Source organism: Ptychodera flava, chromosome 6, assembly GCF_041260155.1.
Source record: "Ptychodera flava strain L36383 chromosome 6, AS_Pfla_20210202, whole genome shotgun sequence".
NCBI lineage: Eukaryota > Metazoa > Hemichordata > Enteropneusta > Ptychoderidae > Ptychodera > Ptychodera flava.
Genome location: NC_091933.1, coordinates 7,162,937 through 7,307,115, shown reverse-complemented (window position 1 = coordinate 7,307,115; position 144,179 = coordinate 7,162,937). Strand labels below are relative to the sequence as shown.

The 144,179-nt window shown below is 37.8% G+C and overlaps 3 protein-coding genes across 5 annotated transcripts; 1 reads left to right on the top strand and 2 right to left on the bottom strand.

Annotated features, from left to right (window-relative positions):
• Nucleotides 1–33,697: 33,697 nt before the first annotated feature.
• Nucleotides 33,698–93,618, bottom strand: LOC139134746 (uncharacterized). Of its 3 annotated transcripts, XM_070701769.1 has the most exons (18): nt 93,349–93,618; nt 84,113–84,520; nt 82,842–82,980; nt 80,001–80,154; nt 74,618–74,831; nt 72,833–74,025; nt 69,144–69,609; nt 66,198–66,361; nt 63,837–64,077; nt 63,175–63,221; nt 60,030–60,231; nt 53,909–54,008; nt 52,462–52,543; nt 45,595–45,668; nt 44,680–44,787; nt 39,053–41,191; nt 37,385–37,678; nt 33,698–36,587 (listed from the first exon to the last, which is right to left on the bottom strand). In XM_070701769.1, the coding sequence occupies exons 6-14, from the start codon at nt 72,977–72,979 to the stop codon at nt 45,600–45,602; spliced, it is 1,518 nt and encodes a 505-aa protein (XP_070557870.1). In that variant the 5' UTR covers nt 72,980–74,025; nt 74,618–74,831; nt 80,001–80,154; nt 82,842–82,980; nt 84,113–84,520; nt 93,349–93,618; the 3' UTR covers nt 33,698–36,587; nt 37,385–37,678; nt 39,053–41,191; nt 44,680–44,787; nt 45,595–45,599. The 3 variants fall into 3 exon arrangements, with proteins under 3 accessions (XP_070557870.1, XP_070557868.1, XP_070557867.1); XM_070701767.1 differs by lacking the exons at nt 33,698–36,587; nt 37,385–37,678; nt 39,053–41,191; ... (6 more) ...; nt 63,837–64,077; nt 93,349–93,618 and having other exon boundaries at nt 66,246–66,361; nt 69,493–69,609; nt 84,113–84,251; XM_070701766.1 differs by lacking the exons at nt 33,698–36,587; nt 37,385–37,678; nt 39,053–41,191; ... (7 more) ...; nt 66,198–66,361; nt 93,349–93,618 and having other exon boundaries at nt 69,396–69,609; nt 84,113–84,251.
• Nucleotides 93,619–123,226: 29,608 nt separating this feature from the next.
• On the top strand, nt 123,227–126,798 carry LOC139134711 (ninjurin-2-like). Its single transcript, XM_070701684.1, has 2 exons — nt 123,227–125,255; nt 126,198–126,798. The coding sequence occupies exons 1-2, from the start codon at nt 125,250–125,252 to the stop codon at nt 126,699–126,701; spliced, it is 510 nt and encodes a 169-aa protein (XP_070557785.1). The 5' UTR covers nt 123,227–125,249; the 3' UTR covers nt 126,702–126,798.
• Nucleotides 126,799–128,308: 1,510 nt separating this feature from the next.
• LOC139134745 (ninjurin-2-like) lies at nt 128,309–131,863 on the bottom strand. The gene is made up of 2 exons (XM_070701765.1): nt 131,578–131,863; nt 128,309–129,631 (listed from the first exon to the last, which is right to left on the bottom strand). Exons 1-2 carry the CDS (start codon nt 131,590–131,592, stop codon nt 129,092–129,094), a joined length of 555 nt encoding a protein of 184 aa, XP_070557866.1. The 5' UTR covers nt 131,593–131,863; the 3' UTR covers nt 128,309–129,091.
• Nucleotides 131,864–144,179: the final 12,316 nt, after the last annotated feature.

Here is a 144,179-nt window from a genome sequence, read left to right as displayed (position 1 = left end):
ATATACACCATAAGCTGGAGCAGATGGAATGTTGCTCGACACGTAGGGAAAGTTGATAATTTCAAAATAAAAATAGTCCCTCTTGTCATATAGCTTGGTGTACAGAGCGTGATGTCTTATTTGGATCAACAGATCAAGGTATGAAACTGAACTCGCACTTTCTGTTGTTTCTTTGATCTGAAACTCATCCAGATAACTATAATTCAGATAATTTGATATGTTTGGATTATTCAAACTTAGAAGGTCATCAATATACGTGTGTGTGTGTTATTAAAACGTTTTGCAATTCTCGTACGGCAAGATTTGTTGAGAGACTGTATGAACTCAGCTTCATATAAATAGAGAAACAAATCTGCAAGAAGTGGTGCACAGTTTGCTCCTATTGGAATACCCACACATCAAGCTATATATATATATATATATATATATATATAATATATATATATATATATATATATATATATATATATATATATATATATATATATATATATATATATATATATACCTTCGCTACGTAATTGTGGGAGCCGTACGCTGTGAGTTCGAATCTGATTACAATTCTACTGTATACAACAACTTCGGATAACACGTTAAAATATTCAAATTACAAATCGGCTGGTCATATATTGCGAATGTTATATCACAGCATCTCTTATGTGCAAAGCAAGTTTTGTGAACTCTAGTCAAGTCATTCCTGCTACATTTCCTTAATCATGAAAGTTAATCAAATGTGCAAATTAGCAATTAACTGTCATGTCACCCTTTTAATATCTTTCATCGCTGATATGTCATAGTGTGATCAACATTTATAGCAAATATCATCAAATTTTTGTAAGCAATGCTCAATGTAAATCCGTTTCTTTAATTTCATATATTATATAAATAAGCACAAATATGGAAGTCATACTATTCAAAATCAGTTAGTTCTTGACATTTTCTAACAAAATGTATGTACCAGATTTCGTTTCTTGTTTGTCAACCATTCTTGAGGTATAGACTTGAAGGGGAAGTTCACCAAGGATGATTTTTACATGTGTGCTAGCTTTGTCGTCACTTACCCCTTGAAAGTTATTTTCGCAATTTATAACTCTCGCAATTTTTTACTAATATAAAATAAAAATAGTACAGGCAGTTGCATTTTAGAGCTTCATCAACTCCATGTAGTTTGAATCATGGGAAAATAGCTCCAGGCTTGAAACTTGCATCAAGTGATATGGAAGGTACCATCTTCCGATGGGTATGGCATTTTCCACTCACCCACGCTCAAACCAGGCTGTGCATATTTACATAGCTATTGTTTATAATGAGTATCCTTGCATAAGGCTGCGTCCACAAACCAGATATGAACTGAAAATGCCCACGTGTTTCATTATATATTGCAGTTATATGCAAACTGAACCCTTGCCACATTTCTGCAACTTCATTGAAAGTGTTATGATCAACATAACGAATAATATTCACCACAGATTAATTCTAAATCCAAATATATATCCCCAATCAGGAAAGTTCATTAAAATATGCAAATAAGGAATTGATTGAAATGTTCTCATTAAATATGCAAATTAGGAATAGGCTGAAGTAAAAATGTTAAATGACTTTTAATAATCTCGTATCATAGTATCTTTAATGTACAAAACAATTTGTCAGCTTTGGTCTGGTCAAGACAGGTAAATATCCTTAATTAGGAAAGTTCATTAAATTTGCAAATAAGGTATTGGCTAAAGTAAACCAGATATGAACTGAAAATGCTCACGTGTTTCATTATATATTGCATTTATGTGCAAGTTTGAACCTTTGCTACATGCTTTGCTACATTTAAAGAGTTATGATCAACACAATGAATTTCACCACAGATCAAATCTAAAGGTCATTAAGTATTCAAATATGTAATTAGCTGAAATAAAATAATTAATTTCTTTGAGTACTGTCATTGTATCACAATATAGCATGTGTAATTACCTTTGGTCAAGTCCTTCAAGCTCTATATGCCAAACCGTGAAAGCTTGTTAGCTATTTATGCAAATTATGAATTAGCTGACATGAAAATGCAAAATGACTTTCAATACTGTTATAACCTGGTATAATGATCAATGTACACAGCATGTTTCGCCAAATTTTATCAAGTAAATGCCAGTATATATCCCTAATTTGGAAGGTTCATTAAATATGCATATTGGGAATTGGCTGAAAAAAATGTCAAATGACTTTCAATAATCTTGTATCATAGTATCTTTAATGTACATAGCAAGTTTTGCCAACTTTGGTCAAGTCAAAACAGATAAATATCGCTAATAAATGCGGGATATCGGACCGCAGGCGGGCGAAGATTGCATTATAAGCGCGCCAACCCAAACTCACTGCATGGACATCACATTTACGAAATCGAAGTCCAAAGTCAACTACGTCATTGTTAGAATAAGAGAGGTTTTCCATCACACGGGAGCATACCACAACAAATTTTGCACAGATGGCGTTGCACTGGCATTGAAAAAGGGTGCATGGGAGCATGGGAACGCGGGCAGTTTCCCTCGCTATGGGTAGGAAATGCATTGAGCAAGACACACTTCCGGGTTCGCAAAAAAACGAGGATCTCATTTACGGGGCGCTCAAATATAACTATTTGCTGTGATACATAGCAGAGGCGTATATGTTTGTGATGCTGAGAATAACATCAGTAAATAAATGACGGGTTTAAAAGTTGACGTTTTTTGCGATGAAACAGACTTCTGAAGGTAGCTCGCTGGGGAACACGTCATCCCGGCCGCTGTCCGCTTTGACCCCAGTAATTCACACTGGTTTTGGTCGGCCCCAGGTACCCAAGTCACTTCGACCCCGTCACACTTTTGCCTACATGTCCACGGAGACGATTCAACATATTCCACAACAAAGCCAAGACAAAAATTGAAATATCAATAAATGGCTTCACAAAGGCTGAAATACACGATACTCGATGAAGTATGAAGTTTATGAAATGAAATCAAAATTGACAACACAAGTGTTTGTCTCGGGTAATACCACTTGAGGTTGAACTATTCTACAGACTGTTTTTTCCATACAGTGCAGTATTTGTCTAATCTTTGCAATACATTTTTTTGCGATGAGCTGGAAATTTGATTAATATCGAGTTAATGTACATAAATATTCCGTTATTTACTGGGACACGTTTATTTTCTCGATCCGCTATCTGCGGACTACGTGCTGAAGTACATTGACTGTTCATGTCAACGATCGTTTCTCCCTCTGCAGAGTTTCTGTATCCCGTTCAACAATGCTGTACCTCGATCACACGATAGTGACGCTATGTAGCTGTGCAGTATTGAATCATAAAATGGCCACCTCGTCTAACAGTAACACGTATTGTCGGGATTATCGTACGGAAAAAAAGACTGCAAAAGTAAGACTTATGAATCTTCATCAGAATTGAACACATCATGATTGTACACGAGTATCAACCGTGAATGCACGTTGAGCTCGGCAGTTACACAAGCATGGTACGCTACATGCGTAGCCCTACGAGTATGGCGACAGTGTCCGGCTTTGGCTACGCCGGGGGCTACGCCGCCTGCCGGAGGTGGGAGGCGGCGTAGCCAAGGTTGGCAACAAACTAGACCCCCTACAATTTGCATATCGACCGGGAAAAGGTGTTGAAGATGCTAAGCTTTTCATTCTCAATACACTGTACAAACACTTAGAAAAAACAGGTGCTCATGCAAGAATCCTTTTCGCAGATTTCTCCAGTGCTTTCAACACAATCCAACCCCACATCCTTGCAGAAAAACTCTTAAAATTTAATTTAGCAATCAACTTGTACTTTGGATTATTGACTTTCTTACAATAGATCACAAGGGTGTTTGTCAATGGTATTTTGTCAGTATCATTCAACAAATACAGGTTCTCCTCAGGGTTGCGTTCTGTCTCCTCTGTTGTACATCCTTTATACTGACGATTGTAGAAGTACACATGAAGGTAGCCATCTTGTTAAGTTTGCTGACGATAGTGCTCTGCTTACACTTCTACAGGGATCAGAATGTCATCATGGTCCCGCTCTTAGTGAGTTTGTTGAGTGGTGTGATAATTCGTATCTAAACTTAAATGTTAAGAAAACTAAGGAAATGATAATTGATTTTAGGAGGCAAGAACGCAACCCTCCTACGTCCATTGTTCACGATCAAGAAGTCGAGATTGTTTCGAAGTATACATACCTTGGTTCAATATTGACAACAAATTGAAATGGGATCATAACACCGATGCTATACTGAAGAAGGGGCAGCAAAGATTGTACTTTTTAAGGAAACTGCGTTCATTCATGGTGATAGACAAATTTTATCTCTTTTTTATAAATCTTACATTGAAAGCGTTATCTCATTTTCATTCATTTGTTGGTATCAAAATCTGTCTGTTAAAAACAAAACTTCACTTGATAGAATTGTTTCACTTAGCTCAAAACTAATTGGTATACCCCAGAGAAGTCTTTCTACGTTTTATAATCAGCAAGTACTCAGGAAAGCCCGCTCAATTCTTTTGTCTAGTGATCATATTTTATCAGCAGAGTTCGACACACTTCCCTCTGGTCGGCGTTTTAGATACCCGGCTTGCAGGTCAAACCGGCGCAAGTTGTCATTCATTCCAACCGCTGTGCGGCTTTTAAATGATTCCTAAACTGTTTTTTTGTATAGTCCTGCGTCTCCTCCATTTTGTAAATTTGTATTATATATTTTTGATGTTGTATTTGAGCCACGCTTTTTAATTGCCCGTGTTTGGGATAAATAAAGTTCTATTGAATTGAATTGAATTGAAAGCCGGACACTCTCGCCATACTCGTAGGGCTAGCTACATGCACTGCCGCGATGCCGATCGTATGCATGCCAAGGCCTATCCCGGAATTTGTTTCACAAACAACCTCAAAGGAGAGCAAACATACTTCTATGGACATGACGAATACGTTTCTTGGCGAAGCAAAATCAAAACAGTGCAGAAGTACATGAAGTAGGTCATGGCCTTGGACTCTGTGCACGAACCTGATTGGACACTTCAATACCTTTGACCCAAAGTAATATTATTCATCAGCACTTCCATGCCATGAGGCTAGGTAGAGAACGTATTAGCCCTGCGTATGATGCTGTGTGTTCCGCTACAGCTAATAATAGCCCCGCTCACCACAGCCCTGCAAAGACCCATACGTAGAGTTGGTGACTTCAAATCCATTTTTGGACTTGACGTAAAAAGCCAAATTACTGCCGAAATTCAGCGTTCTTGGGCCCAAGTCGTATCCCTGCCTACCTCAGCTACTCGATCGCTTCCAAAAATGCCAGTCTTTTATTCTTTTTTCGTAAATAACCGTCGATGTCGGCAACTCTCTCGCTAGCCCTGCGTACGTACGCAGTGTACGCTGTGTGTTAGGAACGCACACAGGGAATGCACAGCGTACACTGCGTACGTACGCAGGGCTAGCGAGAGAGTTGCCGACATCGACGGTTATTTACGAAAAAGAATAAAAGACTGGCATTTTTGGAAGCGATCGAGTAGCTGCGGTAGGCAGGGATAGACTTGGGCCAAGAACGCTGATTTCGGCAGTAATTTGGCTTTTTACGTCAAGTCCAAAAATGGATTTGAAGTCACCAACTCTACGTACGGGCCTTTGCAGGGCTGTGGTGAGCGGGGCTATTAGCTGTAGCGGAACACACAGCATCGTACGCAGGGCTAAGAACGTATGTACTCATTTCTGGCGATCGAGCAGCGAGGGAAACAATCAATTACCAGGATGAAGCTAATTTGCTAAACGATATTTTATCTTGAATAGTGAGTTGAATGAGTAATAAAATATCATATTTTTAATGTTCAATACGAGGTTGAAACACGGAGGGACCGTGGTTGAAACCAGAGCTATCCAGCTGCACTGTCCAACCTGGACAAGCACATTTCACAGCGCCCTCAAACAGTCGATTGTTTTCACTTGTCATACGCGGCGTAACAGAAAATTAAAACTTTCATAACTTCATTAATATCCAAGCCACGCCCACCAAAACCTTTTCAGTTCTAGCCATTTGAATTCTGAAGATGTCTACCAATTTGACTGAAATACGTTCAGCCGTTTTTGAGAAAATGGACCAACAGACAGACAGACACACAGACAGACAGACATCGCTGCGACATAAGCCCACGTGTTCACACGTGGGCAAAAAATGGTAGGGGGCGCTGGAGGAATTCAGGGGGATTCGAAATTTTTGGGGTAGTACAGACGGACTTGAAACTTTTGTTCTGCCTGTAGGTGGGGACATGAACAATTTTTGGTCGCCTATTACCTTTTACATATTCCAATACCAAGTTTTTGTGGGTATTTAATGAAAAATGAATACCATTTTATGTCATCAAACTGTTGTAATGTTTGTAATAGATATCAAATCTAGAACCATTTTGTCACATTTCATGAATTTGATCTTGAAAAATCTAAACATGTATGATTTGTCGTAAAAGAAACAAACTTGAGTTTAGTAACAGGGAAGAAGCTGCAACTGTTGATGATTTTGTACTATTTCTGTGCAATATATCAAGCCGGTTTCTTGCTGTTTCCCTACATCATCCTCAAACACACAATATTCAGTTTGTCGACAAAGCCCGTATAGACAAATATGTATTAGGCGATAATTTAATTATAGTGCAGACTGACAGTCAGTTGTCAGTGATAAAAATGCATGGTACACATACACAGGCTGTGTTAGCAAGCTGAATACTGGACAGTTCAACATGTTGAAGAGAGTAGAACAAGAACACAGTTGTATAAACTAAACAAAAATTTCGTCAAAATCATCAAAGTTAATACAGCTACTCCCTACGGCCAGTGTCACTATCAGGTACCGTCCTGCTGCTGCAGTATCACTCTCACTGCATACCTGAGCAGTGATAGAGATAGCTCTGACTCAGATGTACCTGGTAATTGAAGAAGTGTTTGGGTCAAATAACGCTCACGACAGTGAAACATACTTCCAATCGAAGAAAGTGTTGACGCAAGTCGAAACCTTCAGATAATGTAGTTCTATACGTGTAATTCAATGACAAATGACTTGAGCTAATATGCAGTGTTCTCAAAAGGTTGCTTATGACCTTGACTCAACTCACTCAGATTAATTACAAAGTATAAAAACACACAAGTAAACAACTATATTGTAAATCTATGCACCACGCTCTTCCTTGAAAAAAGCAAGAGTTTAAACATTTACCAGGATCACAGACACAAACTTGTCACTTTTATGATATTCATAAATCCCTACAATGTTACGGTGATATGGCTGGTTTTATGCTATTTAACGTCTGTCACTTATAACTGTAACATTAGTTATGGAAATCTCTTACAATAACTCTCCTCTGATTGGAAGGCAATGGTATAATTCAAGTATAATGCAAGAGAAAGGTGCCTTAAATTCGTATTGTAAATTACCTTCCACAGTTATGGTAAATGAACATGTTGCCATATTATCATTTGGGTCCGACGCCTCATAATACACAACTGTACTGCCTATTGAAAAGTTACTCCCGGGCTCATGGCTTCCACTTATGTGTATCGTGCCAGAATTATCAGTTGCATTAGGAATAGGCCATGTCACAGACTTCATAGGGATATCGATGAAGGTTGATGTCGAGAGGTCCGACGTACAGTTGATTACAGGGTTTTCTGTGTCTGTAAGCGGAATAGCAAACCATTGAGATGAAATTTTCTAAAATCACATTGTTTAATTATACCTTTTGACGACAGACTGTATAGTGTTTCTAAATCATGTGAAATCTTATTCGACTGTCCTCCTCCTTTGTCATTATGTTATTACTTTATGAGACAAATTCTCTCAGATCGATCATACATACATACATACATACATACATACATACATACATACATACATACATACATACATACATACATACGTACATACATACATACATACATACATACATACATACATACATACATACATACAACATTTCTGTACCTATCTTGCACCTCGATTCTGCGGCCAAAATTTCTGAAGGCGACAATTCTCTGTCGTACACCTGCATACACGATACCATGGCTTTCAAAAATTTGATATCATTGCTAATTACACCCATCCTGGCTTCATAGTTGGTTGCCAGCTCAATTATACCAATATCCCTCGATGATTTCAACTGATCCATTACCCACACTTTGGCTAGCCCGGTACTGTAGTTGTAACTGGCTCCGACGAAATTCCACGTGTTTTGTTCCAAAGTTCGTATTTGTACGGCATCAGTTCTCAATAAACTGTTTCGTATAAGGAACCGAGCACGGTATTCTTCATCACCACTGTACAGGTGGACTCCATAAGCGTCTTGTTGAAAGTTGAAAATTGGACCAAACATTCCTTGAGGATAGATGTACATCAGCATGTGTATAGAGTATCTTGTGTCGTATGCACCGTTGTTTGGGAATTCAACGTACGAGCTAGCATTGCCAGTGAACTGATAAGCCCCAGCTAGAGTGCCTTGTGCATCAGAAACAAGAATAGCGCCACCACCATTCGTGCCGTTATTACCATTACCCGATACATCGCTTAGCAACTCATCTTGGTCGAGTGGCCAAAATGCCACCTCCCCCGGTATTGCTGCAAAATGAGACAAAATAGAATTGTTCATTTAAGTGTACTACAAAAGCAATTTGTTCCCTCCGAAACGCGTAAATATACACGCACATACATGCATATGTATATGTAAGAAAGTATCCTTACCTACGCATGCATGCACATACATACACATACACACACACATATACAGCCATGCATGCATGCATGAATGCATACATACATACATACATACATACATACATACATACATACATACATACATACATACATACATACATCCCACCTACCTATTTTTCTACCCACCTACCTACATACACACGCCATTGTCCTCCGTTTCCATCTATACCGACCCTGTATGTCATCATTAAAACCTTGCTGGCTAGGAATAATGACCAGTGCTTTAATGCTTCTAAACACATTCAGATATCTGTCAGATCAGTATCTGCAGTAGATTTTATCAAATTTGGTGCAGTTATTTTGGAGTTACATGACTAATTACAAGATCTTATTAAATATGCAAATGAAATATTTATCAACTTGACACTGCCAAATGCTTCTCAGTACAATTAGGTGTAGAAATTTCAGAGTTATAATCACTAATTACAAAAGTTCATCAATTATGCAAATGAGCAGATAATTGACATGACACTCACAGTATCATCATAATGTTCTGAGATTGTACCTGTGAAAAGTTGAATGATATTAAGTGCAGTATTTCTTGCTATATGTCTACACTGCCATTACCGTGTACATAGGAAACCATTGCATAAAAAATATTATTTCATGACTTCATAAATATACAAGCCACACCAGCCAAAATCTAATCAGTTCTTGCAATTTGCATATGGCACCTATCTACCAAATCTGACTTGAATCCGTTCAGGCGTTTTTGAGTGATCGTGTAAACAGACAGACAGATAGACACACCTGCAGACACACAGACAGAGAGACATCGCTATGACATTAGCTCAAAGTTTAACACGTGAGCTAAAAACCATTGTCATCAATAACAATCTTAAATAATATCATTCTTTACCAAAAACGTAGTCAACATTCATTCAAATATAATTTTATACGAAACATTTTTATACCTAAGGAATATTTTTTCTTACCGCTCAAACCACATTTACCATACTATATATTCGCTAACGTAATGGTCAATGTAACTTTGGACATTGCATCGCGCCTTGGTAAGGGAGCATTCGTTATTTACGGGGAGGGGGGCGGTGGAAATCAGGGGGTGTTGACTTTTATAAAACCGCTTTTTAGGGGGGGTCTAATTTTACAATCAATGATAGAAGGGGGGTCAAATTTTACAAAGGTTTGTATTGAGTTATGGAAAACAAAACTGACTTTGAATTTCACCGAAATGTTGCTTGTGTAACCGATGTTTCGAGACGGCAGAATAATAACCGACCGAAGCTCAGCCAAATTTATTTCTCTAGCAGGGCCAACAAGTCCGAGACTGGCGTTAACCTCTCTAGAGCAGCAACAGAGCATGTAGCCCTGAGTACAGGTCTGTGTGTTCCTGGCGTATACAGCCTCCACCACAGCCCTGCAATGGTCTGTGGAGATAACTGGGGTCTCTGCAGCGAGATTCAAAATGGGGATCTCCATGGGTAAACAACTTGTCGAGTATGTTATGTTTCAGAAAATGAGCGGTTTTGGACGTTAGGAGAAGTCAATCGCATCTTTTCTGGGATTGGTTAGGAGGTAAAGGTAGGCAGGGAAAGGATTTTGCCCCAATAGAGCAGAATTTTGGCCAAAAAGACCGTTTAGTCTTCATTGCGGTCCAGATCCAGGCCGCAGAGACCTCAAGTCTGTTCAAAGACCATTGCAGGGCTGTGGTAGAGGCCATATAATGCTGGGAACACACGTGCACACACCTGTACGCAGGGCTACACAGCATGGGGCATGAAATGAGGAACCAACAAACAGTCATATAATGTAACAAACAACTTCTGTATATTGCTATATTGTGTCAAATATCGGGGTCTACATATAAAATAGTAAAACCGTATTTCAAAACTACAAATATTACTCCATGGTAACAATAACCGTACTGATCGACCTCCCGACGGCAGGAGTCGAACACACTTTCAGAACAAAAACTCTGTTCAAAGCCTTTCTAAATGCTTAACAATTTCTATGGAAAACTTAACGTTACCGCAGAGGTACCTCAGACTTGACCACGCGGCTGGGAAACACAAATAGTTCACACGCGACTTTAACTAATGTTCGATGATGAGCACAATTGTAAGTCCCGTGTAATGTCTGCACATGAAAGTCGGCGACAACACACGCAATTCACTGCTAAGCAGCGTCCAGTTCAGCTACCACGGGAGCAGCCATCTTAGATCTCTGTTTACTTCCGGTCGGGACATGCCGAACTAATCTGAAGTGACATTTCCTCTGCTAACTCCGCGCATCGACAAAAGTTGAGTGGAACAACCATAAATAATGTTCTCATGACAATCTCAGACATCTGACTGAACTCATAAACGGAATAAAGTTCACAGTTAACACACAATTTGCTGCAGAAAGATCAGCTTTCAACTTGTGGTGACATTATCATCGTAGCGTGTAGTGGCACGGCTTTCACTTGTGTGAGCAATGTTCGTTCCATCGTCTAAAGTAGAGGATGGCGTAGGGTTTAAATAAACAGTCCGATCGGCATAAAATTCGATCTCTGCCACTCACCGGTTTCTTTACATATCAGCTGACTTGAGTGAGACTCAAATTAGAGAAATATCTGACTTAAAAAGCACACGCTGACACTCTAACCTTCCGGTGCCAGTGCAGCATGCAACGTAAAACACTCTCTGGAAAGTTCCCGTCTTGGACTCCCTAGGTATACAGTGATAACACACAAGAACTCCCAGGCAAAATAGAAAATACACAGGTCCTCCATACATAATCTATGAGAAGCTATGAATAATTTCTTTTAAATACAAAACTAGCTAAATCTGTGTATTTATAGACTCTTGATTATTGATATTAATGTACTTGATAAGACTAGGGTAGTTACCAGTGCATGTGTGAGCAAGAAATTTGATTTTGGAATTTCACCGAATTGTTAATTCACTATCTTGTCAGAGGAAACTATGAATAATTTTTTTTCCATTACAAAACTAGTTAAATCTGTGTATTTATGTACGCTTGATTATTGATATTAATTTACTTGATTAGACTAGGATGGTAACAAGTGGATGTTTGTGCAAGAAATTTGATTTTGGAATGTCACCGAAATGTTGATTCACTATCTTGTCTATATGGAAACTATGCATAATTTTTTCCAATATAAAACTAGGTAAATCTGTGTATTTATGTACTCTTGATTATTGATATTAGTGTACTTGATTAAACTAGAGCGATTACAAGTTCATGTGTCTGCAAAAAAATTGATTTTGGCATTTCACCAAAAATCTTGATTCTCTAGTATGTGAGGAAACTTTTTCAGCCCGGGGCCACAGGGTGCGAAGGGTTAATGAATCAAATCTGATGATTTTTTTTTCATGGGGGGGGGGGTCACATTTTACAATTGATGAATTGAGGTGGGGGGGGGTCAAATTTTAGAAATTTGATTTGGAGGGGGGTCGCTTTTTACGTTTCATTTGTCGCTCAAATTCCACCGCCCCCCTCCCCGTAAATAACGAATGCTCCCTAAATCTTCATAGTTGTCATCAACGTGGTTACGTGCACAAACTCATTCACTTTAATGTAAGTCGTCTGCTCGTGAAACACTTTGAGGTTTATAGTGGGAGGTCACAACATTCGCCTATTCGCCTATTCGCCGTTTAGGCGTCACGGTGGGATTTGGCAGAAAAGGACTGATGAACATTCGTCAAACGAAAATACATGTATCTATCGCTCGCGCTCGGCAATACAGAATGTAAGAACAAGTCGATCCCACATGCACTGGTGTTCCCACACGTCTAGCTTAATAGGAGTTTGAGAAAGATCTATTCTTTAGACATTACGTAACTTGTTCTAGTGAATCACTGAACAGAATAATCATGTGGAACTAATCAAATACGCATCAAAATGTGGGACTTGAATGCGATAATGCTGTACAAATAAACGAAATTTTATCATTTTTGCAACAAAAATGAATATATAATTATCTGCAAGTCCTCACATTGTTAACAAAAGATAGGAATGGTCGTCGAAAGATTTTTTTATTCAGTAAAGAAAGCGTTATGTACGCTTTTACAGAACTTAAGTGTACATTTTTCGGACATCGTAATCATGTAAAAATTGTGTTAATTTTCAATATTCTAGCAATTAAAAAATACCGTCAAGGACAGTGTGCTCACATTCGGTTTGAGTTGGTAAATTCAAGAAATATTTAAACCATAAAAACAAGAATGACAAAAGCAAATAAGGTCTGCAACTTAGGTACTGGAGGTCATCTTTAGGAACATGCATATCAACTTCTATAGCAATGGGACAAGCGATCCTACATACATAAGCAAATGTCAACAAAAACATTAGCCAAAGAAGCTTGACAAAAGAAAAGGTGGAAGAGTGGGGAAAAAATAAAGAGTGGGAAAAAATGTACAAGGGATCTGGTAAAAAGTAACGCTACCTATCAATCTTCTATCCCCTACCCCCTCCTGAATATCAAATGTTCCAACCCTTACATAAGACCAGCTGGTAGGAAATGTATTTACAACCTTGGGGATGTTTTAATTAATGCTATGAGTGCTATCATTCGAATGTAAACAGCACTTAAATCAGTTACAGATAGTGAAATGCCTGCCACTGTGGGAGAGATTACGACATCTGGAATTATCCTGGATCCAAATTTCTCATCAGTTCTTGTGTGTCTTACATGCAAAAGTTGCAAAAATGGTTCGCAATGAAAAAATTTACATCAGCTTTGTTTTTCTGGATCAAATTGTACAATAAATTGATATTAAATATGACAAAATTATGTTCACAGCCTTCAAAACTCTCTCACAACATATCCTGGGTTGGTGTAGGTCATTTAAGGTCACGAAAGAAAATTTCCAAAAATGTAAAAATTTGGGGGTTCCCAACACTTTGAGCAGAAAATTTATCTCATAACATCCCTTGGGACTTTTGTACAAATTACAAAGCTATCAGACAAGTAATTTTGAGAACAAGTTTTCTTGACCAAAAATGACAAAATTGTCTTAAAAATACAAATTTGTATATTTCAGGACAATTTCCACATATCTAACTATTGTCATCTCTGGACATCTGTACACCAAATATAAAAGCTGTCTGTCCAGGGGCTTTAATATCTTTTAAGATTTTTTAACCAAAAATGACAAAAATTGCCCCAAAACAGTAATATTTCCAATTTTGTCGTAATTTCAACAATTAGAAGGGCCCCCCTTGCAAACATCCAATCCAAATTTGAGAGCAATTGGGCGAGCGGTTTCAGAGAAGAAGAAATTTTACTTAAATTGAGAAAAGTAACCAAAAAATTCAGCAAAAATACAAAATTCAAGATATCTTCACAATATTCATTAAACTGATTTTGATCAACCTTAGGAACCTGTATACCGAATATCAAAGCTATCAGATTAGTAATTTTTCAATAAAAAAAGTTTTGATCAAAAATTTGGAAAATTGCCCCAAAATTACAAATATTAAAATTTCAATTCAATTTGGATACTCTTGACTGAGGTTATCCTAAGGAACATGTATACCAACTTTCAAAGCAATCAGATGAGTGGTTTCAGAGAAAAACATTTTTTGACTAAAAACTGAAAAAAATTACCCTCAAAATAGAAACATGCAAATTTCATCCCAAATTTTAAACACCTACTTTAAAAACCTAAAATAACCTGCACACCAAGTTTCAACCCAATCTGACCAACGGTTACAGAGTTTTAGCATTTGCAGGGTTTTTCCTTTTTTCCCCTCATTTGCATATTTTGGCACTGACATGTTTATTTGAACAAATTCACATCTCCACTCCTAGGTGCAACGTGTACACCAAATACTAAGACAGAAGGCGCTGCGGTTTAGCTGTTTTTGACGTGGACAGACATACATACTACATACATACATACATACATACATACGTACATACATACATACATACATACTAAGACAGAAGGCGCTGCGGTTTAGCTGTTTTTGACGTGGACGGACATACATACATACATACATACATACATACGTACATACATACATTACATACATACATAACATACATACAGACATGCAAATGGCATGCAAATGAACTGATTCAGCTTATACGATTACCTCACATTGGTATACCAAATGTGAGCTAAAAAACCTAAAGCCATGGGTGAAAATTGGGTGATTTCGGTTTCCCTATCTGTTCTTAATATTTTCCTGTCGAACTTTTAAGATCTTGAATATATGCGAGAGCGAAAAAAATGAAAAAAAAAATCACTCAAGAAATATAAATCAGAACTCGAGTTTGATTACGTCAGTCATTGTTGCACATTAGAAAAACAAGCAAATTGGTGGTAAGTGATGCCGTTGACTTTACTCAATTTTATTCAGAAAATGCGATCATGGAAACGAGAAATATTTTATATCAGTGACTAGCTACAAATGGACCTTGAAAAAAATTATAAAATTATCATCCGCTCAGTTTTCATTGTAAAACCCACAAGGTATGAGCTGAATGAGCTTGCGACGTAGCACCCGCATCTTTTGGGAACTTACTACACATTGTCCAGTCTGAAAGAGTGACCGGGGACGACATCAAAAGTTCGATATCGAAAATGTTTTTAGTGTTTATGGAATGCGGAGTATCGTACCAATAAAGGTGTTAACCCGAAAAATCGATTTGATAAGCGGAAGAATATACATTTACAAGGAAGGAGAAATGCACACTTTTTGATTAAAACGAATGACGTTAATTGCTAACATCCGATTCAAAACGCAGGCTATTGACTTGAGTTGTAACTTCAATTGTTTTTGCATAAACATTGATTTAACAAAGCAAAAAATTAAAATGTTCTTGAAGTTAAAGATACAATTATATTGTTTTCATACTCAGCTTAACCCTTAAATAGGCAATCAATTGTTTCATTTACTCAGACAAAGCCTAGGGATGGATTCAAAATAAGAGGTTTAATTTTCGGAAGGAGTGGCTTTAACGTGAGTTCTTTTATGTGACATACAACGTTTGACGTCGCCCCTATGGGTTACTCTTCGCCACCTTAATACTTTGATCAACTTGAAGACAAGCCTTGAGAAAAATATCTAAATAAAACCTATATTTCAAAATCATGTAATCTCAATCACACGACCTGTGATTCATCTAGCCTCACTGAAAACTAAAGGTGATCTTTATCTGGTTTATTACTGCATGATTCTTATTTTATTTATTATTTTTACACTGAGCTCTAAACCAATTTTACATTGAACGAGGGTCTGTTCGGTACACAATTCGGTCTATTCGGAACAATTAATTGTCAAGTACTTACTTTGATACGCCCCGACAGAGAAAATCTAAAAAGGAAAAAAGAAAAACATTGAATAATTTCAAATTTTACAGACAGATCTTTTTTGGCATGACGGAACAGCAAGCCCAGGATAAGTTTAGCAGAATAAGTTAGGTAGACTGCGCCTCGAGGACAGATATTCGAACTTTCAAACTTTAACATAACTCTTGTTTGGCCTACTGCTTTTTGGTGCTCATTTAGAACAGCTTATGAAGTAAATTAAGTTTTCACAGGCTTGGCTCTTTTTTTTTGAAATCGAGAATTGTATTTTCCCCATAGAGATAACACAAGGGTGGCGACAATTTGTAGTTTGAGTAAACAGAAGGTAATTTTCTTCTTTAATACAAAACGCTGATGGGGACCCCTATTCGTACTTTCGATTTTCAATGAGAGCAGTTCACCGTGTAGGAGCTTCCCGGCATGGTGTCCTATGGGACGCCGAATGTAAAATAATTAATTTACACATTTAAAACGTATAAGCGTGTATATTTACACGCACACACATCACATCATATCTCTGCATGGATACGTACACACAACACACACACACACACACACACACACACACAAACACATACATAACACGTACACATACAATTATGTGTGTATGTGTAAATATGTGCGCTTATACGTTTTAAATGTGTAAAGTAATTATTTTACATTTGGCGCCTCAAAATAAACTGAATTCAAGGCAATGTTTTAATCCAAGTGTAACAGCATTTATACAACATTACATGTAACACAGCGGGGCTGGATGTAGTCTCGTTCACATTTAAACGGCTACATGCTCTAAATTACAAACACACCACGATCACAGTGAGTGTGACAGTTCATTATTAGAGTTCATAATATTTCATTGTTAGGGTCGCCTTTCCATTTGATGACTGTCACTAAATCCTCTACTCAGTAATTACCAATGACGTTTTATGAATTGTAAACCAAGTATATATGTATTCAAACACCAACTACATTGCATTTCATCAGAAATAAAGAAGAAACATATAGCATTGACATTGCAAAGTGCGGTGATTTGTTTATGTTACTGTCTGTACATATATGGAGTGGCCGTGGTGTGTGGTTAACTAAGCGCATGTAGATGATTAAGTGGTAACAAGAATACATCCAGCCCTGCTGTGTTAATCTTGTAAAATCGCTGATGCACGTCGATTAAAACAACACCTTGGCCTATTCAGTTTTGCAGCTAGAAAAAGTTTGATTGTAAATGCGCGGGGATAGGCGCACCGTCCATTCAGCGTGTTACCTCAACGTATCTTGAATTATTTTCCTGTAATATCCCTAGTTAAGGGCTAAATACTCTTGGAAGTAAACCTTTTATTGTTTCTTTGTTGTTAACTATGTAAATGTAATACTCTTTAATTCATGATAGTTTAAAGTCACCCTGTCTTTCAAATGAAATAATGTTTTTGCAAGTACTATAGCGCAGCAACGTCACATCATTTACACCAACCGGAGATTCACTTATCGGAAACAATCTGTCAATTGTTGTCTATCTTCCGACATTGAAACATTCCACGTAGAACAACAATCAACAATAACTGTCGCAAATTTTCACGCTGTTTAGTTTTCGTGAAACAGTCGCTTATACATAGTTGCAAAATCGTTACTATTAGAGAGGTTTGGTTACACGTAAGTGTGTGCGCATCAGACGGTTTAAAGAAATCTTGTCGAGGCGTCAGATGAAAAGTGGAATAACACCTCAATATTTCGTTCATGTCGCGAAATCATCATGGTGAGTACTTCTTGTACTTATGCAAATTCTACTTGACGAAATATTCTGATATCAAACATGTTTGCTAATTTACGAAGGAACTTTGCGGGATTGCATGTCTAAATTCAAGGAAAACACAAAGAGATCTCAAAAATGCCGCACTCCATTATGACTACGAGAACATGTTTCGCTCCCCGTTCCGAACATCCGTGCTACATGTACACATACTTGTCGTTCATTTATCATGTGACAATGACACTAGGTGTACTGTTGGAACGTAATTAGGTGTAATTAAACCTCTCTTGTCCCGGTAACAAATACGCATGGCTCTTTAAAAGCGAGCACACTTATTATTAAAGTACATTTGCATATAGTAGTGAAGACACGCTCTTTTAGTCGCTCCGCTACTGGTCTTCTTTTTCCGTGATTATCAGTCACTATCACGGTAATGTTGCGATGTCAAGATTGTGGAACTTGCCAGAATGTCAGAGTTTGTCAGGGTGACTTGGATTTGTGCCCAAATTGCAAGAAAAAGCGGTTTCCTGTACCTGACCATGACCATGACCGTGGCGAGCCGCCTTTGTCTTGCAACAATGGCGGCACTGGTGTATCGTCTGACCCTCCAGCATCTGGTACTTCTGGAAGCGGGACTACTGGTCATCAGAAGGTGCGAAGCTCCAGCTTCCATCTCAACACTCATCAGAAGTCACATTTTCCTGGTAATGTCATCATTAACGAACTTTTGTGCTTTGTTGTTAATAAGATGGACGTTTTGCCAGTTGATGATATTGTGAAACTGTGTGTATCTGCGTACAATGACGACGCAATTGAACAAGCCAAGGTAATTCTATATGATGTATGTGGGAGTTTACCTCTCGACGCCTGAAGAGACGACAGGGTCAAATAAATCGCAATCGAATGTTCAAGACATTGTGACGCTTTTATTAGAAATTGATCCTGAGAATATTCCTGTCTTCGTGGCTCAAGATCTGTCTAAGCTACCTCCAGTTGATTATAATTACATCGATGTATCAACCTTGTTATCAAAGATAAATCGAATGCAAGTCGAGTTTGATGGACTCAAAGAAGATGTCAATAATATATCCAGTCTTTATTTGCGAACGTCTGATGATATTCGGCAAATAAAGGACAAAGTCTGCAATCCTGTTCTTGGAAATTCAGTGCATCAAGCTAAAGCAGTAGATACAGCGGACAATGCTTTCACTGTTGGAAATGTAAATTTGCATATGATGGCTCTGGTAATGAAACGCCTGTTGAGGATCCACCTGTTGCAAATGTGAACTCTGATAATGCTCTCTTTGAAGATGACGCTGTACATGCCAGTGACAATCCAATTCCAAGGTGCGAGTCAGGGAAAACTGTGACGAAAACAGTATCGATAATGCTGCGGCTGTCAACACAGATGATGGGTTTACCATGGTGTCGTACGTTCGACGTAAACGTAATCGATCAAGTTATGCCGAGGCAGTTGTCAACGGTAAACCCGATGACCAAGCACATAACTCAAAACCTAGCAGTAAGCTTGTGTCTTCCGGATCGTCAGCTGAGTCTGCACTTGCAGCATCAACAGGACGTCGCAAATATATAGTTGGCAGTAAGAAGCATTCAGGTCTTCCAGCTGTTTCGCAAAGTAAGTCACTGTTTGTCAGCAGACTGAAACCTGACACGAAACCCGTCCAAGTTGTCAGATATATTGCCGATACAGCTCAACTTGACGTGATGAACTGTGAACAGTTAGCAACGAAATAGGATCGTACGCGTCTTTTCGTGTAACTGTTAATGCGCGGAACTTTCAGAAACTGCTGAATCCCGATGTCTGGCCAGAAGGAGTGCTGATTCGAAAGTTCTATAAACCAAGAAACTAACCAATGAATCTGCGTATAGCATCATATAATTGTCGCTCTGTCAAGAACTCGTTGAATGCAGTTCGTGATCTGTGTGATAGTCACGACATTTGTTTATTACAGGAACACTGGTTGACAAGTGATAACATATCCTTTCTACAAAAGATTCACCAGGATTTTGATTACTTTGGTGAATCTGCTGTTGATACTAGTGAGAGCTTATTAATAGGTAGACCGTATGGCGGTCTTGCGTTTTTATGGCGCAAATCGATAAGTCATGCTGTTAAAGTCCGTTCCTTTAATGATAGCAGAATTTTAGGCATTGAGCTCAATATAGCCAATTGTCAAATGCTTATTATTAATGTGTATATGCCGACATGTAATAGTGAAAATCATGACGAATTTATAGAGCGATTAGCTAAGGCTCACGCCATTGTTCAATCTAGTGATTGTTATAGTTGTATGATGATCGGTGATTGGAATGCCGATACGGATTCACTATTTGGTACAACTCTGCAAAGTTTCTGTGATGAGTACGACTATCTTATCTCTGATAAGCTTTTACTGAGAGATAATCCATTTACTTATGTCAGTGACGTACATGGTACCACTTCATGGCTTGACCACTGTATTTCGTCACTCTCTACTCACCAGTGTATTAATTCGATGTCTGTTTTATATGATGTTATATCTTCTGATCATTTCCCACTCAGCATAGTTCTCAATACTGGTACATTGCCGTCATGTGAAAATCTTCATAACAACAATAAGCAGTACTCTGGAAATCTGTAAATTGGTCTAAGGTGAACTGTAATCAATGTAATGAATATCGTAATATCTCTGACAAGCTTCTTGCTGAGATTCACATTCCAACTGATAGCCTTTGTTGTAAGGATGTTCATTGCCACAACACTAATCATGCTCGGTGTATTTCTCAGTTTTATGATGATATTATTGATAGCTTGTATTCAGCAGGTCTTCAGATTTCACCATGTATTCGTGATAATGTTGATCATACTGTGACAGGGTGGAATGATTACCTCAAAGACGTCCATTCTGTTGCTCGGGATGCATTTAAACTATGGCGTGAAAGTGGAAAACCGAGGAATGGGCCCCTTTTTGAATTCAAGCGTCGTACGCATGCGAGATTTAAATATGCTTTAAGAAGTTGCAGACGTAATGAGGAGCAAATCAAAGCTGATGCGGCTGCGAATAGTTTGTTTACTGGTAATTGTAATGCATTTTGGCAGTCCATCAACAGAATTAATGCAAAGACTCCGCCTAGACCCAACACTGTAGATGGCTGCAGTGGTGATGTCAATATCTCTGAAATGTGGCGGAACCATTTTAGTGATCTCTTAAATGTGGTGCACTCGGTTAGAGACAAAGAATTCGTGTTGAATAAGGTTGACGATTGCAACCTTGATCAAATGAGTTTTGTATCACCTAGTGATGTTCGTAAAGCCATTGACAAGTTACAACAAGGTAAATCTGCTGGTCCAGATTCTCTCTCATCTGAGCATTTTGTATATGCTAGTAATAAGTTAATTGTACTTTTGAGCATGTGTCTCACTTCAATGCTTATTCATAATGTATGTCCTCCTAGATTTTCTGAAGTTTTGTTAGTGCCCATTGTTAAGGATAAGAACAAAAATGTAAGCGATAAGAACAACTATCGCCCGATTGCTCTGTCTACTATTACCTCGAAAGTTTTGAATTAGTTATTTTGAATAAGATTGAGTCGTTCCTTGGATCTTCACCTTACCAATTTGGTTTTAAAACTTGTCATTCTACTGATATGTGTATGTTTGTCCTGAAAGAGGTCATTAGCTATTATAGAAGTCATGGTAGCAATGTTATCGTTACTTTTATGGATGCTTCTAAAGCTTTCGATCGTGTGAATCACTGGTCATTATTCAAGAAACTGATCAACCGTAATGTTCCTATTTGCTATGTGAGATACCTTTTAACCTGGTACAGAACGCAGGAAATCTCTGTTCGATGGGGCTCCTGTATTTCAACACATTTTACTGTTAAAAACGGTGTGAAGCAAGGTGGTGTATTGTCCCCAAAATTTTTTCAATGTGTATATGGATCATCTTAGCCATAGATTGATTAATTCTAAGGTTGGTTGCAACATCGGTGGTATTTTTGTTAACCATCTGATGTATGCAGATGATATATGTCTGATAAGCCCGTCAGTGAAAGGAACTCAGATACTTTTAAATATATGTAGCAATTATGGCGATATTCATGATATTGTTTTCAATACAGAGAAAACTGTATGTATGTGTATAATTCTCAAGCGATGTATGATGGAACATATTCCGGCTGTTTATCTCAATGGAGTTAAACTGCGATTTGTTGAAAAGAAAAAGCACCTCGGCTATATGTTGGCAAATACCTTCAGTGACAATTCTGATATCGAGCGTCAGAGGAGATCTTTTTATATCTCTGCTAACATGCTTTTGAGAAAATTTTCTATGTGTTCTCAGAGTGTTAAATGTAAACTCTTTAAAGCATATTGCTATCAATTGTATGGTGGTAACTTATGGGTCAGCTATAATAAAAGCGCCCTGAAACAATTGAAAGTTGCTTACAATAATGCTGGTCGCATACTTCTACGATATGACAGACGCAGCAGTGCTAGTACTATGTTTGTATATAATAGGATTGACACTTTTGATGCTTTGCTTAGAAAGCAAATCATAGTTTGATGAAAAGGGTTTCTATGAGTGAGAACCTAATTATACGTAAGGTGTATGATGTTGTGTACTTCACTTCTGACTTGAGAAAAGATGGATAAATTCAGTCTTCTAATCTGTGTTCAGAAATATGTCTTTATGGTCTAACCCATAAATGAATATTTCTTGATGTAACCTTTTTTGTATCATTCTTTTTGCCAATCCTGTAACCATTTATATATATGGACATGCTCATTGTCCGAAATAAAGAATTAATAATAATAATAAAATTCTAATTTGTTAAATGACACTTTGCTGAACGAAAGTATTCCTCGGAGTATTGTGGTTCATGTCGTCGGGATCAGCAAAAATTCACTGAACGTAGCTATTTGATTGCATCCAAATGGTCTCAAATTTATGTTTTTAACATTTTATTATTTATTTAATTATTTATTTATGAACCAACATGTTGCCCCAATTACAGGTTCTTTTCATAAAGAAAAGAGAAAAAATAACAGTGACAAAGAAAAACAAAAATAAATCTAACACGACAAAAATGGGCAATGAAAACAATATATTAAAGGGATATAGTCGTCGGAACTGCGCTCAAAGGTCGTATGGGACCCATACCACCCATGGCAACAATGTATCCAAGGCACAATGGTGATTGATGAAAGTTAAAACATATCTGTCATAATCTATCATCGTATAATTTAAAGTTGCAGCTATGATGATGAGGTGCATCTTGATATCGTGCACTAAATACATTGTTTGTAAACAAGAATCTCGCACAGGCGCAGTCAGACGACTATATCCCTTTAACTATGACAAAAATGAACAAGTGAAAACAGAATACACTGTGTATGAATCAATCAATAGCTGATGTAAATTGCGTATTAAGGTAATAAAATCACCCAAAATGTCTAAATTTTTTCATTAGAAATTGTATTAAAACGTTTTGGCTGCGTGATAAAAAAGAAAATAAATATTCGTACGAAGAGAAGCAAATCTAAAATGAAGTGTACGACGCAGAGCTATGGGGTGAGTATAAACGTTAATCTGTGCAAGTACATCAGATATGTTGTGATAAGACTTACAATTTTGTACAGTAATTGTAATATTAAAAATGCCCGTCTGCTCTCCAATGTGGGCAGCGGAATTTTTTTACAAAGGTAGTTATACATTCCAATAGAATATAGTTAGAATATTTATTATTTTTATTTTTATTATTATTATTATTATTAATTATTATTATTATTTATTTATTTTTTAAACACTGCACCAGACATACGTCACAGAGCGTTGTACAGCGCGCTTTGACGTATGTCAAAAGAATATGAAAATTTACAAAATACTTGATGCAACTATCAAGGATAAAATAGCACCACACGAGCAGCACTGCAGTGAAGAAAATGTACCGCAAGGCATGAACAAAGTCATTGATAATAAAGATTGAACAGACAGGTTTTCAAACCGAGTTTATAAGGCTCAACATTTCTTGCAGGCATTGTATGTACTATGTTCAATATACAATGAAAAAAGTTAATGCTAGAACCTTACCTGCAAAAGGGCTGCAATCAGTATTATGAGCTGCTTAATCATGGTCGCCAGCGAACGGACATGAGCTATGGTATCGGCTAAACTGTTTAAAGTGAGCGTGTTTTTAACAAGATGTTTCTATCAGATACGCACGATTTATCAATGTCTCAGTAACTAGGCGATCAATCATATGAACATCGCGACGTAATTAGGTATATCTCTCATTTTAATTTTAATCAATTAGAAATGATATCTAGTACACATTAATGAAAAACTCATTCGTCAAATGACCAGGCATACTGTAACGAGATATGAAAATCCTTGATGTCACATGTACATGTAGATCTACTTAAATTTTAAAGGACCGAAGAAGAAATTGCCTATACCAATATATATATATATATATATATATATATATATATATATATATATATATATATATATATATATATATATATATATTCGCTAGGGCAGACGCTAAAAAGCTTGAACAACAACAACTACGGCAGACATATTACATTCTAGAGACAGGTTTTTATGATGTTGAAATATTGTATAGGAAATCAATAGAACGGGGACTCAATTACGTTATTTGTACGCAGATAGAATAATAATTATATACTCACCTGAAAAATATAATGCACAGGCCCACTCCTCCAAACTTGATCAGCCATAGAAAGTTTTCTTGACAAAAATAGAAACACAATGGCAAGTGGACTCAGTAGGAATGAAGGAGTTTACATCGACAACCGCGGGATCCATACTCACAGTGATAGATTGCTCAGCAATGCATTTCAGAGTATACTCAGGGCAAGGATTCTGTCTGCTGGACACCGATGAGCAGAAAAGTTACTGAATGATTGATTGTAGGTCATGACTTCTCAAATAAGAAGATGCAAAATTAGCTCTGTGATGATAATTCATTGCTTTTATACGTACAGTGTTAAGAAGGCAGTGGAGTTTAGCGAGTCAACCATACATTGCATTGAAAGGATAAATTGGAAACATTTTACCTATAAACAGACAAGGTGGTGGATCAAGGTAAGTACCTAAAGAATACAACAGTACAAGCACAGCAGTATTCATATGAACCCGACCAAGCATTAGTACAGCTTGACGGCCACGGGATGGCTAGTCAGGGAAAAATAAAAGTTCAGTATTGATGAGAAAGTCAATATAACAAAGTATACGGGTTTCTCAAAGAAAGGATACCCTCCTAATAGGAAACAAGACATTTTCATGGTCATCACTATTCTAACGGTATAATCAGAGTGCAGGATAAATGACTTGAAGAATCAAGAAGGTTGAATACCTTCTATGAACATGAAGTGAACGTGTGACTGCAGAACCTGAAACCTTCTACAGAGCCGAAAAAAATATTGAAAATCGAAAATATGAAAGGAAAATAATTTTACTTTGTTGAATAGAAAGGTTATCCTGACAGTTTCAATTTATGGACACCCGGGTAGAATATCATAACTACTTTGAAAGACTAACTATTTAAAGTACTTTGTCAAGAAATTTGTCAAATACCGACATTCACAATAAATATAAAATTTGATGTTGATATACAGCCATGCACATCAACTTTATATGGGTAAACAAAATACAGCAACACAAGACCATAATCTGCATATACGCCAATGTCTACGCCATATCCAACGCATTGGTCACCGTTTGAAATAACAGGATGAAAAGTATCATTTTTAAGACATAGGCGAATGACAATGAACAAATGTGACCCCATAAAGTAAAAAGAGCCAACATTAAATATGATAAAACACAGACCACATGTTTTGCACTAGCCGTGATGATCAAGCGGTGAACCAAGGATTAAGTGCCCGACATGATGGTGCAAGTGTCTGGGTAATGTTACCGCATTATACAAATGTACGCAAGACATAAAGAGAAAACTTAGGAATGTAAATTTTATCCTACATGCCAATTATGACAGACACGGAGGCAATAACCAAAAAGTATGGAATGGCATTGGACTACACGAGAGTGACCGAATTAATCTAGAGATTGAAGCAGAGGTCATTAAATAAACTTATTTTTCATTTGCAGCATCCTTATGATGTTTTTTAATTTGTAGACGTAGTATAATATATATATATATATATATATATATATATATATATATATATATATATATATATATATAAAATCATATTTAATTTAAAAGATGTTTCACGCTAGATACAAGCCCTAAGCCAGGTGTAAATCTTAGTGCTCCTTAAGTCAAAGTACCCAGACCCAAATATGCCCATCAAGATATTATTGTTCAAGGTCATCCATCTCCATTGAAGATGTTTATAGATCTTGTAATTATGTAACCAGAAATGACAAATTTGTAACCCATCCAATTGACATTTTCAAAGAGGAAATCATAGGTCACAGAAAGCCTACGAAGTCAAATTAATGGCCAAATAGGCCAAACATACAATATTATTGTTGGCCACAGTAGCTAAAGTTTGAGATGTTCTGTGCCACACTGGCTGTGAAGATCCGATTGATGATCGCTTAGCCAATGATGCTAGGGTAGTTCAACCACAGATCAGATCATCCTGTTTGTGTCATTTATACAGTTAGACGAGTTCTACAATAAATTCTTTCAATACGATGCAAACTCACATTCTATTACAACGACTTTTTGATTTAAATGTGAACGGATATATCATTCACTGGATTCGAGATTTTCTTTCAAATAGACCCCAGAGAGTAAGGATGAATGGAACTTTTTCAAATGAGCTTATATTGAACACGGGCGCACCACAGGGCTGCGTTTTAGCACCAGTTTTGTTCTCAATTTATACTGATTAAATGAGAATTAATAATCCAGCTGCAAGTTTGTTTAAATATGCCTACGATATGGCACTTGTCGGCCTCCTGGTGAAAGAAAAATGCTTGAATGAACGCATGTATTTTGATCATGTTGCAAACTTACAAGACTGGTGTAAACGCAGTTTTCTGGAAATGAATGTTGCCAAAACCAAGGAACTTGTGATAGATAGTTATAGATGTGCCGACACTGTTGAGCCTGTTACACTGAATAGTGAATCTGTTGAAATTGTCACGTGTTTTAAATATCTAGGTTTGCAGTTAGATCAGAAGCTGAATTTTAATGAAAACACCAATTGTATTGTCAAAAAGGCCATGCAGCGCATGTTTTTACTGAGACGGCTTCGAGGTTTTAACGTCAGTCAAGATGTTTTAGAGAAGGTATACAAGAGTCTCATAGAAAGTGTGATAACTTTCAATATCACAGTGTGGTATGGTAACTTGAGTGTTATCAACAGGAATAAGTTGGAAAGAGTAGTGAATATGGCCGGAAAAATAATTGGCAAGAAACAATGCCAGCTCTGTAATTTGTATAGACAATCTGTATATAGGAAAGCCAAGGCTATTGTAAGCGATGCCTCACATCCATTGTATTCTCAGTTTGATCTGTTGCCTTCAGGGAGACGCTATCGAGTGCCCATAACTCGCAAGAATATTTTAAAGAAATCTTTTATACCAAGTGCAATAAGCATACTAAATTCCAGTCTGTAATTTATAAGCTTCCACCCATTTTAGATTACACATTATATGATGTCTTTATTTTTATAAGTCTGTATCAATTTTTAACGTTTACGTTTGTAAGCTTTTATTGTGTTTTCTATGTGATTCTATTTGTGTGTCTTATTGTATATATGTAGGTGAAGCGAAAGAAAAATTTCCGCTAAAGAACAATAAAGTATAATCTAATCTAATCTAATCTAATCTAATCTAAATGGAGGTAGCACTGCCAGAAGCACTACCAGACAGGTGTAAAGAGTTAGGGTCCGGCAAGTGTAAAGATTTCAAAATCAAGTGAGGTCCTGATTTGGGATTAGGTTATATTTCGCAGGCTAGTTTTAGTGATAATTTTTAACATGAAATACAGTGGACGTGAGTATCTCCTCACTGGCAAAGATTGGGAAATCGGCCAATTAATTTAGAATAGTTGAATGAAAAATACAGATGAGAATTGTTCCACGGTATGGCAAAGGTCTTACCATAACGGGACTAGTTCGACTCACTATGAGTGTACGTTTGTGTTTTATGTGTTCTCTGTCCTCAGTGCCAAGGCCAGAGTTAGAAATAGCTTTAGGCGGGGGGGGGGGGGGGGGCTGATGGGCAGCCCTTGCATAAAAAGTCTCTCAAACTCCTTGAAGATATAATTGTGGTCATTGACGAAGAAAATGATTCTCAAAGCTACCGAGATATATTCACTAAAACGGAATGATCATCAGTCATGTACCAGTCCTGCAGTTTACCGAGCGGAATGATAATCATCACCAAGAGCACAGTTGGCTACAACAATCAGTTACGCTTTGCTTCTCCTTGTGTGAAATTCTGTTATAATGATAAATGTACATAGTGCAGTGAATTTGGAGCGCCATTAACAGCCACTGTACGTCAGGTTACTAACGTTAGCAAGGACAGCTCTGTGTAACCTCCGGTACGGACAATGTCACCGGAACGGACCGAAGGTATTACTCCTTAAGCCCAAACAAGACTGGATTAAAGTATTGGCAGCATATTCAGCGTAATTATGATATTTTTTTAATATATTGATAATTGGAATAGGACTCACTTGTCACCGTACTATGGATACATTTACCTACTTTCTGTATACATTTAAGCATACCTTCTCCTTTCTACTGCCAATGGAAAGTATGGCAAGTTCATTAAAGTTAGTAACGCATCAAAAGATGCAGTTATAGTATAGCGCACGACCAAAGTGCCGTTGGTTCTCAAGAGGACGCAGCTAACACTCATATAATCAGACAAAGGCTCCTGGGTGTTTTTGCTAGTGATATAAATGTGGAATGATTAAGATGCTTTCATAAACACCCCTAGAGGGGTGGAAAAATTGACAGAGGAGTAATAACATCAAAGGTACACATAGGGGCATTTTATTTTATTTTGAGACTTCAAGTGGGACTCAAAACAAAACTGTCTATAATTAATATGAAATATAGCTGTAATATTAGGCTAGTTTTTTTGGTGTTTTTGTTTTGTGTATTCACTCCAGTTTCTCGTTATTCCCCCTGAAGCATGACGAAAAGCCCAGGTTTTTAACTTATCTACATACGTGTACAGTCAGCATTGTTATTGTTAGTAAAAATTGAAGTAAAGTCCAGACTAGTATTCATTTGCAATCAAATACAATGATTAGTCTTTACACATGTTCAGAGTGTTTTACCAAACAGAATATTTGTTATTCTAACATGCTGGGGAGTAGAGCAAGTAACTGCAGTTGAAAACACAAAACAAAACATACTGACAATTGGCTAAAATGTATAGTTAATGTCAATATCATACAATTATGTTCAGCCTTTCTGACAGATCAGAGAAGTCAGCCTGTGTCCGAACCTGTGTGATCGCCATTTTGCTGTTGTACAAGGTAAAGTTTTCCTGTAAGACCAAGTGCCCTCCTTCCCTTGAAGAGACACACACACACACACACACACACACACACACACACACACACACACACACCTATACGTGTCTTCATAACATAGTGAAGGCACCTGTTGCCAACCTACGTTGTGAGGACACCATGAAGGAGTGGGTTTTTGTACATATAACACGCAGAAAAAAAATCTCTGACCCTTAAATAGTGGGGCACACGCTAGATATAAGCTCTAAGTGCCTTAGTTCTCTATATATTGGACCTTCGTGCATATGACGCCAGACCGAGTTGTGAGGGCATGCACTGGTCTTACTATCTATGTGAAAGCTTGTGTGTCAACCTGTTCTCTACTATCTATGTTAGGGCATGTGTGTGTCTGAACATGTCCCACTATCACAGTGACACCCTATGTTAGGGCATGTGTGTGTCTGAACATGTCCTACTATCACAGTGACACCACTAATGCAAAAGCACCTGCAAACTACAAACAAGGTAAACTAGGAAAAGCAAACGATCTATGTTTAATTATATCCCCTCCTTTCAACTTTGTCCAATAATGACTCAGTATCACATTTTTTTTACTGGACAATATTAGTGTTAATATTGTAGACATGAAATGGTTTATCTTTGTAATTCCCCTGAATATATTTTTGCAATGTAGCGAGTTGTTAATACTTATTTCCAGCAGCCTTGAATGTTGCTCCTTATTTCAAATTCACATTATGGAAAATTCTTGTACAAATATGAAATAAATTCAAAAAAAGTTTAAGACTCTAATAGCTCTAACTTTTGACTCTTTTCCCCAGAGTTTTTATTCTGTGAATCAACTGCCGTTTGTGGTTCAAATCCATGAAGCATGATGAAATACTCTGTGTTCAGCTTATCAACACAGCCCAATGTGTACAGTCAGCAATGATATTGCGTTTTTTACAAAATATGGGCATGTAGTATTTGTAGAGGATTGCCTTCAAATTTACTTAAAATCCAACGTATTACTAATCCTACGGTCTTCTGGTAACAATATGATTATATTCTCTAAATATGCATATTTTCCCTACATTTAAACATCTGTTGCATTTTGAGAACGTATAGTTTTGGCATGCCATAAAGACAGCATCTGTGGGACCCTGAACAACCAATCGCAAAGAAATTAAACAGGCGGTTTTTCATCAATAAATAACGTTTTTAGGTCGTTTGCATCTTTATATAACCCGATGGGCCGAGACCAGCGATTTTCATACCGGACCAATAACTCTTGAAAGATGCCCTGCTGTGCCTAAAGACGCGGGCCAGGAACTTTCCCTTATGTACAGAAGTTTACCAGAATGTTTTGCTAAGCTAAATACCTGGCAAACTTATCCAAAGATACGAAATTTATTCTTTCAGGAGATATGCAAAACGTGAAATTCGCAAATAAAAGGTGAACAGACTGATCGGTACTGCAGCAAAGCGTAAGACCTTACCTCACGTTTTCTCTCTGGAGTAGTAGCGCTATTCAATATGTTCCCCATTTCTTAAGCATGCGTTAGGTTTGAGATCTCGTCGTGGTCATAAAAGAGTAATTGTTTAGCGTATCTACCATGATGCATGTGTAACATGATTGGAAATAATTGGGATAATTGGATTTTCATATTTTTCAAATTTCTCGAAAGTGTTTCGTTTGGTGCCGTATAGCTGAATGTTGCAATAGTGCAGATTACTCATCAAAGCAAGTGTGTAATGTAAAAGAAAATCAGAAGAGATTACATTACTTCACCATCCAATTATCCCAAATTAGTTCCAATCGTGTTTACTGGACAACACAGTATCGAAATTAGAATTGTTTGTTCAGATCATAGACCCTCGACAAACACTATGGCCAGATATGTGAGGTGGTGAAATCTTTGATATTGGATATTTACCCACCGTTTTAGACAAGTCTAGTACCGTATAATTTAAGTTAGGGTCGGACTACATAAGTTGGGCTTGGTCCCTAGACCGCGGGGCCAATGTACATAAAGGTAGTGTCTCCCAGATAAACATCGATTATTTGCCCGCAATTTGACAAGTATAGTATCGTCTAGTATCGAAGTTCGAGCCGCAGTGATGAAGGCGGCCTTAACAAGATCTGTGACGTGGCAAATCGGACATATATCGGACATTTGTCCAGAAAATCGCCGATTAACATCGGTGATTTTACATAGACCAGACGTGCCCGAGACACGAATCGAGTCATTCTAGTGACGATATTAGGGTCCCAGTCGCCAATATAAATATCGAGTTAATATCTGTGATTTCACAGATCCGGCGTGTCGAGACGCAGGGCGAATCATACAAGATTTGCCTAGTATCGTTTACTATAAAGAGTTCCAAAATCGCCGATATGTATCAGCCTGAAGTAAATTATTGGCAGTTTCTCAAACCCGGCGTGCCGCAACAGAAGGCAAGTCATTCTTGTATCGTCTGGTACCGATATTAAACCCGATATATAGAATGTTATGTGTGACGGAAATATGTCGGACGTCAAATTTCGGTGCAAGAAAGTAAATGCCCGATATTTAAACATTATGCAAAGTACTGTCTTCATTGTATTTTGACCTTGATGGCCATTTGCCTTGCTCACTGTAATGATTACGCTAAGGCCTGCATTTTAAATTTGGGATTCATCTTTTACCGTGGGTTTCAACACTTCAGTATTATTTCTCTTCATTAGCTGCCCTAATTTTTTGTATTTGACGATGAGTCCCTCAAAGGGGAGAAGGCAGAATCGTTTTTTGAAGAGCCAAGTAATGTATTGACTCATTTTTGTGTGATCCAGTGTTTGTGCTGCCAAAATTTAACCATCCCTGATCGGATTTCTGGATGCTTAGCATTACCGTGTTGGGACATATTTCAAGCCCCTTTCGCTGATTTCATGTTTCTTTTTTAACACTGAGATCAGTTGCCCCGAGTTTTGGTTTTGATTGTCATCTTCATTTGCAGAATTAAAAAAGAAATAAGAATTAAAAGGCCAGTACTACAGTAGAGATTTTGCGTGCGCTTCGCACACTGCTCACTACAGACCCGCATGCATCCACACCAAAAGCCATGGTGACATTTGAGGCAGTTCTACAGAAGTACGTACTTGCATTAATACATGTACCATATGGGAGCTAATATTGTACATGTACATTTGACAAATTTAGCTTATGGGAACAATATTTTAAAAACTTCGAAAAATTACTGAAGGCAAGAATTTTCACTGTCAATTCCATGTGTTCAAAATAGTTAAACCACTTTGGTGTGTGCAATAATACCCTTACTTTGTTGGTTGAACCAGATATGTTTGTGTGTATAAAAGTCGTCACTTTGGTAGTTCACCATTTGGTGTGTGCAATTATGCCCTTGCTTTGTCGACTGAACCAGATATGTTTGTTTGTGTATAAAAGTCGTCACTTTGGTAGTTAAACTGTTTTGGTGTGTGCAATTATGCCCTTGCTTTGTTGGGTGAACCAGATATGTTTGTGTGTATAAAAAGTCGTCACTTTGATAGTTAATAAACTGCTTTTGTGTGTGCAATTATGCCCTTGCTTTGTTGGTTGAACCTGACGGGTGTTACATCCATATACAACACAACCTAAAAATGTTGAAAAATATTTGAAATTTTCAACTCTAAAATGCGCTAGTCTTTAAAAGGGAGTTCATCAATACAGATTATGTATCAGTTCACTGGTATCTAGTCTACTACCTTACAAGGGACTAGCAATCGAAGATTTGAACAATAAAATATTTTGACAAAAATTCACAGTACCAATCTGAAGATGCGAATCTTCATATTCAAGTCACTTATTGCTGTATTGGGCCAAAGTTTCAATGATATATATATTTGTGCAGTTTCACAAGTTCTTAAAATACTAATTGTGCCCTATAATTATCAAATTTGCGTCATATTAGATCAAATTGAAAAAAAAAACAAGCAATTTTAAACCAGTGCTACTATGTACTGAGGTACATGGCTTTTTGACTTGGATGGATATACAATTAAACTGCCAAACAGGACATTGAAAGGGTGCATGCCCACTACATCCAGGTGCTTTATCGTAAAATTTGTTGGGACTGCTCCAAAGTGGCCATTATAGACGAGAGGCTGTGCTGCATAGATGGTCCTTAACACAGATTTGACTGTACATACGTGCAATTTCTAGCTTGTAAGAATAGCTTCCATTAACATGGCATTACACCAGAAGTTTTACATACCAACATTATGTCAGTACTATAGTTTTATCAGAATCAGTAACATTATCCAAACCTTTTCTGACATTTTCTATCCATGCTTTAGCACAGACAGAAATATGTTTGATGACTTTAGTTAGTTGTAGTTCAGTTGCATTGTTAACTGAATCAAAACAGAAAGGAGAACAACATTGATTGCATTTTATTAAATAGCTTTAATGACATGCTTAATTGCCATCAATGAAACAAGGAACATTACAATCAACATCGCTATACATATGGAAGCGAATGCAACAATGTCAAATACCAGTAGTTAAGCTATATTATCTTTCCTCAGATAATAAGTCATTGACAATGACACAGTCCCCACTTGTTAATGGGTACTTTAATTACAAGTACTCTTAAAGGAAAGAGTCCTCTTCATTAATTAGGTCTGTGATTAAAAATACAACGATACAAATTGGGCTTAATGGCCAAAAATGAGTTCAATGGTGGTGAAAACATAAAACCAATGTAAGCCGCCATACTAATTACAAAAGGTCATTAAAATGAATCGATTAGTACTTAATGTACAGGATGCTGCCAAACATTTTTGCATCCTATCCTAACACTGACAGATTATCACCGGTACCATATTTCATAAAGTTTGATGCAGTACTTTGGACATCCACGCAAAAAAAACGAAAATCCACTATGTAAATGCAAACTAACAATTACTCTACATATACAAGTGATACCACTAAGTGTTATTGATTTGTATTTACAACACTATGAGATCAAAATCTCTACCAAGTGTCATCAAATTTAACGCAGTATCTGTGGATATATATCCTTCTAATTAGGAAAGTTCCTTACATATGCAATTACAAATTAACTAACTTGACACTGATAAATGTCTTTTTCATCGTTAAAGTAATGCGAGCTTAACATCTGTACCAAGTTTCATGAAATTTAATGCAGTATAATATTCACATGATACTGCTACATGCCGTTAAACAAATTGATTTGCATATGTATGACATAGGTCAATGTCCTTGTGCCATCTTTGAATGATACTAGTGGAAATATGTCCTGAGTTATAGCTCTGTAGTGAAAAAATTGTAACAAAATGGCCACCTGGCAGCCATTATATTGCATTGGACTGTGAAACCAATAGACATGCATATTTATGAAAATCATGATAGGTCAATGTCCTTATGGTAGGTCAATGTCCTTGTACTAACTTTGAAAAAAATCTGTTGATATATTTCCAAATTATAGCTGAGGACATGACAAAATAATAACGAAATAGCCACAAGGCAGCCATATTGCATCTGATTGTGAAACAAATTGACATGCATATTTATGACAGATCACTGTCCTTGTACCAAGTTTAAAATCCAATGATACATGTCTGAATGAAGGACATGAAAAAATTGTAACAAAATGGCCGCCATGCAGCCATATTGGATTATATTGTGAAACAAAATGACTTGCATATGTATGATATAGGTCAATGTCCTTGTACCAACTTTGAATAAAGTTGGTTGAGATGTGCCTGAGTTGTGGCTCCGTACATGAAAAAAATCGTAACAAAATGGCCGCATGGTTGCCATATTTGATCGTATCACAAAACAAATCAAATTGGATATGCATGACAGAGGTCAATGTCCTTTTACCAACTTTGAATAGAATCGGTTGAGACTTGCTCGAGTTGTGGCTCCGTACATGAAAAAATTGTAACAAAATGGCTGCACGGAAGCCATATAGGATCATATCAAGAAACAAATTGATGTGCATATGCATCATATAGGTCAATGTCGCTGTACAAAACTTTGAAAAAATTCGGTTGAGATATATACCTGAGTTATTGCTCCTTACATGAAAAAAATCATTAAAAATGGCCGCCATGCAGCTATATTGGATTGTATCAAAAAACAATCAATGTGTATGTGCATGACATAGGTCAATGTCCTTGTACCAACACTGAATAAAATCAGTTGAAAAAATGCCTGATTTATGTCTCAGTACATGAAAAAATTGTAAAAAAATGGCCGCCATGCTGCCATATTGGATCATATCATGAAATAAATTGACGTGCATATGTATTATATAGGTCAATGTCCTTGTACAAACTTTAAATAAAATGGGTTGAGATGTGCCTGAGTTATGGCTCTGTACATGAAAAAAAAATCATAACAAAATGGCTGCTATATTTGATTGTATCACAAAACAAATTGACATGCATATGTATGACATATGAAGTAATCCTTGTACCAAGTTTGAATGAAATCACTCCAGGCATCTCTGAGATATCTTCGTGAACGGACGGACGCACAGACAGACGGATGCACACATGGACGGACAGACAGACATGACCAAACCTATAAGTCCCCCCTGGACAGTGTCCATGGGGACTAAAAATTAGAAAGCTAGACATGCATCAAATATATAAAGAAGGTAACATCATAGGCTACAAATAATCCTCAATATTCTGTATTGTTTTTGGTAAAGTATTGTCATCAACAGACGCAACACAGCAACTCGATTCAGATCATGAAATTGATGTACACCTGCATGTACAAATTGTAATTTATATTACGCAATCAATTTTTAAAGTAATACGCCATTTTTAAGTTGCTGTGAGCCCATGCCAAAACACAAGGAATTAAGCTTTTCGCCACTAGGGGCACTATTATTCTGACCGGAAGAGAGGGCTATTATTTCCCACTTCAATCTGTACGTACAGCATGAGCATGTAAAACAGGCACTGGTACAGATGGATGGACCTGGCTTGGTTTCCTTCATGATACTGGGAGAAAAATATGGTCAAAAGTTACAGCTACTGTGGTCTAACTTTGATCTCATTCATGCTATGTCAATTTCATTTTTTTCAATTGTTTGATTTTATTCCACACTTGACTTTTAATTTGTCTCCATTGTCTTCGATGGAGAATTGGATACTTCTTTATACAGCAAAGAATTTCATCGCGGCCAGGACATTTTAGCGTTTTTAAATTCACATCAAAATGGTCATAGATGGCTTTATTCTCTGCTGACGACCAATCTCTCAACTTTCTTCCAGGCGACTGTCTTTGATTTAGTTCTGTAGAAAATAAAACATTTCATAAATTTTTGATGAAAAAAATTCTTCATACAATATCAACCAACTTATATCAAAAAGTCATGAGCATGCATTATTGAAAGAGTCTTGCAGTTTAATTTGCCTTCAAATAGGCATGCCAAAATCATAGTTGCATGCAACATTTTGTGTGCAGTGATCTTCATGTACGTAATATGTCAAAATTTACAATTATAGGAAAGTCTTAGTTACATTTTTATTAACTGATGTTCAGTTTCCACAGCAGTATGATACTGATGAAGTTCTGACACCAGCACATTAAAGTACATGGCGTCATTTGACATCTACAAAATCCCCCACTGGTGTGAAGCTAGTGAATGTAAGTTAATGTGATAAAAGAATGCATTTTAGACTCTGAAAGTTTGTCAGAATTAGTACTGTCCCATAAGAATGATGGGAAAACGTGAATGAGTCAAATGGAAGGCAGCCATAGAAACAAAACCTGGTGCATAAAAAGGCCTAAGAATGCGTGTAGTGTACAAGGATGTCTATATGGTTTACATGATTTAAGTAGTGATTATGTTTGTATTTACATTTACATGATGAATTTGGTTTACTGTCCAATAGAACATTTCCTGTACTTCGCATTATAGATTAGACTTGTTTACATCGTACAAGAGCCATAATAAACTTCATCTACACACAGAGAGAAACTTCTCAGTGAAGTGCTTCATTTTAATCGATGACAAATTCATCACTAGGTCATTTAACACCATAACACGGTGTGATGTTTGCGACAGTCTATGTGATTTCATACTCACTCTGTGGTTGTTCTGTTGAATTATCATCAAATTCAGCATTGTCTGTCACTACAGAACTAGTTAGATTGGTGGACGTGATGCTAGACGTGGCATTTTCTGTCACTGCAGATGCTGATGTCAACGCCAAATGAGGTTGGGTACAGCAAAGACCAGTGACTGTGTCAATAGAACCATACTCATTATGACCATCTCCTTTTTTCTGCTCATTACCACCACCAACATCACCATCTTCATCATCTTTGTCATCATCATCATCATCATCACCAGCGTCGTCATCATCATCATCGATCAACTCTGTTACAGACGAAATGAATAATTCCCCACCTGTTCAAGTCACTGATGTACAATGGTAGGTCGGGAAATACAAAGATTACAATATCCAGGACAATAAAATCAGGATTATTAACTAAAAGGATTAGGCAAGAGTAAATATTTTTTTTGTTTCACACCCACAAGTGCAGAAGTATTTTCAGATTTTATGAAAGACAAAGTGTATTAGAAATGTCCAGCCCTGTCTAACTTTTTCCATCCTCAAAACTTATTGTTACAAATTTGACGCTTTTTGTTAAAATCAGAATACCATGAACTATGAAAGTGAAAAGGCAATCATGATTGTCTTTGTTTTGGGTTCTATAATAACACTTTATACAAAGCCCATGCATTTAGCTTGCATTCACAGACTGTATATTGTCAACATCAAACTGATTTAAATCTGATAGAGTGGTTGGGCTGTTCACTTCCTCGGTCATTGTTTAGTTTTTGTTTAGTCTTCAGCTACTGTACCTCTTTATACCATTGTACCATAGGTGATCGTTCGTTCACATATAAATCTTGTGCTACAAAGAGCCAATAAGAGCTATGTTGCTAAACATGCAGCATTCCGATTGGTTTATCAATCCATTGTGCTAAGTAACCAGTGTTCTGATTGGTTTAGCAAACCACTGTGATCTTGGGACAAGTGGGTTGTGCTCACAGTACAATAAATTACCCACAATTCTCTTTGATTTGTATCCTTGAAGGTTACTTTTCCAATAATTTTTTCAGTTCTGTATGCAAGTAATAATGTGCAACATCAGAATAATTCATAAATAATATCAAGTAAAAGTATGTTTAGAAATTTCAGTGAAAGTCTCCAAATAACCATTAAACAACCATAGAAGTCACGTTCTGTAGGTACAGACATACAGACACACAGACATACATACAGACAGTTCCCTAGCCTATAAGAATAGCTTCCATTGCCATATATACATATGGCTATGGGAGCTAAAAAACAACAATGACTTCTACTGGACAGAAGCTGTACGTAACCTAATTTGACAATTTTGTGCATCAATCTGATTTCTTGTTCTAGTTCCTAAACCATGTCCACACAACGAGTAGATTTCAATGCAGTCTGCCTGCATGTGTTTAGTGGTATAGCTTTTACAGACAATAAATTTAGTTTGCAAAAAAAATCACTATCAACAATAACAATGCTGCCTATTAATAAATAGACTGTATTGACACAGGTTTAGGAAGTAGACCGAAAAATTACATTTGAAATACAGAAAAAAAATGAAACATTGAATAGGTTGCAGTGCCACTCTCCCTTAAAAATATTAGTTTATGATCTGAAAAGACTACAGTGTAGCTGTCATCGGAAGTATTTGATAAAACACAACTTACCATCGGGATCCAAGTTGATTTCATCTAATGTCTTTCCTCTGTACATGTCCATATTTCCCTTTTCCATTGACAGGAGAATTTTGGCAACTTTAGCAGTTTGAAAGGCATCATCAGGTAGTCTATAAAGGAACTGTGTACTTCTTGGCTGTGTCCCATAAAGGTTGACAACTGCTGTAGTTCTGGATCACCCATATTCAGAATTTGTGCAACTGTTGCCACCTGCTTTCGTAGCTTCGTTGACGTTATGTGGGCTGCATTTGTGAGGCCGGCCCTTTGTGCATACTTTCTCAGTACATCTGAACCTCTGATATGATCTTGGGATTCATAATAGGTACGTGCAAACACATATTTGTTTGACGCAGGAATTCCCACGTCACTTCGTTTACTGTTAAGCAAGTCAACAGCATCCTTTACAGAAGGTGTTAACAGTAGAGCCACTTTGTTACTTTTCTTCCCAATGGTCTCAATTCTTGTGAAATGCAGGTACAGCTTCTTCTCCAGAACTGACAAACTCCTCATAATTTCGTCATTCTCTGTGCTACCACTCTTCATGTTATAGGTTTCTAACTTCAGTCTTCCAACTTCCCCACTTCTTCTTCTGTTGAACAGAATTATTTGTGACAGAGTGACTTCACACAGCTCTCTCCAAACTGACACTGATGGTTTACAGGTTTCATCACTCAACATCTTTGTTAAATCTGATGACCTTTTCTGTAGGTATGTATTCAACTTCTTGACATCAGTTGTAAGTGGCAACCTCTTTGGCTTATTCCATGATATTTCTCTTAGTGCTTGATGGGCACGAGATGAAATTTCCTTTGCCCACTGTGAATTCAATAAATGCTTGAAATCATCCATTTCTCTTTGAAGCTGTACGTCGCCTTTCACAATTGCATCGGTTTTGAGAATTGTCACAACAGCTTGCAAGGAGTGACCCACCTTCAATGCTAATGATGGTATCTGTACACCCTCTGTCGTCTCATCATACTTCGCTGCTAATTTTGTTGCATTGACAACAGTGGAGAAATGCTCTCGCGTAATGCAATCTTTCAGTTGTATGATGGACTGGTCTATCTGTCTTGCCTTAAGCAGTAACCGTGCAAGTTCACGCATCTTTTGGCTGATGTGTGCATCCTGGCTCTTTCTCACTTTCACTAAATCTGCCCCAAATCTTTGGATCAAGTCATCACTTCTAACCACTCTACCAATATCATCTTTACTCATCTTGGATAAAATAGCGTACAATCGTGAATTCTCGGTTTGTACACCGCCATATATGCTACTGAGTTTTAAAGTTAAAGCTTCAGCTTGTGCCTTAGATTTGCCTTTTTGATTCAGGCTGGATGTTGGTCTATGCCTACATACCTTCAAGTGACGCCAAAGTGATTTGCAAGCAAAGAAGCCATTACAGTGCTGGCAAGGGAGAAAATCATCATGTTTTACTGAAGCATTTTGTGATGACGGGCACCTCCAGACCACTAGTTCCCCTTTCTTTTCTTTCCATACTCTCATATTATGTTCATAATTTCCCTTGTTCCTGAGACGTTCAAGCAAAATCCTTCTCTGTTTTGAGTTTGGTGGTTTGCTAAATGCATGTGCAACTTCTGCTTCATTACTATGTACTGAGGACAGATGTCTCGCTATTTTGCTTCCTCTGTATTTACAATATAGGCAGTATTGAGGCTTGCCAGATGTTATTCTCTTGCCATTTTTCAAACTTGTAGTTTTTACCGAGATCTCTGTCTCACAACTACTGTTTTCATCTTCATTACTATCCTGGTGGTTGTTACACTGTTCCTCGGTGCTCTTACTTTTATCAGTATTCATCACTTTGTCTTGTGTCTTTGGTTTTCTGGATTTTGCATCATCATACACTAGATCCTTCTTTGGTAACTTCCCCTTTCTTCTTTTTATTGCATCAGAGGTCTTTGACATTCTGGATAACACATCAAACCTTTCAAAATCTTTGAGCTGTTGATAGCAACCCTTTGACTTCTTAATTACAGTATCCTTGCTTTTCCTTTCACCTTCAATTTTCCGTTTTCTGGCCTTTCCGTGACAATTCCCAGTGCTATTCTTCCTCATGGATTCACCAAATACACCCTTCATTTTCATATGTGGCTGTAATCCCTTAGTGATCTGGATATAAATGGAATAGCATGAATGAATTTGTATGAGATCAGCAGAGACTTAAAAGACGCATATTTCAATCCCTGGTTCACATATTAGGGAAATTTAGAGAGTTCTTCTCCCAGGCAAACACCGGGCTAGTTACAATGTTTGATTTGCCCTGACAGTCACACCAAGCAATTGTCACACGCAAGCAATTGTCACCTCTGCTAATCCTGTATAGACAAATGATCAGTATTTGTCAGGCTTATAGTTATAACTGTTATGCCCTGACACAGTCTCACTCAGAAACTGAAGCAACTCGTGGAAGATGTGTAGCAAGCTTAAGAGGGGACTGGGCGGTGTTGTGACTTCAAACCCGTGCCAAGTAACTAGTTGCAAAGTAGGCTTTACGCAACAGGGAGCGGCCTGTTTGAGTTGCAACATTCTGATACGAATAGAATCTACTGCACGTCCATGGCAATTAAAACACGTGCTGATTCACAAAGTTTGATTAAAAATGAAAATTTCCAGATGAAAGAGCATAAACTTTGTTTCCCACATGCAAGAAATCATGTTTGAAAGGTTCTCATTTCAGGATGAAACATCAATTCAGAAAAAACAATCCCAAACTTATTTCTGACAGTTATGTTTTAAAAAGACTTTTAGACCTGATCCTGATTCATTTCCTGGCTTGGCGCCCAATTGCAAAAAGCCAATCCTGTAAGGTGTCCTCCAGGAATAGGGTAATTAAATAGAGAATTTTTTTCTGTCGGTGTTCTATAAATTTACCACAGTGACTGTTTCTACATACAAAAAAATAACATTTAAATAGCACGTTCAGCCCATAATCAAAAATGTGTTTTTACGATGACGGTAACACTGTCAAATGTATTGTGTCATAAATGTTCAAGATCTAGAAAACACACTAATAAATTATTGTTTACATTGCTGTGAAAGTCTGCTGCCTGTAATCTTGATGATTATAGTGATACTACGATGAATAGTATGTTATTTTTTTAAGCCCACTGCACTCTGACTTTATGAAGCTGTCTGTATTTCGTATAGTTGACAGATAAGACAGTACTTGTTTATTGGTATTTACAATGACAACACAACAGGGACTGTGTAAACACACAACAGGATGGCACATCAAGTTTATGCAAGTGTTTGATTGACAGCCAGTTTGAAAAGGTCAATGATCATTTCTGGCATAGATTTTTGCCACTGATGCATGAAAATCACAAAAAATCCCCGTCAAATCCTGTAAGTTTCTGAAAACAAGTCATTGTTGATGACACAGTCCCCACTTGTTAATGGGTACTTTTATTACAAGTCCTCAGAGAGGATAGAGTCCTCTTCATTAATCAGGTTTGTGATAAAAATACTTTGATACAGATGGCGCTCAATGGCCGAGAATGAGTTCCATGGTGATGAAAACATAAAACCAATGTAGGCCACCATCCTAAAGGTCATTAAATGAGTCATTTAGGAATTAATCAAGAGGATATTGCAAAACATTTTTGCATACTATCCTAACACTAACAGATTATCACCGGCACCATATTTCATAAAGTTTGATGCAGTATTTACAACACTATGAGATCAACATCTGTATCAAGTTTCATTTCGAGTTATGGTGCTGTGAATTAGAAAATCGTAACAAAATCGCCTCCACGCAGCAATATTTGATCTTACTGTTTAAAAAATCAACACCTATATGTATGACATAAGTCAATGTCCATGTACCAACTTTGAATAAATTTGCTTGATACATGTCTGAGTTATGGTTCAGAACATGAAAAAATCATAATAAAACGGTCACACAGCGGCAACATTGGCTCGTATCACAAAAAAAATCAATGTGCATATGTAAAATCGGTTGAGATATGCCTGAGTTATGGCTTTGTACATGAAAAAATCATAACAAAATGGCTGCACAGCAGCCCTATTGGATCGTATCACAAATTAACCTGCATATGTATGACATTGGTCAATCTCCTTGTACCAACTTTGAATAAATTTGCTTGATACATGTCTTAGCTATGGTTCTGGACATGAAAAAAAAAGGTAACAAAATGGCCACATGGCGGCCATATTGGATTGTATGACAAAACAAAATGATGTGTATAGCTATGACATTGGTCAATGTCCTTGTACCAACTTTGAATAAAATCGATGGAAACATGCCTGAGTAATGGCTCTGTACATGAAAAAAATTGTAATAAAATGGCTGCCTGGAGGCCATATTGGATTGTATCACAAAACAAATTGATCTACATATCTATGTCATTGGTCAATGTCCTTTGTACCAACTTTGAATATAATCGGTTGAAACATGCCTGAGTGATGGCTCTGTACATGAAAAAATCGTAATAAAATGGCCGCCTGGCAGCCATATTGGATCGTATCACAAAAACAAATCCATGTGCATCTGTATGACATATGAAGTAATCCTTGTACCAAGTTTGAATGAAATCGCTCCAGGCATCTCTGAGATATCTGCGTGAACGGGCGCGTGCACGCGCGCACGCACAGATATGATCAAACCTATAAGTCCCCCGGACAGTGTCCGTCGGGACTAAAAAGATTTGGCCCAGGAATATCTCAGATATCTGCTTTCATTAGCTCCTATGCATGGACACAGCATTAATATTAATTTCATCCTTGAACGCCTGTGGATCAAACCTGAGGACCCTGTGGATGGATATCAAATGCAGGAAAGAAAACGGCTGTCACACAACCATTTTTGATCGAATCATTACAAAAATCGGCATGCATATATATGTGATAAGGATTAATATATGTACCAACTTTCTATACAATCGCGTCCGGCATTGCTGAGAAATTTACGTGAACGAATGCACACTCGTCAAATATAGGAAACAAAATGGCTGCCACGCAGCCATTTTAGACCAGTTGAAAACAAAAATCAATGTGCATATGAATAACATATAGAGTAATCTATGTACCAAGTTTGAATGGAATCGCTCCTAGCATCACTGAGAAATTTGCATGAACATACGCACCAACGTCAAATACAGAAAACAAAATGGCTGCCAGACGATTATATTGGATCAGATCGTAAAACACATCGGCGTGCATATGTGGCATAGGTAATAATTTTTGTACCAATTTTGAACGAAATCGCTCCAGGCGTCTCTGAGATATCTGTGTGAACAGACGGACGCACACACGCACGGACATGACCAAACCTATAAGTCCCCCCGGACGGTGTCCGTGGGGACTAAAAAGTATAATAGATCAATTGTAAAGATGCTTATTATGACAACTTGTACCTTTCACGATAAATAAAATTGAAAAAAGGCACATTGTCTAGAGCATTACAGCCTTGGTGTTGACTGTTCAGTGTCCTAGCTCTAACACAATGAGTACCATCATTGCCCTGCCCCCCTTTCATAGGGGAATTGCATCTTTAACAGTGAGATTAAAGAATACAAATGTCTGACACAGCTTTACATACATAATTTTATGTGGCACAGCAGGTAAATTCTCACCTCTTTGTCAGTAGATATGTCACTGTCATAACAACTTGAAGGAAAGTATTCAGGGTCCTTATCTGGATCAGTTGACTCTTCACTAATGCAGCTGGTTGACGTTGAAGCCTGTGTAATATAAAAATGTAAACACTAAATGACTGGAACATGTTAAGTCTATAGCTCAAATAAAGACAACAGTTGGTAATAATAATAATAATGATAATACCAGGTACCCATCACTCCTAAGTGGGGAGAAGTGTGATAGCCCGAAAACACACAACTTCTGCAATTTTGAATTAAAACTCTGATTTACATACATATGTGTGACATAAGTCAATGTCCTAGTACCATTTTGGATAAAATCGGTCGTACCAACTTTGAATGATATTTGTGAAAATACGTCTGAGTTATGGCTCTGGACATGAAAAAAACTGAAACACAATTGCCACCACGCAGCCATATTGAATCGTATCATGAAACAAAGTCACGTGCATATGTATGACATAGGTCAATGTCCTTGTACCAACTTTGAATAAAATCAGTTGAGACGTGCCTAAGTTATGGCTCTTGATATGAAGAAATTGTAACAAAATGGCCGCCATGCTACCATATTGTATCATATCATGAAACAAATTGACGTGCATGTGCATGACATAAGTCAATGTCCTTGTACAAACTTTGAATAAAATCAGTTGTGATGTGCCTGAGATATGGCTGCGTACATGAAAAAGATCGTAACAAATGGCTGCATGGCGTCCATATTTGATCGTATCACAAAACAAATTAATGTGCATATGTATGACATGAGGAGCAATCCTTGTACAAAGTTTGAATGAAATCGCTCTAGGCATCTCTGAGATATCTGTGTAAACTGACTGACGGATGCACGGACATGACCAAACCTATGTCTCCCTGGATATGCGACTGACTCACCATTCTCATATGATCACCAACATTTGTATCAGGCAATGCATGAACAGCTTTCTCATCCATGTCTCCATCTTGATCTAAAATAGGATCATTATAATTTACACTATTAATTACACACAGCATTCCATATATATTCAATTGACAAAACTAATAGTTTCAAACTTAATGTTCCTCAGATAAAATTACCCTCCCAAACATGATTAAACTCTGGTTTGATGAGGATTTGACATATCTCAGTGCTTTCAAAACAAACTGTAAATTGGTTTTTCTCCAGCACTGATATAGAACAAGCGACCTAGTGGGGATGACACCAATTTGAGTGGTGGCTTCATATTCAACCAAGCTAAATTTTCCAGCCAATCATTTTGTTTGTCAAGAAACTGGCAATCTTGCTAAAAATAGCAATATACAAATATTCCAATAATTGCAACAAATACTGTATGTGTCAGGTAGCCTTTGGGGAACTGCATAAAAAATCTAAAATCATTCAAGGAGATTGAGAGATTTGACCAAATGGGAAAAAAATCACAAATAAGACGGTGTTGCTCCTATTTGACCAAAGTTGTTTTATAATAACTGAAACAAATCTGGGTCATGTAACCCACAGTGAACTGCATAAAAAATCAGTCTATGGGATGAAATTTTTTGACCAAAAATGGGAAAAACAGCAACAATGTCACTGCTTGATTCCATATTGCCTACAAAACACGCTAAAAAATTCAGAAAATGGTTAAAATTTTAAACTTAGAAAATAGAAATTTGCTTTTCTTGTACAAGGGTTTAATCGAGCAGATTACATGACAATTTTGACACATCCAAACTATGCCATTACAACACATATATATGACAAGTAGTTTTGAATAATAAAATTTCTTGATTAAATTCACAGAAATATTCTTACAAATGCAAACTTCTACACTTCCATTTCAGTTAGAAGCAACTAACTTCTCGCCTGATGTGAAATGTGTACACTGTGTAAAAAAACACAGATGGCTTTGTTTCCTTATCATCCAGACTTATTAACTATCGTTGCAAATCTCTACAGTAAATAATCCGCCCTTTCACCAACAAACTTATGAAACTCACATTTTTAAGTCTGCAGTTGAACCTTTTTGGAAATTGCCCTAAAATACAATAATGCAAAATTCACCACAATTTGAACAAATCTTCCTGAGGTCATCTTTAAAAAACTCCATACCAAGTTTCAAATCAATCAGACTTGCAGTTTTAGAAAATATTTTTTGACCAAAAATAGGAAAATTTGCCCAAAAACACAAATATCCAAATTTCCCCACAATTTCAACAAATTTTACTGAGTTCACCTCTACGAACTTCCATACTAAGATTCAAATCAATTGGAAATGCAGTTTCAGAGGAGAATTTTTGACCAAAAACAGGAAAAATTACCCCAAAATACTATTATGCAAATTTTCACTACAATTTGAACAAACTTGACTGAGGCAACTCCTACTGCATTTCAAGCAAATCCTGCAGTTTCAGAGAAGATCGTTGTTGATGGACGATAGACAACTGATGACGACAGACAATCAAACTATCCAATAAGTTCTGTGTCGCCAACAGCAGAGCTAAAAAAGTGCTGATATGTGCTGGATAAACAGTGGATATTGGTATTGTTCATTAGATCATGGCACTCAACTTATGTCTTTCCAGTACAGTGTATACCAAATATCTGCACCATGAAATGAATATCTTAAAACCCCTGAATTACAGGCAAAATAACAGGATAATTCAGAAAATACAGCCAAGTAATATAGAGGTCAGTGTAAGATGTATATGGCTCATCCAATGCATGAAATGCACTAAGCCCAGGGTTGTCAATAAATATCTATATTGTATGTATAACAATGATAATGTACACGTTCTTTCAATTAATGTTGGTAATATTGTGATTCTGCTTCACTGCTGTCTTGGGAAGTGTCACTTGAGATTGCAAGATACTACGTAGCATTCAGTGCGCTTTCTACCCCAGCGACAGTAACACCACTGAAAATTTGCTCCGTGAATTTCACGAGGCATAACGTTTTTTGTGAGAGAAACCTCACAGAAAATCATATGATATTACAACACAATACCTTGATCAGTAAACTTATTTTCCCAATGATCAGAAATCTTCAAGTCACAATTTGCAAGATTGAAACGGCTATGTCTAATACTGCTAGCACAAGCAGCAGTGAGAACGCTAGACAAAAGAGACCCACGAGGGGATCCATCATAGCAAACCCGATATTAGAGAACAGACAGCCTAATAGCAACAGGGTCTGCAATGCAGAGCCGTTGGGAGAAACCTCCAAAAAGCAGCAAGCAAACATCGTCTTACTCCAGGAAATGACAAACCAACCAGTAATAGAAGCCAGTTTGTCACGGGAAATACACAACATGGCTACAGGTATGGCAACATCAGTAAACGCCAAACCCTAAGCTACCATCAACCAGCGCAGCTTTCCCTGAAACACAGCCAGGACAGGTATAGTACAATGTTGGAAATGCTTATTTCATTCAAAAAATTTTCCAAATGCAACAGGAATCAATGGTGCAATGCATGGGCACCCTACAAATGATAACATACAATATGGCGGCTACTGCTAGAGCTGAAGGCCTCATTGATACACAAGGGTGCGAAGTCAAAAAGCGTTACTCAACTAGCTCAGAAAGTGAACACCCTCCATCCAAAGTGAGAAAAACTCATGTGGAGAAGGATGACAAAGTCAGAAGACCTTGATTACAATAATCTCTTACGAGCTCCTACAAAGTACGATACAACAACAAATGACATGTGCACTAGCGAGGCTGATCAAAACTGGTGACATGAACTGAGCAAGCTTTACAACATGGACATTGAATGTGTCTACATTATTACATGCCTGTATTTGGAACGTCGCCCGCTTCATAGGATTCAATGGAAACTCATCGATGACGTCGCAGGCCGCATAATCATTACTTGACTAAAAGTGACCCGGGACTTTTTCAACTTGACACCTTCTGGCTATTGAGAAATTTTGCGCAAAAAAAATTGATAAACAGCATAACAGTACATATATCAATGTGCCATTCGATGATGAAAGTCGTTCCATTTGTAACAGATTTTCCGTCTAAGATGGAAACAAGTCATTGTCAATGACATAGTCCCCGCAAAATATAAATTCTGTCACTGTAATAAATTGAAAGTGCATAAATCCAGTAGATTGTCCTTGTGCCAAGTTTGAACAAAATCAGTCGTGGTATGTCTGAGTAATGGCTCTAAACATGAAAAAATCGCAACAAAATGGCCGCCAGGCCGCCATATTGGGGCGTATCACAACAAAAATTGACACATATGTATATCATCATTAGGGGAAGACTGCATTAACTTGCATGGTACCTGAAACCCGAGTCCTTGCCTGACCAACTCAACTGACAAACAGAAGACTTTTAATCCCTCAAGGTGTGAATGTTCCATTGTTATGTTTATCTAATCCAGCTGGTGCCATTGTAGGAAAGGTAGGTCTGTGAAATTGATCCTCATAGGGAAGTAGGGTATTCCTAAGTTAATGGAGCCTTCCCCTAATGTAGTACCTTGTCCTTGTGCCAAGTTTAAACAAAATTAGTTTTGGCGTGTCTGGGTAATAGCGCCAGACTTGAAAAAAAGCGCAACAAAATGGCCGCCAGACAGCCATATCGGGGTGTATAGCAACAAAAACTGACATGCATACATTTATGTATGTCATATGAAAAATCGCAACAAAATCAAGAAGGTGTCAAGTTGAAAAAGTCCCGGGTCAAAAATTTTCAGAGCAGAAAGTTAGGAAAAAAAATCTTCAAACTAGTTTGCAAAATAAAAAAAAAATAAATGAGAAGACAAATGCGTAAAAAAAAAATCTGCAAAAGTCTTGAAAATTTTGAATTTTTTTTATATTTTTCTGACAGGAAGCAGCTTTCTGTATTTTTAGTACACCCTCCACGCACATTTTAAATTTTATTGTATATATTTAGAGTGACTGTATCCCTTATTATCTTTTCAGGACTTTTGTATTTTGACCACTTGAAAATTATAAAATTATAGAGCCTGTTTTCTACTTGTTTCCTGCGTACAAACCAAGCAGGTACACTAGGTCAAACATTGAAACTATGGTAAGGTTGTCAAGACTGAAAGTTATATTTGCCTTTTAAGATCAAGGTGAACAGATGCAGGCCACATCAGCTTCATTTTTTCGCGGCATTTTATTGCAATGGTGAATGCATGAACGGGTGAACAAGTAGAAACACGTCAATAATGATTAACAACATATCAAGTCATGATGTATTATTTTGCTTCTAAAAAGGCATTTTCAGTTTTTTCTAAAAAGACAGCCTTAAATTCAACAGCAACACATTTTTAACATTCAACCATACACTACGTAGAATGAATGGAATTTGTTGACCTATATATATCAACATCAGAAGATGGGTTGAATTTTGAAGGTTTCTCTGTAGCAAATACTGGATAATTCTGTATGACTAATCGTTTGTGTGTAGCAAATGCTGAATGACAATTATCTGAAGAATTTATCCACCACAAAAAAAGCATTAACAAATCTTAAAGGACTAATGTAGCAAATTGTAAAGAAATTTGACAAGCCCTTTCAGAGAACACTTATTTTTTGACCATAAATGGCATAAATTGCCCTAAAAAGACAAATATTGAAATTTCACCACATCTATACACATCCAATCAATTTGGACATGCTGCTACAGAGAAATAGATGTTTTGATCAAAAAAGGGCAAAATTTGCCCTAAAAACACAAATATTCAAATTTCACTATATTTTGCAAACAGCTTCTCAGCTTGTCAAAATCAATTGTAAATCATGAGATATGCATGATGTTTGGGGGGTGAATGTAGGCATTTCACCACGCAGTAGAAAGGGAAGCCAGGAAACCAAAATAGTCAACTTTCAAAACTATAGGAAGCTACTGAGGAGCAAGAAGACCATGTTTCAGAGGAAGATGTGTAATCTGAAAAAAATACTCCCCAAGTGCCACCAAATAACACCATTTTAATCTCTATTTTTCAAAAGCTCAAACGGCAGGAGGGGGGACACCCCCCTCCTGACCTCCCCCCGCGACGTCTTGCACAGCTGCTTGTCGCACCACATCTTTGCCCTCTTGTAAAAACCCTACGGAGAACACTGTCATCATACAGGGAAGGAAACTCATTGCCAACATTGTCTTTTTTTCTGATTTGTCTCATTGATATGAATCATCTGTTCAGAATTGTTTACAGAACCAGGAGTGACACATGTACTGTCATTGGTTGTGCAAAAATCAGTCTCTGATTCCACCACTTCTTCATTTCCTTCTGTTCCAGTATTAGTCAGTATTGTTGGACATTCAGTGCGCAAGATGATCTGCAACATTTCGCGAAATCTATCAGCAATATAAATCACTAGGCTATGTATGTTGGGGTTACAGCACACAATCTTATTTGCGCTAGTGATATGGATGTACATTGTATCATCAGACAGCGTCGATCTAAAAAAATTGTAAATCTGAAAATTTACTCAGAAAAAAAAAATTTGCACAGCTTTTCTCAATTGGAAAAAAATTTTTTAGAAATTTACAATTGGAAAAAAAAAATTTCACAATTTCATTGTGACCACCCCCCCCCCTCCCAAGATCTAATGGTCCATCCCTAAGTCCCCCGGACGGTGTCCGTGGGGACTAACAAGGGCAGACTACCACTCCAGACAACACAACAGCGACACTGGGCGGATGCTAACAAACAAGTTCTAAAAGATTGCTTGTAAATTTGGTACACTAGAAATTGACCTCTTTGCCTCAAGGCTCAACCATCACGTCAGCATGACAAACATGTATCATGGCAACCTGACCTGTATGCCATTGCTGTAGATGCATTTAGTCTTGATTAATTGGTCTAAGTGGTACTTTTATGCATTTCCTCCTTTCAGTGTGCTCCATTAAGGACAGTTCAGAGTGAGTAGAATCCTGATAGTGCCACTCTGGCCAACCAAACCATGGTTCAATTGCCACCTTGACAAAATTAGAGTATGTGGGATGTCTCCATTGTACTTAGACTGCTAGGCAATTGGTCTCCAGTTAAGAAACTCTCCCTATAAAAATTTGACATTAAAACTGGTAACTCTTATTGCACTAATGTCAGCTCAACAAGCTCAGACTACATACTTGATAGATATCAGGAACACTGTCAAAACAAAGAAGGGGAATGTCATAAAAATAGGAGAGGCATATCAAACCATCAAGACTATCTGCTTACCCTCCAGACAGGAGACTTTGTGTACTTACTGTACCAGAGTACACAACTCGTACTAGACCTTTGAGAGATTAATGTTCTGTGTTCTTTTATATATATACACAAAAGTGGGTGACTTTGTCCAATCATTAGTTCATGGATACACTCTAAACATCTTGAGTTACACTTGCTGAGATAGCAGTGAAGCAGAATTCAAAACTTACCTTGAAGTTGAAGTTTGACTAGAATTCTGCTAAGCTGCTGTAGTAGCTACGGTGTCACTCATATATCACCCACCCAATTCTATGCTCCCATGCATTGTGGGTAATATTTGATATATCACCCACCCATAAATTTGATACACAATGTATTCACCAGCCGATGAGAATAATATCATGCAATCTTGAGTGACACCTTCGGTACGACAGCAGTTTAGCAGAATTCTAGTCAAACTTCAACTTCCAGGTAAGTTTCGCTTAACTTTTGAATTTGGTGGCATATTTTCTGGAGTTATCAGCCATTTATTGAAAGTGGAAGAAAACTAATAAAAATTGTACAAAATTATGCATTGCCAAATATGGCATCTAGCCTAAGGACAACTGCAGTTACATATATGTACTTACCATGCAACGGACTGCATATACCTTCCATACCAAGGAATAAGGAAATAGCATCTTTCTGTTCTGCTGCCTTGTCTTCTGTGGTCTAAACACACAATGGAAAGTGATTTATTCAGAAATAAATAAGAGTATTTACCATGAAATGGATTGCACTTGCAAGACACATCAATTCGGCAATACTTATCATTTTTCTTAGATGTAGCTCTGATTAATCACAGTATGACAATAAACATAGGGCCAAAGTCCCTGATGTTACTATAGACATGGATACAAAATTAAGTATTTCCTGACTGTATGAAATTATCTCACTAAGGTCATCCTAGGGACCTGTAAACCAAATATTAAAGCTGTCTGACCAACGGTTTTGAAAAAACAAGAGACCCAACAGTTGACAGAGCTCTGCTGTGTTATGTAGAGAATAACTTGTTGTGACACATGTATTAATGAAGAAGGTGGATATCTTTGATAGCTCATTTCAGGATGGCCTGACCAAAAATGGCAAAATTAGCTGCAAAAATACAAAATTGATGATTTGAATTTATTACATTAAGATAGAGCCTAGAAACCTGTACACCAAATATCAAAGCGAGTAACTTTTGAGAAACAAATATTTTGACCAAAATGGCAAAAATTGACCCAAAAATACAAAAATTGAAGATTTCATCAAATTTCAATATACCACACTAAGACAACCCCTAGGGACCTGTATACCAAATATCAAAGGTATCAGACAAGTAGTTTTTGAGAAACACATTTTTTGACCAAAAATGGCAAAAATTGCACCAAAAATACAAAAGTACTGATTTAGTCATATATTCAATATATCATATTTAGTTCATCTGTAGTAACCTGTATACCAAATATCAAAGCTGTCAAGATGAGCAGTTTTGATGAAATAAAGTTTTGACGAAAATTGACAAATAAATTCCTTAAAAATACAGATTTGCATATTTCGTCACAATTTGAACAAATGTAAGTTGAGTTATCCCTAGAAAACTGTATACCAAATAACAAAGCTGTCTGACCAGCGTTTATGAAGAAGATTTTTTACCAAAAATGCCATTTTTGGTGCTTATTTGCATATTTTCAACAATATCAAAAATTAAAAAAAAAGTGTTTCTTAAAATCATATTTTTCATCTACACAACAAATATCAAATCAGTAAGTACTGCGGTTCTCAAGATATTTGAGTGGACGGACGCCTCACAAACGGACATACATACCGGTACATACATTATACAGACTGACGCCGGACGCCGGACGGATACCCATCCCAATAGCTTCTACAGACTGTAGTCTTTTGTAGCTAAATTTGTGAAGCATGGTAAAAGTCAAAAATATATATCACATATTTGTATTACTTCACATCCAGGGTAATGGCCACAAATTGCTAATTTGATATACTTTAGCCTGTAGAGATGTAAGTGATTTGTTACAAAAGCAAACTTACATTTTCACATTTTTCTTCAGGTACATTATCTTCAATGTCAAACCACATGTTCCCTCTGAGGCTGATACTCTTTCCTTCTTTGAAGAAACATTTGTATGATCTGTAGATTCAAATGGAACAAAAGTTAATACATTATGTTGTATGTCAACCATTACATAGTTATAAACTTAAAGGCATGCGTTGGCACCAGATTTTCTCATCAGAAAATTTACCCACAAGATTACAATTTCAATGGAAAACAAAAGGCTATCACACCTCCATAATCCTCTTACAGACTAGAACTAAGGCGATCCCAGGGATCGCAAGCAATGTCTTTAATGCAGGTAAAGTTTTACTAAAGGTAAACATTACAAGCTGCTCAATCAGGAAGTGAGGTAATATGCATAGCAGTGACCTTCATTTCAATCTTGTGTGAGCAAAAAATTTTGCTTAATTCGTTATTAGATATCGTAAGCAAATTCATAGCACCAGTTTGCAGAATTTAATTGCACAGTTTGTGGCAAAACTCTGAGGATGCAGAGCCGAGGTGTTTTACTGAAAACTGTTCATTGAAAAATCACTGCTCTGCGTATGACATCACTTCTGCATTTTGCGGCTTGTCATATTCTAAATTGATCTCCGATGACAGTTTGGCAGAAATACCCTTGTGGTCTAACAATCAGAGAGAAGCTTTCTTAATCTCAGGTACCCGGTTTATACCCCAGTGAATTTACACTTTTTCTTTCCAGTTAGAATGGGAGAACAGTTGAATAGAACACATCAAGGTGCAAGGTCAAAGTCCAACCACAAAATGTGTATATTTTACTAGTAAATCAGACAGTTTCAAACAATAGTACTTGTTAATTGGACAGTTTGTAATCAAAGAAAGATGAGGTTACACGAAACAAGACGGGGAGTGAGAACAATGGGTACAAAATGGAGAATGATAAATGTAAATATTACATTCATCATCCAGACTGGCAAGTAAAAGTATTGAACAGAGAGATTTCATTTCAGAACAAGTCATTGTCAACGACATAGATCCCACTCATTATTGGGATATCTGCCTTAATAGGGCAGGGAAATAAGATCTGCAGTGCATAAGTGGTAACAGTGTACTGCGAATCCTGTGATTGTTTTCATGTCAAGGCATCAATTAATAAGTGTGACTGGATTGTATTATAAAATAAATCCATGTGCATATGTATGACATACGTCTATGTCCTTGGACCAATTTTGAAAGAAATCAGTTGAGACATGTCTGGGTTAATGGCTCAAGGCATGTAAGAATCGTAAAAAAAGCCGCCTTACAGCCATATTCAATCGTATCACAACAACAAGCAACCTAACGGCCAATATAGCTCCGCTGTGTTTATGTAGAGAATAACTATTTTTGACACGTGTTGACGAAGAAGGTGAAAATCTGTGACAGCTCATTTTCGTGGCCACAAAAAAGTGGTTAAAATAGCTGCAAAAATACGCAATTGAAGATTTCATTATAATGTGAATATATCACATCGGATCATCCCTAAGAACATGTAAACCAAAGCTATCTGATGAGTAGTTTTCGGAGAATAAAATTTTCTGACCAAAAATGGCTAAAATTGCCCCAAAAATAAAAATTGCAGATTTCACCATAATTTCAATATACCATATATTACAATGATCCCTTGGAAACTGTTTATAAAATATCAAAGCTATCAACTTGCAGTTTTTGAGAAACAAATTTGATGACCAAAAACGGAAAAAATTGCCCCAAAAAATTCAAAATTGCAGATTTCACCATAATTTCAATAAATATCATTTAGTTTATCTATAGAAACCTGTATACCAAATATCAAAGCTATTACTGTAAAATTCCCAATTGAGGCCGCACCTGTATTTGAAGCCGCACCCCGACTTTGAAACATTTGTTTTGGCTCATTGTTCGCCACTTTGGGGTTTTTGAATTTAACCATAATAGAAGCCCCACCTTCTCTGAGCCCATCATGAAACAATGTGCGCTGAAATTCACACCAGCTGGCTTGCATCGTTGACTTATGCTAATGATTGACAGGTGTCTTTCTTACAAGAAAAATACACAATAAAAAGTTCCTTTTTAACACTACTACCATTGTGCATTTTGTCATTGATAGTAACAAAAGTATAATCAATGCGGCATGTATCGGATCGCTTGTGTGTATATTTGAAAACGGCGGACTGAAGTTTTTGTCAGTGTGGTAAACACCGCCATAGTCAATTACCTGATGCAACAATTTTGATGCAATGGTGTTTGTCTACAAATTAAAATAGTTGAGAGATTGAGATACAATGTTTCAAACACGTAGTTTTCATTCAATACCCACGTACCCCTACTGAGGCCTGACGTGCAACAACACCACCTGCATCACGGATATTGACATGAATGAACAGCCTATACTGTAACTGTGGCCGCTGAATGACCATGGTGGATTCGTATAAACTTGTACATGGTCCCTTTTTGATCATGAGAAAATAAAGTTTGACCGCAAAACAGTTCACAAAACATGCCAGTAAAGTTACCAAAAGTCATTGACTTGCCTTTATTGCACAAAATTCTGAACCATACTCGTCCAAGTATGAGCCGCTGGTTCTGCAACACAAAACGGCGGTAAATGTAGGGGACCCCGTGTAATCTGCCATGCATGGATGCTTAATTTATGCTAATTTCACGCACAATTTTTTTCAACACCATTCGATCTTCTATTGCTGTCAAAATCGACTTACACATCCAAAGAAATTGATTGTATAATCTCTGAATTCAGAAGTTGCATTTTTGTGAAATTCCAGCGGCAAAAAAACCCCTAAACTTAAAACAAAGACATCATGCATGCTGCTGATCAACAGTAAGCTTAGTGTGAACTGGCATGCACTGCCTACACGGAAAGGCAATTCAACATTCCAGTATTAAACTGTCTACATCTTGTGAAAACACCAATATAGCAATGAAAATTGTAATAGTCACCAGGAAAGTCTTAACAAATGAAAGGATAAATGCTTCAAACAAAAGCACTGCATGACTACAATGAATTTTCATTGTGGTCCATGTCCTGAATAAACAATGGCCAACGTGAGTGAGACTATTCTATTTAGGGGATGTGGGTGAGCAGGGTCAGAGAATAAAGAAAGTACTGGAAAAACATGTCATTTTTCTTACGATGCTGTAAAGGGAACCCCAGTTTCCCGTTGTTTTAACATCTTTTAATAGTTTCTTTATTATCTATAAGTAATTTTACCAAGTTTAACGACCAAATACACTCTCCTAACGTTTCTATATTGGAGTTACACAAGGGTAGGGGCTTTTTATGCCAGTAAATTTTACTCACGTAGACTTTAGTGGTGCTCATTTGCATAACAATAGCGATTTTAATGCTTGGTGAGCATGGAGAAAAATATCGAAACACAGGAAATGTACATAATTAAAGCCACACCGGGACTTCATTGTGTGATCCAAGGGGTTCCTCAAAAATGTTTCTAATACAAGCTGCAGATTCAATTGGGAATTTTACGGCAGACAAGTACTTTTTGACAAACACATTTTTTGACCAAAAATGGACAGACAACGAAGGAAAATCAACCTATTTGATAAGCTCCACATCGCTGACAGCGGAGCTAAAAATCATAACAAAATGGCCGCCTGACAGCCATTTCGGATTACAATGAAATTAATATACTGTAGGTCATTTGACCGTCTTGAAACCACGTCATTGATTTACGTCATCTACCAAATTGCAAATGCAGTCGAACAAACCAAGCATGGCAGAGTGACTTCAGCTAAAAACCGAAGCTAGTGACGCACTGGTACACATATGTTACAATTCAAGTGAGAGTCCATTTACATAGCAGGGGATTCTATTCAAACATACACAAAACTCACTCAAACACAGAGAGCACACAACTGCATTCATACGAAGTCAGAGTTACTGGGTTAACGTTTAATCTCAGGCAGCTTATAGTCCAACATGACAGAAAAAAAACAGCCAAGGAATATGAAATTGACATGCATGTATCGGCATATGACATATAAATCAATGTCCTTATACCAATTTCTGAAATAAATCAGTTGAGACATGTCTGAGTTATGGCTCAAAACATGAACAATTCATAAAAATACCACAATTATACGGTGTCACTCAAATTTGATCAGAATTGGTATATACAAGTATGGGCACCAAAGATGAACAATAAATGTTGTTTCTATCTGTTCAGTGCAGGAAAATTCTACATTGATGTTATGACAATGATTTCTGCACAGTACATGTACAACCAGAAAAACAACAAGAAATATTTAAACCAGAAAAACAAGAGTGATAAAGTAAATAAGGTCTGAAACTTTAGGTACTGGAGGTCAACTTTAGCAACATGCATAGCAGAAACAGCTAGCCCCTCTTAGTTTGAGCATAGGCAGTCTTCCCCCTTTACTGTCTATGGTTTGAGCAGGTCTGTTAATATGTAACAGTTCATAAACAATGACAGAAAATGACTCAAGGTCAGTTGAGTAGCCTGTTTCAGCCACTGGCTAGTCTCGCATGCCAGACCTTGAAACCTGCGTGCAGCGCGAGTGGCAAAGCCGCGAGCTGCGAGTAACCACAGGTTATGAGGTCTGGCTAGAACCGACGTGCTATACATACTGTCCAATAGAATGCTTCGAAAATCCGCTGGATGAAAGAGTACATCTATTGTTTATTCATGAATGTAGGTGGAGAGTCTAAAAATAGCCTTTTGAATTCGACTGAATGATTGTGTCATTCATCCAGAAATGTTTCATTTGAAGTAAACTGCCTTATGTTGACCTTAGGCAGTAGTACGGCTTCATGAAATCACGGTTACGCTATTCCCAGTAACCACACATGATGAAATAAATCTGCAAAAATGATCTATGCCGTTGAAGAAAATGGTGATGGACAGCCTGAAACCGAAGCAGGAGGTAGCCATGACAGATTATCTGAAAGGAGACGACGTTTCTGTAAATTTGCCGACAGAATATGACCATCTCTCATTTTAGGATTGCTCAGGGCATTGCTTCAATGCTTGCGATTGTTGATCCTCGACATCCTCTATGGAGTTTGCTTTTTCATTTTGCTCTGTTCAAACGAAGCTCAGACTTTGGGCCCAATTCAACTGCCGATGAGCTGGTGGTAAATGGCCTCACAAATAAATTCTCACCGTAGATTTGTGCTTGAGTGTGTTTTTTGGCGCAAATATGTGAAACATGGTGGACAAATACAGTGAAAATACGTTATGGCCGTCTGTACGCGGTGGTCCAAAGTTATACTTATTAGCATAGGAAAGACAGCCCACTTTTGACGTCATCACATTCCTGAGCAGTTGATTCTTGCCAGACCTCGTAACCTGCGGTTACTCGCAGCTCGTGGCTCCACTGCTCGCGCCGCATGCAGGTTCGAGGTCTGGCATGCAACTACTCCTGCACATTTGTAGGATTTTCCTTTTTGTTACCTCATTTGCACATTTTTGACACTGATGTGTTCATTTGAACAACGTCACATCTCAACCCCTGCATCTACCTGTACACCAAATACTGAGATGGTAGCTTTGGTGGTATGGGAGCCTTTGTGTGTGACGGACATACATCCGCACATACATACCCACATACATACATACAGATATACAGATGCCACTGACTCATCAAATAAGCTCTTTTTGGTATTTATTCATACCAAATATGAGCTATCAAAATGGCTGCCTGGCAGCCATATTGAATCATATAACAACAAAAATTGACTTGCACATGTATGACATAAGTTTGTGTCCTTGTACCAATTTTGAAAGAAATCAGTTGAGTCATTCTGGAATAACGCTCAAGTCAAGAAAACATTGTAACAAAATAGCTGCCAGGTGGCCATCTTGGATCATATCATGAAACTAATTGATGTGCATATGTATGCCATAGAATACTATCCTTGTTCAAAGTTTGAAAGAAATTGACCAAGGCATGTTTCTGATATCTGTGTGAACATACGGATGAATGACAGATGCACACAGATGAACGTGGACTTTTCCATTTGGACTAACAAGGAGATAAACAATCCAACACTTTGTAAAACAGCAAATAAATAAACAATCAGAATATCTACAATGTTACAGTGAGCCAAGTGAGACTTACCACTAAAATGTTGCTGTATATGTTGTATCAACTCATGTCCTTCGAAAGGCTTGAACTTCTTGTCACACACATCACAAGTCCAAACATTGTTGGTGGAATTCCAAACACAGTATTTACTTAAATCACCAAAAACTTCAACACCAACTTGTCCATCATTATCCAAGATAACATCTGATGTGCAAAGATCTATAACTTCAACCTGCTGAGTAAAAATATTCATTCAATGCAAAATGAACTATGTTACATTAAAGCTAGTGTCTCCAATTTTTTCTAAAAATCAACTTAGCCTGCAATTGATCCATTATTGGTGCAAAGTTTGGATATATTATTCCTCACATTCCTTACAGCCTTTACTATTCAAAACCTGAAAATTTTACAACAACTGGACCTGAAAAACAAGTGAGCAGTTCCAAATGTGTATGATTTCTGCTGGTAACAATGATGCCTAACACAGTCAAGTTGAGCCGGAGAGTCCTACATGCTTTTTGCGTTTCTCCCTCTGTGCCATCGTAATGGTATATAAACAAGTCATTGTCAATAGCATAGTCCCCACTCCTAATTGGGATAACAGTCTTAGGGCACTGAAGGGCACTGAAATGAACTCTGTGCATAAGTGGTAGCAGTGTACTCTGAATCCTATGATTGTTTTCACGTCAAGGTATCAATTAATAGGTGTGATGGATTTGTATCATCAAATAAAGCCATGTGCATATGATATAGGCCTTTGTCCTTGTATCAATTTTGAAAGAAATCAGTTCAAATATGTCAGAGCTATGACTAAAGACATGAAAAAATCATAACAAAATGGTCGCCTGATAGCTCAATTCTGGGGCTGATTTGCTGACTGAAAGAGTGCAGTAGAGATTTTACAACATCCCTAGGTGGTCATTCTTTCCTTGCTTTAGTGCGCAGTCTCAGACATGTTTTGTAATCAGTAACTTAGGAAGTAACATGCCATGCAATGCATTCCTGTCTCTGTCTGTGAGTGACCTCGATTTTTATGATAAGTTCCCTTCTGTTTTTATAAACATGGTGGCCCTGGTATTTAGTCAGAAATCAGTGTTTGATTGCGTGGTATTTTCAAAAGCTAGGCAGACAGTAGCAGCCAATGGCAGTCAGGGTGGTAGACTGTAAAGTCAAGTCGTGTGCGGGCGCTCCGTACCTCCGCCCCCGAAAACACGACTGTGAGCAGTCTGTACGGTACATTTAGCCAGCTGCATCAAAGAAAAAAAACCACGCCCGAACCTGCCGATATACACAAACTTCCCCAGTGATCTAATTTAAATATTCATCTTCCAACTTTAATTGCATGTATAATACTCTGGTAGCCATGACAATATCTGTCAATCAATAGCTTAGCCGAGACAGTCAGTCTGGGATCTCAAATACGGGGTATCGGGGATTGCATAATTGACTCAAATCAAAACATCACAACGTGAGAGTGTACTAGCACACTGCATCTGCGTTCAAGATCGCATTTGGGAGTTCGCAAGTTGTTCAAGTTTCATGGAGATTTTCTTCATTTGAAATTTGGTTCTATATTCTTACATGGCGTTAAAAACAACACATGCGAAGACAAATTGGGGTCGTTCTCGTTGACGTTGACTGAATGTGCAGTTTGCGGTGATACATTGTACGCAAGGAAAAGACAATCTATCTTTTCTGATACCACGGACATTAATCAGAAGTTGCAGCAAATTTACAACGTAAACCTGACGCCAGATCTACATAAAGGGTCCAGTATTTGCAAGAGATGCTAGGACAACGTGCAAAGTTTGTAAGCTGGTCAGGCAAAAATAGACGCACTTTTGAAAGTAATCTCAAATCCCGCCACGGCATTTTGCCAAATGTGACTGGACTCTGATGCCAAGCGTCCTACACTTTTTAACTTGATCTTTCATTAGTGGCATCAACGGTGATATTACCAGAATAATAGAGCCCAAACGATCGTTTAGAAGGTACATAACTCGGGTGCCAGTGAGTCAACGATTTCCCGTATCCAGTCGGTAAAGTTACCAACACATCGTACCCACTGCAAAAATTCTCGACAGCGTCTCTTTGTTCACGTTTCAATTTGATACGGCACTCATTGGAGCACTTTTCCGCGGCTTCAGCAACTCGATCTGATGACAGTTAACATTGTTCCATGTTGTAGAAACAGGCTTATTCACGGGTATCGGAAACTACGGGAAACCCAAGGTGTTTGTTGATGTTGGCATGTACCGTAAATTGGCAAATTTGGGGCAGCATAACTTCTACGCCACTGTTTACTTGTATGCTAATATTAATCACACAAGTTGGAGCTGTCATGTCGGCTTGTACAAACAGCAGACAGTCAAATGATTGGCTCCAACAAAAAATTGTTGGAGCCCGGCTAAATGTACAGACTGCTCACAGTCGTGTTTTGGGGCGGAGGTACGAAGCGCCTGCTCACGACTGGGCTTTACAGTCTATCAGGGTGGTGAACAGAATGAAACAAGATCTCAATGTCAGAGGCAGCTCAACAGAGCAGCCCGCATTCCCAAGCTAGTATTGCTGTGTCATGTCATTTCATGTCTGAGAACGACTTTAACTTCAAGTCAGCGAAAAAGAGAAATTGCAAAGCTTGTCTGCAAATTTGCAGGGTAAGACCAGTTATGAAAAACGAGGAAATAGCTAGAATCAGGAACAGTTTGTTGAATTCCATGCACTAGTATTTGACAGTGAAAGAATAAGTTTTAGACTTTTATTCTGTAAGATGTGTCAGGCTGTCTTACAGGACAACATGTTCACATCCGGTAGGCGATCAGATATTCCAATTAAGGAACAAGTTTGGTGCTCATGTTAATACAGAAAGCAATATATCCCATTAAGGAGTTTTATTTGTATTGCCAGCTTTCTTATAATACTGTAGCAGCTGATAGGCCCCACCTAACACATGAATATATTATTTGTGAATGTCACTAAATAATCAACTGTCAGTTGGCCAAAATCACAAATGCCAAATATATGTAAATTGTAAATTTGAAAACATGTAAATTAGAATGGCTAATTCTGGCTAATCAATTTTGGTCTCAATTAGCCAGAATGGCTAACAGGTAAATTTAGCCAGAGGAAACACTGAATAAAGTAAAATAAAATAAAAACAAGAAAACATCAAACTTACTTCAGGTAGCAGACCAATAACATTTAAACAGCTTGTCATTGTACAACCTGAAAAGTAATACAAAAAAACGGAACAAAATTTACTACACAACACAGATAATGCAATATTGAAAGGGAAAAAATTATGTAAAGCAACTCTGCTTAGGTGCCTTTAATAATTCTTAGTTTGTCCTCTTCACCTTTTCCTTCAAACTTGCCCTCCCATTAGAAAAAAAAAAAATTCCCATTTTGCACAAAATCCTATCTGCCTCAAGATAGCAAAACATTTGCCTTGTGCATTGAGATAAGAGTTTAAGTAGAGAGTAAATAGTTACATAAAAAATTTGTCTTTCATAAATTCTTATGTGCAACTAAAAGAATCATAATCCATTCCATGTGTAAAAACTCACAACTACCAATACACTTGCAAAATATATATCAATGTTTTCTGTGGGTTTTTGCTCTTGCTACCGGTATATCACAAATTTTCAGAACCTCTAGACTCACATTTGCAACCATTTTAACAAGCTTTTTGTACAAATCATTGAGGTAAATGAAGACAAGGAATAAATAATTTTGGTACCGTTTTTTGAGATACATGTATCATGTACCATATAACCTCGCAAATGAACCGACACAGAAAAGTTCTCATACTAGACACTGAAACAAGAAAGAGTTAAGAACCTGCTAAATAGTCTTGGAAATATTGCAGACAATCAACAACAAGTGGTCTCTTGTCTCCTTCCCCTCTAATCATATCTTTGATAGTTTTTCCTAGGTATTCACTTCCCTCGGGTAGCACGACAGAATAGTGATCTTTTCTGATATTTTCAATTGCACCCATTGGACTGACGAAGTAGGGAACAGATTCCTCATGTGGAATGTGCCCATCGGATAGAATATAATATAACAACCAACCAGCAACCTAAAAAATAAACATACAAAAACTGCACTGCAAAACCGGAATAAATTTTCAAGATCTAATTCATTTCATATTCTTTGTCTACCTTAATACTTGTGTACAAGTGGTATATACTGCTTGCCTGTCTTTATGTTTAGCTAGAAAATTAATTAGTCAATGAACAAATGTATGTGAACAGCCTATTGCATTGACATATTAGATGATTGCATTTCACTGAACAGTCTTAACAAAATTCAGTTAATGTCTTGTGAAAATATTCTTTTTAAAGTTACAGGATGTTCAAAGCTGGATATTTATACATATAATGCCCCGTATTCTGAAAGAGTGTGGCTACATCGCAGACAAGTGGTTCCTCATAGTGGCCGTAGTGGCCTTATCCCTAGGGATACACGGGGAATCATGAGTCCTTGATGCAGCCACACCAGTGAGCAATGCGGGGCATTATATATATATATATATATATATATATATCATATGCACAGACACAGGTTTATTTTAAAGGAAAATAGATAGAAATTGAAAATATTCCCACTAAAAAATGGAAGGACTATTTTGAAGTTGTTCATGCATAATATGTGATACGGTCTGGGTCATGAGCACTGCCATGTCAGGTGAGTGCAAGACCCCATGCGATAAGTAGCGCTTAGCTTACTATACCGATTATACTACAGTCTACCTTTAGGAGTGAATGGACAGGGTACGTACATCAGAGGTGTTATTTTGAACTCCGATTACTTACTTTATTGGAATTGTAACACGTGAGTAACATATCACTGAAAAAACATTTCTGCGATGAGTGACAAAACATGCACAGCCCGGTGCTCAGCTGGGTCCACGTATTGCCGTGACTGATTGGCCGTGACTTATTGGTTGCCATAAAAGACATTTTTGCATTCGTCATTTTTTCATCTCAAAATTGATAGCATTGCATTTTAATATGTTTCACGAATAAACTATTTTACACTTTAACAATATACCTCTCTGACTATTTTATCTCTGGATTTGGAATTCAGAAAAAACAGCTAGCAAGTAAACCGCAGTGTTCTGATGGCCGGCAATGGTTTGTAGAACCTCAACCAAAGAAAAATAACATTGGCATGGATGCAAGCAAATATTTGAACTGAAACAGATAATATTTAAAGTTGGAATTCTTATTCATAGAAAATCTTGAGTCACAGAAAATCTTGAGAGTTGTTGTTACACTGAGAGAATTGGCTTGCATTTGCGTCTTGAGAACTATCCCTGCTATCATAAACAACAAATGCCCGGGGTTCGCTTCCTGGGACCGTTCAAGTTGTTGACAAGCTGTACAGCTCAACATTCCTGTGACACTGATCGAGACATTTAACCCGGCATCCAGTCTATGTGCCCCCCCCCAAACCACCCCTCACTGATTAAAAACAAATTTATTTATTTATTTATCAGCATCAATTACGTGACGTTCTTCTGCAGACATTTGTTGTGGCAAACAGATCATTAAAAGTGACAGCAGGCAAATTTTTTGCTGCTGTAACATTTGATAAAAAAATGCAGTAACTTAAGTAGTTCATATGTTACATATATGGTTTATTACTACCCCGTATTTCCTTATGCTTCATAACCCTTTCACTTTTGATTTCTGGATGTATAAAACTTGATTGAACAGCTGATTTGTGACTGGTGACAACTTGAATGAAAGTAGTTCCGGCCCCCGTATCGCTCACATTGAGGAATATGGATTCATTGACGCCATATTCCTGTAGTATTATTTCATAATCATGGGATAACAGGTCTATGCATATGATAACAGTAAGTATCCTGCTGGAAAACTTATCTTTTAAAATATACTTGCACATACTGTTTCCCATGACAATGTATACATCATGGAAGGTATACAGACATGGTAACCTTAAATTTGCATATTCCATTTATATTGAAAATAGGCATACAAAGTTAAAGAGAATGTTTGAAGGCTCAATTGTTTTGTGTAGCCACCTAGTAAAAATCACTGATTGGCTGAACACCCAGTATCTATAGTTACCTTAAAACAACTTGAAATACTTTACTGTGTACCTTAAATATAGTTGTATGGCACTCAACTAGAAATTATAAGTCTACAGAGAAAGTGACCAAGAAATGTGTACCTGTATGTCAGAAGATTTTCTGTACTTTATACAGCCAGTGTTTTCCATACATTCTTTGGCTATCCAGCACAATGATCCTACAGGAGCATTTGTAACTATGGTGGCTCTTCCATATGTCTGCCGACTGACCCCAAAGTCTGCTAACATAAGTGTTCCATCTTGACCTACAAATTCATATATGAGACAATTACCATCACTAAAGCAGGCTCACATTAAAACTACCAGTTCAACCTGTCAGATTTGTCTCCATCTTTGGAAAGTGTGATTAGTGTATACTGAGCTCAGAAGGATATTTCAAATAGAAATTTAAGCATTAACATTTAAAAGAAGCAAGTCAAAAACAGCAAAGTATATGTAGCCTGTTGTTCTTGCTGACTATCAAGCTCTTATCTATATCCCTGTTACTAAATGACAATGTCAATATCTGGCCTTTAACTTATTGGGGCTGGGGTATCCATTCTCCACTGCTCACACCATCCCCTTATGGTAATTGCAGCACTCAGACCTTCTTGTAAAATATTTCCTAAAAAATATGCACTGCAGGTCAATTTACCTTGGATTTCCAGTGTTCAACACAGACAGATATTCACGTATTTAAGGGTAGCTCAAACCCCCAACTGGGACTGCTAACTGGGACTCCCAGTTGGCTTCAAAAAACACCCTGGGACCGGTACAAGTTAAGACTGGCTTCAAGGACTGATCCTAGTTGGCCTCCAGGATCAGTCCCAGTCCACTTGAGGGACATATGCCCAATGTGTGAACAGGTACCACTATGAAAAAAAAAACAGTTATTGGTACTTCGTACTAACAATATGTTAATGTTTTTATCTTTTCAATCTACCATAATTGTAGGTATACGCAGCATTTAATAAATCCCAATTTAGGCCAAAGTTATTTAATTATTTGTTTTGCATCTGTGTACACATACATACCGGTAGGTTCTGCTGTATATGGTTTGAATAAGATTTTACCATGTAGATTTTCTGCCTACAACTCTCATTTACAAAATTTCAAATCTTGTAGTATAACTTATGACGACCACGAGTAGAGGAAGTTTTGATGATTTTTGTATAAACACTTATGCTGTTATATGGAAATAATCATGCAAATATAACCTGTGTGTTTTAATTTTTTTGTATGTGTTTTAGTACTGCCTTTCCGCTCATGTTTTTAATATGTCAGTGGGCACAAAACTAAGAATTTTATTACTTTAGCCTAACTGTGACGTACACAATCTTAGCGATAGTACGTCCTGCTATGGTGGGTGTAGAAATCTTATTGATAGAAAGACCATGTACTGATGAAAAAGGAACATGAAAATAACTTTGCAAGACTAGCAACTCATCAAGGCATACAAACATAATACGGAAACTCACTTACTTCCATTACTTGTCAATATGTATACGTGCCGCCCAATGGGGTGGGTATTTCGGCCACTTGGTCTAAAATGGGGGTATCAATTCACAGTTAACCAGGGTCTAAAATGGGGTCGATATTTGAGTGCCACACAAGAACAAAATCCAAATGTCAGTTCCCGTCTGCCTAGCAGGGTTTTGAGCTGCACTCGATAAGCATCGATACCTTTTTGTGTGGCAGGGGAGCCATTAAAGAGACCCCCTGGCTTTAGGTCTAATATAAACTTTTTTTAAAACACTGTCACTAATTGGTCAGAACTGCATATATGGAAGAATTTTACCCAATAGAAAATATCGAAACAAAGTGGCTCTACTACTACTATCATAACAGGTCGACTATGGGAAAACTAGCAGTGCCTTATGGACGAACCGCGAGGCTTCTTGTAGTTTGGAATTTTAAAAATCACCAGTCAGACTGTAACTGCAGATAACTGATAATTTCAGAAGGTGGACAAAACTTTTGTGAGGGTGAAAGATAGTTTCTTTCCCTCAAATCTTTTTAGTATATCCAAAAACGTTTTTCGGAAATCATGGCTTGGCCAGCAACAACATAGCCATAAATGCAGTACAGTGGTAGGCTCTGCCAATAACTCGGTCATGCAAATTGCTTGCTTTTTACCTGATCACATTTTTGCAAATTTTGACACTATGACTTTTGACCTTGGTCGAAGGTCATAAGGTATAAAATGGGGTCCTAAAATAACAAGATTTTAGGTCTAAAATGGGCTCCAGCAAGTACTCTCCCCAACCCCTCCCTCCCATCCCCGGACTGGGACCGGTCCTGGAGGCTAAGTGGGACCAGTCCCAGAATGAATTTTGAAGGCATCTGGGACTGGTTCTGGGAGCCAACTTGGACCAGTCCTAGAAGCCAACTGGGACCAGTCCCAGAATGCACTTTGAGCCAACTCAGAGTTCCAGTAAACAGTCCAGTTGGGGTTTGAGCTACCCTTACATACCTCAGATATTTCTTGACTGCGAGAGAAGTTTCGTACATTCCCTTCACCACTGCATGTTTGCTTATCAGCGAAATGTTTCCAAGGATTAAATGTAGATGTATCAATATTTTGTGAACATGCACTCAAACCCATCAAATTAAATTCCGACCAGTGTTAGATGGGCTCAATTTCAAAACTACGTGTATAAGTATTGAGTGAATTGCCTACCTACTTTTCTTGTAACATATAACATCTCGTAAACTACAGCCAGTGCATTGACGATTATTGGGCGCCATCCCATATGGATATTACCCAACAGAAAGATTTGCACAAGTCAGTTAATTTTACTAATTGTTTGGTACAGGTGATACACTTTGACATTGTCAAATGCAATCTTGTCAATATGTGGTAAAAAAGTGCATGTAGTTAACAACAACCGGCAGCCAACGCCAACCCTTTGATATGATGTTGCGAATACACAAACACATTTCTCATAGTCAAGAAATCTGTCTGTGTGAAACACTGAAAATCCAAGGTAAATTGACCTGCACTGTAACTGGTTGAAAATACTATGAAGAAAGATCCAATGATCTTACCTATTAACACATTTTCTGGCTTGATATCTCTATGCAGAATATCAGCACTATGTAGTTCCTTCAACCCTGTCAAAAATTGTATGCACAACTCGACACGTCTATAGAAAGTTGGTACCAGTCTGTCACGAAATGGACACGACTTATCTTCAATTAGCTCTTTGAGATTATATTCACATAACTGACTTGCAAAATATGTGAAGTCATCATCTTGTCTGTAGCAAATGTACTTTAGAACATGAGACATCTGCAAGTCTTTAACTGCATCAAAGAATTCCAATTCTGATTGCACAAAATCAGTGTTTATTCTCTTGACAGCAACATACTGATCACTTATTTTTCCAACGAATACCTGTGCTCCATTGCTTCCAGTGGCTATTTTGCACTGTTTACTAAATAGCAAACCATTTATCTGTCTTTGACCATCACCTTCATTCAATTTGGTAAATGCTTCTGCCCATCGACTATCCTGAAAAATAGAAATGTCATACAACTTTAATATCTGTATGGCGTTAAGATCATATCCTAAAAGATTCATTTTTTATTGTGTAGAATTGTGCTAGGAGATGTTGCCTGCAGGTTCTGCATTATTGCTGTTTTACAGACTTTGAATCTGATTGAGCAAACGAATTTTGACATTTTTTTTAAAAGCATTGAGACTTTTGAAACTGATTTGGTGAAAAAAATGGGGGCCTGTGGTTTTAAGCCACAAGGTTTTATAATTTGTATTTCAGCTCATTGTAAATGTCAATTACTGAGAGTAATTAATTGAATTGAAAATATTCAATAAAAATAATTTTTCTGGAGGCTTCAGCAAACAACATATGATCAACAGACAGCATGTTTATATCACTCACAATTTGATTTTTCATTTGTCATCTTTGTTAAATTTAATCAATTCATTAAATTAAAACATAAGGCATTGCAGTTTTTTTTCAGTTTCAATTTACTTTAAACATTAAGTAAAAGAAAACCTCTATTAACAATTCAGAGGTCAATGACAAAGCCTGGGTCCACTTTGCTACATTAAAGCTATAGTGTCTCAGACTTTTCCTAACAAGTCATTGACAATGACACAGTCCCCACTTATACTTTAATTACAAGTCCTTTGAGAGGAAAGAGTCCTCTTCATTAATTAGGTCTGTGATTAAAAATACTGCGATACAGATGGGGCTTAATGGCCAAAAATGAGTTCCATGGTGGTGAAAACATAAAACCAATATAAGCCACCATACTAATTACAAAAGGTCATTAAAATGAATCAATTAGTACTTGATCAACAGGATGCTGCCAAACATTTTTGCATCCTATCCTAACACTGACAGATTATCACCAGTACCATATTTCATAAAGTTTGATGTAGTACTTTGGACATTCACTCTAAAAAAACAAGTCCCAAGACTTTGTCCACTGGGACTGAAACACCATTAACAAAATGAATCAAAGTCATCTGGCAGCCATATTGGATCATATTGTTGAAATATTTTATGTGCAAATAAAAGATCCAGTGTGTTGTCCATGTGCCAAGTTGACATTAGTCAAAACATTTACTAGCTTTAGCCATAAAATACAGGAGGCGAAATGCCCATCAGGTGCCCATCTTTGATTGTATTGTGGAACAAAATGGGAAACTGGCAGTGAAATGCCAGTCAGGTGGCCATCTTGCATTGTATTATGGAAAACAAAATGGCCAACTGGTAGCCATATATTGGATCTATCACAACGAAAATCAACATTCTCATGTATGACTATATCTGTATGTCCTTATACCAATTTTGAAAGAAATCTGTTGAGACATGTCTGAGTTATGGCTCAAAACACACAAAAAAATCGTACTGAAATGGCTGCTATGACAAAGATCTGTGCCCTTGTACCCAATTTGAAAGAAAAATAATCGCAATCATACCAATCCATAATCCAATGACAGTAGGTCGGAATTCGGAAGACAATAGTTGTAAACATAGACACAAAACAGCACAGAACAGACAGTAAATAGACGGTACACAAACAAAGTCACATTCATGAAAGAAAGATATATGGACCTCTGGCCAGAAGACCAAGAAGTGATGTCAGGTGTTTCGAAAATAGTAAGCGCATCCTGCCCCACATGTGGCACCCGCCATATATCAATCTATAAGTCAGATAGGTAGTGGTCACTAACTAAGGCCCCATGTCACCGATGCCATCAGTGATCATTTGTCGAAGAGAGATATTGTATTTATCTACCAGCTTGCGATACCTGCCAAAAAAGCGTTTGAATGTAGTGACAAGTCTTGCTCTGGTGTAACCTTGATTTAATAGTTTGTAAGAGAGATGGCCATGTCTCTCTACAAAATCACCATATGAACTGCAGATATGCCTTAGTTATGGCTTAAAAAACACAAAAAAATTGTAACAAAACGGCTGCCTGGTGGCCATCTTGGATCATATTACAACAAAAATCAATATGCATATGTATGACATAGATCAATGCCCTTGTACCAAATTTGAAAGAAATCAGTTGAGACATGCCTCAGTTATGGCTGAAAACACAAAAAAATCGTAACAAAATGGCCGTCTGGCGGCCATCTTGGATCGTATCACAAAACCAATCGACGTGCATCTGTACGGGGTAGGGTACTATCCTTGTGCAAAGTTTGAAAGAAATTGACCATGGCATGTCTGAGATATCTGCGTGAACGGATTGACTCACGGACGGACAGACGGACGGACATGACCCAATCTATAAGCCCCCTGGACTTCATCCGTGGCTAAAAACTGTGTCACTGCATCCTTTTTGCAATATGAATACGATGAGAAACTAAATTTTTATTTTTCTTGGCCTTATACGTGGGTCACAGTCTATGGAGAACTGACCTATACATTGGAGTCTATGGAGAACTGCCTTGTACATAGGGGTCTATGGAGAACTGCCTTATACATGGGAGTCTATGGAGGTGTAAACTAAAAAGTCCTCTAACACGGCCAAATTTGATCGCATTGTGAAACAAATCGACATGCATCTGTATGGGGTAGGGTACTATCATTGTGCAAAGTTTGAAAGAAATTGACCAGGGCATGTCTGAGATATCTGCGTGAACGGACGGACGGACAGACGAACATGACCCAATCTATAAGTCACCCCGGACTTCGTCCGTTGGGACTAAAAATCAACTTAGCCTGAAATTGAGCCATCATTCGCGCTAAATTTTGACATATACCGGTACATGTAATTCCTTACATTCGATCTCATCTCATTACGATCACAAACCTGAAAATCTTACTTCGAGTGAACCTACAGAAACAAGCAAGCACTTCCAAACGTGTACAATTTTGCCGGTAACAACGATGCCTCACACAGTGAAGTCAAGCTAGAGAGTCGTACATGTTTGTTTGTTTCTTCTTCTGTGCCACTGAAATGGTACATAAATAAACAGACTCCCCAGCAAACTGAACGAGTGTACTGGTAAATGTGTTGATTGTTGCCAAGGATTTCCAGCTCAAAGGACCGTTACTTTGGACTTAGTCTCCACGCCATATAAACAATTACATTGAGACACTGTAGCTTTAACAGATGAATTCTCTGACAAGTGGTTTGATTCATAAGTTGCTCAATAGAACCAACAGTAATTTCAAATTTTCATATACCTGTAAATGATGAACACAAATCTGATATAAAAAATAGCTGGCTTCTCATTAACTTGTGACCTTACCGGTTGATTTTGGCACTTTGGTCCTTTCCCAGGTGATGGCAACTCAATATTGTCCATTGTAACATCATTAGACTTGACCTCTGAACTTGGAAAGTGTGTTTTGCAATCAGGTCCTTCATCAGGTGATGGCAACTCAATATTGTCCATTGTAACATCATTGGATTTGACCTCTGAACTTGGCAGGTTTGTTTTGCAATCAGGTCCTTCACCAGGTGATGGCAACTCAATATTGTCCACTGAAACATCATTGGATTTGACCTCTGAACTTGGCAAGTGTGTTTTGCAATCAGGTCCTTCATCAGGTGATGGCAACTCAATATTGTCCACTGAAACATCATTAGACTTGACCTCTGAACTTGGCAGGTTTGTTTTGCAATCAGGTCCTTCATCAGGTGATGGCAACTCAATATTGTCCACTGAAACATCATTAGACTTGACCTCTGAACTTGACAGGTTTGTTTTGCAATCAGGTCCTTCACCAGGTGATGGCACTCAATATTGTCCATTGTAACATCATTGGACTTGACCTCTGAACTTGGCAGGTTTGTTTTGCAATCAGGTCCTTCACCAGGTGATGGCAACTCAATATTATCCATTGAAACATCATTGGACTTGACCTCTGAACTTGGCAAGTGTGTTTTGCAATCAGGTCCTTCATCAGGTGATGGCAACTCAATATTGTCCATTGTAACATCATTGGACTTGACCTCTGAACTTGGCAGGTTTGTTTTGCGATCAGGTCCTTCATCAGGTGATGGCAACTCAATATTGTCCATTGTAACATCATTGGACTTGACCTCTGAACTTGGCAGGTTTGTTTTGCAATCAGGTCCTTCACCAGGTGATGGCAACTCAATATTGTCCATTGAAACATCATTGGATTTGACCTCTGAACTTGGCAAGTGTGTTTTGCAATCAGGTCCTTCATCAGCTGATTGCAACTCAATATTGTCCATTGTAACATCATTGGACTTGACCTCTGAACTTGGCAAGTGTATTTTGCAATCAGGTTGTTCATCAGGTGATGGCAACTCAATATTGTCCATTGTAACATCATTGGACTTGATCTCTGAACTTGGAAAGTGTGTTTGCCAATCAGGTCCTTCATCAGGTGATTGTTTCTTTATATTCTGCAATGTTACATCATTTGAGGATTTGGCTCTTTTGGTATGAGTTCCAGCTACAGCAGATAGCTACCAAGTAAAGAACAAAATCACTGTTTTGAAGTTAAATAAGAAATACTACTGGTATGTGTATAATACTCTTATATCTGGTCGTTAATATTCCCATCTTTTGTTGCTCATAAATATTTGGTCTTTCCATTTTGGGCATGTAACACTCAAGTCATTGCAACGGCCAATCAGTTTAGAATCGAGTGAAGTAATTGACTTCTATGACATCAAAATCATGATCACATGATGATGCAGCGTAAGCAAGCCCTGTGACATGCAAATAGCTTTCTTTACTGGTTTAGTGTGATCTGGTCCGGGGTACTAGACTGTATGTCTGACAGCGAATGAGGAAAACACCATGGTACATGTAGCTGCAACCAGACTACATGTATTACTTGTTGTCTTCAGATGCCAGGGATTACATAGACCATTGAAATATGACAAGTACACTATAGAAAAAAAAATTAAGAGCAGCAACTACTGCAGTAAGTAGGGTACACAAATCATTAGATAATTAATATCATATCATAAACATGCTCATTTCAGACAGCCTTGATAGTATTTACAGACTAAGGGGTCATATGTGACTTGTGTGAGGGGGAATAAATATTACCTTAGGATTTTCCCATGGTAGATTATTGATTCCATAATCATAAAGAACCTCTTGTCCAGGTTTGATGAGTTTTGTTGAAAACAGGCATAATGTTGGCTGTTCATGATCATTCACAATCACTTTCATCTTAGCATTCACTTCATTCTTTCTACCATGATTAACAAGTCGACCCAACATCCTCTCATGTGAACCTGGTTCCTGAGTTGCATCAATGCTGTAAATAAGAAAACAATGATGTCATACGTGTAGTATACATACACATCCATGTACCAGCTGGTGGCATATCTCACCATCTGCAAAGAGACTGTCAAGACTGACATCTAAAATGTGACTCAATTTCAATATTAGCGTATTTCCTTGTGTTACAGTTTCAACACATTTGACTCAATTTCAATATTAGCATATTTCCTTGTGTTACAGTTTCAACACATTTGACTATCATAATAAATACTTTTTCTAAATTAGGAGATTTCACACATCCCAAATTTGGGATATGCAATATACACCCAGAAGGAGGCGGCTGTTTCCCTCCTTACCTAGTTGTACTTGCATGGTAACTATATTATTGAATTTGACTAGCATTTGTAACCTTTTTTACTTCTAAGGGCAATGTGTTGCTCCCATTTAACAAATAAAAGTGCAACAATGTTAGCAAAGGTTAAAAGTATACAGTCACCTGTAATCTAAATATGCCTATATATGGTCAAGGGGGCATTCCTTGGTATTCAAAATGCCCATGTAAGGGCGCTGATTTTAAAAAGCAGCCACCTGCTTAAACTCTGTCATTGGTTAGATTTTCTCTTTCCATGGTAACTGTTGCAAAATTGGAACAGGTGACCGTATACCTTTAAGGTGGAGCTGGATGTTGTCAACACAGTTTTTTTCAAAGCAACATTTCTCATCTAAGATGACAAGGAAGCCCCCTCATACTATATATTTTCAAAAAGCAGAGACTCTAAAGTTTAGTATGATAGCAGTAGTTTACTCGTAGGATGAAGTGGGTGTATATTTGGTGTAAAAAACCTCAATTTTGGTATTAATGATAAAAATTAATTTAAGTAAAAAACTTGACACTATTTTCTGAAATGTAATATTTCATTAGAAAGAAGAGTATATGTGTAAAAAAATGACTTTTTTGTTTTGCATTAATTATCCTCATTCTAAAATGGCAAGGGTTGAAAGACTGACACTAAAACAAGTGATTAAAATCATGATTAGCAAAATTAAAATGCCTCTTATTGAAAACGTAAGATCTTTGTTGCCAAACAAAATAGTCATTTTGTTATGTAGCCTTTAAAGAACATAATGTAAAATTTCAGAAAATTTGATCCAGCCAGAGTGGAGTTAAATTCTTTGGAATTTTTGAAATTGGGAGGAAAAAGAAGCCAGGAAATCAGGAGATTTGCATACATTTGCATAAATTGACACTTCCGTATCATGTAACTTACAACTGCTTGACAAGCTAAAGGGTGAACCCTACCAATATGTTAATCTTGGGTTAGCAAATTAATTAAAATTGAATGAATATTTGCGGAAAGTGATTTTTGAGCAAAATATGCTGTGTTGGGTGCAGCGCCCCTTAAGGTGGTTGGAAAGGCTATTTTTGCACCAATTCTTTTCTCAGAGTTAATGTCAAGTTTCAAGTGTTAGAATCAAGATATTTAGTTCAAATTTTCAGGATAACTCCCTTAGTTAATATTTTCTCCAAAGGATATAAAATTGTATATTTGCAGCCATGAATTTGAAATATGACACCAGTAAATATTAAAATTTAATTTTTCAGATTTTTTTTACATATTTGAATTTGATAATGATTGGATAGTATTAATATTACCAAATTAGTTATTAAATATGTTGACACTATTTATTGTAAGATTTGTACGGCAGGATTTGTAAATAAAATTTGTTTTTATGATTTTACATGGGTTTATATATCAAAAAATTATTAAAAATTCTTTCAATTTCAAAATGTGATTTTTCAAAAAGTACTTCAAATACAGGAAAATTGTGCCGTATAAATCTTATCTGTAACCTTGTTAATAGGCTGTAAAAATTCCATGTCCATATCTCATTTCAAAGTTGGATTAAATTGGTAATACAATTTTGTAGGAAAACTGTTATTCTGTCAAAAATGTTGAAAACAAGCCATATTTGCACCCCTCTTTGAAGTCATAGAGCAGTTTTTTTGGTTAATCTCACTTTTGACACCTCTTTGACACTCAAAGAATCTAAAAATGCATTTACAATAGCAGTCACTCACTCTGAATGCCAGCACCGCCTTGTCAAACTTTCCTGAAAAACAGCAAATAATGACTTTCCCTTTTCAAACATTTTATTAAAAGCTAGGGGACCTCTACCATAGTTAATACACTAAGGACTCCCCAACTTCTTATTTGGTCAGTTTTTCAGAAGTTTTAACAGGCTATAACTCTGCAATGCCTTTGTGCCCAAATGTCTAGTTTTTTTTATTCCACAGAGAATGTTGACTACTTTTATATTTTAATAGTTTTGTTGAAATTTATAACTGACGCTCTAGCCTTTCCAACCACCTTAAGTGCTTTTGAAGTTTAAATTCTTAAGCAGTAGTCCATTTTGAACACAAGCTTTTAACTTTGTTGGTCAGTAGTGAAAATTACTGCAGCAAAATTTAAGCTGACACTTTCGGGTAATTTGAAGGAAAGCTTACTTCAAAAAAAATACCGCAATTATATGGTGTCGCTCACATTTGATCAGAATTGGTATACATACCAGTATGCGTACCAAAAATCAACAATAAATGTTGTTTCTATCTGTTCAGTGCAGGAAAATTCTATGTTGATGTTATGACAATTATTTCTGCACAGTACAACCAGAAAAACAACAAGAAGTATTTAAACCAGAAAAACAAGAATGACGAAAGTTGGACATACTGCTACAGAGAAATAGATGTTTTGATCAAAAAAAGGCAAAAATTGTCCTAAAAACACAAATATTGAAATTTCACCACATTTTTTGCAAACAGCTTCTAAGCTTGTAAAAAGATGATCTGCAACATTTCGCGAAATCTATCGGCAATATAAATCACTAGGCCACATGTATGTTGTAGTTACAGCACGCAATCTTATTTGCGCTAGTGATATGGATGCATATTTGCAGAATTTCCCTTTTTCTTACCTCATTTGCACATTTTTGACGCTGACGTGTTCATTTGAACAACGCATATCTCAACCTCTGCGTCTACCTGTACACCAAATACTGATATGGTAGCTTAGGTGGTATTGGAGCTTTTGCGTGTGATGGACATTCATCTGCACATACACACCCACATACATACAGACAGACATACAGACGCCACCAACTCACCAAATAAGCTCTTTTTGGTATTTATATACATACAAAATATGAGCTTAGAAGAGAAAGACACATGCAACACATACACCAAATAAATTGATGAGGATGAAACTATTAAACAACACCTACACTGCTTTTATATGTTGAACATATCATTGAGAAATATCAATGTCTGATTGGTTTCCTGATTGCAACAAACTTAAGTGGAAGTACATGCCATGTTGACAGTAAGCACTTTTTGTTTCTGATAAAAATTTAAAAGCATTTGACGTATTTGTCTTAGATAAGATATTAGTTTGTTGGTGTTAAATTTTAGTTGGTTTTAAATTTTAGATGGTGTTAAATTAATAAACGTGAGGACACACTATGCCATCTATCTATCAGTATGGCAACAAAATGGGTACTCTTAGATAGAACAGCCAGCGTTCCTCCCACCATAATTTTTTCACAATAATGTTTATTCTACCTGAGATCTTACTGTCATACAGAGAGGCTCTAAATAGAATATATAGCAATGTAAACGTTTCACTTGAAAGTTTACATTGTTGTAGAGATAATCACAATGACTGAAAACTTCATTTGAACAATCTCACATCTATAGTGCACATCCCATGTACACATCACTGAGGTAACTGCTCAAGTTTTCAGGCCTTTACTACTGTTAGACAGACAGACAGAAAAAAGTGCGACCAAATTGACTACACACAGACCTTTTCAACCAATACGAATATCCTCCCGGCCATTATATATAAACATAGCTTGGGAGCATAAAAATCTCATTTCTGTCACCTGAAATGAGATTTTTATGCTCACAAGCTATGTGTTATTCTGTCATCCCTAGTGACCTATATACCAAAATATGAAAGCTGTCTGGCTACAACTTTCACAAAACAAAACATTTTGCCCCAAAATTACATAAATTACCTCATATTTGCCTACTTCAGCACAATTTCAGCATTCTCACTGAGGTCACCCCTGTGCAAATGTCAAATATCAAAGCTGTTTGAAGAATGGTTTTGAAGACTTTTTAAGATTTTTGCAACAAAAAATGACAAAAATTGTCTAAGAAATACAGTTTCATCTATTGCATCTGATTGGCGGGTATGGAGAAGACTTTTTTACCAAATATGGCATCCCCCTTCTTGATCTATTTTAAATATTTTTGAGGCATACACATACATAAAAAGAAAAAAATCCAGCCATTTACCCATCATGCATATACACTTCAAATATCAAGTCCATAGGTATTTTGGTCCTCAAAATATTAAATTGAGCAGACATCCTCACACACTGACATACATACATACATAATAAATAAATACACACACACACATACATACATACATACATATACATACATACATACATACATACATACATACATACATACATGTACATACACACATATAGATGGGTGCTTACCTATTCCAGAAGCTTCTATATAATGGTCAATTATGACTAAAAAATTCAAAAATTATGTCACTCTTTTGATGGGACCAATATTGTCTCAGTCAGTGTATAGTGTAGGGAGGCAGTCAATACAAGAAAATTATCATATCTCGAGAGATATGTTGTCATCATGTATGTTCCGCAGGTTGTCAGTTTCATGTGGTGAAACTATTTGTAAGGCTCATATTTGACTTCTGAAACTTAATTATACCCACTCTTGGATCACTGTATGCAACCTCCATGCCAAAAAGAGCAATTTTTCCAAACTTCTCCAAACAAATCACCTAGTAGAGTTTTTGTGACTGATACATTTACTCATTTTCCCTTGATATTTGGTAGTTCGGAATGCATACACTACAAGTTGATATTTTGGACTGAAAATAACAATGAACAATATTTACCATGATAAATCATACCCTATGCATCACTATCACTCCTGTGTAAGGGAAGTCAGCTTCAAAATGCTCACAATATTTTTTTCTTAAGCAACACAACCTGAAATTTAGTAAAGGCAATGACTCAGAACTTAGCTACTTCAAACAAATTTTTTGACACAATAAATACAACTTATAATTACTATAAATTAGATTGTTCATGTACATACCAGAAATCCTTATTCTTGAACTTAAAAAAATATCGATATACACTGAACGTGTTCTCTTCCCTTTCGTTCCCATCTTCTCCCGATATTAGTTCACCTGAATATTCCATTAAAAACTCTCCAGCTTTAATCGATATAACAGCAAAGACACCTCTTCCTACAATGAAATAAAAATAGCAAAGAGTATTTCCAGAGTGCTCTACTGTAACAAAGTACTGTACTATCATGGTGTTGCTTTGTACTACATATGACCTAGTTTACATTAATTAAGAACTATTGCAGGATATATACAGTTCATACTGGTCTGCATAACTGATAATTGACATCTTCACAGATCACAAATATGCCTGATGTCTAATCAATTCATAAATTAAGAATCATAGAATTAATCTCAGAAGTTATGGTAGGTAACTGTGATTTATTCTTTGTATCAAAGTACAGTTTCAATTTCAAATCCATGAAGCATGGTGAAATGCTCAATGTTCAGCTTATCAACACAGCCTACATAGTCAGCATTGTTGTTGTTGAAAATTGAATTCAAGGCTTGACAAGAATTTTTTGTAAACAATAGCAATGATCATTACACATCCATAGGCTGTGTTGACAAGTACGGTAGAATACTTGACACTTCATCATTCCTCAGGGATTTGAACACTAAAATGATTGACTAAATGTAGAAAGGAATCTTGGATGGTGATTTTTTGTCAGATTTTTGTTTTTCTGACAATTGGGTTTCTCATAAAGACTGCTAACTTTTTTAAGAAACTTTATAAGAATTTAACATTTTTAAAATGAATATTGGTACTTCTTCTACATCTGCCATTGAGAACAAAAGAAATTTGCTGTCGCTGAAAACATGTTAGGGCCGGCATCGTTGCTGACACTTTTCCGGCAGGTTTGAGGTATCCCAACTAGCATGTTTCTGTAGCCTCTGCACATTAACTGTGGTCAGTTTCAAGGGACCCGCGAACCACCATTTCTGTCTACTGCACTAAGCACTGTAAAATACCTGCAGAATCACACTCTAATTTTCATTTTCAACTAAAATTGTTTAACGAAATAAGAGGGAATACACCTAGTGATAATTTTTTTGAAAAATCCTTTAAGATTCAATGAATACACATGGGTTGAATTTCGGTCAATCTACCTATCATCTGGCAGAGGTACCAAATAATAGTATGCTGCAGCCAAACTATGCCTTGCTGCCTTAAACCTTCTTTGTAATATCAACCCATTTGCAATACTGAGCACACAAATGTACAAATTTTATGCCTTCACTTTGTAGCATAAACCAGTTTACACAAAGACACTAACACAATGTCAACCAGTTAATGTCTTCACTTTGCTATGTAAACCAGTTTTCTAAAGAACACCAGCTGTGTTATCATTGAAACCTTCACTTTGCTATGAAAACCAGTTTACTTACAACAAACTGAGCGCATGTTTTAATGCCTTCACTTTGTAGCATAAACCAGTTCACATGACACATCACATGAGACAGGTCAGTTCCTGGGGTGGAGTGGGATGGGGTTGGGTTCTTCACGAAACTATTTATTTTATTCTATTTTATTTCATATTTTTCATTTATTTTATAAGTGATATTTAAAATACAGATTTTGACTCCAAAATGACTGCTTTCTTTATTATCTACTGGTCCCCATTTCTTTCAATTGCTCTACAAACTGGCTACTCACCTTTAACCTTTTGAGCGCCAAAATCAATTTTTATCACCCTTATAAAATATACCTACCAAGTCAATTTTTGTTACATTTTTGCAAAAAATGTTGATTGTTGCCAATGTAATGTTGAGTTCATTTGCTCCAAAATTATCATGAAAATTAGAGAAAAGTTCATCAAAACTTGTAAAATATGTTGCACTAAAATTTTGGTGGAAAAAAATACAGCACTCACAGGGTCTACCGGTATATTGATCAAGTCAACACTACTGTCAGTTGAAATAGATAAAACAATTAACAAATAAAATAGAAGAAAATAAACAGATGCATAAAGAACCTCAGCATCCCCAAGGACTGACCCTCCCCACTGTTTACATCTGCCATCACAAATCATCCTCTTCCTGCATGTGGGGTGCTTGCAGGTAGAGTTCCATTCTGTACACCCTATGTTATATTGTCTATTCATAAATCTGTAATGATGTATTTGATTTGTAGATCATGATGTCATACTTATCAGCAGAGTAATATATCATGATTTACATACATGTACAAGTGAATCTCACTCATCCAATAAGACCATGCTTATGTGTAAGATACAACCCCCTCTCCCTCCCCTAAATTATTTGATTGATTTCTGGAATGATTTAATTTATTGTTGTATAAATTATATCCAGGCAAGTGTACTGTAGGAATGGAATATTACATTTGAAACAAAATTTACTGTTTGACCCTTTTCCTTATCACCTTTGTTAAAATTTTAAATGCAACATAAAGACAAGTTTAGTGATGTTATCCACCTTTATTTTTGTGACTGAACTATTCTATCTGACAGGGCAGTCAAAATTGTGTAGGTGTTTTTTGAAATGGAACAATTCTTGCTTGAATAATTTACATAATTTGCTTTAAGTGAGTGTCAATGTTTCTATTTTTGGGTTATATCTGTTTATAAGACCCCCCTATCATTTTTACGTACTATAATGGAATCACCTTCATCAATGAACGATATACAATAATGTACTTACTTGTCAGTTATACTGTGAAATTTATTACATTACCTTTTTCACGGTTGATTTCACCATGTGAATTACAAGATACAATGAAAGAAACAAGTAGACCAAAGACCCTGTGGATAACCTGTATATAGGGGACTTAATACACCAGTACAAACCTTTAGTGTCTGTTTGCTTCACACAAAACCATCCAGATCGATCCATTTTTTTCCTAATAAAAGATCTTGCAACTTGTTCAGCAGTCTCTTTTTTATTGCCTGCTCGACTTCTCAGGTTGGATCTGTAAGCTGCCATTGTCTGGAAAAGTGATAAAAAAATAATGATATCATGTAATACTATTCATGCGCATTGTGTTTTCACTCAATATTTCACTGTATTTCATCAAAATCTCAAATTTAGCAAGGACAAGTCACCAAAGATGACGCAGTCGCCACTTGTTAATTTGTGCTTTGAAATACATGGAGATCAGAGACAAGTGTCAAACAAATGAGTGGTAGCGCAGTGCTTTTTGATATTAGCAATAATGTGCTGCTATATTATTGATTTCATCAGGCATTTCACAAATACTGACAAATTATTGCTTTATTTTTCTTTTTGCCAAAGTAATGGCTCTCAACACGAAAAAAAAAAAACCACTGCTTAGCTGTCATATTGACCTTTTGGATCCTACTGCAGAACAAATTTATGTGAATGACATTGTAGCAAAGTCAGTTTACCAGACAATGAGAACGTCATTGTGCCATGTTTAATTTGAAACTAGTTGAGGCATGTTGACTTACCCTTAGTCAGTGGGCTTAATTATGCAGTATTTCTCTCAATTCAGGATATCATGGGAAATGAACATGTTTATGTTTTTTATGAGTGTGACTGCATAAGTTGTTCAGCAGTCTGGCATACACAATCACTCATGGATAAGCCATGGGTGATTGTGTATGCCAGACAAACCTGTAAAGCTTGCCGACTTTGAAGAATTATATTCATGCTGACTAAAACCATGCAAATCAAGATTTTTACAGCCAAACATTGAAACTTTGTTGATTGAATAATAAATGTGTTGAACAGTCACCACTTGAATTTTCCAAAATCTATATTTCCACTTTGTATAAATAGTGTCATTTGCTTTCATGTGTGCCTACATCTGCCTCGCAAATGTAGTTGCACATTGACAAGCCACGAACGCCACAGTGACATCAGCTAAAAACTGAATCCAATGATGAACTGTTATAGATGTTACAATGCCCATGAGAATCCATTTATGCAGCAATGTTATAAACGTACACAACATCCGTAAGTCAGCAAGGGTTTGAATTAGACAAGATGACCTATATCAATAATAAAACACTGACAACCTGATAATGCACTCACAATGCAATGATGGAACAATTTCAATAATTTGATAACTAGAAAACACTTGTGTTTGCATGCTTACCTAGAAACAATTCTGACAAGTTTTCTCTATATATGAAAGTTGGCGCTTCAATTTTCTCCACTTAAGAAAATTGGTATGAAGTGGTCTCTGTCAATGATGTAATTAAAGTCCTTTGTGCAAATTTCCTTGTTTACAAGTTCAGGAGAATCACTCTGAGATTGTTCTTCTGATGAATCAAACTGGGGTGGTTCTGATGAAGAATCAAACTGGGGTGGTTCCGATGTTGAGATAAACTGGGGTGGTTCCGATGTTGAATCAAACTGGAGTGGTTCTGATGTTGAATCAAACTGGGTGGTTCCAATGTTGAAGTAGACTGCAAATTTCCTGGTGACTTTCCAAGTCTTCTCTTTCTTTGTCTCCTAAGCTTACTGCGTCTCTTCACTGCTTCTTTGTTTCTCTTTCTCATACCTAAAAATTATTGTCATTAGATTCGTGGGGAATGTGCAAATTTAATTTCATTATTCACATTAACATTTAGTCCTGTATCCCTTTTCCTGCCAGACAGTATCAATTCCCCATCAGCAAAGTCAGTGAAAAAGTGGCATTGCTCAGCCAAAACATGAAGAATTTCATCAACATGGCTTGGTATTTCAGGGATGTAGAAATTTTTTGTCACAGCAGGAAAATTATGGTTGATAGCTGGAAATGTCTGTAATGCGACCGTGAAGAGGTCGCGGGTGTCCCCCTCCCATGGTGCAGATTTTTTTTTTATTCTGAAGTCTCCAGAATGGCTCTCCTGGACCCATTTTAAGAATATTTGGTCAAATCTTGCACACTTTTACATCATGTATGATGTAACAAGGTTGGACAGTCAGGCGATCTCTCTTCAGGTATTTTTATTTGTGAACATTTAACATTTATGATTTGTATATTCTCGTTTTTTCGATGTACACTGGCCACCATAAACTGGTAACTTCATCAAAGCCCAATTTTCTGTTCAATAGACACGGGTGAAAAACTTTAAATTTACTTGTACAATTGTCCCCATATTTGTCGTATGTCGGAATTGAAGAACAGCAGCTTTTGCTGCACAAATAGAAATTATGGAGTCTGATTTTTCGCTCATTGTTGCCATCGAATACATTGCTAAACACAGCTAGGATTTCTTTCTCACCGTCGCCCTGAGATAACACGTACTGTACATTCGTTGTTTGATTCACAACCCGATGACTTGACTTTCACTTGTTTCACCAGTTTCACTTGAACATGGTTCACATTCAGTTGTTTTGATAATACTGGAACACGGCTAGCATTGCACAGCCATGTGAGAATTCGACTCGGTTGTTTTGGTTGCGATTTCCGGAGTAGGACTTGCACTGACACACTGCTAAAGTGCTGGCAGGTTCATCGGCAGATTTTTCACTGAGAGTTTGTTTGACCTGTTTATCAGAGAATTACTTGATACTTGGCTGTTTATCGCCCGAACATTTACGTTCTGGGTGCAATCTCCGCAAAGTTGACATAGGCTTGTCATGCACATACAACTGGGTGACTGTACCTAGTCACAGCCAGGTATGTGACCTGAAAAGTCGTCATCACGCCATGTAAAAACCAGTATTTAGAATTTCATGTATTGCAGTCAAGGCATATGATCAGACCTAAAAGCCGTCATCACGCCATGTAAAAAACCAGTATTTAGAATTTCATGTATTAGAGCCAGGCATGTGACCTCAAAAAACGTCATCACGCCATGTAAAAACCAGTATTTAGAATTTCATGTATTACAGCCAGGCATGTGACCTCAAAAGCCATCATCACGCCATGTAAAAACCAGTATTTAGAATTTCATGTATTAGAGCCAGGTATGTGACCTCAAAAGAAATCATCACGCCATGTAAAAACCAGTATTTAGAATTTCATGTATTACAGCCAGGCATGTGACCTCAAAAGAAATCATCACGCCATGTAAAAACCAGTATTTAGAATTTCATGTATTAGAGCCAGGCATGTGACCTCAAAAGAAATCATCACGCCATGTAAAAACCAGTATTTAGAATTTCATGTATTACAGCCAGGCATGTGACCTCAAAAGAAATCATCACGCCATGTAAAAACCAGTATTTAGAATTTCATGTATTACAGCCAGGCATGTGACCTCAAAAGAAATCATCACGCCATGTAAAAACCAGTATTTAGAATTTCATGTATTACAGCCAGGCATGTGACCTCAAAAGAAATCATCACGCCATGTAAAAACCAGTATTTAGAATTTCATGTATTAGAGCCAGGCATGTGACCTCAAAAGAAATCATCACGCCATGTAAAAACACCGTATTTAGAATTTCATGTATTACAGCCAGGCATGTGACCTCAAAAGAAATCATCACGCCATGTAAAAACCAGTATTTAGAATTTCATGTATTACAGCCAGGCATGTGACCTCAAAAGAAATCATCACGCCATGTAAAAACCAGTATTTAGAATTTCATGTATTAGAGCCAGGCATGTGACCTCAAAAGAAATCATCACGCCATGTAAAAACCAGTATTTAGAATTTCATGTATTAGAGCCAGGCATGTGACTTCAAAAGAAATCATCACGCCATGTAAAAACCAGTATTTAGAATTTCATGTATTAGAGCCAGGCATGTGACCTCAAAAGCCATCATCACGCCATGTAAAAACCAGTATTTAGAATTTCATGTATTTGAGCCAGGCATGTGACCTCAAAAGCCGTCATCACGCCATGTAAAAACCAGTATTTAGAATTTTATGTATTAGAGCCAGGCATGTGACCTCAAAAGCAGTCTTCACGCCATGTAAAACCAGTATTTAGAATTTCATGTATTAGAGCCAGGCATGTGACCTCAAAAGAAGTCATCACGCCATGTAAAACCAGTATTTAGAATTTTATGTATTACATCCAGGCATGTGACCTCAAAAGACGTCATCACGCCATGTAAAAACCAGTATTTAGAATAATATGTATTAGAGCCAGGCATGTGACCTCAAAAGCCATCATCACGCCATGTAAAACCAGTATTTAGAATTTCATATATTACAGCCAGGTATGTGACCTGAAAAGCTGTCATCACGCCATGTAAAAACCAGTATTTGCATAAAATACGCAGGATTTTGCGTTAACGGAAACACTGACAATCCGAAACGTCATTACGATTGTAGTCAAAATTCTGTTTTCAGTCACTTCATGGGCATTGCACTTAGGCACAAGTACAGTTGTATCAAAAACATACAAACAAACACATTGAAAATTTGTATCATTTGCCGACACCTGTCATTGTTCACTGCAGGTCCCATACAGTCGAGTTTTTTCATGTCGTCTACGCTGCTGAAGATTACATGTATAAGATCATGATAGAAATGCTTTACCATAAGTTTCTTGTTGATGAGCTTAAGTATCTGGGTGGCGAATTGCATCGTTTACCGTAAATGAGCCACAAATATCCAACCGCACTGAAAATACTCGCAACACGCAAGGTTGAAGGTTTAAGGTGGCACCGGTCTAACACTATGCTCTAACTCTATATTCTCAGTTGTTCATACTCGATCGAGTTTGAAATCGAACGCTGGCGAGTATTTTGACCCGATTTTGGCGATTTTGGCGGATGAGGTTATGTATCAAAACATGAAAACACATCCATTTTACACATTCCAGCCTATGTTTTACATCTACCGTCATTTTAAGCTAAAAAAAATCTTCTTCAAATTGTGAAAACCTGTGTTGACATTGTAATATTTAAATTGTTCGCTTTAAAAGTGCTCCACAAACCCTCCTTTGAAGTGGAATGGGCCAATAGCGGAATAATATCAAAAAGTGATACGGTTGTCATCACTCCTTATAGCAACCAACTTTTTTAAGTACAGCCAGGAGGAAGCAAGGTCAATTTCAGTTGATTTCGTCGCTAATAGTCGCGCCAGCGGCTTACTGACTACGCATGCGCGTATTCATAATATTCTATGCGAGTAACCGGAAGTGTACCCTTCTTTCATGGGCGCCGCCATGTTTTTTTTTGAGTACTCGTAAATAAACAAATACGAAACAAATTACTATGATATAACATGCCTTTTATAAAATATACCTCTTTTATTAGCCAGTAAATGTTATTATACACCTTGCAGGGGTCGCACTAGCGCTCGCCACATTCGCAAAATGCGACAAAAAGTGCTGGGTGGCGAATAAAATGTCTTCCTGGTTCGCCACGCTCATGAAAGTGTGGCGAACTGGCCTCAAACTCAAAGACCCCGGTCAAATTCACGATGGACGATGCGATACTATTAGGTGATGAAATCAATGTGACTATACTCTCGCTCTCAGCGCCACGTAAGTTTACGATACCAGACAGTGGTTGCGTACTATGCGTTCTGTCCAGCTTCGGTACGCATTGCCAAACTCGGCAAGCCATAAAGCTTTTTCTTTACCCTTTGAACCCAGTTTAGTACCATATGAGGACCAAAATAATGACATCATCCACCCTAACAATAGAGAGTTCCAGTAATTTATGCGAACTTTCCGAGAAGGGGTCAGCGGTTTACGTGAATATTTAATCAGGTCAGCTGCCCCGCTGCCGTGTACTCAACGAGAGAGAGAGTCGAGAGACCTTTATGATAGCTTTACCGCAACTCAGACACAGAAGACGATTATATCATGTACAGCTATTGCTCTCTGAGAGATAGAAACGGTAGATTTTACCACTTTTTTGATAATATTCTATGGAAAAATCGAGCGATTTGCTAGCCAAGTTGATTGCTACTGAACGCAGCGTTGGATGGCAGCATGGCCATCATTGCGTGAAGCTGAACGCTCCAGACGGTCCCCGTGGTTGAGGCTTTCTTTCAATGTGCATGATGAAGAAATTTGTAAGATTTTAGTTAAACTGCAGTGTATTCTGTTGATTTTCAAGTGACTTGCAATCGATAAGCCCATGCAGACTGTTGATATCGTGGCCTTATCCAGACTGTAGCGAGAGAGCCATGACGGTCGACCTAGTTTGTTTACAAATTTATGTGTTGTTACTGTTGATATCGTAACATATATCCTACGTCGCGTCGCGTCTGACATGTGTCTGTTGCATCACCACAAGGTGACTGGAAACCGTATTTTGTGAGTTCGAAGCCAATTGGAAACATTGTATTTTTTAACTGAAATAAACCGGGCCTGAAACTTTTATCTCAATACTTTGTGGTTTCTTTCTATCTAAAGACCGCTTTTGGTATGCTTGTCAAAATACGTGATCCAACTTTGAAAACACATGGACTAATACAGTATGACTACGAGACACGATTAAATCAAGGCAAGTTATCGAAAGCATATGTTGTACGTACGTGAATCAAACTACAATGTCAGTTGGTCCAAACACCAAATTAATCAATAAAAAAATTAGTGAACTGTTTTTTGCTCACGTGTTGACACACGTGAGCATATGTCGCAGCGATGTCTGTCTGTCTGTGTGTCTGTCTGTCTGTCTGCGTGTCTGTCCGTCTGTCTGTCTGTCTGTGTACTCAATATCTCAAAAACGGCTCATCAGATCAGAATCAAATCTGGTACATAGATTCAGTATGCATATGGCAAGAACTGATTAGTTTTTGGTGGGTTTGGGTTGCTTACTTTTTGCTCATTTGCATAATTAATGATTTTAGAAAAAAACAGCTTTTCATTCTATAATACTTGCAGTTCAAATGATGGGGAAAGGAAGCCCTGTATTTGTGTGTATGTGTTGCACAATAGTTTACCTCTATTGGTTGTACTAATTGAATCATATGGGTTGCTAGGATTCCTTATCACAGAAAATGAACTGCACCAGTCTTTTTAAAGAAGTATAACAAGCAGTTGCATTCAAAAAGTCCTTGTCTGAGAAGGGGGGTGAAGGTAGGTAGGGGTGGATTGCATGTGAAGTCTATGGCACTTCAAATAAGATGAGACCTTAAAATATTTTAGTTTTGTTTTTATTGTACAAAAGTTTTGTGTGGCTAAAGAAAGTTGTGTGTGGCTAACAAGATGTATGACCAATTCGCCACGCAAGGAATCTGTGGCTAACAACTTTGAAATCCTAGCGCTACCCCTGCCTTGTCGCTGATACAAAGTATCGTTGATATAGATAAAGGGAGAAAACTGTCGTGCATATGAACGGGGGCATACGCAAAGAATGCTGGGATTGAATTATAGAAGAGCGCCCCCTGTGTCAATAATTAGATTCAAAAATTGCAAGTTTTTAGACGGAACGCTATAGTTTTCAGCTTGCAAGTGGAAGGTGGGCAGTGCGGTTACCATTGCAATGATAATTATTGCATAATACGTCCCTTGTTTAACGCAATAGGCTGTTATCATTGTAAAAATTGCCAATTTTTGTCCAAAATTTTTACACGCTACAGAAAATCTATACCTGCCCTGCTGCAGGGTTTGACGTCGTGTTAAAGTATTGAACTGCTTTCATCAGAGGGAAACTGGGCATAGTTGTCATATAAACGTTTATGAAGTAACAATTACAGTTTATCATGAATCAATACAAATAACATTGCCAATCTTAACCCCTAGCGCGACACCAAGGGCTGAGCCCTATATAATATTTTTAGAGTGTTCGTAGGAAAACAGTCATAACCAAAGCATGTGTATGCATGATAAAGTGCGCAACTCGTCAAAATACGGACACATCACTCGAATACGATGCGGTATCGTCTAAACTTCGTGTAATAACCCCTAAATATTATCATTGTTGAAAATTGCATTCAGGTCCGGACTAGAATTCATTTGTCAACAAACACAATGATTATAAATAACACATGTATAGTCAGCGTGTTCATTTTTAGCCGGATACCGGCCAAATTGACCGGCTTCTTCCTTATTTTGGCGGGCTACTTTTCAGCACTGTTTCGCTCTCTAGCCCCGAAATTCTACTTTTGATAACAATATTTTGAGTTTTTTGGTGGTCTTGCAAGCCGGAAATAATATTTAAGAAGTGCCGATGTGGCTATATGTAGTCTAGCAAAAAATTTACGCGGTGAACTTGTTGCTATCACCTTATAGTACCGCGATCAGCGAACTTGTTGTGATATCATGTACTATAGTATCGCGATCAGCGAACTGGGAATCACTCTCGAGGTCAACCCTTCTTTCCTGATCACAGCCCGAATTATTCCGACGTTCACATCGGGTATAGCCGAACATTGGACTAACATACAAGTACATAATACCCACGAATAGCCAACCATTTCCAAATTGAGCCGACGTTGTTTCGCTCAAACGCGGAAGAGAAAGTCGACACTTGAGAGCTTTGGTTTTCTGCGTAAGAAGAATAGGGCCTTGTCTGATGGGTTTGGTAGGTTTTTCGATCAAATCTATAGCGATCAAAAGTTACGGAGTCTCATTTTTCATACTTTTGAAACGCCCTGTCAATCCATCCATGGTCGATCACGATGTCAATATTCAACCATGGAGGTAGAAGGTAGAAGGTCGATCACAGTGTCAAATTTCAGGTTGACCGATATCGCATTGTGTGTACTGTGTTACAAACGACTGCCGGTGCTTTGTACACATAGGGTCACTAAGGGTGTTGTACAGGTTCGCGTTCAGTGTCGTTAGTTTGGGATTTTATCAAACATGAACACTGAAATTTAGCTCTCTTTTTCAATAATATTCAACATCACCAAAAAATCAATAATCAGCTGGTGGATTTGTTTTATTGTGAAATTTAACAGTACAGTGAATTGAAATCACAGAAAATTGTGTTCCTATAACAGGATGTATTTCAAAATGTTTGTTCAAGTCATGAACTAAATATAATTCTACACAACAGTCTGTGAAATTTTGCTATTATCCTTGCCAACAGAATGCAGTTGACAGGCCCGAGTGATATCAAATTAATTTTTCTGACTTTTTATGTAAAACTTTATCCCACGAAAACATGTTGTAATTGATTGTGATAAATTATTCAGTATGCTGAAATGGTTTTTCATACTGTACAAGAATGCATGAAATTACTCCATAATGTCTCAAAAGTTTACAAATTTCTTGCACACCCCCGCCCTGAAACCCTTCACATGTGTGTATGTTGAAATAGCCTTTTATACACTGTATAAGAATGCATAAAATTACTCAGAAATGTCTTCAAATTAAAAAAAATCCTTAACACCTTAACACTCTTATGCTGAAATGGTCTTGCATACAGTACAAGAATGCATGCAATTACTCCAAAATGTCTTCAAATTTTAAAAATTTCTTGCACACAGGGAGGGGAACCCCCTCCCTGAAACCCTCCCCTGTGTGTATGTTGTCTCATACACTGTATAAAAATGCATAAAATTGCTCAGAAATGTCTTCAAATTAAAAAAATACTTAACACCCCCCCGTGCCCAGGGAACCTGGTTGCACATGGAAGCTAACCGCCTACTTTTCTAAATTTTTCACCTACTTCAAAAATTTTTGAGAACCCTGATAGTGTGTGTTGACAAGCAAATTTTGACACTTCAGCATGACATAGGGTTTGGGGCAAGAAACTGTAGTTGATAAAAAGAACTAGAATACTGACAAAATAGCCAAAAGTTACAGTTAATTTCCCTTTAAGAATCAAACACAGTATTTGTGTAGAGGACATTATTTGATCAACAATGAAAACATCCATAAAAATACGACAGTGCCATTCACATCAATCACATCGAAAAGCAGCAAGGACTAATTATGAAATCACACACGCACAGTAATTGATTTTCTATAAAACGCATGTGCCTTCAACAAAGTCACTGACAGGCTTTGAATCCCTTGCGCGCGGAAAAGTGCCATTTAAACACCAGACTTCAACTTAGCCAAGAGGTATTCTTGACAGTCATTATGTGACAAAGTGATTTTGTATGCGAAATGGCTTTGTACATGTACACGGTACATCCGGTACCAATGGTAGATAAGTCAACTGATGCAATGATTTGAAAGATGGAGCAGCCGTCTCGTGTCTACCACTTTCATTTCACAGGTCACGTGCTACGGTACTTCTTGAACGCCTTTATAAATTTCGACTTTTTCATGATATCTCTTATTTGCCTATTCAACATGTTGCCGTGTATCAAGATCATATCAGCTGAATCACGCATTAGTGAACGGTTGACATGCCAGCAGCAGAGTTGGCAGTGGTTGAATTGGCGCGAAAAAAGCACGCATCTATTATCATATTCGTATGAAATCCATCACTAGCAAAGGCTCAAGTCACTTGGACTTGCATGTAGCAGAAGTGTAAAATTATTTAACAGTATCTTCGGACGATGTTGTCACAATAATGCACGGCAACTTACCTACACTAAGTGCTAAATAGCGTAGTACGGCTCGCCCCAGTAGTGGTACTCTGGTACCTTCATCGACCAGCTGGGCAATCGCGACCGTGCCATGCACCCGTTCTTGACTCAACATTCACGTCGTCAGCGAGTTGGCGGCGGCGGGAGTATCAATTTTTTGCGTCATCAAAGGTCATCGATCACGCAGACATGTGGTGACCCCATAAATTGACAAACCACCGCGCCAACGACCCATACCACTACATCATGTTCTTAGTCTTGATCTCAGCTGAAACTTGCATTGTGCGCAGTACGCGGCGCAACTGTTTGCACGGCTCGCTGGAACTTGGAAGTGCCATTTGCATAAATACATATTCAACTTCTTGCGCGCCTCAGCAGCAGCCCGAGCCGTATATATAATATCCCCATGACACAACACAATTCACATGATTAAATATTACGTCTGAAATACGAGATATGCATTATCAAAACTAATTTCATTGTCACCATGACACATATCTGAGTGAATAATAATAATAATAATAATAATAATAACAAAAACTCACGACGTAAAATTTCTCAATATTGTTAGCAAATCCCCTGTTTGTAAGTTTTGCCAGTAATTCAATGTGTGACAAGCGAGCATTCCGAGCACAGATTCGTTTATTTGATCATTTAAGACAGAAAACGAGCAACCCCGGCCTCATGCCCCAGGGTGCAGAAGCCGACCAAGCCAAGAGCTGACCTTTTGTTGAATTACCAGCCTAACCCAACCGTGTATATATTTGTAACAATGTTACAATAATACAGCAGGCAGCGCATATACCTCTTGCGGCCTTTGTCATGTAAATAGATTTATCTTAGAGTAGACTGCAGGGGATCAGGCTGGCATGACCTAGAAAACAAACTTCGGTTGACTATTTGTAAGACATAAAATTATTGATAGGTATCAGAAAGTGGTTTCTGATATACTGGAATAATGTTGAATTGTGTCAGAATATTTATTTTCTAGGAAGAAACGACGCATATTTTAAAAATAATGGTGATGGACATATTGTAGGTCGGTTTGTATTAATTTCATTGCGCAAGGTTTGGTTTTAGAAATAGTGATCGTCATTCATATTATTTGGATTGGAATGTTGTCAACTTCTATATCAAGTTATAATATTTTGTGCGAAGGATTCTGGCGAAATATGACAAATTAACAGGAAAGCGCAAACTACAAATTTTAGTTGGGCGATCATGATCTAAATGCCAAGTTACACGAGGCAACACGACGAGCAACATCGTAGGCACCACATCAAGCGACGCGACTGGAACCTGAGTTAGGCAACTCGATCGGCACTTTGTAGCTAGTTTCCTTGCAAAAGATTATGGTGCGCATGCTTGAAGAGCGGACGGTGTTTCGTTGCCATGGCGGCTCATTATCAAAACGTTCTCTCTAGACTTCACAAAAATAGTAAGTCGTGGAATTAAAAGAAACTCCTACTAAATAATTTACAGATCGGACTATTTTTGAAAAATCTAGAGATGTGTCGTGATAATCAACATGTAAAAACTCCAATTAAATAATGGTACAGCTAGAATTATTTCGAATATATATATTCTTATATAGACATGTTTGTCATGTCGACATGGCTTCACGGGCATGCTTAACATAGGGTAAGGACAGAATTAACAGAAGCAGGGTGGTGTGATTCAAATATTAACTGGTTGCCTTGAAAATGGTGACGTCGACTCTCCTCCAAACTTGCATTCGAAATTGTGGCCTTCCTCTAAAGTCATGAACCTCCCGTCTTGATTTTCATGCCAGAACATATATACAAGTGATAATTATTATTTTCTAAGAATTATTAATAATCCAATTGGTATGACACGTTTGACAACAAAATGTCATAAAAAACTTGGATGTTAAAGTATTCGGTAGTTGTGAAAGAGAAACGTTTTCTGTTTACATACACAAAATTATATTGTCTACGTATCTGATCAAAACGGGTGTCTTTCAGATCAGAATATGTTTCCATTGTTTTGGAATGAGATTTAAAAGCCTTTTTCATTCCACAATCCGATTTGTCGTGAAATTCAGTTTTTCTAACAACACTTTGTAGGCGAAACAAAGTCGCCATAGTCATCGACGATGTCATTAATGCAGATGATATTCGAACTAATCTAGTGTGGATAAAATAGTTGTACCATTGTTCGAGATGTTGATATTGCCCCAAATAATTTGATTGCGGATATCTAGATAACTTGGATTCGGCGTATTAGAGCAACAGGAACCTGCCTTGTGCCTTTTGATATTGCGTCTAAGTATGAAAAGCAATAATTTCTGAAGTTGAAATGAAAAATTAGAAAATCAACTCCATATAAATACTTAGCCATCTCAATAGCAAAGCTTACCAGCGAGCGATCGTTGAATCGCACAGTCTACGAATCCGTGAAGCACAGAAATGGCAAATTGGAGGGCAAAGATGTCGGGCATCTTGTGCCTTCCACGTTCGTAAGTTACAATCAATGTAAGTCTTTTTATTCTGTCAGGCCAATTATTCCATAAAAACTTAAAAATTGCTTGATTGTTGATATAATGATTTTACGTCCATACAGACTTAGCTTACTCTTAGCTCTGCATGGCAGGGCTGTGTGTTACCGGCGTTACACGGCCTGTGGTGGGAGGCCGTATAACGCCGGTAACACACAGGCCTGCCATATGCAGAGCTTACTCTTTGACCAAAGTCTCAAAACGGTCTTAAGCCTTTCAATTTTTTCTCCCAGCTCAGTAGAAGTCTTAGGCGTAAACAGTCGGAACCAAAACAAATCCCTAATATTTTTTTGGATGATGATTGCCATTTCAAATCGGCCGAGGTGTCGCGTCTATTTTTCCATAAACTGAGCCACAGTCAGATTTACTAACATTCAGTTGAAGGAAAGACACTTTTCCAAAATCTGAACCGTGTGAAATTTTGTGAAATTGGGAAAACGTTTCGCAACTTTGTTTACGGCTACCGCCATTGCTACCGCCTCCTCTTATCTCAGCCTTAAAATAGGCAATTTTTGTTCTCTTTAGTAGTTATTCCTCCTCAACGTGAGAATGGTCTGGCGGTGTATAGGCGAAAGCCCGAGGCGCAAGCATAATGACACTTGATACATTCGTCGTTTCGCAAAACATCTCGCATAGTGTCCGTGTCGGTGTACAATATACTGGAGCCTGGCATGTCTGATGTGCTCATTGATACCGGGACACGTCACAGAGTACTACATGTTGTATACGTTACATTAATTAGACAAATTAGGACAGGACATATAGGATGAAAGTACTTCGAGCCGGTAAATTAGGGATGAAATAATTGCGATTAATTGAATCGGGTTTAAGAGAATTAATGTATTCAAATATTTCTTTGATGTATATGCCTGAGGGAAAAATACTTATATCATGACGACGTGGCGACCCTCGAGCATATTAGTCAGGAAGTTTTACTTCCACATTGTCTTTCGTCAGGCTGATTGTATTCTCTCTGTGTCGTCCCGACCTGATCGATGCTTTAGATACGTTTAAATATCAGTCCATGTATAAGGAAAACAGAGAGCATTGTCTCCTCAGAAGAAATTCTTATTCAGCAGTTGATCTAATTTTGGAGCGGTTATTCACTAGTTTACCGTAGACTGAAGTAGAATTGATAGAGAGGGTCGATATTGTTGGATTTGTCTATAGATTGATTGGTTTATTGACATATCGCGCAGGGGACATATTTTCAGGTGACAGGGGAGCAAATTTTAGTGCTTTTTGTCGGACAGGGCAAATATCGGTTGATTGTCCTGGGGACAGGGCGAGGAGAGGGGAAGCTACTTTTAAAACGGGGACAGGGGAAGTTGAGCCATGATGTTTCCAGGGATGGGGACACAGGGCAAGCACTTATATACCTTTTGAGGGTTACCCAGACTACTTAGCCTATCTTGATTGACCCCCACATCAATTTTTAGGGGAATTTTTTTCACGGAGCAGGGGGAAATCGACATGTTTTTTATCAAAGGGTAAGGTAGCTTCGTGTCTGCAGGGGAAATGATTGACAAAATTTTGAGGGGAATTTTTTTTCCAGGGCAGGAGAAATGGCAAGTTTTTTCGCCACAGGGCAGGAGAGCTTCAGAATTTCACATTGGGGAGGGGAAACAGCCAAAATAAGTGGGAGTGGGAGAAAAAGTCGAAAAATTTTCTGTTGGAGGACAAATTATGAGCGGCTAATGAATTACCCTCTCGACTTAAAATTAGTCTGTTCGCATTAATTGCCATGCACAATATATCTTATCATAGTAAAGGACCCTCGTTAAAAGTGCATTGTTCTTTGGCTGCACCTGTATGTAGCTGTGGAAATGCAGCTTGCGTCGCTATGCGGCGGGTCATCAAAAGGTCAACCCAGCCACGGATATGTCCGTGGCGGGGTTGACCTTTGATGACCCGCAAAGCCTCGGGGCACGCTACCCTGCCAACAGATAGCTGCGTTTCCACAGCTACACCTGTATGTAGCTCATGCATGGTGTAAACACTTTTCAATGTATCGACATTATTTTTTAATTCAAAACTCTAAGTGAGGCGAAAAGGGGGCATACCGAATGAATTTTAACGTATATGCCCACGAAGTGGATAGCATGGGCCTCTTCCTCCCCAAAATTGATCAAAATACGTAGACTGTTGTGGGCCTAACGGAAGTTCTTTTTCTTTCACAAAAGCAATTTCGAATGAATGATTGGAAAGACACGGGGCTTGCAAAATAGCCATTTATAGGTGATATTTTCATCTTTGAGATCGTAATAGCACTGGAAAAACCTTTATTAACACTTTTCCGACTATGAAGAATTTAAATTTGACGACTAAGATGTTGTGCTTTTGTCTGACACTAAATATCGGTTGAACTTGAAATCGATTTTGTGTAGCATCGTCACGTCTGCAAATAATTACTACTTCATGTTCCATGAAACATTTCGAAGCTGAGTAACTTTTATCTCCTACCTTTTTCAGGAAAAGAATACTTCTTCCATGAGTTTACATCCTAATATTTTTCTTGTGATATTATGAATCAATCCGAGTTTCAACTTGACAATAATCAACAATAGTGACTGAAAGCCTTACTGATTTGCAATTATAGCCCATTTTAAACGTTTGACATGTGGTTGCGAAGTTTGTGGAATGATATTAATGTCAAAAGGTATTTCATATTAGGTTACACAGTGTGTCAAAGCACGTGCACCAGGCAGGCATTTTCTTGACTTGTTAGATATCCAATCACGACCATCTTTAAGTGCCGGGATATCAAAATAATGTCATATTTTTACATTCGGTATAGGGGATACATAATTTTAAAACTAAACTCATTCAAGGTTGTTTAAATCATTCATAAGGCAAGATAAAGTTGTTAGTAATTTTTAATTATAGAAACTGTGCTGCAAATCGGCGATACCGTGGCATAGGCTTAATGTAAAATTTGGTCGTGGTCGATTTTACATTTTAATCCTGTCAGTGAAAAAATAGCCCCGAATTCTAGTGGTTATTATTGAAATAGGGGTTATCCGTAAAATAGAGAGATTTCTTCGTGATTGGGTGTGAAAATGTCGTATCAATTTTTCAGCAGGAGGAGGATTTCCTTGGTAAACTAATCGTATGACGCAAACGAGAGGATGTTAGGATAATAAAGCCAGAAAGATAGTGTCTTCAAGTACAATGAGTAAGGATATTACAATAGTGAATCTCTATTGAACTATTGCTTTGACGTTGCCTTTATGACTTAACCAGTCGGAGGTGACGTGGTGATGTTCGACCTCTATCACAAAAACCTCGATGATCAGTCCATTCGTGGATGATTGTCAGGTCGTTAAGACAGACTTTCGCCATGATTAGTTTTTTTTCCAAATATGATCTAAAACTTATACTATCAACACATATCAACAACAAGGAGGTCTCTGATCGGGTGACAAGTGGTTTACAAATTGCAACTTTCATCTCATACGTAGCGCAATCGGCTAGGTGTAGGCCTAACTGGATTCATTATAGCGCGCTGAATCAGAATACCGAACAACTAAGCTTAGCCGCATATATAATGCACACCTGATACATCAAAAGTGACTGTACCAAAAACCAATCTGAATTAATCTGCATTTGTTTAATTAAACTCAACTTACAAACCGCATTATGGCGAAGATCGGGGGACTCTAGGCAAACACAGTTATTTTAATGTTTCGGTTTAATCATAAATTTTATAGGGTATTAAAGGGACAAAGTCTGCCATTTTTCATGGATTTTGTTTGATACGAGATACTAATTATATTGTTTGACATGTTGAAAGATACTGAATGAATGGGTGACCATGCATATATTCGACTCCGGTTTTAGACAAATGAAACCATCGTGAAAATGAACTAATGGTCATGACCATTAATTCATTTTCGCGATGGTTTCATTTAATTTGTCTAAATCCGGGGTCGAATATATGCACGGTTACCCATCATTCAGTATCTTTCAACATTTCAAACACTATAAGTAGTATCTCGTATCAAACAAAATCCATGAAAAATGACGTGACAGACTTTGTCCCTTTAAATATATGTGATGATAAAATACGTTAAAAATGAGCTCAAACTAGACTTTTATCATTATTTCTTGATTTACAGCGTCAACGAATTGCCAATTTGAGACAAATACAGGTACTGTTAAACTTTGTGATAATCAGAAGCATAATTTTGATACAATGGTAATTGGAAGAGAAATATATATTGACAGAACAGCATAATTTGCTTCTATTTCGAGGAAAACTCATCAATAAGAGAGAGAGAGAGAGAGAGAGAGAGAGAGAGAGAGAGAGAGAGAGAGAGAGAGAGAGAGAGAGAGAGAGAGAGAGAGGAAGGGAGGGACAGACAGACAGACAGACAGACAGACACACAGAGAGAGGGGGCCCGCTCGCGTTCGTCGGTAGTATGAAGAACCTCGAAGAGTCGGATTTTGCGTTTGCGTCGTATTTGCGATGTAAAACACCGACATTTGGTCATAGTCTTAGCAGAATTAGGCCGAGAAGGTTAACAGATATGTGTAGGAATATAGAACATTCATTAAGTGGAAAACTTTCCATCACGTGATCATTTTCTACCAACAAATTACCGCATTACGTCGTTTGCAAACAAACAAGGCATAGCGTCGTTTGCAAACAAAAAAGGTTGTTACTCCTGTGAGGGCAATTAGTAGCAGTTGAGATTTGTCGTCGCCTTTTCCCTGACTTTGAGGTTGCGTTCGCGCGCGGTGTGTCATGTTCATTTGTGGTCTGTGAGGGATTTGTGATTACCCTTTACTGGTCTTGACTTGGGCATGGAATGATACAAATTAAAACCGCATCCATTAGCATTATTAATGATTTTAATTGTCAATTATGTTATTTATCACTTTGCGGTTGACAGTTTGACAATTAGTGCAACTATGTGTCTTATGAAACAAGAATGATTTACAGTTAGTGGATTCTGCGAAGTAAACGGAAATTCTCATGTTCAACTTTCATAATTTCCAAAACAGTGCCTATAGGCCTAATTGGGTACTTTTTAAAATTATTATTTTAGTTTCATCAATATTATGCAGTGTCTTCTTTTTGCATTTTGACAGTTGTGAAATGATTCCCACATTGTCCCGGTCGACTGCATGGCTCATTGGACAGATTATATCGTACACATCATTCATCGTACACATCATTCACTCCACACCAGACGTCAAATCAGTACATACAGAGTATCCTACAGCACACCACAGACAGCGGGCGAAATTCGAGCTAACCCAATGGCCCGAGACCAGCTATTTTCATGCCGGACCTTAACTCTTGAAAGATGTCCTGCTGTTCTTCCAGACGCCGGCCAGTAACTTTCACTACATGGAAAGAAGTTTACCCAAATGTTTTGCTAGGCTAAATACCCGACAGCATTATTCAAAGAAAGGAAATTTATTCCTTCAAGAGATTTGCAAACCGTGAGATTCGCAATTAAAAACTGAACGGGCTGATCGGTACTGCATCTAGGCGAAAGATCTTACCTCATGATTTCTCGCGAGAGTAGGGGCGCTATCAATGTGCTCCCCATTTTTCAAGCATGTTTGCAGTGCGAGATCTCGTTATGGTAATAAAAGAGTTATTATTGTTCAGCGTATCGACCGTGTCGAGGTAAACTGGATTTCGAGGACACCGCGCCGCAACATTGCACTTTTATATGATATCGAATATTTACAGCTATTAGACACCACGGTATCGAAATTAGAATTGTTCGGTCAGATATGTGAGGTGGTAAAATCTCCAATATAGGACATTTACCCACAGTTTTAGGCAAGTCTAGTAGAGTCGGACCATGGAAATTGGGCTTGGCCAGACCGCGGGGCCAGATCTGCAAGGTACAAGTGAAATCCCCGATTTACATCGAATATTTGCCGGCGATTTGACAATTATAGGATTGTCAAGTATCGAAGTTAGGGTCGGACTGAGGAAGTCGGGCTTGTCAAGATCTGTAGGGTGGTAAAATCTCCGATATACATTGAATAATTACCCACGATTTAAAAGTCTAGAGTTGACTATTATCGATATTGGAGTCACTAGCTGTGGGTCCATAGCTATGGTGTTTTCCGACAGGATTTCTGTCATTTACGGCCTTTACGTTTTTAATCTTGCCACCACAGACGTGCAACAGACACAAGGCAAGTCATTGTATAATATCAATATTAGAGTCCCAGGCGATAAATATCAAGTAAATATCTTTAATTTCACAGATATTGCGTGTCGAGACGCGAGGCAAGTCATTCTAGAATTGTCTAGTATCGATTATTAGAGTCCCAACATCGCCGATAGGTATCAGCCTGGCATAAAATATCGGCAATTTCGCAAACCCGGCGTGCCGCAACAGAAAGCAAGTCATTCTTGTATCGTCTAGTATCGATATAAGGCCCGTATACAGATTGTTATGTATGACAGAAATATTTTGGACGTCAAACTTTGATACCAGAAAGTAAATGTCCGATATTTAAACATTGTGCAAAATCGCGCCTTCATTGTGATTTGACCTTGATGGCCATTTGCCTTGGTCACCTGTAAAGATTACATTTGTGTGATTCATCTTTTCACGTGGGTTTCGACACTTCAGTATTTTTCTCTTTATCAATTGCCCTTAGCGAGTTTTTTGTATTCCCTTCCTTGGATTCGATGATAGTCATCTTCCCTCAAAGAGGAGAAGCCAGAATCGATTTTTGAAAGAGTCAACTGTTGTAATGACTCCATTTGTGTGTGATCAGGTGTTTGTGCTGCCAAAACATATAGCCATCCCTGATCAGAGCTCTTGACGCTTAGCTTTTTCGTATTGGCACCTATTTCAAGACCACGCTTGTGCTCGTTTTCTCAATGTTAGAAATTCTTGTTGTTAAAGGCTGTTTTAAGAAATAAAAATGTTTTATGTGTTTGTGCTTAACCTTTCCCTGATTTCGTTTCATATGATTTTTTTTTGCACTGAGATCAGTTGCCCGAACTTTTGGTTTTGATAGCCATCTTCATTTGCTTTCCTGCAAATGAATTTAAAGGCACAAAATCAGTTTGATGTCAGGATGATGAAGTGGTCTCTGTGTATTTTTTCGATCAAATTTTCTAGGCCCCTATACTGAGCGCGGGTAAAAAATCTGCACAATATTTGGATTTGACCTGAGGATCGGACCAGTAGATTTTCTTTAAGGCCAGTGATTTTTCTAAAGTTCCTGGCCCGCTTGACCAGTAGATGTTTTGTGTGAGTTTCGCATACTATTCGTTTACAATAAGAAACCCACCTGTCATTTTAATAACGATTTCTGCCGGAATAAATAAAGTATAAATGTAAAGAAACACACATGTACTAGTAAATGCTTGCTGTCTTTCATACCACTCTAAGCATACAGAAGTGACAAGCAATGTGTTATACAGGCTATGGCTGGAGTGCTGTTGCTAGGGGTTCAGTCTGTCAGCACATCGCGAAGCATCTTGTATTAAAAACTATATAGTCAGATCACGTAGATTAATTAAATGTGACTTGGGTCACCTGTAGCTTAGGATCACAATGCGCAACTCCTCACAAGTGGGACAGCCGCATAGCTATTTTTATACAATGACACCAAATATGCCCTGCTTGATGTAATGTCAAATGTTCTGGAAATCCCACACTTAAAAAGAAATAACTGACGCAGTATATCCCGCAACAGCTGACAGCATTTCTGTTATAAGATTGACACAGGTCTGTTTACTTTTATTCGAGACTGAACGCATGGCGCACCAAAAAAATGGATATGTACTTCCTTTTTGTCTTGCATATTTTCATGTTTTGACTGATCGAAAACTGATGAGGATGAATATAATAACAATCAGCGAATGCAAATACATGGTTTCAAAAGGAAGAATGCATTAAATATTCATTAAATTTGTTCTTGAAAATAATATACGAGACAACTACATTAAAAAAGAAGAAAACTCATATCAAAAAGTCTGATCACGTAGAATATTTGAATGCGACGTGGTTACCTATAGCTAAGAATTATGGTGCGCAACTCCCCACAAATAAACCACGTAGCAATTTTTAAACAACCATACCCAATGCCCTGCTTGATGTAATGTAATATCGCTCCAGAAATGATCATATTCCAACCTAAATATGCAATAACTGGCGAGGTATCCAGCAATCAGTGATAGAATTTGTGTCATCAGAATGACACAGGTCTGTGGTCTACACACTAAGTGAGACCACGCGCGCAAACACCTGAAATGTACATACTGTGTCACACGTTGTCTACACACAAAGTGACGACTTCATGCAATAAGCTAAAATTAAATTTACATAACAATAGTTCCCAGAGCTTGCAAAGTTGCAATGAAAGGAAAAGGAGGCGGGGTGGCGCTACAATCATATAATGAGTGTGTCTACCTGTGTGTTTCTCCCCAGCGGGCCTCAAGATGGCGCTCATGGTGTGTGTCCCATCAGGAACACACATGGTCAGTTTTATCGTGCAAAGTGAGGACAGCCCCAAACTCACAGAAAATCATCTTGAAGACTTCGGGAACCGTTTGCCATAAAAAACGTTGTGAGGGCCCTCACTTTGTCACCCCTGTCCTCACTTTGTGTGTGCATCTTCAAGTTGACGTCGTCACTTTGTATTCACGGCAAACGCACACACACACACACACACACCACACACACACACACACACACACACATAAACATACCGAACAAATTACTCCATTTCAATACAAGGCCAGTTTCATTTAGGAGATGGAAAGAAATTACAGGGGGTCATTTTCAGATGCTAGGTTCATCTGGAAAGCGTTTAGGCCTGAGATCTTTGCAAGTTATGTGACTTATCATCATTGAAGGCTGTATTTAAAAAAATGGTAACGGTAGCTTGAGTGTCTTGTTTTTGTCGACCGCTGACTAAGCATTAGTTTCATTGATCAGTAAGTCGATCATTAAGAGGTTGGTTCATGGACCGTTTGTACTCAAATTTCTCTCAAGTCGGCAATAGTGTGATCAAGTTGTTTACAGCAACCGTTCGTCCCATTAGCTAATGAACTGAAATTTCCAGACGAATGCTTTCGGATTTTAATGGGACATTATCGCTATCTTTTGACCTTTTTTCGCCAATATTGTTGCAAACGAGCAGTTGCTGATGTTGTTCGACTTATTGACAGATGTCTAAAAATAGTCACTTATTCCACAGACGTTCGAGGATACGTCGTTAAGTGGCAAAGACAGTTAGCTTGAGTGTACGGATGCTTCCAAGCGAGTAAAATGCATTTTAATCCTTAAAAATAAGGCGGACCGAATCATACCAAGTACCATTAATTAGCTCATAAAACTGAGATATCCATGACGTTCTTCTGTGTCTTTAATAGGTTCCAATCGCTGAAATCCGACTCAAAAATTCACTGTTCAGTATGGAATACAAACTCTTACATCATTTCTCTTATTTGATATCAATAGCGTGCAGGTTTTAATAAACTAACACAGTAAAAATGCAGGCCATGATTTCATCGAGTGATGCGTGATGAATTAAAGATGATGGAACGATGAGTGCGAAAGACGGGTAAATACATCATAATAGGATGATCAGACGATTGTTGTAGATCTCTGTCACTCCTCAATCTTTATAGTTTAGAATCACAGTGGATAGACTACGGATGCAAGTTAAGCTATACGTCAAACTTCTGCATTTACAGGGTCGACTTCGCGCAAAGGTCTTTTGCAGAGATCAAAGATAGATTACCTGGGTGACAAAGGTAACAGGCATTACATGTAAAACACATACAGACAAAGACACACACAGAGACAAACACACACAGAGACACGCATACCGAAAAATCACTCAATTTCAAAATAAGGCCAGTTACGTTTAGGAACTGGGCAGAAATTACAGGGGGTCATTTTCAGGTGATAGGTTCATCTGGAAAGCATTTAGGCCTTAGATCTTTGCAAGTCATGTGACTCATCACCATTGAAGGCTGTATTAATTGGTAACAGAAGCTTGGGTATCTTGTTTCCGTCGACCGCTGTAAGCATTAGATTAATTGATCAGTAAGTCGATCATTTAGTGATTAATTAGTGCAACGTTTTCACTATATTTTCTCTTCAGTTGGAATTGTTTGATCAAGTTGTTGAAAGCAACCGTTCGTCCCATTAGCTAATGAATTGGAATTTCTGGAAGACTGCTTCAGAAGATACCATACTTGACACGATTGGAACTAATTTGGGATGATTAGATCTCTATTTTTCAAATTTTTCAAAGGTGTTAAGTGCCTTAAAGCTGAATGTTGCACCAAATTACTCATAAAAACAAGTGTATAACTTTTTAAAAAGTAAATGATCTTACATTTGCAGGTTAAACAGACATTACTTCACCATCCAATTGTCCACAAGTAGTTCCAATCGTGTTAATTGTAAAGAATTTTAATGAGGCCTATATGTCTGATTTGTACAAAGGACATGAATATATGTCTTCTTTTTAGAAGAATTTGAAATTTATGTTGAAGTTGACGAATATCTATCTTTATTACTATTGTGATCATAAAACTATAAGACATATATAGGACTTATTTGAATTGGTTACGATTGTTATGGATCTGTGTCACTCCTCAATCTGTATGGTTTGGAATCACCTATGGATAGATATATGGATGCAAGTTAAACGTCAAACTTCTGCATGTACAGAATCGACTTCGAACAAAGTTCCTGTGCAGAGACCAAAGATAGATTACCGCTAGTTGGGCGACAAAGGGAAAAGGCATTACATGTAAAACACATACAGACAAAGATACACATAGACACACAGACAAACACACACAGAGACACGCATACCGAAAGTTACTCCATTTCAAAATAAGGCCAGTTTCATTTTGAAACTGAGCGGGAATTACAGGGGGTCATTTTAGGTTCATCTGAAAAGCGTCTAGGCCTGAGATCTTTTATTGTTTCCGTCGACCGCTGTAAGCATTAGATTAATTGATCAGTAAGTCGATCATTTAGTGATTAATTAGTGCAACGTTTTTACTCCATTTTCTCTTCCGTTGGAATTGTTTGATCAAGTTGTTGAAAGCAACCGTTCGTCCCATTAGCTAATGAATTGGCATTTCCGGAAGACTGCTTCAGAAGAGACCATACTTGACATGATTGGAACTAATTTCGGATGATTTGATCTCTATTTTTCAAATTTTTCAAAGATGTTAAACGCCTTATAGCTGAAAATTGCACCGAATTAGTCATAAAAACAAGTGTATAACTTTTAAAAAGTAGATGAACTTATATTTGCAGGTTAAACAGACATTAATTAACCATCCAATTGTCAAAACGTAGTTCCAATCGTGTTAATTGTAAAGAATTTTAATAAGGCCTATATGTCTGATTGTGAAAAGGACATGGATATCTGTCTTCTTTTTATAGGAGACTTTAGAATTTATGATGAAGTTGACGAATATCTATATATATCTTTATTGTACTTGGGCCTCAGCCCAAGTACATTTGTTTTCATTCCGTGGGAAAAAACTCTGTAAGGTATAACCATTCCTGGCTGAGACCAGGGAGGGCAAAATGTCTTGGCTTCATCTTTCTTGGCACAATAAATGGCGTAATGATGTTAACTGAATGAAAGTGCTGCTCTCAGCCAGTCTTGAATAAGTGAGATGTGAATATTAATGCTTCTCTATCTGAGTTTTTGCCACAAAATCTTCTGAATATAATCAAAATGTGCATCGAAATGCAACAATTAATGCACCCTCCGTTTCCTAGGCGATGGCACGACCCTTGCTACACCCACTGGACGAGCCAAAGTGGGAGGGGTAATTTCAGTTTGGTCGAACAAGAGGGCTCGAGACCAGAATTTAACATTTAAACTTGAAACATGTTTAATCGCTGACAAGATGTGGACTAGTGTTAATCGAAGTAAAATTGTGAAAAGGAAAGGTTTTATATCCGGGACACAATGAAAAACATTACGACTGGAAACTGTACCCCCAGTTGAGAATAGTAATGCCCACAGCGATGGAGAACACTTATCCTTGAGCTGAGAAAACCACACCATCATTTCGAAATAGAGCTGCAGATTCGAGAAGCTCGTTCAAAATAGCTAGGTACACCCCATAAAGGGGTGGTTTCGAGTTTTGAGGGCAAATTTCGCCTCCTTCATATAGAAATCGTACGTTTGTTTTTCCAGGAGAACACACCATTTGACACAAAATTTGCATGTAAAGGGGTCGCCAATAAGCACGTGGTCAAATCTGGCATAAGAAACAATGTGAAATGTTGGTAAAGCCAGTCCAAAATAAACTGATTTGAACTTTTGTGTTTTGTAATTTATACCACTGCAGTAACATTACCTTTTTTTGACAACATCACACAATGTAGTACGTTTTGAAACTGAATACTCCGACGTATTCTGTGTCTCCTTTGCTAAAAAATACGGTATGCCGATTACCATGTAAGGAGATGATGACGTCAAGACAGATTTGTAGTGTGTTTGGTCCTGGATGCATGGTGCACGAAGTTTTGTCAAGGTAGCTTGTGTATTTATTTCCTAAATGGGAGAGATTAGGGTCGATCTAAACGAAGGCCGAAGAATGTTATGATCCTCTAAGCGAGCTGAACTCTAACGCGAATGGTTGGATAATTTGGAGGATGTCTAGAATGATCTCGTCTCATTAAGATTATTTGGCGGTCAGTATTGAATTTCAACTGCGTCACAAGTTTGCGAAATGAGTATTCTGTCGAGCGGTCAACGAACGATATTTTAGAAATCTGGAGACATGGCACATCGCATTTTTATTTTAATATTTTATATGTTACAAAAGATGTAAGAAGCAATGATTTTGTCGAAAATTCTGAAAAAAATATAGGAAGATTTGATCGCGAACACATTTTCACTTGGAGTCAACTAGCTCTGCGTACGATGCTGTGTGTTCCGCTACAGCTAATCGCCCCGCTCACCACAGCCCTGCAAAGACCCGTACGCGTACGTAGGGTCGGTGACTTCAAATCCATTTTGGGACTTGACGTAAAAAGCCAAATTACTGCCGAAATTCAGCGTTCTTGGGCCCAAGTCGTATCCCAGCCTACCTCAGCTACTCGATCGCTTCCAAAAATGACAGTCTTTTATTCACTTCTCGTAAATAACCGTCGATGTCGGCAACTCTCTCGCTAGCCCTGCATACGATGCTGTGTGTTAGCTGTAGCATATAGCATCGTACGCAGGGCTAGGGGTCAACATGTGGTCGCAGCCATGTTGCCTCAAAACTTATTTCTGTCTGCACTCAAAACTCAAAAATGTCGGATATGACATTATATATATATATACACAGTTGCCCATATGGCCAGGTTTATGAGATTGTTTTCAAGCGACGGCGGCAGACCGTACGGGGCTCTGGATATGAACCTACCGCCGGTGTAGCTGTAATAACTGTTGCATTGTTTTTAGTGCCCACGGACGAAGTCCTGGGGGAGTTATAGGTTTGGTCATGTCAGTCCGTCCGTCCGTCCGTTCACGCAGATATCTCAGACATGCCCTGGTCAATTTCTTTCAAACTTTGCACAAGAATAGTACCCAACCCCATACAGATGCACGTCGATTTGTTTCACAACGCGATCGATTTTGGCCGTGTTAGAGGACTTTATAGTTTACACCTCCATAGACTCCCATGTATAAGGCAGTTCTCCATAGACTCTTCATGTATAAGCCAAGAAAAATAAAAATTTAGTTTCTCATCATATTCATATTGCCTAAAGGATGCAGTGACACAGTTTTTTGTCCCCACGGATAAAGTCCAGGGGGCTTATAGATTGGGTCATATCCGTCCGTGAGCCCATCAGTGAGTCCATCGGTTCACGCAGATATCTCAGACATTTTGACAAAATATCATGTGACCTTGGTGACCTTTGACCTCAAATATACATTATTGTCCATAACTCAGTAACCACAAGTGCTAAACCTTTCATGTTTGGTATGATGGGACACCTTATGACGCCACATATTGTACCTCATTAATTATGCGCATATCTAATTTTGAGCGAGCCAATAGAGCTAGTGGTCTGATTTTTGGTATATAGGGATAAGTTAACAATATAATTTGTTTGACAAAACGTCACGTGGGCAGAAATTACAGGGGGTCATTTTCAGGTGATAGGTTCATCTGGAAAGCGTTTAGGCCTGAGATCTTTGCAAGTCATGTGACTCATCATCATCGAAGGCTGTAGTAACAGTAGCAAAAGTGTGTCTTGATTCCGTCGACCGCTGTAAGCATTAGATTAATTGATCAGTAAGTCGATCATTAAGCGATTGATTAGTACACCGTTTTTACTCCATTTTCTCTTGAGTCGGAATTGTGTGATCAAGTTGTTGAAATCAACCGTTCGTCTCATTAGCCAATGAATTGGAATTTCCAGAAGAATGCTTTTGGATTCATATACTTATTGATTATTGGTGACTTTAATTTCCATATGAATGATAGTGAATCTCGCGATGCCTCTAAACTTCTGGATGTGTTGAATTCGAAGAATCTCAAGCAACACGTAACTTAACCAACCCATGTGTTCGGACATACATTAGATCTTCTCATAACACATGCCTCGGATCAGTTATCGGATAACATCACCGTCTCAGATGTACTCTTTTCTGATCACAGCTTGGTTCATTTCAATATGAATGTGGAAAGGTCACCGAATTCGAGAGTTACTCGGTTTAAACGTAACTTTCGATCGATTGATCAAGAATCATTCAAAGCTATGATTAGTGCATCGTTGTCGGGTTACCACAGCATCCATGACGTGAATGATCTATGTACTCTGTATGAGAGAGAAGTTACTAATGTTCTTGATGAACTAGCTCCGATAAAATCTAAAACGGTGACTGTAAAACCAAGAGCGCCATGGTACAACGGGGATCTTATGGATCTAAGGAGAACTGTTCGACAATATGAGCGAAAATGGCGCCGAAGTCGATTAGTCATCCATCGCGAAATGTTTTTTTGCAAAACGATCAGAGTACTACAGACGTGTTGATGAGATAAAATCGGACTATCATCGCTCGCGCATTGAAGCTGCGGATTCCAAAGAACTGTTTGCCATAATTGACGAGATGACTGGTACGAAGAAAGCGAGTACCAAAATACAGCCCACCAATATCCCGGTTGATCAATTGAGTAGTAGTTTTATGAACCTTTTTTACTCAGAAAATTGATAAACTTAGGGAAAGTCTCAATTCTTGTACTGATACCATTAGCTCAGATTATCCTCCACCAGGTTGTTCACTTTTATCTTTTAAACCTGTGAATGTCAATGATCTTTTAAAGCTAATTTCGCATTCATCTATGAAGTCCTGTATTTTAGATATTTTACCCACAGAGATTCTTATACTATACATTAACGAGCTGTTACCTTTTATTACACATCTTTTTAACATTTCGCTGTCAAGCGGCATTGTTCCAGAGATGTTTAAATTGGCAATCGTACGACCTTTGATAAAAAAATCCAGCTCTCGATCAAAATAACCTCAGAAATTACAGACCGGTTTCAAATTTGTGTTTTCTATCGAAATGTCTGGAACGTATTGTCGCAGATCAGTTAAAGAGCTATTTGTCAGAAAATAATCTGTATTCAAAGTATCAGTCAGCATATCGTAGGTATCATAGTACAGAAACAGCCCTTCTTCGTGTTCATAACGATGTCATGATTGCCTTAGACTCTCGTAGGGATGTCATTATGGTCATGCTAGATCTATCAGCCGCCTTTGATACTCTAGACCATGAGATATTGCTCCATAGATTACAATGTCAGTTTGGAATATCCGGTCTAGTGATTCAGTGGCTGAGATCATATTTGACAGACCGGGTTCAGCGTATTTCTGTTAATTCAACTATTTCAGAATGTGCTGTTTTAAGGTATGGTGTTCCCCAAGGTTCTGTACTGGGGCCCATCCTTTTCACTTTGTACACTACTCCTTTAGATGACATTATTTCCGCTCAGGGTTTAGAGTACATGTTTTCCGCAGACGATTCCCAGATTTATGTTGTTTGTAAGAGTCCTGAGGACGTTAGGTTAGATCTTGAACAGTGTGTAGCGAATATTCGTCAATGGATGACGTCAAATATGTTGTTTTTAAATGATGATAAGACCGAAGTCATACAATTTTCATCACGTTTTCGCAAGGATAGCACAAAACTTGAATCTTTGAGCGTCGGCTCATGTGATTATCATTCCATCAACATCAGTTAGAAACCTAGGAGTGTTACTTGACTCTGACGGTTTTATGTCTAGTCATATAGATAACTTATGTAAATCGGCCTTTTTTGCCTTGTATAAATTAGGCAAAATTCGTTCCTTGATTGAAGCAAATACGACAGAGAAATCGGTCCATGCTTTTGTCACATCGAAATTAGACTATTGTAACGGTCTTCTTTATGGTATTCAAAATTATCACCTCGACAAAATTCAGTCTGTACAAAATGCTGCAGCACGACTGGTTACTCGTACAAAGAAATTTGAACATATTACACCTGTATTATTTATACTTCATTGGTTGCCAGTAAGGGAAAGGATTAAGTTCAAAATTAACCTCCTTACTTTCAAAATACTCATTGGCAACTGTCCAGATTACCTTAAGTCATTGATAGATATCCAAGTACCTCATCGCAATCTTCGCTCGTCGAATAAAGTTCTTTTAACTAGGCATGATACAAGGTATACACTACTACAAACTATGGTCTTAGGGCTTTTTCAGTGGCTGCCCCGATTTTATGGAATGATCGGTCTTTAGATGTTTCTGTCCTAGAGTTTTCAATTGACTCATTTAAACGATACTTGAAAACTTGTCTTTTTAGAGATTGTTATAGTATGTTTTGTGATCTGTGATTTTAATTACCTCCTTTTATTGTAGAATGTACAGAGCACTGAGACGAAGTGGAGTGCGCTTTTAAGAAATAAAAAAATAATTAATAATATATTTTATAGTAGATGTCTAGAAAGTAATTATGCTGAACTTAAGTCAACGTAAGTAAATGTAATTGTCAATGTGTTTGTTACAAAAATAGACGAATAAAATAGTGAATATGCAATATCAGATCACAAATTTGCAAAATGAAACATTAACAACGTATCCTCTTTCTGCTGTCTAATTTTCCTGTGAAAATAACTCAATGTGTCGAACATTTCCCGCACCTTTCCCCGAATCAGTTAAATGAAAGTGATGAAGAGAAAGCTCGTATAGCCTCGTTGAAAGTGTTTTGATATATAATGTTATAAGTTGGTGTTAGCACTAGTACAATAAGTCCAGTTCCCTCTCCTATTAACTTCATTAGCTGGTCGCATGAATCTTAATTTAACACTCTCGCATGTGTTTCTGTGATCGCTAAACCTTCCGGACTTCACGAACATACAACACTTTCGAATCAAAAGATGGTTTTCACACCTACGCTACCTTATTCTTTCTCCTCAGTTCATGGTCATTGCTCCGTTTTTAGAGAAGGTAAAGTCATAGTTTCATAAGAATGTACTAATATAATCATTTATCGAGAAGAATAAAGTTTATTATGCGCGTGGATAATTATGACGTCATCAACTTCGCGTCACATACATGAATATCATTCTCATGTCCAACCTCGATCAATCTTTTGAGTGACAGCGAAAGGTAAAACAAGAACAATACAAACACGCTGTCCTATAGTAATATTTAATGATCGTTGATGGAGATTTTCACCTGTAGAAACAGAGGACGCACTTTGATTGATTCAAAATCGTTATATTCCTTCTTCGGTCTATTTCATCTGTTGTCAACTATTTTCTCATGTACATTTATAGTATTTAGAGTATTGATTCATTATTTTGAAAAAAAATATTGCACTCGCTATTACTCAACGCCATGTCTTTCCATTATACCCAGTCTAGTCGAGGTGACTGTATCATCGCTATAAGTTGTACTTCAGCTCTGATCATGAAGCAAATTGTTATGAAAAGTCAACGGTAGGTCGGATACAAGGAAAAATACCTTATGAGCTGCTAACGAGATATTTGGTTAAGGGATAAGCCCCCTCCCCCTTTGGTGATCGGCAGACCAAATTAATGAAGGGCACTAGGGAGGGGAATTAACAGATATGGATACTATACAGAAATAGGGTAAAGTAATAGGGACACACTAGAGAGGCTGTATAATGAAAACAGTTTAATACATGTCATTTATTGATCATATTTCATAACTTAAGGACGAATATTGCTTGCAGTACCCTGTGGTACTATCCCACCAAGCAAACAGCGTTCCGCGTCTTCGGTGACCGTGGGAAATACAATGAAAATACAATGTCCTCATTCAACTTTCACGTTACCGACCACGCCGATACTGTACAAACTGCCCAGAGTACAGCATTGCACTATAGTTTGTTAAAGTTCAGATTTGAGAAGAATCAGAAGAATCACATGTGTGGGCGACGAAGGTACATCCCTTCGTTATAATGTAGCTCATATCGGTCAGACACTATCTAACAGACTGGCAGACGAACTTTTTGGGGCCATTCATTTTCCATGTCGCTATCTGGTTATTCCGTCATTTAACGGTTTCATAAGTATTCCCTCTTTGTTTCCAATTTTTTTACGTGGATTTCTGTTCAACCAGCTCCGATGGCGTTACCACTGTCGCGTCGCTGTCATCATCTGCCTCGATTTCTTTCTCCACAGTGTGCCGATGAAGCAGCGCCCTCGTGAGCTGGATTTCACAAAAAAACTATGGTGTGAGCTACTGTGCTTTGGGCCCGGAGAAGGATAAACACGGCCGATCATGAGGAACAGGGCAAGTAATAATCAAAGACATTACGTGTCTGATGAATGGATGTAGAATTTGCAGTCACTTCCATAATTCAATATACCGTCATATTTATCAAGAATAAATACAGTACATTAAAAAATCGATAAGCAGTTAACGTTAGTTTTGAACTTTTCTTATGAAAATTATTTCCTGGAAACTAGCATGGCATCGACATATTCACGATTTTTACTACTGGACCAATATTCTACCAAATATTGTAGTGAATTCCGTTCTTCCAATGATTTGATGTTTATAACTCCTATTTTATCATACTCATGAGTACACCGCTGATCTCCTTCCTATCTAATGTTGAACTCGTTTTCCGATTGAGAAAACGAAAATTCAGACAGTGCACTGCAGTCATTATTGCCGTTCTAGCGCAATCAAAACATTGCTTATATAAAGAAACATACACAAAGTTGTTCACCCAAGCGTTTTGTCTGAAAGATTATGGTCATCTTCTGGACGGGGATGTTATTATTGACAGTTCTTGCCTCGTTGCCGTCACTATTCGTAGTTTTTTGTTAGTTTTGGTTGGGGTATTTGGGGGTTGCACGCTGGACAATGAAAAGAGAAACAGAGACAATTTTTAAAAGGCAGTGCCTGTCTGTATAATAAATCACGAATTCATTTTCCTCGCTTAATAAATATCCCCCTATGCTGAATTTTTCTCCTTTATTATGCCGTAACTCAGAAGTACATATTTAGCATATGAAAACCCTTAAATCAGACCTTGGTAACGGTCCAAATTTAATATCTAACTACACCTGTTTTCCCTGGTTGACTCCACTTGATACTTTTTACTCCTGCTAATCTTGTCGTGTATAAAAATTATGTTAAACGGAGGGGTAAGACCGATGAGTCCGTGTATTCCAACCACATCTGTGTTTGGATGAAATTCCACTCCATGTCGATGTTTCGCTAATTAGCGATAGAGATACAAAGGATTTGTAAAAGTCACTCAGGTACTCATGTTTCACAGCGTGATAATTTGTTTTAATTTTGTCACTCCTTACCTCCCGACCGTCAATCAAATTGTATGATTTATTATGAACGTAGTGATGGTGAAACCTGAGTGTATTATATATATATATATATATATATATATATATATATATATATATATATATATATATATATATATATATATATATATATGTCAATGATTTTACCAATGCTGGAAGAAAAATATCTTGTTTCAAATTTGACATACATTAACTTGAACAAAGCAAATAAAGTAAGCGAGTTCGCATAACCTTCACGAATTTGGGCTAAAGAATTTCGACTTATTTTGTTGAAATTCCTGATTGTGTTTCGAACCTACCTTAAGCCATCAAAGTGGTTCCGTGAACGACCCGACTGCATAGACGTCGATCACAAAGAAACGTGTCACGTCATGTTTCATGGCGACCGTCAGGATCGATTCAGCAGAGGTCCCAGAAACTGACTCAGATATAGAAACCTAAAAAAATTTAAGAAATGCAAAAACAAACGCCAGCAACATGGCCGTATCGCATGTGGATAGACAATAAACCCTATGCCACCTTACATGGAGCTATTTATGAACATAGACCCCGGTTTTAGACACGATACATGAAACCATCGCGAAAATGAATTAATGGTCATGACCATTAATTTATGTCTTCATGTCTTCATCTGTCTGATGATTGCAGGAGCCATGAAACTTATATATATATATATATATATATATATATATATATATATATATATATATATATATATATATATATATATATATATATCACATGAACTGGCCCGTATCTCCACCTGTGTGACGTACACCAGCACAGATAAGAAATCCATACTACCGCTGTTGTACGTCATCAACCGGAACTTTTTTTCTGCAATGGTACCGTTCGAACATGCACGTTGCCACACAGACCGATTTGTCGTAATCGATGCCGTGCTCTCATGACATTTTGACAAAAAGGTGACCCGATAAATCAAGATATGGAAATACAGAAGGCATGTCCAACGACATTTCGAGTCGCTAAAGCTTTAGCTATTCCCAAGAATCGAATGAGGTTACCGTCAATCGTTATAATGGCTCAGTAACGTCACGGCTCAAGTCGTAAGGCTCAATGTGGACGCCGTCGTCTTACCTGGCGATCGCCAAGCGACGTCGTACCTGGCGATCGAGGTTGGCGATAAACCCGAAATATACACCTCAACGAAAGTTCAACTTAATAAATGAGTACCGTATAATCTTCGGGAAAGCGACATAGAAGGCACAAGCATAAAGTCATTTTACGAACAACGATAAATTTCCTTCATCACACAAATTATTCCGTCGTTTCTCGATCGGAATCAAACCTAAGCTGTCGACCTACAGTGCAGCACCGTAGAATCCGATGTATTTCGAAAGTTGACTCGGACAACAGAACAGAGTTCCCGTCAAGTAACAAAATTGGGATGTACCTACGGGCGATATATGTGTCACAGCAAACATCAAAGTCCGTAAGACGAAAAATTGACGACCGAGATGGCCACCGGCGAAGACCGGTGACCGGTGACCGGTGCCCACTTCAACTTACAAGCGTACATTCTGTGTGTCATCGATCTGAAACTTTCGGGCTCGCCAAGGTCGTAAACTTGTGATATTTTAAAATCCAAAGCATCTCTAAGAATGGTAACTACTGTTTCGATCGTGTTGTTGCATCAGTTTCATAAATATAATTGTAAATATTCTAAATAACTCAAAATACTATGGTTATCCGTCGCTAGCGCGGTGAAAGTCATGTCCGCCGATGGTAGACTTGCCTTGGCATCGTTCCAGCGCGAGACAATGATTGACATGCGCACGTGACCGAATCCGTATGTCTGATTGGTGGAGATACCATTTCATGTATCAAAAGTTCAGCTTAATCGGATTTATGAGTGAAAGTATGCCTGTAACATTCGCACATCTCCTGGGTGACGGGCCGCTTTACTCAATAAATGAAAGTAATCCGCGTAAGGAAAACACAAAATCGCAATAAAAACCATGCAATTTGTTACAATAATTTTGATCCATCCACATCCAAGAAAAATAAGTCGACTGTTCATGTGATAAATATATAATCCCATAGAATTTTTTTCTGTTTGACGTCATCGTATACTCGTTTTTTTCGCAGCTTCGGGTCGAAGTTGTACGGCTCCGAGAAAAACACTCGAATACGATGACGTCAAACAGAGAAAAATACCCTGAGATCATATATAATTATATATATATATATATATATATATATATATGTGTGTGTTGTGTGTGTGTGTGTGTGTGTGTGTGTTGTATGTATATTATATATTATATATGAATAGTGGATAGAGATATATATATATATATAATATATATATATAATATATATATATATACTATATATATATATCACATACATAGATCCAGTTATCCCTATAATATGACGTCACACTATAGGTATACCGTTTACAGGATTTCCGTATACCCCTACTTCTGACGTCAGAAGTAAGGGTATACGGTCGGCATTTTTTTTTCTACTGAAGCTGTTTGTAAGCATTCTCGTGCAGATAAGAATTGAGTGAGCACAAATGAATTTATTAAAAAATGCGGCAAAGGTAATATATGGCGAAAACATCAAAGATTGTGATAGCGATGATTGTGACAGTTTGTCTGTTTAGTTTTTTTTTTCAACTGGGGAAAACGAGAGCGTTCACTGTCGTCTGCTTCTAACGTTTGCTAGCTTGTAACAAGCTGTAAACAGCTGAGTCATCGCTCAAAATCGACAAATTTATCACCGAAAAATAATCCAATACATATTAAGAATATGATGTATCAAAATCCACATTATCCCGTCAGTCGACGGGTCAAATTCTTAGCATCTGCAAAGTGTTGTATTGCTGTTGAACTTCTGCCGTAGGCTGTACTAAAGCGAGAATACGTACGCAAATGCGTGACAGGATCATATTTTGATGTGCCCCTAGACATGCAGTCTGTACCGTGTGTAGAGTCCCTCCATCACGGATCTGTGCTATGTTGGAAGAACTCATCGTTGATGACACAGTCCCCACTTGTTAATGGGTACTTTAATTACAAGTCCTCAGAGAGGATAGAGTCCTATTCATTTATTAGGTCTGTGATTAAAAATACTGCCAAACAGACGGGGCTCCCTAATGGCCGAGAATGAGTTCCATGGTGATGAAAACATAAAACCAAATTGAATGTAGGCCGCCATCCTAATTACAAGAGCTTATTAAATGAGTCAATATTAGTATTTAATCGACAGGATGTTGCAAAACATTTTTGCATGGTACCCTAACACTGACAGATTATGACCGGTACCATATTTGATAAAGTCTGATGCAGTGCTTCCGGGCACTCACCCTGAAAACAAAAATTCATCATGTAAATGCAAATTAGCAATTGATTTAAATAAAACTGCTAAGTGTCATTGAATTGTATTTACAACACTATGAGATCAACATCTGTACCAAGTTTCATTAAATTTGACGCAGTATATTTGGATATGTCACTCTAATTCGGAGAGTTCATTACATATTCAATTACAAATTAATTAACATGGCAGTGATAAATGTTTTTTCACTGTTAAAGCAATGTGAGCTTAACATCTGTACCAAGTTTAATGAAATGTGATATAGTATTTCTTGACATATCAGCCTAATTACGAAAATTCAATAATTGACATGATACTGCTACATGTCATGAGAAAAATTTATGTGTATATGTATAACATAAGTCAATGTCCTTGAACCAACTTTGAATAAAATCGGTTGACACATGTCTGAGTTATGGTTCCGGACAGAGTCATGTCCTTGTACCAACTTTGAATAAAATTGGTTGAGACGCGTTATGGCTAAGGACATGAAAAAATTGTAACAAAATGTCCGCCATGCGGCCATATTGGATCATACCGTGAAACAAATTGACGTGCATTAGAGTCCCCAAATCGCCGATAAATATCGGGTAAATATCAGTGATTTTCACAGACCTGGCGTGCCGAGGCACAAGGCAAGTCATTCTAGTATCGTCTAGTATCGATATTAGAGTCCTAAAATGGCCGATAAATTATCGGCTAAATATCGGCGAATTCACAGGACTGGCGTGCCGAAGTACAAGGCAAGTCATTCTATATTCTAATAACGATAATAGAGTCCTGGAATCGCTGGTAAATATCGGCGATACCATAGACACAAAGCAATTTATTTTGGTATCGTCTAGTATCGACATTAGAGTCCCCAAATCGCCTATAAATATCGGGTAAATATCGGCGATTTCATAGACCCGGCGGGCCAAGAGGCACCGTGACAGGCAAGTTGTTCTAGTATCGTCTAGTATCGGTATTAGAGTCTCTAAATCGTCGATATGTCAAGCTTACTTTTCGATACTAGATGGTAAATATCCGATATTCAAAAATTGTACAAAGTCGTGACTTCATGCAATCTGATTAAAATCAGATGTAGAGTACGGCGACGTCTTCTTATGAGTACGCGGTGTTCTCTCGCTGTCGCCTCTTACAACATCTGACAAACTCCCATAGAAGGTCGCGTTCAAATCTCGCGCTCTGGCCAAAACAGCCGACCTATCAGAAGGCACCTTACAGAGAACAATAGGTATGACTCGCAGTATACATATGCACGAAGAAGACGCACGAAACAAAGGCGCAAGGCGAATTTTAAAATCGCCTTTCTGTAATTTTAATGTTGAAACATGCCTTTTATTAATAACAGTGCAAACGGAAATCATGCGGACAGACTTTGAGACCAGCCCGGCGTACGATACTCTGTGTTCGCGGCGTAATATGGTCTCCCGTTACAGCACGGCGAGTTATCGGTCCTGATTTGGACCGCGCATGAAAAGCTACCTTTCTAACTACTTTCGGCCGAGTAACTCATTAAATAACGCCATTAGATACGTTCTTGTAAGACATGGCCGGTTCCTGGACACCTGGCCGACCGTGAATCGCTGGTAAACTATTACAAACGGTTTGGGACGAGAGCAAATTTTTGAATAGAAGAGAGGTCGGCCACTGAGTTGCGAGCTCGGCCCCGGAGAGCTCTGCGAGTTGCGAGCTCGGCCAGCTAGAGAAGTCAGCCAGTAGGCGAACTCGGCCAGTAGAAGCATGGTTATATGATGAGACTATAGTCTCATCATATAACCATGCTTCAACTGGCCGAGTGCAGTGTATATATATTACCTAGGTCTCGCCAAAGTTATGTGAAAGCAATGTCAATGTCATTCATGAGCGTGGTGTTTGCAAACTTCCTTCCACGATGCTGACGATGAAGTTACCTTTTGCTTCAGCAACGCTGACTACAAGATGACATCGGCCGAACAGTGTGGTACATCTTAATGTGTAAAATTACAATTTACTACCGTCAAACCATAACATATAAAACGTTATTCATCCAGCGATTAAGTCATTGTTACTGCCAATTTGTACCTCTCGATCGTACGCCCGCGCCCTACTCGCGATCGGCAGGAACGCCGAGGCCGACGTGTTTTTCAGAGTGGAATGTCTTCTCATTGTTTTTTGAATGTTCAACAAAATAATATCAAAAAACTAAAATTGGCATGCGTATAGAAGGATCTGTTGACTGTGAAGATAAAAAGTACGCAATCATCACATGATCATATGTAAGTGGCCGACCTCTCCCACTGGCCGAGTTGGTCGGCGCGGGCACTGGCCGAGCTCGCAACTGGCCGACCTCTCTGATTTATATCATTTTTTTTTTTGCAATCTGTGAGTAAGCGATTGAGTGACTTGGGTAGGCATACATTGGATTACGGCCAAAAGTAGTAAGAAAAGGTAGTTTTTCGTGCGCAATCCATATCGGAACCGCGGTCGCCGTTTATTCCGCCTATATAGTATCACCACAGTCCGTCAGCACAGTCTAGTCAGCACGGCGGTGGTGGGAGCTCAGGCCCTAGATGCACCGAGAACACACAGCATCTTACGCAGGGCTACTTTTGAGACACGTAACCCATACAGTGAGCAGCGCCCAGTGAACGACTTTGGCTGCTCAGCTCTACTGGGAGTACTAAATGAGTACGCCCTCGTTCGTCGAATGACGTATATTTACCGACTCATGCTGGTACCGAGGAAAGACACGTATTGAAAACAGATTCAGTTTAATATGGAAACAACAAAAAAAACATGTAGAATAGTCAGTGCTCAACCACTATACTGTACATCGGTTTAAAAATATCGGCTTTTTGTCTGGCGCTTGAAATAATAAGTCATCGTGTCGGCAATAAGCTTGCAGGACGCATATGGATGGATTTAGGAACGGTTCCAAAGAGATTACACCAGATAAATTATCACTTGTTGACCAGACTTGTGACAGCAACACGAGACTATTCAAGGGTATGATAGAATGGCGGTAAGTTTGTTTTTCGCTTGGAGAAATATATTTGTCGGTTCAACATTACTGTTTTACTCTGCACACTTAAATGACGGAGGGTTTTTTTCTAAAACTTAAACGAGACTTCTCGAGATTGATAATTGATAGCAGTGTTAATATCGAGAATACATATTTTGAAGGTCTTACTCGATGGACATGAAGGATGACACAAATATGAGAACTATATGCTAATTTGCTGCACTGTAGATAGATTTCAAATCCGTTCATAATCATAGAAAATTACTATTCTCTGTTACATACTGATCTATACCAGAGCCAAGATTCAACGCAAACGACGGTGGATAAAAAGAAAGACAATAATCAGAACGAAACACCTACGGAAATCACGCCCCTGGTCGCACAAACCGAGTCGTCGTTGACGGCTACAGAGGAAGGACGAACGGAACGGAGGAAGTTCAACTTGAGCGGGTATCGCAACTCGAAAACGAGCTCTCACGGCCTCATCGACTTCGCTCTCCTGACGCGAAACTGCACGCTGATACAATCGCTGGTTCTGAGTGGCGAAGAAGCTGCCTTCTTCTCCCTACTGATGTCTCTCGCCATCGTATCCATCCTCCTGCAGGTTCTAAGTGGTATCATCATGTTTTTGGTCTTACGAGTGAACCTGGATGATGAAAATCAGAGAGACTCAGCGCATAAGTGGACCAAACGAGCAGCATTATTGACTTTCCTTATATCGGTTGTGAACGTCATTATTGCCGCTTTTTAGATGATATGCCTGGTTTTACCTGAGAAAATATATGTTTAATGCACGTGATCGAAATTTCCATCTCTGTGTGTGTAATCTTAGACAGTAGATAGGGAGTCTTTTCCATGGTCTGATGTTAATTTAGACAATGTATCGTGCTCAATACGATTCCGCAGGGCATATATTGCTATAGGCGTGGAACTATTAGATATTATTCCCTAATATTTTTCTTCGTTCAGCGAAGGAAAATACGAGTGACGTAATGACCATGTCACCACGAGTCGGAGACGAGTGGTGACACGGTCATTACGTCACGAGTATTTTTCGAGCTGAATGAAGAAAAATGTTAGGGAATAATATACTTATCACATGCACAAGCCAATAATTCGTTATTTTTTGCAAAATAAAATAAGTTTTCTATGACGATTCCGCGTTTAAACTTTGAACTACTTTAGGAATAAATATCAGTACGCCGTGCACAAGTTGTCAATCATTTCCAGTCGTCCGTCGTGTGCATTGCGCTCACGTTCGTTCATGTGTGGAGCAAATGACAGCTCTCGGTGAAAGTTATACTCTATTTCAAAGATAGCATAGTCCTAGAAATTTATCATAGACGAAGATACGCTATTTTTCGGGAACAAATATCGACTGAATCTCGACGGCGCGAACACTGTAAACGTCGCGCCTGACCCTGTTTGCAATGCGTACGGAACCCACGGTATACGCGACCAGCTTCGAGTTCGTTGTTTCCGCAAATTATTCACGTAATTCCTTCGGAATATACAGGCGGTACACTCTTGTGTTTACATTGTTCGGATTAGTAATGTCGTAGTCTGTGAACATATCGATTTCATTACATGACTTTTGATCGTGGGAGAAACATCGGCCACCATGTTGTTTGTTTACATATTTACGAGCACACCGAAGATCGACAAAAAAAGGTCCGACGCACCAAAATTGATGACATAGACGCAGGTTGTCGTGACGTAGAACGACCAGAGAATAAATCCCGTATTTTTTGTTCGGAGACGACAAACTTGCCCTGTGCATGTGATAAGGTGATTTACCCTACAGCCCGTTTCAGTAGACGTCGTCAGGCAAGATGTAAATGATGAAAACTTGTTTGTTGATATTAAATAGTAGTTATCAAAGAATGAAGTTCCTCAAACATAAGTGATGAAATACCAAAACGAAAAAATAATACAATGATGGCAAAAGTGTCACGAATTAATGAAAAATACAACATGACGTCGTGCATTCAGCCATACGGCCCTGCATCGCCGGCTTCTTTGTGGTTGATAATAATACATATGTGTAAGTCCAAGTATTCTCACGGTGAACTGATTTACCCCCGATTTCACTTTAAACGAGGTTGACGTGACATGGACGATAACGATACTTCAGCGCCACTAGAACTGCGTATTGAAGGATATAAAGATATAACGTTGTGGACAGCCGTGCTGTCTTAAAATCCAACGAATCGTGCAAATCGTGCAAATGGGAGGAGACATGATGTACATAGGCAGTTAATTCAACTCATGTGTTTGTTTATTTACTCATTTATACATGAGCTCAGTTGAATTATTTATTTATCTATTCATTTATTTATTGCTTGTTTATTTGTTTAATGTAGGCTTTCGTTGTTCTCTGGTAGGCTAGATTTTTCAAGTTAAAGGCTCGTGTTTATTAAATCGGATATTTGACAGTGGCGAAAAAGATACCATCAGGAGTACCTAAGAAAATGTAGCTTTTGAATGGAAACGATAGCTTTGACACCGTGCAGCATAGGACGTCCTGATAGCCTGTTCACTTCGAAAACGGTAACGGTGATTTCTCTGCAAGTTTTATAAAATGGGCGCAGAAACTTTACAGAAGTGTAATCGAGTCTGAACCTCACTGAACGCGGCATCTTACACAACAGAATTTGGTGATTTTGTTGAGAAAACGGGTAAAATACTTACCGCCGCTACCATTGCTTTTGCTGTCAGCCATCTTGTTTTACGCCATTAACATCAAAATATGTTCAAAGCTATCGTTTTAGATGACCAAACTTACGGATTCCATTCCATCAACTATCGTTTCCCTACCCAAGCTATCCTGCACGGTGTCAAAGCTATCGTTTTCATTCAAAAGCTACACTTTCTTAGGTACCCCTGACCATTAAACCACTGTTTACAGTTTAAGTATAGCAACGGTCTTTTATTGCTCTCATTCATTTTTTTTCATTACACATTGGAGATAATGCGGGATGAGTGTTGCTAAATTTGATTACCGTAAATAAAAGCAGCCCAGATTCTTTATGCAATTTTTTTGAAATATCCGGGTATCTACGCAGTATTACAAGAGACCCACGGATAATGGATACATACGTTGGCTTCATCGATGCACGGTTATAATGTATAATAGACGGCTGTAGAGAAGAGAACGTTTTACGCACTGCGTCACTCTGACCTGACGAGTAACTCTGTCGTGAAGATGGACGTAAGTACATTTTCTTCTTTCTGTTTAAAAGCTGTTCAAGTCACCCAGCAAACTGATTTCTAGAACCAACGTTTATGGTGAGAAAGTCAAGTTTGAATGGCTCCATACTTAAATTGAACGTTTTAGCCTAATAATTCTTTATCGCCTATACATGTATGAGTTGATGGGAAAAAGCGGGTTTTTGTTGGTTTTTGGTTCTATCACCCTGCTAGCTTTTCACTCAGTATTGACAAGAGAGAAGAGAGTGAAAAATGTGTCTATTTTCACAATCGTTTTATCAACATAAAGTGAACAAATCATAATTCATTTAGCCGATAGTTTGCAGACTTCTTTTCGATTATAACAGTTGAGGACGTTTTCATGTTGTCAAAATGTAGCAGACGGGTTTTTTAAAGACAATAAGGATATGAACTATTCTTTCCTAGCTTTCGTCAAGAAATTAAGACTGAATGTAGCGCTGACCCAGAGAAAGCTGTTTAACGTACAGGATAAGACCTAGCTACTCAGATCAAACTAGATGAAAGACAGGTCAGACATATGTAGAGAAGCACAATGCAAATACTCTATTCTTCTGCATTTTAACTTTTCTTCCATGCAAAGGCACCGATATGTGAATACCTACTGATACATTCTATTATTGTAGCAGTAGTCCATCGTAGCTGTAGTAATAAAGTTTGCAGAAATAGAGCCGCCGCCTCTGTCTCCATCACTTGAACCCAAAAGATTCTGCTTCACAAACAATCCCATACATCAGACAGACAGATAGACGGACAGAGAAACGTATGAGTAGACATGCATGGACATGCAGCCACAAACACAAGCAACAAACGAAGCTTTCGCCTCTACCATGGCAGTCTGAGATGACCCACTGGAGTATTTCCGGATATCTCCATTTGTTCATATACCGCCACTCCATGCGGAATATATTTTCTATTCGTATAGAACGAGATTGACTCAGCTGAACACGCAGAACAGAGAAGACGCCCCCAGAGTTCCACTCAGGAAGAGGCAGCAGACGGACAGGAAAACGACTCAAGTAAAACTAACTTCATTACGTCATGGATTAAAAGCAGCAAGGAGAAAGAACCGGATCGGTTCAACGTACAAAGTTTCGCCGTGAGCAAGACCGCAGCTATAGCCATGACGAATTTGTCATTATTCTCTCGGAACTGCTCGACGGTACGTGACTTGCTGCTAGAGGGAATGGCAGCAGACTTCTTCTATTGGCTGATGACGCTCCTGGTAACCTCGCTTATCCTCCAGACCGTAGCGGGTGCCTTACTGTTCTTGTCTCTCCGTAAAAACATGAACGACGACGAAGAGAAGGAGGAAGAGCATAAACTGACGAAGGGTGGAGCTTTGTTGGCATTTGCCATCGTTATCATCAATGTGACAATATCTGCATTCATCGGTGTCGATGTAAAGTTAAAATCTGACTCGGGATGAAGTCTAGAATTTCCACAGAAACGACGTGCCTCCTCGGGCTGCCAATCGCAAAACAGCTCATTTAGGCAATAAGCAAGGACTGTGTGAATTTAAGTATTGTGATTTTTTTTCCTTCTGTGCGAGTTGAATCATTCGCAAAGTTACAGTAATCATACACAAGTTTTGCAATTTCGAATAACATGTGTTTTGTGCTTCATAGAATTCGACGCACTATCCTGACCAACAGAAACATTTACAACCCATAATATAGCGTAGTAGTGTCAAAAACTCATTATTAGGTCTCAATTAGGGATTTACTATTAAAGCTTTGCTGGTCGCAATTTTTTAAATTTGTTCAAAAAACGCGCCTCACACCCGCTGATTTTTTTTTGCGAAATATTCTGAAAGGAAATAATCTCATCCGAATCGAGGAAATGAGCATGTGTTGCTTATCAAACAAGCTTTTTTTATTTCAAATCCCCACAGGAAAATAAATCAAAAATCTCCACTCTTACCTCTCAAAGAAAGATTTAAAAATCAGAAGGGTCCGTCTCACAAATACCTTGTAAATACCTTATTTGTTACACAAAAATCGATTGTAGCCATATGTATCATATACATTATGCATTATAGGGACTGACCATAATTAGGTCTAACAGGGGGAGCTTCACATGAAAAGCATGTTCGGAGGAAAGCATTTTGAAAAATATTAGACTGCTTTTGTAGAAAAAATTCTATTTCGCAACCGGGAGGGTGTCAAAATTCAACGAAAACAATGCACTCATTCCGTTCATTTCATATGTATTGTTCATCAATTTTTGAAGGCGCACAAAATTTGCATATCCTCACTACTACCACTTGCCAATGTCCAAAGGTGAGATGATCTATTCCTCATTCACAGTGAAATTTGGGTCAGCGTACGCCTTCTTTTCTCTAAGGTTTCTCATTGATTCGTAATGCTGCGGATGGGTGTTGCCGATGCATGCAGGAAGGCTTTTTATTACCATCACTGATGTCAATAGACTAAGAAATACACAAAACATAGCTTAGTTCTCCATCCATCTTATGCTGATTAAAACTGCGTTTCCTTTCTTTTCCCAGCATAAAAAAAACATTACTGTGTTATAGACTAGTTTACATGTTATCTCTGCTGATACTGTTTCAATAAGGCACCATATGGGACAGCCGTTAGGGTACTGGACTCACTATCGGAGGAATAGACCCGGTGAGCGAAGGGTAAGCTTCTTTTTTGGCAAAATACGATCTAATCCTCGAAGCGCGTTTCGTTTTGTACTCGTCTATGCAAGGAACGAGTGTGTTTTTAGAGTGCGAATCACACCGTGACGATCACACTATGCATCACGTACACGTCGTTTCAGCATCGTCAATGCGACTAAATCATTGGTGGCTCAACGTACCTGGCTCACATGCAAGGAGGGGTGTACATCGACCGACGTTCACACCATTGGAAGAAAGTAGTCACAAGGCTTGTAATAAAGGCCTGGGATGCCTTCCCTCGTTAAGAAGTGCTTTTCTCTCCATGATCACGATTGGGAAACCAGAAAATTCTTCTTGGTCGCGCTGTGTTAATTACATGCAGTGACTTAGAAAAAAATACAATAATAAGAATGATATTGTTGTACTTGTTCAAATTTCTGTATTTAACTCATTGTTACAATGTCGGTCATAAATATTGATATGTAAATAAGACATACACATGTTAACCTTCCGTTCGTTACCCTTGGTAGGTCAGTTATTCTTGATAATTTTCTGACAGTGTCATAATAAATATATTGACTTACAAATCCCAAGCACAGATTAGGCCTTCATTTGAAAATATCTCTTCTCCTTTCTGTGTTGATATAGTTTTGAGATAAACGATATCTTTAGCAGAAGCGAGTACATTTGAAGTTTTACCCATGATGATTGAACAGACTTCTCACATTTTGCTGGTTTTTCTCGCTATATCAATTTCGCACTCGCAGGTTGTTTCATTTTTCAGAAATTAAAGAGAAAGAAAGAGCCCTCGGTCCCAAGATCTAATTAAGGTAGTATAGTATGTTTCTCAAAACTGACTGACTTAAACTTTTTCTCAAACTTTCCTGAATGAAATTTTAAACTTTTCTCTCACCGAATCAAGAATAAAAGTCAGGGTTACAGTACAAATTTTGGTACAAGAGAAACAAATAACCTAAATTTTATTGATATCTGAAATTCAAAATGGCCGCCACCCCTGTGTTAGTTCTATGATGAAAAATAAAATGTTCGATTTTTCGAAAAAAATAAGATGGTAAAAACTTTTATTGCACAAGACCTTTAAAATGAGCCTCAACAAGTGGTAGATCAGAAGAGAATTGTGAAAGTTTGAGAGACCGAATATCTGTCGACATGTCCCCGATGTGCATTCTACCCTAAGTGATATTGAGCGAAGCACACAACACATCGCACTTGCACTCGGAGTTGATGGCGAACACGCATATGAATACGTTCAGGAAAGTCAACAACATGATGAAGAATGTGGCCAGGTTGTTATAGAAATCAGCCTTCTTCCTCTGGTCCTCATTGTCCACATCGAGGGTGATTTTACAAAACAGAAACACTGCAACGACAAACTGAAGACAGATTGAGATTCCTAGCAGGGACAGCAGGAGGTAGTACACGGTGCTGTATGGGGTATCGGTGATGATTACGAATCTCAACACGACCGCGTTGGACGCTAGCAGAGACACATCCAACAGACCTTGGCAGATTGTCTTTTTTGTTGCGTAGGTATTGACGCTGACTACGTTCTTCTTCGGTCCATTGTGTACTGCACCAGTACTGATGACTTCTCCTCCGGACGGTGTGGTTTCACGGGTCTCCGTGACCAGCTCTTTTCCAGGAGATTCGGTCACAGTGGTCGGTGACTGTTTCTTGACCCCGTCGAGGAGATATTCCATCTCACGTTTGCTCTGTTGAAAGTAAAAGGGTAGTTAGTAAACCCCTAAGAAAGCAGTGGGAAGAAAGAATCAGACCTAATGTAGAAATGCGCCTTTGAGACAGATATTCGGACCATCAAATTTTGTGAAAATCGAAAAATTTTATTTTTCTCCATAGAGTTAACGTTGTTAGACAAATCCGGATGGCGGCCATGTTGAAAATCAGATTTAGTAAAGATTAGGTTTCTCCAGCACAAAATTGTTTCATGGTGAACCCATACACTGCATAAAAACCCTATAATACTTATTGTATTAACATGGATTATTACCTGTATTTTAGCTGAAGAGTGCATATACAGATGAATACAGTCAAGAATCCATTCTTTGTATACAGCAAGCCTGTATTCATGTGAATTCACGTGTATTATACTATAATACAGGCAACTAACTAATGTGAATTTATCTGAATTATTGGGTTTTCATGCAGTGATATTTTTATTCTTGATTTCGAAAGGAAATGATGAAAAGTTTCTTGGAAAGTTTGAGTAAAATTTTAAGTCCTTTTTTCGATCTCAATTTCTAGGCGCGTACTTCCTAAATGGTAACTCAGTCTTATATGTCTCGCTTGATAATTTACGGCAGTGGCTTAACATTGAATGTCATAATATTAATTATTAAAAAGAGCTACTGCTTCGCTAAAATAAATAGCGAATTACGCACCATTTTCATTATATTCCAAAACGCATCAAACGAATTTAATGTTATTTCATTCTGTTTCACTATATCATGAATGGCTCGTGCCATGTGTGGTGATGTGAGCCCAGAAAAGCACGAGCTTTGAGTGAAATGCCCCAGAATGCCACTGTTACACAGTTTGGCAATTTCCTGTAAATGTTAAGTCGACATCTCTTTTTACGTTGTCGTCAATTTATCGATCTGTCTAATACCACCAAATCGTGTATCATCATCTGTTCGAATTGGTTTCTGGTCATACTCTCGCCTACGGCTGTCCCCTCACAAGTTCACACACCAGACACAGAAAATACGCACGCGCACGAACCTGTTAGTTTGGCACAAATGAAGTTGGCGCTGTCTACTAAATCTACTCTGTTAACTCAACACTCAGCACGATGTTGAGATGTGGAAACAATAAAATATATATTCCATAGCGTACAATGGCTAGTTCGATTCCGGAGAGATTTTCCTGCTTTTTTCACATTACACCCCACGCCTGATCGATATAATTTGTTTTTTATCTCCCAGACATGGCAGCTATTTACACAAATATCCTGGACTGGAAGGACAATTATGCAGGGGACATTCATTTGAAACGGTATTGCATATACACGTATTGCTGCATGTATTGTAAAGAGTTAAATCGTAAGATGAAATTGCGGTCAAAAGGCCTTGCTTTGTTGCCCGATGATTACATAATTGTATTCATTTATTTACTACGGAAAGTATCGTTGAACGCTTCATTGACATGCCATCATATTGTAAAAAAATCACACAGTCAATCTAAATCTGGAGTTGTTTAAAACAATCGATATAGGGTTTGTTGCGATTAAATCACATCATAGTTATAAATGTAATCATGAAACACTAGTGTTCTAACACTTCCATGTATTCTGTTATAATAAAAAGGCTATGGCCATAAAACAGAAAGTGGGACAAGGGCACTGAAACGATCTTAATTTCTCAATTATTAACCTATTGTTTGTTATACATGTCGACGGTTTCTCCTGGTAAAGCTGTGGTATTGGTTACTCAAATATGTAACACCATACGCCTTTCTTGGGTCGCGTCAGTCACAGGAGGTAAGGACTGTGTGTCAATTAATCGCTTCAAAATTAAAAATACACTATGCATGTAGCACCGCGGGGATTTATAATTTAAACAACCGCAAAGACATGCACCAAAACACACTTGGAAAAAACCTGTAGAACTTGTGAAACTCCAAAAGCATACGTAACACTTACCTCAATACCATCCATGGTGAATACGTCACAGTTGGAACTCCAAAGCTCCCAAACGCGTTTGAGATTCACGAAGGCGAGGACAAATTTATTGGTACATGATATACCGAACAATTACAGTGAAGTCAATAGCATCATATCACTTAATTAAAATGTTTACTGGACGCCTGCTGACAAGCACGCCTGTTGACCACAAGTAAATTTAGCCTTCGTGGAAAGATGATGGTAGACACGAGGTGTAAGTAGATATCGTTGTATTTTAGTCATGTGAATTCATTTTCATTGTTCAGCTGCTGATCATGTCAATGGCATTATTGTGTCGCAAATTGAACGCAAGCTAGTAATATCTCTACATCTTACAGATTAGAGGTGTTTGTAGACATGCGCAAGCTTGACATCTTCATCATCAACAATACTGATGAGAAAGGGAATATTTAAAATCAACCGCTAGGGAGCGTTTATTCAATTTACATGCCAGGGCAAACAAACCATAGATTATTCTTTCCTCTATAAAACTGTCACCCAAGAACCGACGTCCTGATGATTTTGAGATTGTTCCAGAACTACCGCGGCATGCATTCTGATTTTTGAGATTGTTCCAGAACTACCACGGCTTGCAAGAGTACACGTCACCCACGCCTGTAGGAGCACGGCCAAGCACGACTCCAAATTCTCTTCCCGGTTAACACATGATTCTGAGAAATCCACAGTCACTTGTGTGTACCTGGTCATTTTATTTTCTAAGAGTCACGACTCCCTTCAAGATCAGGAAATAATAAAAACATCACTGAAAAGAATGAAAAAAGATTGTCGGTGGCAAGCTTATGAAACAAACCGGTAGTCGTTTCACAAATCCGAGAGACACTCGTTCAATTCACGGATATCGGGTTACCAGCTCGTGGCATGTAGCTAAAAGCCCGAGACGATCACTAAGTAGCAAACTATGAAACGCTTTCCTTGAAGTCACTTCGGTTTCATCGGTCAACCTTAAACACGTCTGGTCAAAAGGGGTGACGATTTTCAGGGAACATGCCGGAGATTACATTAAGTCGACTTTAAAATATCTTTCAAATTTTCTCAGACCTTTGATATATCCGATAGAGAAAATAACCTTGTACTGTGGTGATTTCTACAATACAGATGAAAAAATAAAACGGTTTTCTCTTCCTGTTATATTTCTCCGCCAATTTCAAAAAACTTGTCATATTATTGATAAAACTCAGAATACATGAATCCAGTTGCGGGTATTTAAATCCTTGAGTTCCAGTGGATGACAGCATTTTGTTTCTATAGAGTTTCCAATATAGTATGTGCACCATAAGCTTGTTTTTATTGAGTCTTTCTTGCATATTGTCGGTGGGTTGCCTTCAGAGGGGCATACTGCTAATTATTCATTTTGTCAAATCTACCGCAACACGCTCCAATTGATAGTCAAAACATAAGCATACACATCCTTACATTCAGGAAGTACATTTACGTTGAATCAATTTTAGTCAAAAAGTTAAAGGGATAGTAGCTGTAACTTTTGAGAATATTTTCACTATTTTTGTTGCATGTCGCGAACTATTCTCATGAATAAGCATAGTGAATCATGAAGAATCACCTACTAATTGACCTCAGTACGTAACGTGTATCAATTCCTCGTGATAAAGAATGTTGACGAAGTGAATTTCTTGACGGAGAGAAATTCAACGATGTTGACACACGGAATGCAACGTAATCGACTTTGTACGCATGTGCAAGAGAAGTACCGCACAGTTCAACTCTGGTTCAACATAGCGTCCACACTACAGCGCGCAGCGCAAGCGACCAGTACAGTGGGTCGACCGAACAATGTATCTGTCATTCACATTGACAGCTGGAAATATAACTGACAGTTTGGCAATATCCGATCCTTATCATGTCTAAACAAGGAAGCATATTCACATGTCCACCACTGTGTGGCTATGCGATGTAAAATGTTTACAGTAGCCTTCACTGTCATGACCATTGAACATTACGAAAATCACTGAAAATTTACAAACGTGAGAGACCAAATTGAGTTGCGGGTAACTGGGTAAAATTTGGTCACTTATGTAGATAAATTCTTCGCATGACTTATAGTTTGCAGTTATGTTGTCTTTTTTTCATTTGCGAAAAATCTTATTTCTGTAACCATGCATGTACACTTGTGTTGTATGTTGTCATATTCAGTGGTGATGCTCGCGACGGAAGTAAATTTTTATAAGAGTGCCCCCCCCCTAAAAACAAACAAACAATAAACATGCATTTAAAAATAGACTGAACTAGGTAATACCACAGGCGACCCAATAGGTTCTGAGTTTTTCACACTGTTTTCTCTATCATTTTCTCTTCTTTCTTCATGCTCTGAATGATCGGAATAAATAAAATAAATGGTTTATATAACCTAACCTAGCCTCTGTGACTCTTTACTTATTTTACACTCCATTACAAGGACGTATATCTCTCATACACACATGCTGTAATTAATTAGTCAACACAACTAATTATGCTAATCCGTGGACTTATCAGAGGTCGGTCAACATCGGAAAGATAGTGATGTTAATGAAAAACCATTCCTATCTTTCGCGATGTTGACCAACCCGTAAAATCCCTGATAAGTCCATGGATTAACGTAATTAGTTGTGTTGACTAATTAATTACAGCATGTGTGTATGAGAGATATACGTCCTTGTAATGCAGTGTAAAATAAATAAAGAGTCACAGAGGCTAGGTTAGGTTATATAAACCATTTATTTTATTTATTCCGATCATTCAGAGCATGAAGAAAGAAGAGAAAATGATAGAGAAAACAGTGTGAAAAACTCAGAACCTATTGGGTCGCCTGTGGTAATACTGACGATGGAAATGTCTAAAGTACGAAAGCGCCTTTCAGGGTGATTAGCCCAAATCCAAACACTCTTTCAGGAAAATATAAGCAGATGAAACAGCCCGTACACATCGCAGACGGCTTTACACTGAACGATCATTGATGGTGTGACCCGGGCCCCGCGTCCGAGCTCGCGAACTGTCACTGCTCACTGCATGTACTTGTTGTGGTCGCTGTAGAAGAAACAACGTGGCACATTGAAGTTTATTGGTTTGATATTTAGGAAACGTAACTAGAGTTAGCAAATGTAATGACTCAACTACAAGTACCACAAAAATTTTGCTCAAAAAATACTACTGAAATCACTGATGTGTTCAAAACGTCACGTCAAAACAGGCCCAGACGCGAGCGCGTCTTACCGCAAGATATTCCCAGCTGTCGCTCAACTTGTCAAGTGAGAACATCAACCCGCCAAACTCAAAAGATCGTGGCGCGAAATAGCGAAGTTCACCGCCAAAGCAATTCTGTAAATCACGCCTCCAATTTTGACCTCAAAATTTCAAGATCAACCCATTTCTTAGACGTTGTTCAGACACTGTGGTCCTGTCGACTGGCGCGGCCGGCGGCCATTCTGTCGTTCATCTTTGGAAAATTGTAAAATTGTGAGACGATGAACAGCTAAGATTTACCCGAACAGAATATCGACACGCCGCGGGAGAAATAACTAGAAGCATGGCTCGAAAACATTGACGAGGACTTTGTGAAATATGCAAGAACTGGAAGTCAAAGAACCGGATTTTGTTTGGGTGTTGTTCAGAAAAAAATCACATATAAAGCAATATTCTCATCGTTGAATTTTTCGTAGGCTACCGGCGTTAACGTTTTGGCTTTTACGTTATTAACCCCGCTGTGGTGGCGGGGTTAAAAACGTAAAAGTCTAAACCAGCACGTATAAGTCAGAAATCCCGTCCGAAAACACCACAGCTATGGACCCACAGCTAGCTGAAACGAAACTTTTCGCCACCTCTCTGAGTGACGAGGAAATCGCCAGTAACTCTATCCCCACCATGCAGTAAGATTTCCATGCACGACAATCAAATCATGTAACTCGGGAAGATTGCCTTCCCACTCCTAAATCTCCGTTTGAGACATTAGGGTGTCACAGGACGAAGGCGAGACTTGTTCAAGTCGGTGTATTTTCAAAAAAAAAATGATTTGCAAAAGTTCCTCGTGTAAAATTTGGCTGCCCAGGTCAGATTTTCGTAGCGATCGAACGCGTTTTTATTTAGTCTGTGCAGCTATAGCAGTAGTGAGTTAGCTTGTGCCAGGTAAAACTCCCCTGCATCGCGTTCACCCCACTCAACGCGTTCACATAATCCTACTCACACGTTTCACATGAAAACAGAACAAAAATCATCGCATTCCAAGCGTTCACCCAACTCACACGTTAATTCACAAATCACACACTTGAACCAAGTCTAGTAAACCAGTAAATAAATCCAGAGAATCAGACGTGCTGGCGGCAGGGTCTTTGTTTTTATGTTTTGAATGCATTAGTGATTTCAGCAGTAATTCATGGATCATGTACGTCAACGTCAAACGTACCTACACAACTGGTGTCCGTGGGCCGAGTGTAAGGCGTTCCCGATCCCGTTAACTTGAAGTACAGCATCGCATCGTCACCTTTACATTGAACTAGTTGACTTGTTCGCCGATAAACGACAAAGCAAACTGGCCGAAATATGAATGCACTAGTTTTAAACTTTTGTAATGAATAGTTGGTGGGAAAATGCTCGACGTTTCGGGCTTTTTGACGCGGTGACAGCCGTTTCGGGCCCTGGCGCTGGCTCGGGCGATGCATCGACTGCCGATGCCGGGTCCGGCTAATGCACCGGGCCTAAATTACCTCATTTTTACTCTGACCTAATGCATCACCACTTGAAACGTAAAAAGCACTCTCATACTCAAGCAACAGAAAAAAAAAGAGTTTGAACAAATAGCACTCCAGATTCAAACGAACAGTGGACGTACATCACAATCAAAACAGATACACATGTGCGTAAGTTGGATATAAATATGACTCTCTCCGTCTCCATTGTTACAGTGATCACGTTTAAAATCCCGCTCTCGCGTGGCTAGTGATATCATCACTCTTTGTGCTCCATACCACGTGATCGCCTAACATTTTGTAAACACAAGCGCCGCGAACTTCGGTTTCATTACCGTTCGTTATTCACAATCGGGTGTTAGTTTCGACTTATTTCCTTGTCATCGACAATTGGGGAGGGATAGATATAATCTAGCTGGGTTTTTATCATGTAGTCAGGCGGCAAAAATGGTCAAAAGTTGCCGCTACTATCCCTTTAAAAATCGAGTACGACGAGTGATAATATTAACGGCGGGATGCTTCTCACGCACTGATATTCAGAATCTAGAACTTTTTCAATTAAAGTCTTTTGGTCTTCTATCATTTGTAAGGGCAATTTTGGGGTTCATTGAGTTAATAACGTTTTCACAGGCTCATATTTGTTAAAATAGAAAAATTTGATTTTTTCCATAGAGTTAACGCAGGAATGGCGGCCATTGATAATTTCAAATTTCAGTAAATATAGGGTAATTTGTTTTCCTAGTACCAACATTTGAACGATGACGTCTGATTTTATCTTTATTTTGAAAGGAAATCGTTTTAAGTTTTCTTGATGAATGTTTGAGCAACAATTTAAGTCTTTCAATTTCGAGGCGCGTGCTACAAAATGTACCATATTTCCAAAACGTTGATGTAACTAGGTTACATATACGTGTCGACGAGGGGAATAAATTAAAGTTTTACAATGAACAATAACCGAAATGATATATAGGTGAAATAACTTCCCGTGCTATTAATCTGAAATAAGTGCAACTTCATGACATAGTATATTTATGGTGGATAAAGTGTCTCTGGTAAGGGAGTTTGATCATCAATTTGCGCTTGGCAATCACCTTTTCGTCGATACGAATGAAGTCACTTTCACAACCGTATATGGAAAGTTTCGGAACCAGGGGACGATTTGAAAATCCCTTTGTATTTTCACCTGTCAAACTAATCGTCATGTTCACGACATTTTTTCAACAATGCCCAAATTTTCAGCAATAATGGATAAGATAAGAGAGAGAGAGGGGGAGGGAGGCAGAGAGGGAGAGAGAGATTTCGATTTAGGCCAAAGGAAGATTCAGTGCTCCTGAATAAAAAAAGAGGTGAAAAATTAAACGTCGGCAAGACTAGGTTTTTGACAACTTCATGTTGCACGCGGTGTTTTGATGATTATCTTTCAAATTAGGGACGTATATCACATTTTAAATTGTAGCTTCTCCTTTCAGGAGTGACATAAATTTTGTAAAGGCATTATGAATGGGGATCGCGAGTAGGTCAAATGTTGGCCCCTGAATCTGAATAAAGTCGTAGGATTCGCACTTTTCGTACTCTGTTGATTCCGCTATGGTTTTGATTTCTGATAAATTTCGAACGAAAAATTTGTCAGTGGTTGGCGAAGCTGAAGAGATGATCGAACAATTGGTTTGACATTATATATTGGCACTCAGCCAATGGGTGATGTAAACGTACTTTTAATGGTCACCACCCAAGATAAATAGGCAGTCGTTTGAGATAAAATGCGTCAACTTCCCACTGAAATTTCCCGTTAAATTTCAAAGCAGGTATGGTAACACAAATCACTTGTTCTGCACGTATTTGTATACTGCAAATTTCTGTCGGTGGTTTTGCGAAGCTGTTAGAAAACAGTGTCGAAGAGAATTGAGAAGTGAACAATTCAATCTCTTCGCTTTAAACTTGAAAATCTGTCCGAATAAACAGTTTTCGTGTCGGATTGTACGGGTTAATTAACCTGGATATTCAAGTTCATTAATCAGTCCGTCCACCCCAGATATTAAGACCTTGTTACTGCATAGAATCTACAGCGTGCAGACTCGAGCCTCAAGGTACAACTTGTGCCAGAGACCAAATTCAACCACAGTGTCATGCCACTAATTGATTCAACTCCGATCAGGATTGGTGTGACTTCTGGAAGAGGAGAACCGCTGGTACTATAGGGATGGTTAAAGTTCGGAATAGTAGTAATTTTGGCTCGGAAAATAATCTATGTATTTCTACCTTAACGTATTGTCTCTGTATGATGTGCCACGTGGTGCCACAAAAATGTATGACATATAAATGATAGATTTTACTTTTTCAAAAACATAACATCCATCCGTCGACGGTACAATTGTATATTGGTGTAGCACTAAATTATATTGACGAATCTCATGCGTTTCATTTTAACACTCTTGGGTGTAGCAGCATAATAAGTTAAGCTTTACATGACTTACAAACCAAGTGATAGAAATGTATTAAAAGTTATCGAGAGAGTCCCTTGAAGATTCAAACGTGAGAATGAGTTGTACTTGCAGCATCCAACGATGGACAACCTTACACATTTCTAAGTATCATTGGAAACAGAACATCCCAGGGGCGCAGTAAAATTTCTCCCATGGCAAACGTGACTCTTTAAGAAAAGAGGAAGTGCTATCGAATGACTGGGAAATCAACTTCACTAAATCTCCATTCTTTGAAACTGTACATCTTGTCAGCTCATCATTCAAATTGTAGCTTATCTTCCAAAAAGTTCGTAACGCGCTTTATTACATTATGTTAATATATTAATTCATCTGATTGGTTTCGATGCCGGCAGTACGCGTTCAGAACTTCAATTTCTGCGTACAAAACATTGTGTTTGTCGGAGAGGAACTCGTTTGATGATATTTTAATAGCATCCCTTCGTTCTATCTCAAATGCTGACCACAGTTGTTTCCGCTGATATGATCGGACATTGTGATAAGGACACGTGACACAACACAAAAAACTTGTCATATGGTGCTTAATCAAAGAAAGGAATTGCATATCATGCTCGAAAGCTGAAATACGATCTCGTGCAATTTGTTTGAGTAAAGGAGAAAATTAGTTACTGTACTTATACATTTAAAGTAAAAAGTTTTATTTTATGCATATGCTAAAATTTACTTGCGCTAAATTGTATATATATATATATATATATATATATATATATATATATATATATATATTTATAAATATTTCAAAGGCATTAAATGAATTGTTTTCAAAATGAAGAATATATTAAGTAAATGTCGAGAGTATACGTAACTTACTTTTCAAAACTTGATTTGTTACATCATGCGGTTTGTTAGGCTTCATAGTGAACAAATTTGATGTAAGGCATGGCCGTATTTTTGTTGGCAACCAGTGAAACATAAGAAGTTTCTAGCTTACGGCCAAACAAATTTTTGCTATAACATTGCAGTTTTTAACTTACTGTAGCGTCAGAATCCAACGAAACTGTTAGTGCTTTAATAGTAAATATGGAAGTTTTGGGCTTAAAAAATAGGAAAATATTTTAAACTCAGACGTATAGTAGTAGTTCTTTTAGTTTCATAACAAAAGGAAAGATTTGAGTTTGGTCATACAATGTTGATTGCAAGATAGGTTTCAATCATGGCAGTAGAAGTATTATCGCTCTTTGTGAAATTCAGATGGTGGGCAAACTTAATTATTTTGCCAAGGTAGAACGCACATTGCATGTGGTCGGACAATTTAGTCAATTACTGGCAAAATGGCAGTGATGTGAGGCATGGCATTGCTTTCAGTTCACAACAAAGTGACACATTTACCTTCAAATAGTATGCAGGAATGGTCACCCAGATAAATCCAACTTTAAGTGAGCAAGCCTTAAGTATCAAATTTTCACAAGAAAATTGAAAATATCTAAACTTTGGGATTAAGGTATTTTTCTAATATTGTGACCACTCCTAGCAAGATCTCAAGGTCGTTGTTCCGCAGAGTAAATTGGCTCTTTCGATTCCTGGAAGACCTTGTCCTAGTGTTTTTTGGGGGTTTTTTATACATTTCACCCTGCGTCTAGTCGATGTAACTTTTTACTTTATCTCCCGTACATGGCAGTTATTTACACAATTTCCCTGTTCTCCTAGGACAATTATGCAGACTGAGGGCGTATCGGAAACGGTATTGCATATATACGTATAACTGCATGAAAAGATACTTAATTGGTACTGAATGGTAACATAAAATTGTGGTCAAACGGCTTTGCTTCGTTGCCGGAATACACAATTGCATTCTGTTTTTGCAAGGTAACCACCAGCTTTAAATACAACGACTTTGGTCTTCTGTAAGTTTACCGTCATTTTCCATTTTTAGCTACTATAGACTATAGTGTATAGAAGCTATTGGGATGGGTATCCGTCCGGCGTCCGTCGTCAGTCTGTCTGTCTGTCTGTATGTATGTATGTATTTATGTATGTCCGTTTGTGAGGCGTCCGTCCACTCAAATATCTTGAGAACCACAGTACTTACTGATTTGATATTTGTTGTGTAGATGAAAAATATGATTTGAGAAATTTTTTTTTAATTTTTTGATATTGTTGAAAATAGGCAAATTAATTTTAAAAAAGGTGTTTTTGGTAAAAAATCTTCTTCTTCATAACCGCTGGTCAGACAGCTTTGTTATTTGGTATACAGGTCCCTAGGGGTAACCCAACTTAGATTTGTTCAAATTGTGATGAAATATGCAAATGTGTATTTTTAAGGAATTTTTTTGTCATTTTTGGTCAAAATTTGACTTACATTGTATGTAATTCTTGTACTGTATAAACCCTATCAATTCACCCTGAAAAAAGTAATTAATATGATTTTAAATAATTGAATTAATTAGGAAATCATCAAAGCCAAAATAATTTTAGTGTAGAATTATCAGAAAGTTCAACTTTTTTTGACAATTCATAGTGAAATGCTTACCATCTTGGAGGATTAAAACATGTAAAGGCAACTTTCCTGAATCCCAACTTTGACATATTCTGAACCGTCATTTATTGTGCCGTGTATGTTATCTAAAAGAAATTGCTCAAAATAGTCAATAGAGATAGAGATAGAGAAAGTCCTAATTTCCATTTATGGTTGACTTGGTAAGGATAAAATAAAATTACTTTTTGAGGAAAAAAATAGAGTGGTCAATTAAAAGAGTGGTCAAAGTGATAGGGTTTTTATGGTAAAGCTGGGCTGTAAGATTCCTCATGTGCTATTTATAGCAATTATGCAATCTGTGTAAACAGTGCAATGAAAGTCACAATGCTTTTGATGACCTTGAACTTCTTAAAAAAGTTTCAAACATTTGTCTCTTCAGTGTGCTTTCTCTGAGCATGTACAGTGTCAACTTATTCAACAGAACTCACTTACAATGTTTATAATCAAAGATATCCACCTTCTTCATCAATACATGTGTCACAAAAGGTTATTCTCTACATAACACAGCAGAGCTCTGTCAACTGTTGAGTTGCTTGTTCTTTCAAAACAGCTGGTCAGACGGCTTTAATATTTGGTTTACAGGTCCCTGGGATGACCTTAGTGAGATAATTTCATATAGTCAGGAAATACTTAATTTTGTATCCATGTCTATAGTAGCTTCAGGGACTTTGGCCCTATGTTTTACAATAGGAATGCAAAGAATTCAAAAGGCGCTGCAGACCAATTACAGTGTCAGAAAAAAGTACAACGTCATCTGCGAATAATAAACATAATATTTCAGTTAAAGCAGGAGAAAGTTGTATACCACGCTGACCACTATTCTGTACATCATGTGTCAATTCATTTATGAAAAAGGAAAACAGAAATGGGCTGAGCATACATCCCTGTCGAACTCCGACCGGGCAGTTGAAATATTCAGTAAAATTACAATTGATTCTCACACAAGATTTAACGTCATTATAGATGGCATTCAAAATTTTAAACATTTTTCCATTAATACCACCTTTCAAAGTATGAACCAAAGTCTCTGACGTTCAACAGTGTCAAATGCAAAATCAACAAAGGCACAATAAAACTTACCACGTTTCCTCGATAAATATTTTGGATGACTGACTGCAAAATAAAAATGTTATCTACTGTTGAATACCCATGTCGAAAACCTGCTTGTGTTTCATCGATTTTTTCAAGTGCATCTGGCCAAAATGTAAGACGATTATTCAAAATCGAAGTGAAAATCTTGCTAAAAATGCTGAATAAAGAAATCCCTCTGTAATTGTCAGGAGAGTTAGATGAACCACTTTTATGAAGAGGTACAATGATTGCCTTAGACCAATCTTTTGGGAAGATACCAGCATCAAATAGTCTATTGAAAAGGATATTCAAATATGGTGTCAAAAAATGACTTGTGGATTTAAAAAATTCTCCCAACAGCAAGTCAGGACCAGCTATTTGCCATTTTTCAATTTTTTGATAGCCCTTTCAATTTCATCATTTGTAATAGGACTATTTAAGAAGTCCCAATTTAACTCTGATTCGTGGTTTACAATGTCATCTACAGAGCTTATCATACTATCTAGTTCATCAGAAAGGGAAAAGTCATCGTTAACAGATACATTACTTTGAAATAAATTGTTGAAATAATCGTAAAATACATCGGGATGGATGTCATTTTGGACTCGACGCACAGACATACAGCGCCTTACAGAAGCCCAAACTGTTTCGAATCTGTGAAAGCAAGAATGGACAATTTTGCCTTTTGTTCATTTAAAAAAGAACGTCTTTTGTTTCGACAAACATTTCTAAATTCATTTCTGGCATCTTTATACAATTTCAATTCTGTTTCGCCACTGTTATTTCTAAATTTTCTCAGAAAACAATATTTCTTTTTCTTTAATGGAGAAAAAGTTAACGTTGTGTCGTATTATAAGTATTTGGATATTCTGTTTTCCTGTAGGTTGCAGTGGACAATGTCCACAAAAACACTTGCACAACAAGCAAGAAAAGTACTAATGGGTACTATTAGAGCGAGTAACAAGACAGGTCGTTTTACATATGATACTTTTTTCAAGATTTTTGATTCAATGGTGTTGCCAATACTGACCTATGGATCAGAAGTATGGGTTATGCAAAATATGATTATCTTGAAAGAATCCAGTATTCGGCATGTAAGAGTTTTCTTGGTGTTTCAGGTAATACCCCAAATGTTGCAGTGTTGGGAGAGTGTGGCAGATTTCCAGTTTACTTGTATACAGCCAAAAAATGTGTTAAATATTGGTGTAAACTTTTAAAATGCCAGAAAACCGCTATCCAAAGAAGTGTTATGAACTAAGCTTAGAAAGAAAATTTATTTCTCTGATGAAATCTGATGATCGAAATATAATGCAACGTCTAGCCGCTTTCACTTTTCACGCTATGAAAGTGAGAAAGGAGATAAATGATAATCAATTTTTCTGAGTGTTTGTAATTATTATTTTCCTGTCAATTTTTTGTATATTGATGCTAACTAAGTTAAGTATGCTGGGCCAATGGCCTAGAACTACTGAATAAAGACCCACAATGTCAACGGAATACACAATTGCATTCATGGAATACGGAAAGTGTCGCAGAACGCTTGTCAGTTACATGCAGTGGTGTTATATGAAAAACCACCACAGTCAATCTAAATCCGGACTTGTTTTAAAAAATCGCGATTAAATCACGCCATGGTCATAAATATACGCTTGAAACACTAGCGTTCTATCACTTATTCTGTTACATTACAAAGTGCTAATGGTCATAAAACTGAGAATGGAACAATGGCATGGTCACGATACAAATTTCTCAATTATTAACCTACTGTTTATCATAAATGTCGACGGTAAAGTTGTGTATTGGTTACTCAAATATGTAACACCATACAACCTATGGTTT

Bases quoted from the DNA above. Each gene is read 5' to 3' on its own strand.
- LOC139134746 (XM_070701767.1), bottom strand. From the start codon at position 82,977: ATGGCAGCTTACAGATCCAACCTGAGAAGTCGAGCAGGCAATAAAAAA. The intron at 74,832-80,000 runs GTATGTACATGA...TCTTATTTACAG, and splicing joins TTCAAGAATAAGGATTTCTG to CATTGATGCAACTCAGGAAC. The intron at 69,610-72,832 runs GTAAGGTCACAA...TCTATTTTTCAG, and splicing joins CAAAGTGCCAAAATCAACCG to GATAGTCGATGGGCAGAAGC.